At 38.5% G+C, this 144179-nt stretch overlaps 1 protein-coding gene across 1 annotated transcript; it reads right to left on the reverse strand.

The window, feature by feature from the left end:
* Positions 1 to 4711: 4711 nt before the first annotated feature.
* On the reverse strand, positions 4712 to 103241 carry LRPPRC (leucine rich pentatricopeptide repeat containing). The gene is made up of 38 exons (XM_009904035.2): positions 103119 to 103241; positions 86861 to 87066; positions 83592 to 83714; positions 82842 to 82963; positions 82693 to 82751; positions 81889 to 81975; positions 81297 to 81423; positions 80094 to 80238; positions 79500 to 79642; positions 79104 to 79209; positions 78908 to 79015; positions 72991 to 73109; positions 72252 to 72345; positions 68445 to 68514; positions 65333 to 65360; positions 63066 to 63123; positions 61744 to 61850; positions 61453 to 61530; positions 61054 to 61107; positions 60229 to 60342; positions 58866 to 58996; positions 57376 to 57461; positions 55556 to 55760; positions 48153 to 48277; positions 47544 to 47650; positions 36237 to 36305; positions 35884 to 35974; positions 32548 to 32690; positions 32362 to 32449; positions 27497 to 27620; positions 23282 to 23370; positions 19780 to 19984; positions 17574 to 17713; positions 17298 to 17413; positions 14214 to 14288; positions 12731 to 12815; positions 6510 to 6652; positions 4712 to 5203 (listed from the first exon to the last, which is right to left on the reverse strand). The coding sequence occupies exons 1-38, from the start codon at positions 103226 to 103228 to the stop codon at positions 5150 to 5152; spliced, it is 4134 nt and encodes a 1377-aa protein (XP_009902337.2). The 5' UTR covers positions 103229 to 103241; the 3' UTR covers positions 4712 to 5149.
* Positions 103242 to 144179: the final 40938 nt, after the last annotated feature.

Below are 144179 nucleotides of genomic sequence, written 5' to 3' on the forward strand. Positions count from 1 at the left end.
AACTTCAGTACCAGAACGCATGAAGAAATCTTAACAGCCTCAGTGCTAAATACTGTTCCATACTTGAACGTGTCTTCAGAACATCCCTAAATTACACTAATGCACTTATTTCTACAGATGCCTTCAAATTTGAGAAGAGCAAAGCTTTAAAGGCTGCTGCTGGAAAAAAGTTCCCTTGGGATTTTTGGCACATGCTGCTGCTCTGGTCTCTTCAGTTACCCATGATTACTACCATCATGACTTGTCACGGCAGAAAGGCGTGAGAGGACCAGTTTTGGTTGAGCCGCTCTGATCAGTCCTTCACAACCTCCCCCTTCATTGAATTGGGCTTAAAAAGACAACTCAACCTTGGCAGCCTTTGCTGCTGCCACTGCTTTCTTCTCTAGTGAAACTTAAGTGATTGAGGAGACAGTAGGAACCATGAGAAAGGCAAAAATCCACAACGGTGTAACATTGACCTTGACTGACAGTAAGTTGAGTGCTGCTCCTTCCCCTCATGGCCATTCATTCCCACTACAACCAGGCCTAAGGCATCACACCAAAGCTGTTAGCTTTGTCTTGTTATTGCCACCCACAATACCAACTCCAGTCCTGCCCACCTAGCTATTTTACCAGTAATTCCAACCCCTTCAGAGCTCCTCCACAGCAATCCTGTATTTGACAACTATGCCAGGGGAGGTTTAGGCTGGATGTTAGGAAGAAGTTCTTCACAGAAAGAGAGATTGGCCATTGGAATGTGCTGCCCAGGGAGGTGGTGGAGTCACAATCACTGGAGATGTTTGGGAAGAGACTGGATGGGGTGCTTGGCACCATGGTTTACTTGATTACATGGTGTTGGGTGATAGGTTGGACTCAATGATCTCAAAGGTCTTTTCTGGTCTCATCTGTTCTATTCATAGCCCCTCTCCCATAAATTAAAAATTCACCATGCAGCAAAACAGCCTTTCATAGCCTTCGTCAACCTTGAAGGAGTTTGGCTGGCCAGCCTCCTCTTGTCCACAGACATTTGCTTTCCTTCCAGCCTAACCTCATTCTGTCCACACACACTTGCCTTCTGTCCAGTCCAGACTCTTTTCTATCAGCAAGTCCAGCTTATTCTCCCCTGAAGATTCATCTCCACCATATACAACTCTTCCCATAACTCCACTTTGCAGATTTGCCCCAGTGTCACAGGGTGAGTTAAAACAGGACAATTTCTGTCCATCGATTTCACTTGTTCATCGCAGTCTCTTCTAAGTAACTGAAACTGGCAGGGTGTTTTCAGTGTCTATTTCTAGCAGTGACAATGCTTGATCTTTAGTCAGTACCAAGGACTGGTATGCAGACCAAGTAACTAACTTTTGTGTGCTTCATTGGAAATGCAGAGTAAAAGGCCACACCTGCAGGGAGGAAATGTCCTAAACTGACCAACAAGGTATTCCATTTCATTTGGTATAAGGCTGTGGGATCATGAGGGCAAATATTCTGGAGGAAGACGGACCTTCATTCTAGATACTGGCATAGTTCTCACACTGAACAGCAAAAACTCCTGGTCACATCCATTACTTCCTCCTCTGATGTGCTCCCGAAGGCTTCAGAAGCATCACAGCTTTGAGAAAAGCAATAAATGCAGTAGTGCTCTGGTCAACACACTGGCAGTCTATTTCTCTGCCGATATGTGCACTCTTGATCCTACCTTCACTGTTATGATCCTCCCTTGTTACTGTAAATTGCAGCTGGAATCAGGCATTCAATCTATACAAAATTTCTGAGCTGTCACTATCAAAACCATGATCGGTTCAGCTACTCCATTTTCAAAAGTGGGCACATATTAGGAAAGCCTAGGGAGAGCTACTAACCTACAAAGCTACATTTCTTGATGTAGAAAAGGGTCCCAGGAGACAATGAGTTGAACGAGCTGTTTTAGTAGATAAGGACAGAACTACAGCATATGATTATCATGCTTCAAAATTACTATATGTGGTAGTTAATAAGGATTTTTTTCCCATGTTGAGCTCAAAATCCAAGAGTACCCACCTCCTGCCCCTATCTCAAGGAGAGTGGGGGAGAAGAGGGGACTCCATCCTGTGGTGCAGTGCACAGAAAGGAGATTAAGACATCTCAATTCAAGCAGTAAGCTTTTTCCAGGCCGCTCAACCCCAATCAAGACACACTATTATGCAAACATATACATGCTCCCACAATTGACTTTCTACAGTAACATGTCAGGTCATTTCATGTCAGCACACTCTCAGACTCCCATGAAGGCTTCTGGAAAAGCACACTCCTATCTCACAGACACTGCACCTGGCCTGGATCTTGCACAATCCCAGTTATCCACTAGCAAATAATTATTTTCTGCTTTAAAGGGGTGCACGTTGTGGTGACTACAACAGAGTTTGTTTGGTATTTGGACAAATATAACATCATGACAAGTTTGCAAGTCTGCTGTTCTGCATTTTGTCATTTTATAGGTTTGTTTCTTTGAAGACATAGAGAGTGAAACTGCTTACTTATGTGGTGCAGAAATGCTAGCCTTCTAAACTGCATTTTTCTTCATGCTTGAATTACTCTCAGCACACCAATGCACAAGAAATACAATAATTTCAAGCGTATTCTAGGAGTCAGCACAAATGCTGATTCTGCTGAAGCTTCACAGTATAACCTTGTTTCAGACTGACATGATTGTGTCCCAGAGTGGCACAAATCCCTCACTGGTCCACATTTTAAAGACAGGAGAGACTTCACTCTTGTGTAAACTTTCCTTAATTCTACAAGAAACATTTACTGGAACAGAAAACCAGAAACATTATCACACAATGGCAGCCTTTTCCTGCGCTTTGAGTAATCTCTGCCACAAGACTCCATGGACCCAGGCCCAAAGTGAACCCAAAGATCAGCAGGCATCTTTATCTGCTACCCTCTCTTTGCAAAAAAAACCCTGGCACTGTTTGGTCCAATGCTCCTGCAGTGCCTCACTGATTTTTTTTTTATCAGCTCAGCAGCTGATCCATTCAGCCCATACCTTTCTATGTAGTCACTCAAAACACTGTTTCAGAGCTAAAATCAAATTAGTTTGTATTCTTCTGTTACAGGCTTCCACTTCTGCCATTGCAACTATTAAATTATATGGCATTATTCCATTAAGAGTTCAAGTCAAACCAGTTAGAATAAAAACACATAGACACTAACTAGTGCTAACACTGCATTGTCTGACCTCATGCATGGCTACTAGCAACATGCAGCATCCCATCTGGCTATGACACTGTGTGCTTCTTTTCTGTGTCAAAAGGCAGCAGAGAGCAAATGCAACCTGCCAGTATCACAGCACAGCCCAGTAACAGATGCAGCACCTGACAATCGGTTTCACCCAATCCACACACCACGAGATTCCAACTCCCCATCAAAAAGCAGTTAAGATCCAGCGATCTGCTAACTTCCTTGGTGATGCCCCAGTTTTGGCTTCACATATTATTCTCTGCCTTATCCTATGTGCTAACTTTGCTCAAAACCCACACAGGTCTGCTGCTTCATTATGCTCAGACTTGACTTCACTTACTGGAACACAGATACTGCTGTGAAACAGAGAGATTTAAGAGATGACCTCTAAAAACAAGAGCTGTGGCACTAGAGAAAGGGTTGCCAACTAGGTGACACAGTCTTCAATTATGCTGCCATTACACTGAAATACATGTAATGTAGCTGTAGCTTTAGAAAAAAGAAACATCTCCATTTGTGAAATGGAATAAACTGAGAAATGCCTAGGCTTGCTTTCAGATAGGGCACACCACCATTAGGTTATGAATGAAATTTCAAATGTTAATGCTTTATCTTGAAAACCCAGGAACAAAGGGTGCCAGACCGTTAAGAGCCAAGCAGGCACAGTATGTTGTCATCTACACTTCTGAAGTAATGAAGGTCATTGTAAAACCACACCACTAATGGAGCAGACACTCCTAGGATTCATCCAGTTTGTTTGGAAAACAAATTTTGCCACTCTCCTCAGCCTCTGATTTGCTACATCTCTTTCTTTCAAATACAGAAGGAATTTCCTATGCATTTGTAGGTATACTAGCCAATTAATTGGAAATGGTACTTCAAAAAAATTAGGTGCCAATGTCTTTCTAACTCTAACACATTCAGGTTATTGTACAAGTCTTTCAAAATTTTGCCTAAACCTTGTGCACACATAGGTGTTGGCATACAGGCAAAACTAAGTAAAAATAACATCAACTACTGAAAATGCAAAGATTAATAAAATTAAGCATTAAATGCACAAACCCAAGCTTTAATTAAATTAAAACTTTTTTTAAGCACTGCATTTGTTGCACATTTGTGAGTTTCCATTACTTTTCTGAGAAAATGGATGCAGCTTCTATGTATTCTTTCATCTTCCAGTTTGTGTCTTATTTTGACAATTCTAGGTCTCTGAACTGTAAAATGTCAGAACGGCAGGCTTACTCCCACATCTATACAAATAAAGCATGCTCACCAATCACCCTGCTACCTCTGCAGACAATGGCCACTGCTTTGTTTACAAAGGCCTGGTTTTATGGGTATGTGGTTCTCGTATGCATTAACATTACTTGGACTCTTAAGTGCTAAGAGACATTAAGAATGAAACATGCTATAAAACTACAACACACTAGCTACAGAAAAAGGTAGAAGTATTTTGTCTTCACCTTTAATATCAAATGCCTTAATGAGATACTAATGCAAGAGAAGTACATTTAGGAGAAACCTAAAAAAGGATGTGTTTATTTTCTGTGTAGATACTGATGAATCCTGAGGATGATGTTCTTAACCCTTCTGCTTTCACTCCAAAGAACACTGACCAGGCAAAGAACAACAAAGGATACGACAGTCAGCCTAAATTAGAGTTACATATCCCTCTAGCAATTTTTCTTTATATACACATAATTGGGAACCAAAACACAGTTGCATTTATAGCAAATTAATAACACATTAAAGCAGAAATACCTTAGAAAGTGGCGTCATGGTATTTCATCAGCAATTTTAAAAGCATTTCTATTAATGAACGTTTCTATCAGTTGCAGCTATGGAAACTGTTGTTTAAACAGATTTATAATAAAAATATACAATACAGCATGTTTTTTAATGTTTTTATTGAATGTAGTAATTGAACCATTTCATAAACAACGAAAGATGCTCATGATGCTTCCAGTCTTTTCCTCCATTTTTCCACGTAGAACTTGAATGACTCCTACGAACAGAATGGAATAAGCAAGATCAATATTGTTTCACCTGAAAAGTTACTAACACTAAACAAAGTCTAATGTCCTGACAAAAGCAAAATCTATTATTCTGTCATGGAAAACAGCATATTTATTGAAGTCTGTGTAATTAAAAGAAATACCAGAGAGAAGAAAAGGAAACCTGGTAAGAAAATGCATAATGAAGCTTCTGTTACAAAATGCAATAATATTACCAATTTCATTTAAGAAATGCCAATACCTAACTGCAATCTGCAAATGAGTTAAAAAAAAAGTTTAAGACCAAGATGCATTAGATAAAAATTGAACAGGGAAATAATAATGAAATTAACAATTTTGGTGGCTTTGGAAAAAAACCCACTCTTATTTACATTAGCTATATGCAGGAAATTTACATTGTAGGTTATAAATTTACACAGTCCAAATAAAAATTCAGATTACAAATTTCCAAGGTTGCAGAAAAAACACACACCCTTCACAGCTGTGAAAAAGCTAAACAAAATATTCAATGCCAACATTTTCTCTAATTCTTCATAAAACAAGAAAAGAAAATCACATACATCATGAAGTAATACAGAGAAACAGCATAGAATCAGATCTTTACAGAACTGTAAAAACCATTAATTTTTGAATAGAAAAGGAGGCTAGAAAACAGCAATAAAAGTTTGTTTGGAGAGGGAAAAAATATCAAATCTGTAAAATCTGCTTTGCTTAAATGGCACTAGTAGACTATTAGTCACAGAAATGATGTGAGAAGTATTTACAGTCTTGACAGATTTAATGTCATGCCACTTGTAACCCTCAAATAGGAATTACTTGAACAGTTCCATGTATCTGTTGACAAGGCAGCTAGAAGCAAAGCTGCAAATGAAAAATCATTTCCATAGTTCTAAAATCCCACCTTACTAAAGCAGCCTAGCCTATTTTGTACTAGATACAAAATAAGCAATTAATGAAAACTAATTCCCAGAATGAAGTACACATTCTACAAGCCTTTTCAAGTTCAACTCCTTAGATAAATGCCCCAAGGACTTTTTATAGAAGTACACCCACAGATGAGTGCCTGATATGGATTAGGTAATTCCAATATCATAAACCCCAAGAGGTTTCATTTCCTGAAGTCAAATCCAATGCAAGATTACTACAGCTCCTACAACACACAGTACTTCACACACTACCTCCTTTGAGGAGTCTCTACAGAGATCTAATCCCTATGTAATTATTCAAACAATTTGTTTTATTAAGAGTGAACATACACAATTCTGCAGATCTATTTCTTAATTAGGAAATACTCACAGGGGGTTCAGTGAAAGGGACAGGCTCTCCTACTTTCTTCAGAAAAGCTGCTAAAGATTTCAGAGATAGCTCGTGCAGCTGTATATTCTCCGCTTTTGTTTTCTCATACACAGCCTTTACAGAAGCAACATCCTCATCCAATTCTGAGGAAAAAACAAAACCAAAACCCCCCTTCAGTTGTTAAATGTTCCCTGTTTCACCTATTTTCATTACAGCATGCTTTCCTACTACTTGCCAAAACATATTCTACATATTTTACTATACAGTATTCCAAATATTCTGGATAGTCTTCATAACCTACTGGCAATTCACATTGGAGAACAGAGAACACAGCCATTCTGGCTTTCCTTTTTTATTTGTGGTTGGACGATCAAGCACGCGCTGGAACCACAAAGGAGTAGAAAGCATACACTGAAAAGGCACCACTCTATAATATGAGACACAGAACCATATCTTTCTTTCTGAAACAAATGTTGAAAAACCCCAAATGTCATCCAAGTTCAGCATTTGAGAGCTCTAAACCAGAATTTAATTCCCTTTAAAAAGGCCAGAATATTGTTGTGGTGGTTTTAGGCTATGCCTTTCAAATTTAGCTGCAGATTTTGAGTAGAAAAGTAGAAAAATATAAATAAATCACTATTGGGTGTAACAAGGAAAACAAAAGATTATTCTAAACAAACTCATTGGATAAATGTCTGGGATAAGAGAAGCTGTATCGTAGTAATTCTTCCCATTTCATTTCTATTGCCATTACTCTTTTCTTCTCTTCCAATCTTGGCTGGCATTGCTTCGCCCAGGAGATATCCCACTTTCTAGCTGACCTTGGGATAAGTCTAACCCACTGCTTCTCTCTCAGCTCCTCTCTCTTGGTACAGGGGGGTTGGAGGGGTAGTGGAACAGGCTTCTCTGGTCTTCTAACCAGGGGGGTTTTTGTGTTGTTTTCTAATTGTAAATATCTGTATAATATTGTAAATATTGTATATTTTGTACATCTTCATTGCATTCCATTGTAGAGTGCAGGTTTTCCTTGTAAATACAGCTTCATTTGCTTCTAACTGAGTTGGTCTGGCTTAAAAGTTAATGCTTCAACCCACCACAATTGTTAGTTACAGATACTGACTACACTGAAGTTATAATCTAAAGCAACAAAAAAATTCCCAGAGGTCAGACACTCATTTTAGAACACTAAGAAAAATCCAATTCATCCTACTGAGTAGGAAAAAAAAATTGTTGACCCACTATTACAAACATTAACTGCTTAGGTGTTGTTCTCCCCTGATTCAGGGGCCATTGGGTGACAAATGGAGGCACGAACCCCATGGCCGTGTAGCAATGAGATTCCAGAAATACAGAGAATCTCAGAAGTCTTCCATTACTGCATTGTAGAATCCCTTGCATTCCAGAGTCTCAGAGTCCCATTTACAGAAGCAGTCCTGGAAGCCCTTTACAGACAAAGCAGCTAACAGAAGTCCTGAGCATATCCCTCACAGCCTCACTACACTTGATGCCCTAGCTGAATCCCTAACCAAAGTCCCTAACCAAAGATCCTTGAGAAGCCCTAACCAAAGTGCCTATTGCTCAGAGTGGCTGTTTTTATACTCTTTGTTATCAATCCCTTAACCAGTAAAGCCCAACCACATATATAAGCTAAAATCTTTTGCCAATAAGAGGTGCCAGCATGTCAAGGAGGTGGCTTCTGCAGCAAGTTCCAGTCCATGGGTGCCAACGTGAGGCTGTTGTTCTTGGCACACATGGAATGTGATTGTTTTGCTCTATGCAGCTAAGGAATTGGTCAGCTAAGGAATCATGAACTCTGCACACTTCTAGCAGCTGCCCTCTGAACAGCAGCTGCAACACTTAGGTAACTAGTAATATTTTTCCTTCCTCTGAAGTGTGAGAGGGGAGAAACTCCTCCTTCTATGATGACTCATGCTTAATCATTGGACATTTCTGCTCCTGAGAAGCATCCTTGGCTTGAGAAGCATTAATGTGAAATTGAAGTGACCTCTGACAGTCTCACTATTTTCCTCTGGGTCCTAGCAGCAGTACAACAGTTTGAAGCACCTTGTAAACAACAAGTAGGTCATCACATCCAGTTAAATTAATTTTGTTGGTTTGGAAAATGCAAATATCTGAAGTATGGGAACTGTCCCAGACCTTCACGTTTCACATTTGGAAACAGCACTGTTGCAATCATTAAGGCTACAAAACCAACAGAAAAGGAAAAAAACAAACCAACCAACAAAATCCAGTCAAATAAAACCCCAAACAACAAAAAGCTTCAATTATGCAGAAATGGATAGCTTGCAGACCTTTCTCACATGACAAAGCTTCCCACTGTCATCTGGCAAGTGGCTGAACTCCTTTCTGAATGTGGGGGGCTAGTGCAGAAACTGCACAAAGTGACAGTTTAATGACAGTCTAACAGAAATCATTAACTTACTAATTCTTTAAAATAGACTTATTTGCTGTATGGAAAACAAACAAGAAGAGTTAATACTTAGATTGCATTTAATGGACTATGCAAATGTGATTTTATGTATTTGCTTTTCCTAGAAGGTATACTGCAAAGGATTATGCATCTCAGCAGATGAAGAAAATCTAGTTCTGGCAGTGAACTGTATCTCAGGACAAGGAAAGGAGTACATGTCCCTTTATTTGTTCACTCATCGATGTCTGGTCTATGATCAGACTTCTTTCAGCTGTCATCTATATTCTGCTGTATTTTTGCTAAACACATAATTACGATTTTATTTGTCCATTCATTGTGATAACTAGCAACAGTAACCAAGAGTAGTAATAGTAATATCCTTCATTCCTCTAGCTAATTAAAAAAAACAATGGATGTGACAGGAGAAGCCTTTGTTGTCTGCAAAATGATACTGTGAGGTTGGACTTGGCCCAAAATGAAAAATCGTGGTTTAGAACTTGTTAATTGTAAAATTAACAAAATAAAATAAATAAATCTCTCCCACCTCCAAAGGAAAAAACCAAACACCACCAAGAAAAACAAACAAACAACCCCAACATACAGAAACCCCCAAACAAAACAACACCAAACCAAACCATCCACAAACAAACCAAACAAAATCTTTTCAATAAAAAATTTTGGCTACAACATAACCTAAACACAGACTTCTAAATTTCAGCTGTGCTAAGTATTTTTATTTTAACAGCCACATGAAGCTAACATACTCACCCACTGCATAAAATATCAAAGGTAGAAGAGAAGGGACGAGGGGCAGAGGGAGCTACATTGCTGTTCATGTGAACAGGTCTGTACACAATACATGTTGTGGAGACAGAATGTAGTAAATGCCTAAGAGTACCTTCAGAGTAGGGCAGGACCTACATTCCTTAATAAAGATACAATAAAACAATTCGCACACCCTAGTACAACTGATCCAGAGTGGATCAAGTAACTGATGTGCACTCTTCTACCTGATACAGGCATGGACTCCATGTCTCATAGAGGTGAGGTGAGATAAGAGGCGAGATACTTGTACAGAATAACTGGGACCTGCTTTTAAAACTCTCCATGCTGATAGTGAACATCTCCCCTAGAACCTGCTACATGCCAGGTACAACTCGGCTTTAAAGAAACTATAGCAATCATCTGTTTACATACAGTGTGGCTTTGTATGTTGAATACACTCTAACCACTGGTATAGGTATGATAGAACAAGTGATTTGCTACTCTGCAATCTCTTCATGAAATTGGAAAGGAAGAATATTGGAAAAAATTAATTTATTTCTGACATTTTTACTGAGGTAGAAGCAGTAAAAAGCTAGTGATAGTGTAAAGCTGCAAGTACAGAGCTGATGACAAAAGGGTAGCTTTCGGTTTTATAAACCCCAGTTAGAAAACTTATCTCCCTGTGAATGAAAGTGAGGCTAAACAATTTTGGTAGCAATTGCCATTTTGAACTTTACTAAGCAAGTGAGATCACACCTGCAATACTGTGTCAAGTTTTGGGCTCCCCAGTTCAAGAGAGACAAGGACCTACTGGAGAGAATCCAACAGAGAGCCACAAGGATGACTAGGGGACTTGAGCACCTCCCCTATGAAGAGAGACTGAGAAACTTGGGGCGGTTTAGTCTTGAGAAGACTGAGAGGGCATCTCATCAATGTGTATAAATATCTGAGGGGTGGGTGTCAAGGGGAGAGGGCCAAGCTCTTTTCAGTGGTGTGCAATACAAATAGAATACAATAGAATAAACCAGGTTGAAAAAGACCTTACAGATCATCGAGTCCAACCTATCACCCAGCACCATCTAATCAACTAAACCATGGCACCAAGCACCCCAACCAGTCTCTTCCCAAACACCTCCAGTGATGGTGACTCCACCACTTCCCTAGGCAGCACATTCCAATGACCAATCTCTCTTTCTGTGAAGAACTTCTTCCTAACATCCAGCCTAAACCCCCCTGGCACAGCTTGAGACTGTGTCCTCTTGTTCTGGTGCTGGTTGCCTGGGAGAAGAGACCAACCCCCTCCTGGCTACAACCTCCCTTCAGGTAGTTGTAGACAGCAATAAAGTCTCCTCTGAGCCTTCTCTTCTCCAGGCTAAGCAACCCCAGCTCCCTCAGCCTCTCCTCATAGGGCTGTGCTCCAAACCCCTCCCCAGCCTCGTTGCCCTTCTCTGCACACATTCCAGCAACTCAACATCTTTCCTGACCTAAGGGGTCCAGAACTGGACACAGGACTCAAGGTGTGGCCTAACCAGTGCTGAGTCCAGGGGCAGAATGACCTCCCTGCTCCTGCTGGCCACACTATTCCTGATGCAGTCCAGGATGCCATTGGCCTTCTTGGCCACCTGGGCACACTGTTGGCTCATGTTCAGCCTACTATCAACCAGTACCCCCAGGTCCCTTTCTGCCTGGCCGCTCTCCAGCCACTCTGCCCCCAGCCTGTAGCACTGCCTGGGGTTGTTGTGGCCAATGTGTAGAACCCTGCACTTAGATGTGTTCAGTCTCATGCCCTTGGACACTGCCCATCTGTCCAGCCTGTCAAGGTCCCTCTGCAGAGCTCTCCTATCCTCTAACAGATCAACTCCTGCCCCCAGCTTGGTGTCATCTGCAAACTTACTGATGATGGACTCAATGCCCTCATCCAGATCATCAATCAAGATATTGAACAGGATGGGTTCCAGCACTGATCCCTGGGGCACACCACTAGTGCCTGGCTGCCAGCTGGATGTGGCACCATTCACCACCACTCTCTGCGCTCGGCCCTCCAGCCAGTTCCTAACCCAGCTCAGAGTGCTGCTGTTCAAGCTAGAGGCTGACAGCTTGGCCAGGAGTTTGCTGTGGGGGATGGTGTCAAAGGCCTTGCTGAAGTCCAGGCAGACTACATCCACGGCCTGCCCCACATCCAGGCGCGTCACCTGAGCACAGAATGTGATCAGGTTGGTCAGGCAGGACCTGCCGTGTAAGATTTCACCTCAACATGAGGAGAAACTTTACAGTGAGGGTGACAGAGCACTGGAACAGGCTGCCCAGTGAGGTTGTAGAGTCTCCTTCTCTGAACACATCTGGATGCATTCCTGTGTGGACTGGCCTACGTTATCCCGCTTTGGCAAGGGGGTTGGACCCGCTGATCTCTTGAGGTCCTTTCCAACCTCTAATGTACTGTGATACTATATTGGAAGTTAGATACTACATCATGAGAACTTCAGTTTCAAATCAGCTATTTAGGTAAACCCAAAAGAAGGCATCTGGAATATTAACTTAGGCTAAATTAAAACAGGTATAAAGAGTATGCATTAGTAACAAGGTTCTTGGAACGTTACTGAGAAGTAATTACTTATGATTTTGAAACACACTTAATGGGAACCAATATAATTACTACAGAATTTTGGTGAAAAGCTAGATTAATTAAAGAAGTCATTCATCATTTCTACAGTAGTTCTCTCGATGAGTTAGGATGTAATTTTTTTTCCCCACAAAGCCCATACTTAGCATCTATTGTAGCACTATCCTTTAATACAGCTTCATTTGTTACAGGATTCAAGGCCTGGGTCAAGTCAGTTGCTTCTCCAACCTCACAGCTAGGATAGCATACAGATCCAACAAACTTAAACAACAAAACCCCCAGAAAAGGTGCCCATCTCTCTGTGGCACAAACTGGAACCTAGCTCCCCTTTCTAAGGGTATCCATGACCTTTCTTAATGTCTCAAGAGTTCTTACTAAAAAAATATTCCAAGAAGAGTACATTACCATAACATCTCATGAGGTAACGGTATGCAATTTCCTTATCCAGGTGCTCAGGAATGAGTTTTAGAAGTGTCTCGATCTTCATTGCCTGTGAAATTTCATGCACAGATGAAAAAAAGAGCATTAACTTTAATATTTAAAGTACAAAGTAAAATTACCAAAGTTGGAATAATTATTTCGGATCTTTTAAGTTAAATGAACCGTACTGATAACACGGAGTGCAACTGAAAGTACACATAATAACTTCTCAAAATTTCACATGCAGATTCAAAACACTCAAAGAAATCAGGTACAAAACAGACAGCACTAAAATCCATACTCAAGAAGCCTAAAAGTTTCCTTCACAACTTTTTTTTTTCCTCAAGGAAGCAATCAACGTATTAATGCGAATGTCAGGATTTCAACCAACTGAAAAAGCAGCAAACCATTTGGCAGCCTTCATTGACCTAGAGGCCACTGATTGGTGCTTGAAAGAGGTCAGATATTTCACTCAGGAGGTTGAATTTGGAACTTCCCTCCCTTAACCTGTCATTCCAGTTTCGAAAACTCTTCAGGTCTTGAACTATAAAGTTCATAGAAATTACTAAGTTATTCATGACATACCACTAACCTATATGTGTGATTAAAATTCTATCTTGAAAAGCTAGAAAAATCTCCATTTTTAAACTTTCTTCTAGACACCGTATCATCATATTTACCATCAGCACTTGAGCAGAATTACTTTTATTCTATTTCATGGCAATTGTCACAAAACATAATTGTGCAATTAAAAAACCAAACATTTATTCTAGTTTGTATCTTAACTGTCTCCCGATGCTGCTCCTCGAGGAAAGAGAAATCAATGTTGTTTTGCATACAGGCATGTGTTTTGGGCTATTGTTGTTTGGTGCTGGGCTTGAGGAGGAATTTGTTTTGCTTTTGGTTCTTTGAGGTTTTTTTTGGTTTGTTTGTAAAACAGGCACATAAATGAGGTGGTTTCAAATTATAGGGAATGAACACATAGCCAGGAATCTAAACAGATGTTCAAACTAGACACATGCCCAAGCCACCAGAACAAGTAGTATGAAATGTGTCTTTTAATATAAACATAGAGATATTTTATCATTAGTGAGAGACTGAAGTTTTAACTTCCACTTGTCTTCATACAATGCAGACAACAAAGTACTTTCAGATCGCAATACTGAACCAAATAGTGCAGTGTAACATTTAAAGCACAATGTTTGTAGGACATAGAAGTCTATTAAAAATGCAGGAAGTTACTGAAACAATGGAAAACATTAACTACGCTCTCCTTTCCAACGTGCTCCATAAAGTAAAACTGATCCGTTAACAGTAATCAGGTCTTCAAATGAACCTCCCCAAGAAACTTGACAGAGCTGCCAACTATGAAGTTCAAGATGCACAACACTTCAGCAGAGGTGAAGGGAATAGCATTTTGCTGCACATACAATGACATACATGGGAAAAAAAAAGAAAAATCTTATACCTGACCAGGTTTAGTTGCCAATCTAGCCATAAAACTCACGAAAACTCTCTTCTCCTCAACTAATGCACCACATCTCTGAAGAAAAAGAAATAATGTAGCAGTCACAAGCTTAGCAATGAAGAAAATTACTAAGGTGAAAATTTCCCATTACAGATGCTTAAAATAGTATAACAGCGTATTATTTACTTACAAGATAAATAATTGATCATGAGTTTGAAAAAAAATAATCCAACAACAAACTCACCCCTGAACATGGGAAACAATTCCATTTCACGCACCATTTCAGTAAACAGTGTTTGTAAAAAGGTAGGTATAAGTTTTTTTTGAAACAAAAGGGAAAAGAATTAAACTAATACTCCAACATACCACAAAAACGAGGTTTAGGACTGCAAAAGAATGAAAAAGAGAAACACTATTCCTCTCCAATTATACTGCCAAGCATTCACAAGTGAGCTAGGGATCATAAGGTTAATTATACATTTAATAAGGTGTCAGGGAGATAACTGCTCATTTCTTTATAAAAATTAAAATGTACAAAGCAAGTTCTCTTTAAAGTATAATTACCTACACTTATGCATACAAAGGACTGATTTCAATCTCTCTATTTTATAAAAGGCTTTCACTGCAATAGACAGTGTTTGAGAGAGAGAGAAGTTGAACTTAGAAGTTTGAGACAGACCAGATAAATCAAAAATCTCTCCTTGATTAGAAACAACGGCAAAATAAAATATTCAAGATAATATTTTAGTGTATGCTCCTCAAAGGTGTCAGTTCTAAAATTCTTACAATGCACAGTGCTTTTCACCCTCTGTAAGACACTTTATCAGTACCAAAATGCACAGGAAGCAAATACTACGCCTATAAAAATACACACACTATGAATTTACTGCATTTGCTTAGTACTTTAGACATATGCAATCGAATTTCTGTATATGGCATTATGAATGTACTGTATGTGCAATGTGGTTTGACATGCTCTTTAAGGACCACGAACCCCATTCCGTCAGGCAAACTGAGAAGTGTTCTGACAAAAAAATTGCATTATGGTGATGAACAGAGGTGAAATATTCATGGGAGAAACCTGCAACATTTTACTACTGATTCTAAGCCACTCTCGCCTACTATTAGTAGATGCCCTGAGAAAAGAGAGCTGGAAAAAAGGGTTTTCCACAGCCCTCTCCAATGCTGAAATATCAAATTGCCTTTGTTTCTCCCCCCCAGTCTCCCTCCATACAGTACAAAATACACTGTTGCTGTTTCTTCAGCATTTCCATAGACTTACATGCATTTCTGATAGCAAAGATGCTCCATGTGTAGAGTAGTATTTCAGATTATTACACACAAAATAATTCATTTAGATTGCAGTTTACTTTTCCAGAACATAACAATAGCCAGAGGTTACTACTGTCTTCTAGTTACAGAGTAGTAGAATACTGGATCCACAGCAGCAGTGCAGAACATTCAACAACTGAAAGGCTTTTATGCACCATTTGAAAAACAAATTTTCTCATATCCACAGAAGTTTCAACTCAAGCTCATCGCTGAATGACCACGTAACATGAAATACTATCCCCAAGATAAAGTGTATGCCATCTTATTTCAAATATGATATAGAGCCATTAACATTATTCCAATATTTGGATGCTGTTGTAATATGATTTTTTTAGGGAAATAGAAATTTCAATAATGCACAGATTTAATTAAAAACACAAAACTCCTTATCCTAACAAAAGGTGGTTTTCATTCACTCCTTCAATTCATGCATTTCAATCATAAAGCTATCAAAAAAAAACAAACAGGAAGAGTAAAATAACTTGAGATCTTTCTGCATTTTGTTTCATGCTACATAGCAAGAGGGCTTTCTATCAAAATGGTAGTCTCCTTTTAATTTATACTCAGATGACCAGTTGGGCAAAGCCAGAAACAAAGTCCTATTCCAGAGCAGGGAATATACAAATTACAGACCTTGCAATGTAACAGAATTCACTGAACATATCTGTTGGTATGCATTCTTCCCCCAAAAAATGGTGTTGGAATATCACAAAACATCTAAAGGATGAAGCAGAGCCTTTTCTTTAGCAGCTTAAAATACTGAGGAACTGGTAATGGAGCAATATGCACTGCTAGGAGATGGCAAGAGCCCTCAGTTTGAGAGAGAAGACTATGCACACAGAACATTGGGAACAATCAGCCATTGTCACAATCTCCCCAGGAAAGAAGAGGTGGATTCCCCAATATCGGACGCTTGTAAGATACAGCTGGACCTCTACCTCTTGTCTAGACTGTGCTTCTGTCAAGAAAGGTTGGATCAGATGATCCTTGAGGTCCCTTCCAACCTGGTATTCTATGATTGAACAATCTGCAGAATCAGCACAACTGCTGGGACAAGCCTTCGTGATGGACCCTGTTCATGCATGCTGACAGCAGCAGCACCCATCACCCACAGTTCACTTCATCTCTGTCTTGGCTTTGTCTTTAGCTCAGTACAAATGGCATGAATGCAGCTGTCTCACTTCCTTGAAGACTGCTGAGACTGCGGCCCAGAGACCACCACTTGTCTTTTAATGCAGCTATGACACTAAGTGAGTACAAAGCAAATTCAGCTCTTCATAAACCTTCAATCCAGCACATACAGTATTATAGCAATCAAGTGAAGTAAGGTCCATGAACAGCAAACATTGCCTGCTTCTGGTTTCCAAACTGTACAAAAACTGTAAAGTATTATTATGTTTGCAGCATTTGTGAGAAGTTGCAAGGAAACTGCAAAGAGCAACTGCTGTCTAGCAGAAAACCTATATAAGCTTTTGCATTGAAAGGAATTTCAAGCAGTACACAAGCCTTCCTTTATTTCCTTTGCATTGTTAGAAGACAAGAAACCTTCCAACTGGCACCCACTACTACTATTAGTACTACAGTACTAGCTCATGGTTTGGAATAGCCTAAACTGTGCTACTGCTACTCACACTGAAAAATTCAAAAGCCTATTAGTATCAGCCTGTGCTATACAACATTGCTTTCTGACAATTTCTCAGCTAACCTGAGAAGAGCTCTAAGCATTTCTGTACTTCCTTGTTATGTCATTACCTGTACCAGCGACCTGGCATCATCCACTCTGTCTGCACTGACAAATTGAAGGAAAAGATCTGTGACAGGTCTGTAAATTCCAAACTGACTGGCCAGCCGTTCTGCCATTGCACCAACTGCAAAATGATAGGTACATAAGGAAAAATCGTTGATTGAAAAGCCACTTTTGTAAACTTCACAGGCATAAATTATGCTGACTAAGCAGGTTTTACATGTAATAGCTCTTTCATAACACTGTCTAGTCAGAATATTTAAGTATCATTGCAATTAACTTACATTTTTCCAAAGCTGGTTCTAATCCTTCTTCAGACACCTTTCTTAACAAATAGGAAATACTTCTGACAGCTTGATCAGGATTCTGTGCACCAGAGATAAGCAGAGGCTCAAGGTATTCCACTGCAGCATCAAGGTCATTGCTAGGAAAAGATTGAACTGGCTTAGTTTCTGAAATCAAGTTTTCTAAACCTAAAGAAGCAATTATACTAACGTTTTTGTTTTCTACATTAAGGTTATTTTTCTCAGGAATAGTTGAGTACCTATGACTTCACTCAGATATTGTAATAGTGAAGCCACTTATGACTGAATGAATAAATTAACCCATGAATAGTTTTTTATGACCTTTGACCTCCACAAAGCCTAAGTAATTCTGACATACTTTTTCTTCATTAAGAAAGAAGAGTTCAGTGTGTTCTGCAAATCTAGAAGGCAAAAATCAAAACATTAACAGAAAGTAACTGAATAATTGATGTGCACAACTCAAGTATTTTTTTTTAATGTTATCAATTAATTATTTACCTGATTTTATCCATGCCTATCTTTCTGGATGCAACAGACAATTCTAATGTCACATGGTCAGTACATCTGGCTAAACACCTTTAATGTTACAGCTTAAGTACAGCAAATGCTAATAAAGTAATGCAGGAATTATTCACTGAAGTGTAAACTCTACTTCTAGCATTCTAAAAGTTCACATGACAACAACCCTTACCAGTCCATTCTAAAACCTAATTTAATTGAAGAAGAAATCAGAGTATGATGAATGAATGGTTTTAGGTGAAGCAGCACAGCACATTTGCAAACTATAAAAAAAAGGCTTTGAAAGCTCTATCAGAAACATGAACTGACCAATAGATTGTTTTTCACAGTTCTCAGAGTATAGCTTGCAAGGTATTTAAAAAAAATAAAATATGCTTCTGCTAAGTATATTCATATATCCACCAAGCTAGGTTAGGTTGGCAAAAGAAAAGTTGATACTGATAAAGAATCTGTGCCTGCATACAGCAATCTATTTACTACTGTCACTAGTCTATAGCTTGAGAACACAGCATGACTTTTTAACACTTCCATGATGTGAAGACACAGGAAAATATGCATCTTATGAGACAAATCCTGAAATACATAGAATACATAGAATAGAATACCTCTCCTATTTGAAGTGTTTAATTTAGGCAAAAGAAATCGCACTAGAAATATTGTGTGTCAAGGACCACGCTGATCTAGGTATTTAGAGGATCAGCCCTTTATAGACAGATTGTTTTTCAGTGGCTGAAAATATAGAGAGCTCACTACTGGAACTGGTCTGTGTGGTCCTCTTTCAAGTTATCTTGCTGTTCCAAACACTTCAGTGACTATTCTCTCTGGTCTTGCATGCCTGAGGCAATCAGATATCTATTACAGACTACATGGTTCTACAGCTTTCCTGCCAAGTTAGCCACAGGAGCTCTACCTAATGAAACTAGTTTGAAATAACAGACTATGTAGGATTCTTGAAGCCTGGTTCTTCCCTGCAAAGCATACTTGAGAAGTGTGCCCTTTCTCCCAGAAGTGCTTCTTACCTCATGCAGCTTTATACAAAGGTTAAACTAGAACTGTACTGCTAGGCAGACTATGACACTGAATCAAACAGCTGAACCGAAGGGTACTCAGTGTGGGGATACTTCTCATGTCGGAAACTGTGGCCTAAACCAGCACTGCAGCCAATTCTGACAAAACTTATGAAATTTCTCTACAGGTGTATGTCTGGCTTTGACACTAAGGGGAAACAATGATATTTTGTCATTTCATTTTTTGAAACAGGTAGCAGATTTTTTGTTGTCAAAAGTTCCAAGATTATTTTTTTTTTTACATTTATTTTGATGAATTTCACAGATTTCAATAGGCTTTTGATCTAACACCAAGAAGAACACATTTTATATGAGGTGTAATATGTTAGGACAAAGGTATTGAAGCTATATTACACCACCAGAGAAGACTTCATGCTGTCCCACAGGCTTCATAGCTATCCCTGTATTTCAAACTTATTTTCAACCAAAAATGTTTGGGAAATGATACCACAACACAACTGCACAACATGCTGCTCAACTTGACCTGAATGTTAACATCTAGGACTCCAAGAATAGAAACAGAATGAAAAGGATAATGCAAGAGATCTCCCACAACTCGGCATGAAAGAATTACATACACTAGTTGTATAAATACTTACTTTTCAGTATGAGCCAATGCAATAGCATTAGCAATTAGTGAGGGAGATAAATTAATTGATTGTGTGATGCCTTCCAACATGGTTTTAAGTGTTTGCAGGTTCTTTAGATCTCCTTTTTCTGCCAGAGCCTGAATAAGTGCAGTCACTGCTGGTCTAGTAGGCAACGAGCCGCTGTCAAGCATTCCTTTTAAAACAGTCATAGCGTCTGACAATGGTATAGAAATAAGGGAAAAGATAATCAGATTTTAGTTCAGTAGGCAAGCATGCTGCTGGTATCATTAACCATATCCTTTTAAAAACATGTACTGAATATAATTTCTCTTGCTCAACTTAAGCCCCAAATGTGCTATGGTGAATTAAAACTTGAATATATACACAACCCAATAAAAACTTTCCACAATACATTAGGCTAAAATGCTGTAGCATTTGCTCAGTAAAAAGTATTAGGATATTTTCAGCATTTATTTTTTTACTATCCGTCTCAAGGAAAGCAGCTCTCTCATAAATGTCCTCCCTTATGAGTTGAGGAGTCATAACTGTTTCAGTTTTTCTTGCCTCTTTTTTGTATTCTGACTATAATAAATTTTCTTCACTAAAACTCAAAAATGTTGCATACTTAGGAATATAGTTTCAAAATGCAATTAATTATTGAAACTGTTTAGTATTCAGATGTCTTTTTAAGAGCACACCAACACTTTTGCTTACTAATATCTAATTTTTATATAAAAACATGAGTTGCAAGCCTCAATACATGAATAAACTCAAAACTGGATAGTTTCCACAGGAACTCCTAAGTTAAAGCAATTACCCATGTTAAAAACATTAAAAAAGTCAATCTCCTGTCAGTCTGCCACAAATACCCCACAGTCACCACAGATGAAGTGCGATTTCTCTGACTATAATTCTTGTCAATTTATGTTATACAATGAGCAAACACAGAGAAAGATATACCCCTCTGGTAAACCCCTCCTACTCCTCACTAGCACAGGCACGAGTAATCACAGACAATAGTTGTAATACCAAGGAGTAACACTTCTAACACAATATACAACCACCGGAACTTCACAGCATTAACATTTGAATTCAGCATGCAGGTACTGCAGAAATCCAGTATTACCTTTTACAAGAGAGGAAGGGAAAGCATCCTGTATGCTTAAGGTTCCTTTACAGTAAGTTTTTTGAATCCTTCCCCACTCTCCTCCCTCCCCTTTCTTTTTAGAGAAACAAAAGGAGCAATACAACATGGGCAAGATTCTTGATATTGAAAAGCAAACACAAAACACACGCCATGTTCAAATTCTCTCCTGACTAAGTGTGGACCTCACTTCAGCATGGAGCATGACCAGCCCTCTCAGGAATGAAGAGATAGGAAGATCTGAAAGCTGCATGTGCACAGCACTGCTGCATGACCTAGGAGAGTGCTGGGTAATTCTGCTGTGCTGCGTATTTGAGAGTTTTGGGTTGGTTGGTGCCAGTTGTTTTTTGGATGGAGTGTTGTTGGTTTGGTTGGTTGGTTGGGTTTTTTTGTTTATGTAAAAGCACCCGCTACTAATCTCAACTCATAATCTAATCCCTTGATTTTTCAGCACTTAAACCCAGGTAGCTAAAAGCTTGTAAAAATCATAAGGCTTTCCCACAAACTGCAAATTCCCTAAAGTGAAACTTAGGTTCTGACTCTTAAAGTAACATGGGTTTCACCAAGTTCTTGGCAGAAGACGTTACAGCTCTTGTGAGGATATCTAGGGACCTGAATAAAAGCTTTTAACTATGCCACATTGCACAGCAAAGAATGATGGCGAACTATGATAAAACAAAAAAGTTTTACAGACATGAAAGCCATCACAAGATGCAGGACAAATGGAGTTCACTGACAAAAATATGTGCCTGAAAGTGACCAGTAGGGTTGAGATATTTGGAAACTTGCATTTTCAGTGCTTCACTTGCAAAAAGGGAAGCACCACCTTTAGATTAAAATAGAAAAATGATCAAGTCTGACTAGTCAATTAAATTACCAAAAGTAAAGTTTGTTCAATGAACATGATAAAGACATTTTACAAACCAGTGTAATTCCACAAGCTTCTTGAGACACTTTGTGTTGTGCAAAAAGAACTATTTTTGAAGTATATCAAGGGAGAAGACTTACATGGCAGAGATTTTAGTATGCTAACTAAGAAGAAATCACGCAGTTAGTGCTAAAGACTGGCAGAATATAGAAAGGATCAGTGACAGTTTGACAAAGAGAAGATTTTTAGAAGAAGCTGGCAAAAACTCACAGCACATTGGACAAGAAAAAGTTATTAGAATAAAATCAGACAGGGAAGTCAGGTGAAGGCCTTGAAAGCCATTAAAACTTAAGACTTGCCAAGAGAACCAATGGCATTCAGCACACATACATCATTCGATGACATCTGACAATGATACAAGATTTGATACTGAGTGGGGAAGGAATTTGGAAGAAGTTCACGAGTTGCAGGAAAGTGTACAAGAGAGAAGACATGTCTTATAGTTCATCTTAAGAGTATTTTAATGTAGCTGACAGCATACTGTATGAGTTACTACAGGTTTGCTTCACAGAATGAAATAAAACTAACTAATGGCAGAATCAAAAATTCATTTTTTGGTATACCTTCTGGTATGAAAGTAAAATTCAGTGCAGTACATCTTTTATATAGCTGATCTGATGCTTAAATACACCGACAGAAATACGTATCAATCCTGCATTTACTCTCACACTGGGAAAAAGACACAGGACTGCATGTAAAACTGGTCCTTTCTTTTAAGCTCTAAAATGTAATGTTTTGGAGCTGAACTCTAGGCTGCAAAACAACCAATGCCGAGAACTAAAATAGGACAACTGCAAAACTTCACCCAGCATCTTTTTGGCTACTCTTACATACTATTCAGCCGCCGTTTTCTTTTCCATCATTGCTACGTTTAAAAGAAAACCAAAGTGAACATTTTGTTACTGTTAGTATTGAGAACTATTAAAAAGTATTTGATTAAGTTTTAAAATCAATATTATAATCATTTAGTGCACAATCATACGCATTTAACAGTCAATTTAACTCATCGGATATCTCACACAACCAACACACTATGCAAGAAACAACTGCTGGGAATTGTTTCAGATGCTCTAAAGTATGTTAATTTCCAAAGCAAAATGACTTGTGCTGTGAATTTTAACGCACTTGAAAGCCTGTACTTTCTCTCGTTCTGGAGCACAAATTTTGCATGTCTGAAGAGCTGTGATTCATCTTAAGAAAACCCATCTTGTGTTAAATGGAATGGAAACTGGACTAAGTGGTCAAATGACAAGTACATTCATATTCAAGCTGTATTATAAATGCATGTACAGTAATTTGCGTCTCTCAGCTACCACAAAAGGCTCTTGATAAGCAGGTAATTTGCTAAATGGACTCCTTTATCCAAGTATTCGAAGGGCGTTACAAGAAAAATCTGCAGAGGCATTAATGTGACGTAAAGGTCAAGCATTGTGACATACCTTTCAAATAATCCCGCCTAACTTGCGATATGATGAGGAGGCTGCTGGCAGCACTGTTCAGTGTGAAGCCCTTGATGTGGGTCTCGGCACTAAAAGAAGCAGACATTTAGAAAGGAATTACTGACATGCTTCTGATACGATAATAAATGGTTGAGCACCAAGGTGAAATTATAAAAACTACTGTTCGTATGTTAAAAATATTGCTGCAAAATATCGACCTGGAGACAGCTTTTGTGTTATCCTGTCAATGGTTATAGAAGGATAATTTTTTTTTGCATTCTGACAGATGACAAAGTTGGAAGTGAGCAACAAAAGAAACAAAGTACAAGATTTTTTTTAAACAATCGGTTCAGATTCTTGAATGCTGACATATTAGATGACTAAAATAACTGCATGCCCTGCATTGTTCTGTTGTATCCTAAGCTGGATACTTTTTCTTCTTTTCCTGAATAGTCACCATAATTATAAAATATAAAACTATTCTTTCAGCAATAAAAAGGAAACACTTATTTTCAGCACTGTATATTTTAAACATAAACTAAAGCATATTATGAACTAACACCGTATCATTTGGTTGATTAATTTTCAATTTTCTGTCATCTAGATGTATACAGGTTTTAAAGTGAACATACTTCATTTGCTGCCTTAGCCACGTTAAAATTCTATTCCCCTTATCAATTCTTTATCTGCTGTAATACCAAATTTCACGTATCCATTCCCAAGAGAGTCTTCACTTTAAAACCACCACTAAAGCTTTTCTAACACTCTGGAAATTAGTTAAGAGAGACTAACCACCAATCACCTTGACCTTATACAACAAAATGTTGCTGCTGACATTGTATGACATATAGCCACATTTTTAATATCTATGGATAACTTTACAAGTGTTCATTTCTAGATTACAAAATCTCTACACAGAAAAGGGGGGCATTGCCATTTACCATATCAGCAATCAAGATAAACCTCACTGATCATCTTGGGGCAAACAACTGAGCAGCCTACCTACTTGAACTTAGAAGCTGAGCGGATTGGGAGGTAAGCAGGGTCATTGCTAAATTATTCTCCTCAATCTCAAGAAAATCCTTCACATGGCACACAATATGACTATCCTCTCAGTCACTTTCAGCCTCCCAGGCTCACAAATGCAGTCATTGGACTCGGGATTTTCTTACTCTCCCAACCAATCCTCTTAATCCCTGCCTAAGCACCCACTGCTCAGTTCCGCCTTCCCCTCCAGCCCCCCCCCCAGCTTTGTCCCATCTGTCAAAGCCCTTAAGTCAACAATTCATGCATGAGACTGTAAATTACATATAACAAAGGATTTACTTTCTCCCAATCTTCCAATCTTTAGTGTGATTAAATAGATGTTAGCTACTATTACAGAACTAATCCATCATTCCAATACTCCTAAATTTCTATTTAAAACTTCTTGGACCAGATGCAGTAAATATTCCTCAAACCAGTGATAGAATGGAAAAGCAACTAGACTTGGACTGACAACACATCAGTAAACTCGGTATCTCTTCCCTTTTTTCAAATGCAGAGTAAGAGTGCAATTTCCTTCTACCACATCACTTTCTCAGGGAAGTTTCTCAGAGGAATAAGAGGACAGAAGATTTAAAATAAAATAAAAAAACCGACAACTTGTTTTGTTGTCTATGATAATGCTCATAGTAAGGCTTTGTAAATATTATTTGAATTAAAAATTTGGCTTCAAGCAGAGTAGAAAGAAAAAGATGTTAGTGTATACAAATTAAGGTAGCTTTTCTGTATTTTATGAAAACCTTAGGAGCTGCACAAGTTTCAGGCCACTGCACACATTTAGGAGTAATCTCTTTGTAATATGAGGTTAGAAAAATTGTCAAGCATGCAGAAATGTGTGCGAAACCAAGATTTGCTATTCCTCAACCATGAGTACACACACAATCACTCTTATTTCAGTGAATAATTTAAAGCTTACAGACTTTTGAAAATGCTTAATGTAAGCATCACTTTGTTACTAGAAAAAGAAGACACAAACACCAAGAGCACTGCCAATACACAGCATTTTCTGCCTTGAAGCAAGAGTGAACTCTTACAGGCTTCTGAGAATGTCATCTTTTGGCATTTCTATGCTACAAGACAGGGTGTGAGAGTTCTAAGAAGCACAGGGGTTATCATGATGGTTGGCTTTGACCAGTGACCTCTTACTAAATCCTGCTGGGTTTTTTCCTAAATATCTCAAGGTTTAGAGATTTAATCCTTTAAAACACATCTCCAAGTTTTTTAGTCTTTTAAAATTGTTCAGTTTTCCCCCCTTAAATTTTTAATTTACATAGGAAAACACTTATCTAAAGTGGTTAATTCTGTATCACTGAAAAATCAGGACAAGCCAACACCCTCTTACTGCTCTTCCAATTTGGAAATTACTGCATGCAATATTTTGTGCAACTTCTTACAAGTCTTTGAGCTGCAGAGCAGGGAAGTAGTCAATCTTCACTATAAAGTTTCAAACTTCACCCCTTAGGAATCTTTCAATACATTAATATTTTCTGCAAACATTTAACTATACAAATTTTATCAACATTCTTTGTACTTCTAAAACATCTCCTTTCCATCTTCCACTTAGATTTATCAGTTGCTTCCATTAGTTTTTCCTTGATATAAGCCATGCATGCATCAAGCACAAACATTCCTCATCATAAAGCCCAGTTACTGAAAAATATTTGCAGAAATGTTATTCTGTTGTTCTGAATGCAAAATTCAGGCATGCTTTCAATGAAAGGCAAATTCAGTCTAAATATTTTTTTGAAGCCCCTGAAAATAATACACATCATCTCACACTATACTGGTTCTTGGACATAAAAATCTGAATTGACTACAAAAATTCTTACTTTTTAATAGAGCTCTGTGCATCATTTAAGTTACCTACAGGCACTTTCAAATTCACTTTATACAGTCAAAAATAGGCTTGAGGAAAACGACTGTTGTTTTTTTAGCCAAAGAACGCAAACAACTTACATTTTTGTTCTTTTTATGTCTACACTGATGAGTGGTAACACTTGTAATCTGGCATACTATACAGCTCTCAAAAAGGTTGTGCTGGGTTACACCCATCCTAGCGGAGGGGAGGGTTGCAAGAGCCCTGCTTCCCCCAGGGAACAAAGGAAACCTGATCCAGGTGGACTTGGCTTCCTCCTCCCAGGAAGAGGGCTTGCCTGGGTCTAAGTTGATCTGTTCCATTCCCCCTTCCTGTTCAGCAAGACTACAATGAGGAGGGCATGGCAGACATTCTTGCTCTTTGCTCCTGCCTTGCCTGTTTGAAAGGACCAACAGCCGCTGCTGGCCTCATAGTTCTGCCACATGGTGGGGCCTGATCTTCTCCCTGCTGCGTCCAGGCTTCCCTAAAGGACTGAAATCCACATACATGGAGGGAGATAGAAGGCCATCCAAATTTGGTTTGGCATGTTCTCCTATTCATCCTTATTCCTTACCTTTGTAAATCCTTCCTGATACTGCTATATATATAGTTAAAAAATTTACTTCTCCTACTTCTAAAACGACTTCAGACTATTTTTTGGTAGATTTACCTCCAGTCTCTTCAGGGGCGGAAGGAGGATTTCTTGGCATTTTTGCTACCATCTGAGCTCTTAAACTCCAGTTAAGGCTCAAACCACTACAAAGGTTAATTCCATTCTGGTGATTCTAACAACACATGACAGCAGGTTGGATTTATTTCAGAAGAATAAGAGTTGGATTTAAGGTTTATGGTCATCTCCTAGCCACTGGCATCACAGTCAAACATACCATTTTGTATTTGGCAGCCAGCCAGCTGCTAGGGAGAGTGGGTAGGGTAGGACAGCAGCAGGGATGGGGATTGAGGGGAAGGCTCACAGGCAGTTAAGTGAAGGAATCTTGTCTATTTGGATATTGCTCTAAAGAGGAAAAGGCAGACTGCCAGAAGGGTAGACTTTCAGTTCTGATGCCAAGTACATTTCTTGATACTGATAGCTGAAATGAGTTATTAGCAATACGTACTGTCACTCTAGTACCTTTTCAATATATGGCATATCATCCCATGAAATACCCATTTATTACTTACCATAGGTTCCAATTATGAGGCCATGACCTTTTGTCCCATTGAAATACAAAAAATTACCAGACAATTATCCAGAAATTATTTAAAAACACCTCCCCCTGCCCAGTTTAAATCCCTCAAACACAAAAAAGCCTTACATGTGTTTCACTTGGATGGCTTCCTCCAGACAACTCTGTGCCAACAATGCTTTTATGAGGGTCTCATAAGAACGATAAGGAAACTCATTCTTCTCTGGCATTTTCAGGAAAACACTGAAGGCCTCTACAGAAATAAAATAAAAAGTCAACATGAAATGTCATAGAAAGAAATCACCTATTCATTGAAAAGGTCCATCTTGTATCTATTTATCCTCTGCTTGCACCTTGGGGCTCAAAGCTGTTGGTCACAGCCTGTTCAAAACTGCTTGTAAACAACAATCAATTGACACATACCTCCATGGCACAAGAAGTTTGCTGTTACATTTCTTCTATATATGGCTGTTGCTCAAATATCAACAAGGCTGGTTAGAAGGGGAAGACTCAGGATTTTAAAAGCAACACATAATTCTGGGGTATATAGTTACTGTGTCTGGTGCACGATCACAACAGCATTTAACAAATAATATAGGAGGTGATTCCAATATGGGGAGATCAAATTATTTGGCTAAGACAAGATTTATACAAAGCATACAATTTACAAATATACAGATGTTTAACAAGTAAACTACACTGCATTTGTTTGACTGATTAACAGTTTTATTTCATGCATTCACAATAACTGTCAGTGTATGAAAAGATGTTACCGAAAAGGGGGAAAAAAAATGATAAGCACACTTTTCAGTCATTTATTTTTCTGAAACAAGATTATGCAGCTATAAACATGCAGCGAAAACTGCCATCCAGGTTGTAACATAGGCTAGAAAGCTGTGTTAAGAATCACAAGTGGTCTTTTAGATGTAAACTGTGATTGCGTATTTCATTTACTGAAACAAATAAACAAAAAAATCCCTTTGTTAATTCAAATCATAGCTACAATAACCTTTAAATAAAATTCCTTAGAAATAATTGAACTATCAGTATAAGTTTCACCGTATGAATTTTTTCTTATACTTTGAAAGTAAGAACAGAAGACAACTATTTCAGTCTTGCTGTCACAAGAAGCATTGCACTAACAGCACTTACTACAGTGTGAAGCAGAATTTTAAGCTGGCATTCCCCAAAGTAAAACTATTGGGTGTGCTTTTTCATTTCAATCTTAAACTTCTTCAGTTGAAGAGTATACATAAAAACCTCCTAGAATGTAGGCACAAAAATGACTATGCATAGATTTTATAATTTATGACACACACAAACAATGGTTTCATCATTACAATTAATGTTGTCATGCATAATCTACTTTGGACTCCGTTCATATATGTATGTACAGGGAAAAAGGATAATAGTATCACTGTAAAAATTGAATCCACTTCTGTATATGCAGGTTTCACATATACAAGAGACAGCCATAAGAAAGATGGAAAGAAGATATGTCTGATGTCTGACAAAACAAGAGTGATTGCATTGTTGACCAAAAGAACAACAGAACAATAGGGCAACAAAGGAGAGGTCTTGAAATTCTCCACCACATTTACTTGTAGGTTAAATACAGTTGCAATGTGATGAACTCTCTTATGTGCAGGGATGCTGACTGGTCATAGGTTTGCTCTGCTTGTGAAAGTCTGTTTAAATTCTATTTTTTTAAAGCCAAAACCTCCTTATGTTTGGAGGACCCCAGGAAAGCTCTGCTGTCTTCAGACTGAATTAGGATTTCATAATTTTAAGTATTTTCTTTGAGCATTGCTTTCCACTGATTTGGCATAGAAATGGACCTCACCACCAGATAACATGATGTCAAGCAGATGCTACCATCAGTTGTCATAGACCACAAAATAAACATTCTATTTCTATAAGGAAATACATTTAACTATCTTTTTTTTGGTAATGACTAGTCCAATGAAGAACTAAAAATAAAAATCTCTGCATCCATTTTGCTTTCCTGTTGTGGGATATTTTGTTGTGTATGTCATTCCTAAATTCAGAATGATTATCTTATTCTGGATTATTAACTTCATTTTGCATCAGTGTGTGTCTGAAGTATACCTAGAGGAATCTCAACTTGAGATATAAGGCTGAACAGGTATTGTCAGATTATTACTTCTTCAGATGGTATCTAAAATTACTGAAGTATATTAGCATTCAAAAGCGAAAGTTCTTGGTTTCAAAACCACGTTGTGTCATATTAGCTATTTCAAGTAGAAAGATCTGTTTAAAAAGTGACAATTTACCAAGAAACCCTCAGTTGTCAAGTCAGTCAAATTTGTTTCAGCAATTTCAATGGTTTAGGATATGTGCAACATGATCCCCTGGACTGAAGTTCTCACACCAAGTAGTCAAGACAAAAATGAAGATACGACTTTACATGAATCAGGCATGTCAGAGAACAGATTTTCGAAACACCTCCATGTCAGAGTTGGGAAGTTTGTGAAATTCGTAACACAACTAGAACAAGTAAATATTTTTCTTATAAAAAGCTGATGTTGACAAAAATGTATATTCTGCCCTATTGCATTCACATCAAAATTACATGATACTGCTATATAAAAGTGACAATGTGTATTACATAGATAAGGGCTTTCCTAAGATTGAGAAAATGGTTTCCATACAAGACACGAACTGTTTCCCAACATTTGTCTTTTTTCCCCCCCTTATTTCTCAGTAGCTTCAGACCACTTCCTCTCCCTTTAAATTAAAAAACATGCAGGAATAATTTACTGTGAAATTAAGTATCAGATGCTAGCAGTTACATTTTATATTTTGGTTTTAAACCAGTCTCCCTGCAAGGTCCAAGCATTCCTCCTTCTCTCCCCTGATCATTCATGATACCAAAGGCTCAACGCACTTTTCAAGGAATGTTATAAAACCCATTCCATGAATCTTGACTTGTCTTCAGTGAAAATAATTCTGCATTTCTTGCATCAAAAGAAATGTGACCAGGAAGATGGGGAAGGCGATTTCCCCACCACTACACAGCTCTTGTGAATCTCCACATGGAGTACTGTGTCCAGTTCTGGTGCCCCCAGCATAAGAAAGACATCAAACTGCTGGAATGGGTGCAGAGGAGGACCATAAAGATGATCAGAGCCTTGGAATACCTCCGCTATGGAGACAGGCTTCAAGAGTTGCAGCTGTCCAGCCTGGAGAAAAAAAAAAGGCTCCAGGGAGACCTTACAGAGGCTTTCCAGTACCTGAAGGGCCTACAAGAAGCCCAGGAAGGGACTTTTTACATGGGCTTGTAACGGATTGATGCTTGAGGAAGGCAGATTTAGACCAGACATTAAGAAGACATTCTTTACAGTGAGAGTGATGAGACACTGGAACAGGGTGCCCAGAAAGGTTTTGAATGTCCCCTTCCTGGTGGTGTTCAAAAGCCAGGTGGGATGAGGCCTTGAGCAACCTCATCTAGTGGACCCATGGCAGGGGGATTAGAACTAGATAGTCTTTAAGGTCTCTTCCAACCAAAACCATTCTATGAATTTCCTGAAAACGTTAACTGGATAACATAACACTTGATGCCTATACACAAGATCTACAGACTCCATTTCAGACTTATCAGTCCTCCTGTGACTGAAAACCTCTATAGGGTCATTTTAATTAAAAACAAAAAAAAAAAAAAAGTTAAGTGTGAGAATGACTGGGAGATTCTTTTCAAAGCTTGAAACTTAAAAATCTGTCTGTCTACCCTATAAAGCATACTGGTAACAGAGAAGAAAATGACCAAATATCTTCTATTTATCAATCTACCTCACTAAGCAAAATGAATTTTTTTAAACCTAATATGTTTTGAAGTGAGATACCTAGTCATAGCACATGCAAAGAAAATAAGGATTCCTGGAATATTCTAATGCTCTCCACCTTGGCAAATGATACAAATGGACTGAATTCCTCCTCTCTTTGAAAGGTCCAGAAATGCTAGTTCTGAGTCTGTGCCCTGCTTGGAGATGAGACAGACAGAAAGATTTGCCATGATTTAAACACAGACAAAGCCAAGAAGAACTCTACTGAAGCACACTTCTTTTCATATAAAATACCTGTATAAAAGTTAATTTTCTTGTATCTGAGGCAGGGAAGTTTACACATAAGAGATACTCATTTTTCACTGCAGAATTGATCTAAACTGATCTGTCAATGAGACCATTCTATTTTCGCGATGGCACCCACAGGCAGAGGGATTTCGAAGCAGTGAGATGTGAGGACAAGGTTTTGATCTTTTCTTTACAGTCTGTGTATTTCTTTGAGGGAGGAACAATAGAATGAAGTTTGCAAATTGTACCAAGAATCATGGACAACTTTAATCTTAGTTAAAAAGAAACTGAACACACTACACAAGGCACTGAAACCTCCCTTCAAAAATAAAGAGCCTTGCAACACAACAAATAGAAAATAGCCAAACGTATAAAAGACCGATAAGAAGAGAGCAATGATTATCTCCGTAACACAGTCCCACCTCATTTAATCTCATCTATTTATTTTTGTGCCAAATCTGTAGCCTAAATAAGGCAGGCAGCTGAAGTATACTTTGGAAGCATATCTGATCTTTTAAGACTTCAACAGCAGGAACAAACACAAAGTCTCTGAACAACCTCTTTTTATAGATAATTACATAAACATGTCCCACCCTATTTAACTTGGTATTAATCTTTCTTCTCACTATACTTTGCATGTCTCACAACATAAAACTTGTAAGCAAACAGCTAGATTTTATAGGTTCCACGAAATTAGTATTTTTAGCATCAATCCTGCACACAAATTTATCTTCTGGTGTTTAATAGATCCGTTTGAAAGTATAAAACATGGTGTTAACCCAACAGTGTAAAGTGAACTGCAGATCATACTAGCAAATCAACAAAAAGCAGTGGCAAGCATCTGTTGCTCTGTAATTAAAATATATGTTGATGAGGTAAAAATAACTGTGGGTTTTAGTTTACCTTTTGCACTGTTTTTCTTGCAAAGCATCCTTATTTTCCTTTCTTCCACACCAGAAGCACTTGAACTGCTGGTATCTTCACATCTAACCTTTAAAACAAACTTATGTAAGTTACCATCTGTTAACATTTCTCAACAAAGAAATGCATTCAAACTGTGTACAGTACAGAAAGTTTAAGTACAATTACCTTAGGTATCTCAAATGGAACAAGCTGGCCATTTTGCTCAAGTATATCAGACAGTAAGATTAGTGTTCTCTCACGAGGAACAACATTTTCTTCTTGAATTTTAGTCCAAACAGCTTCAGCCTTTTGCCAGTCACTGTTTTTCTCTAAAACAAGATTCAAATTTTCAGATAAAAGCACAGAGTATACATACATATCTAACACAAATCAAAGAGATCTTTGGAGAATAATAAGTAATATACTTCTGCTTCATAAGATCATCAACCTGAAATTTCTAAATACTTTTAATACAAAAGGTGATGCAAACAGAAAACCACAAAACAAACATATAAAAAGCATCAACAAAACCCCATATTTAAAAAAAAAACCAACAAAAACCACAAAGAAAATCATACACAAAAGGTTTGTAGAAACTTTCAAATTAATGAGAAATCATTCACTCAGCTCATGAGTTTGAATAATCTTGATTGTTAATTGTAGAAACAGAGTTGTAAATTTTTATGAATCATTAACTCTCTGAAGTACCACTTCCAAGTTCTACTTTGAAATTCTCAAAATGAAATCCTCTGGTTATGTTGCTACTGAGTTAAAGTGTGTACATCCCAGAAGTGCACCACTTTCAAAAGAAAGAAGTGTTCTGGGCCTTCAGGCTCTCATTTTGGTAAGAAAAGATAGTATGTGTCTGAAGACTGGTTTAGTTTTCTGAAAAACTTTAAATAAATTTAAATTAAATACCAAATTCACAGAGAAATTAAATTATTTTCATCAAGAATTGAAATGTATGTATGAACTACTGCAAATACATAAAAATCTGGATCTTGTCAAAGAAAACAGAACACCAGAACACCACTGACTTCTGTTTGTAGATCCTATTCACAGCATGTAACCCCAACAACTGCTAAACCGTAATCTGTCCATTCCATGGTTTAACTCAGAATCCCAGAAATGGAGATGCAAACCAGACAGAAGCAGAACCGCGGACATTCTGTAGTTCAGGTTCCCATGGACTATATTGTAACACAAGTAAACACTGAAGCAGCCACCTGGAAGCTGCATAACACATTTGAATATTCTCTAGAACTGTTACGAAGTTTGTGTATGCTGCTTTACAAACAATATTACAACGCAGTACCGAAACGTTACAGCACACTGTTCTATTATTTCCAGGAGCTGCATGGCTTTAAGAAAACACATGCATAAAGATACAAGCTTGCTTTCAACAAGGTGCTGCCATTACTTCAGCTTTTTGAAAGAGGTAGCAAACTTGCTGAGTACTAAATCAAACAAAAGGACTAAATACTGCAGGTACCATTTTAAAGCGGATTCTTACAGCAGATGATAGCAGAACAGAAAAGATCTCAACACTTTTTCATGTATTTGTTCTTATGTTTGACACTCATGAGGCCACATCTAGAGCTCTGACCGTGTACAGTTTTGGCCTCCACAACTGTAAAAGACATGGTAGCAACTAAAGCAAATTCAGCCATCAAAACAGACATGGGACTGGAATAGATAAAAGAGGAAGCTGAAGATTATGGGTTTTAGGCAGCCTGGAGAAAAGCAGGATAATATGGGACCAATTACCTAACTAGCTCTTACAGAGAAGAGTCAGTCTCCTTGGAAGAGCAGTGTCAAGGATGAAAGGTGATGGTTGACAAGTTGCAGCAATAGAGTATCTGAGGATGCTCAAGCCCTGGAACAGGTTGCCCAGGGAGCCTGGTTGATCTCCACCTTTGGCACTCAAATCCTCACTAGAAAATACCATCGTGTGATCTAACTTTGAGGCTGTCCTAGTTCAGGAAGAGAGCCGATATACTCTCAAGTATAAATTATTCTGTGACTCTAAAAAAGCCAAATGCATTGTTTTCAACATTTTGGAATGTATAAAAATACCAGTATATTGGAGGGTTTTTTATATGCTTAAAATAGGGCTGAAATTAATGGCTTAGGTGGCACAATGAAAACTCTCTGCTGTATTTGTGCATGGGGCAACTCTGATAGATAACCTAGTACGGTTGAAAGGAGGAATGTGCAGGGGTTTTGTGTGTTATGGTGACAGAAACTCGCAAATGGTTTCCACTTCTTTGAATAGATGGAATTCATTTTGTCTTTTGAAAGAAGACTGAAGATTTTCCATGACAGAATTTGATAAATTCTATCTTCTTAGATTCTCTTCCTAGCAGGCACACTGTCAGACTTAGTCACCGCCAGAGGTGATCAGGATGAGGAGAGAAATAGGAAGGCTCCCTGTCTGTTGAGACAAGATTGCTTTTCAGGCCTACTTGACTTTTGATGGTGAACCAGTATGTGCAAAGCCACAACTGAGCAACGCTACTGTTTGATTTTGGGGCTTTCTAAGGCTGTTCAGAAAATGTGACGCAACAAAGTCCTCAAGGAGTCTCTGGTAATTTTTTTTGGTGTGTGTAAGCTCTCATCTCATCTGCTTGTAGTAGTAAGTGCAATGATGAAGAAACTTCTTTTATTAATATATGAAAAAGAGAATTTGAATAGTATTTTATTTCACACTAAATCATCACTACCTCTAGTAGACCAAAAATATACATGAGGAAGAGCCTAAAACTACTTCAAGCTCAAATGCAACTTTTCCCAAGAGCAAACTTACTGAATTGGTGTAATGGCTCATATATATATGCATACATATAAACGTACATTTGTAAAGTACAGAGCCATTAATCCCTATAATGCTTTCTTTTTATGTTGCAATTTACTGTTTAGTGCTCCATATCCAAGCTTAACACAAAAGTTTTTTCAAGATCTTGAAGTAACTAGAACTAAAGTTTCCAAATTTTTAATTGTGTATAAAATGGTATAGCACAGACTGAAAAATACAGAAAGTAAGAAATTAACACTATAGAAAAATCTTACACTGATTCTGTAACACAAAATGAACTTTCAATTTTCAAAGCTTTTCCATTCCTCTAACTGATGCAGAAGACAGGTTGAAGGAAGTGAAGATTTAAAACAAACAAGCAAACAAGCAGTTTTGTGATCCAGCTTTATCAATTGCAAAGATATAATAAATGAGCAGTTTTTCCTCTTTTAGCATATTACAATCTGAAACAGAATAAACTGTCAATATTAGGATACAAGACAATAGCATGCATTGGAAGATTAGTACTGCGTAATTTCTGTGTACATGTTCAGGTCTGCAGGTAAAAAACAAAACAAAACTAAAAAAAAAAACCAAAACCCACACACTTTGCAATCTCAGGAACTATCCAAGCTACTTGGGTAAAATTCTCCAGTTCAGGGCTATTTCCTGTCTCTAACCACAAAAGAAAACAGATGACAATATGAAAACATCACAGGCTCACTTACCACACAGTTGAAGTATGTAATAGTACATCTCATCTCTATCACATTCAAATAGATTTTTAGTTAATTCTACCAAGTGTTCCAAAGCATCCATCTTTAAAAAGAATGAAGAATATAGTTATACCATAGCCAAGCACTTACTTTGCTACGTATGTGCGCTTACATGCTGTGTGCATTCAGCTAAAATAGTGCTTCTGGTTAAACACACACCAGCAGCATTTACATGGAGCATTAAGTTCACCTCATCAGTCACACATCCTTTCACAAACATAAAAATCAAACAATGCGGTATTTCAAAACAGCTTTTCTTGGAATATAGTGACAGTTGCATGGAAGACATTATACGAGCCACATACCTGATTATTTGAGATACACTTTTTTGCAAACCACTGCAACCTTCCAGAGTGTGCTCTCAAGCCAGGAGTCTGTAAAGTATTTCCAGAAGAAGAAATGCATTACTTCACACAGAATGTTCTAAGAAATAGTAAACATAATACGGGTACTCACAAAAACTCACTGGTTTTGATTGTTTGTTGAAATCTGAAAGAGACTACAAGCTCACAAACATTCAAGTTAGGTTGCATTTGAAAGACTTAATTGTAGTCATTTTATTCATGACATTTTCCTTTCGGGTTGAACATTTTTGAGAGAGTTGACTGGAAATAAGTTTCAGATGAACCAAAACATTAAATAATTTCTATCACCACAGTAATAGGTGCTAGGTATCCAAATGTAACAGCTATTACCCCTTGTGATCATTTGTGTTACTCCTGATAAAGAATTAACAGCAAATGTTTCCAAATTGTCTTCATAATGAAATGGTCATATTTGACACAACTGCAATGTCTTTGCAACTAGAAAAATATTCCTTTCAACCACAACATCACAATTTGGTATCCCTTCTCCAGTAACATTTGTCATTTTCTTATAACTACTACTACATAAGACCAATAACATTTTAGATACTGACTTTTGTTACTGGCAAGAAAACCAGGCATTCACAAAGCCCTAGCTGTCACAACTGAAACGTACTGCCAATGCAAGTACTCCAACTGTAAAGCACTTCTCTTTCCAGAACAAAGACTTACTCCTCAGTGTGTATACATGGAGGAACTGATATGTAATAGTCAATAAGCCACAGTTCTTTCTGCTACTAATTTTCCCAGGTTTGGTAAGCCTTTTTTAATTTATTCCTTTGGTGCTTTGAATTAACTACAACTACAGAATACACATTCTCAAAAAGGCTTCAGCCCTTGGAAGCTCCATCGGACAGAGACTATCATATTGTGCCTTCTCAGTACCCTAGACCACAGTGAAAATACTGCTTCTTCCACTTAATTTTTTTTAATACATGAAAACTCTTAAGTTCTTAAAGAAACATTACAAGCATGCCTTTGTTTATGTCCAACGTATCTAAGAAAAATGCTAAACCACCCCACTGTGTACAATGCATCCATCATTTTCATCCCTTCTCCTTTCCTCCCAGAGAACACTTGGATTTACTTCCTTTATTCTCTTTTGGTTTAGCACAAGGATCATTTACAGAGAGGACTCTGTTTTCATTTCACAAGCTCCAATTCATATTAATATTGCTCAGAGAGATTTCAGGAAGCCAGTGTTTTGACTCTTGAAGGGTTTTTAGCTGTTAATATTTTAAGAAATCTCTACTGTTTAAATGTGAACTGCAACTTTCAACATTTGAACCCTACTTCACATGAAAGAAGCAATCTGAACAAAAAGCCATGAGAAATACTGACTTTCAGCTCTAAAACAGTGGAAACAATTACCACAGAAGTAGTCCATTTAGCTTCTGTCTTTTTAACATAGATGACTTCCTTTTCCCATATTGTCCAAGTGCAGTACTACCATTGTATCTTTCTGAAATAATTCAGCACACACCAGAAAACTAGCATGCAAAACTTCAGAGAAAAGGGTTAAAATTTGCTAAATACATAAATTGTTCATGTTAGGCCATATAATCCTAGCAATCATACAAACCAGTTTATGCAGCCATTGTAAGGTTCTGACAAAAATGGAGCATTATCCCCAGTTTTTCAACATGGAACATCTTCTCTATGTATTTAACTGTACTATAGTCTCAACCCAAGAGGTTACAAAGGAATAGCAGCTACTCATTTATTCAAAAGTGGTGTATATATATATATATATATATGCAGTTTTGCTTTCCAGGTACCCGGGTTTTTGCCAATTATTATTTTCCCCACCATTACTTATGTTTATAGGTACCCAGTTAGTGCCTTTTTAGCAGCTACCAAGCAATTTCGCATAAAAGATGCTGAAAACTAAGCCAAGAATTAACATCTTACACAACAGGCTCTTGAAAATGAAAAAAGAAAAAAGTATGTTGCCTGCATCTGTAGCTAATCCTCTTTAGGACATGGTAACATTCAAATACTGAATTCACTTACAACTTGCAATATCATTGCTGATCCAAATGCCAATGAACTCAACAGCTCCAAAGCTACAAACTTCTTACAGCAAATCCTTTCCTGTTCAGGAATGATTGATGTGTCTGTCACTACAAGGACAGCTGAGTTATACAACAGATATCCTTGTGTTTCATTTTGAAATTGAGAAGCGTTTTCACATACTGCAGGTCTCAATCATCAAAAGAACATCTAGGTCAGATTAACTAAAGCTCCAGGGCTTGCCTGATAGTCCATATTTGTAGCTTATCCCTTAACATCTTAGAGAATTTTAAACATTGTATTTATCAGGATGCAGACTTTCTACAGTACAGCAGACTGAAATGCAGAATAAATGTTTAAAAAAGAAAAAAAGGAAGGCAAAAACCTGTTACTCTAATTACACTTCCAGATGCCTGTTTACAAGTTTGATCTTTGTTGTTTAAATAGGCTGGAGGGTAAAAAAAAAAAAAAAAAAAAGTCTATTACTGAGTCTCAGTGGTTTGGGAGTTTTTATCTGCTTTGGGTTTCTTTTTGCAATTTATTTTCTTAAGACATTCACTGCGTTAAAGAATGGAATAACTGTTTAGACTCTCAAGCAATTTATACAACACAAAAACTAAGCATGGAGGTTTTCCGGCTTTTAGATTCTCTTAGCTTGTTATCCTCTCTCCTTAACCATGCCTGTAAGAGAATACCTTTCTGAGGCTCAGCAAACAACCCTACATGGCCTCACTGTTTCTATATTTACTCACAGAAGGAGACAAATAGAAATAAACTGCATCTTTAGGAGACCTTTTGTCAAGCAGCACTCAAAAATCACGTGAATGAAACAATCCTGACGCACTGAAAGCATTTGATTTGCTCTCCTCCTCCGTGGAACCAGTCACTTCAGATAGGTGACTAGAAGGGATTCAATTGTCAGAAAAAAAAGAATTTTCCGTACTAACATGTTTATTTGAGCCAATTTCTACAGCTGAGAGAAAACAGATTTTTCCAGAAAAACATGGACCTGTCTGAGAGGAACCTAGTCAAGGTTTTCCCAGATTTTTGGATAATAGAAATACTCGAGTTTTGCTTGTATTTGTGTTACAGCCAATAGATTGTATTTTTACTTTAAAGAAGTATTTACAAACAAAGTAGCTTACAGAAGACACATGGAAAATATTTACTTCCCTCTATTTGCCTAAAGCAACCTCATCCTCTTCAAACATAAAACTTGAGAGAAAGACCATAGACACTAACACAAAGTCCAGAAACCCTGCGATACCATTCAGAAACAGGACTTTAAGAAACTGAGCTGAAAATGTCTCAAAACATTTTTGCCACAGCTGCCTTGGGATGCATACTTAATTAAAAGCCAAAAGTAGTATTTTATATTAGATGCCTCTTTTGTTTTAACCCTCTGATACTGCACATCCACGAACTGCTACATTGCAGAGTCTGGGAAAGTGATTGTTACATATCCTGGACACATTATTCTAGCCTTTCACAGTACAACTCACTGTCCTCCAGCGTTTTATATTTCTTCCTGTTACATTTTCTTCCCAAAGTTCAATCTTTTCTTAGAGCAACAGTTCAACTACAGCCACCAATCAAAAGATATTGGAAAGAAACAGCCCAATTTCATAAATGCCATCCACATGCTGAACTTTCTATTTTCTGGACAGGTAGATCCACTCATTCCTCCCCTTGAGCCCATAGCAATAAGAGACAGCTAATGTTGCTAAAGGAAGAAGAATGTTTCATGGTAAGTTACATCAACAGCCATAACAGACTTATGTTACTAGTACCAGAACCAGTTACCGAGATTTAGATGCCAAACCAATGTCTTGCAAGAAAACGTGTCACTTCTTCAAAGAGACAGCCTTGAACAAACAGCTATAAGAACTGATGTAGGTCATTTCTAACAGCTCTCTCTAACATAAGCATCAGTGAAAACAGAACATTTGATGGGAAGTTCTTAAACAGGCGTTTCCCTGATTCTACAAAAATGTCTATGAAAATTTCGTAAATTCCACATAGCCTGGGATATTTTTGCATGAAAACTTACTTGAACAAAGTTTTTTTTCAACATAAACACTGTATGCTATAATTGAATATTCCCAGAGTTAAAACTTTTGGCAGATGTCCCCACTGTCACTATGCAAGAGGTGTGCTGCTTAATCAAGAAGTTAAAAGAATATGCAGATACAAAGTTTCTGTAGCTTGCATACCCATCTAAGTCTAATTGATGGAGGAGGTAGTTAAAACTCTCTTACAGTTATATTTTTGTTTCTAATTATTCTTTCATCTTCAAAAAGCAATGCATTAGGTGTTGTTTTTTTTAATGCAGGTTGAATCAATTACTGTAAGATTTTTTGTTGTATTTCTTCATAGCAGTAGTTAAGTGAAGAAATACAGAAGACATGGAAGATTGTTTTGATTATTTGCTCTGAACATACCAACTATTAAGCAATAGTCTGAAACTTTGTAAAAGATGAAGCCGTTTAAAGACTACAGGATCTAAAAGGCCATGGGATCTAAAAATCATCTGTGCATCTCTCCCACTCCAATCATACTCACTGTGAAATAAAACAGGTTACTTTTCTCCACTTCAGATTTTCTTTAAGTCACTATCAGGATGGCACTAGAGTTGACATGTTTGGGTATGGTAGGCAATGGAAGTAACACTTTCTTCAAGGTTATCTTCCACCTTGAAAGAAGTCTAGCTGTAGTGGATTTCAAAACTAGTTTCTTTGGTAATGACACAGAGAGACACCCTCATTCATTTTATTCTTGCTAAACAAAAAGAACATTTGCGAACTGCTCACAACTAAGATAGGATTTCTCTCAAAAAATGAGTGATTACTTTTGGTCCTTGTTTGCAATTGTGTCCAGAAATTGAGGACTAAACACAACCCAAACACCACAATACTGATTTCTTCAGTGAGAAGCTCATCTGAAACACCTGGACACTAACACAAATTTTTTGGCAAAAGATAACTATTTGTCCTCCTTAACTGTCCTGCTGGGGGTGATTAGAATGCAACCAAATGCTCTAATTTCTGCCTATCCTTCAATCACCCAAGGTAGCAACTAGCCTACTTCTACTAGGTTAATTTTTACAGAAAAAAGCAATAGTAGTTTATAATAAGAAAATACAAAGCTTATAGTCTCCACTGGGAAAGATTTTACTGCAAAACAAACTCTTCTCAAAATCCTGAGGGATGTTCTAGACTCAAAATATTAAACATTTTTTCTTTGCATTGCAATGTGGCTTTATGTTGTATGACGAATGTGAAAAGCATTACAAAACTCAATTGTTATCTTCCCTCTAAATAGAAATGGTCTGGAGCTAAGAGAGTATACACAACTCTTGCCTATATCCCACTTTCTAAACACACTACCCACTCCTTTTCTGACAGGAAGTTTTTCAGCAGTCATCTCTCTTCCAAATGCACTTATTTGAAACTCAGTCCTTTGCTTTCTTTTAAGTAGTGAAGAACTCCTAAATGATATGCACTGAACTAGTAGGCAAGGAGTTTTTCTTATTAATCCACACAGACATGCACTATGCACACACAAAATCTAACTTCACTAATAGCTGTATCAGAGGCCAGTTTCATAAAGAGAAGTAATGCTTTTATTACATTAATAGGACTCTCAATGTTGAGAAAAAAAACAAAATCTTTTCTTGTAATTATAGGGCTTGCATGCCTAAAAGCTCTTCAGCCTTTCCTCTCTTTCTCAGTTGTATGCAGTTACTTAATAAAAGCTATTACACCCCCTACAAACTACCCCTCAGTCAGATCATGGTTATCCAATACCATTTGTATGCCACATTCATAACCATTCAAATTTTGTCATAATCACCTCCACTCTTTTCTTAGCAGAATATATAAAAAAAGGTCTTCGTAGTTAAATTCAGATGCTATATATAGACATCATTAAATTACACATAACTCCCCCTAAATCCTGATGTCACAAATCAAGAAAGCATCTTCTCCCCATAGTTTATCTCCAGCACAAAATCCGCAAGACTCAATTTTATGATGCAGACTCTTAAAAAAAAAAAAAAAAAAAAAAAGGCAGCAATCTGGATGAAAGAAGGTTGTAATCTCTCAACATCAAACAGAAATATTCTCATTGTTTTTATGGTAGATTAAATCCAATGGCAACTGGTATCCTGAGGTCTGCTGACACTGGATGTCACAATTCTGTGCTTAAATCTATTTACCTACTGAATTAACTTGGCATCTGTTGATAGATATATTCCGTACACTGAACTCACCCAAAACAGTTCTTTTGTCAGGCCTTGAATGTCAGCAGCAAATGCTTTTACCCTCCTCTGCCATTTATTCACATAGGAACACATTTCATTAAAATACTTCACAATAATTTCTCCCTCAATTCTTTACATTAGTGTCTTGAGATATAGTATATATTTGATTATTAAATATTAGTGATGTATTTAGTAGAAAAGCAGATGAGGCAAGATTCACATTTAAGTAAAACCTGGTGAAAAGAATTCTGAAGACATTTTTGCATATTAGGTGTCACCATTTTAAAGGGAGGTTCTTCTAGTTGTAGCAAACGTATCCAGGTTGGTCTTCTGAAAAAATTTGCCATGCAGTTCTGAGATCCTTCCCTATATCCCAAATAGAGTAATAATTTCTGATCCTTCACTTTCAGTAAAACTACAGCAGGGCAGACAAAAGAGATTTTAATCTTTCATTGAAAGAACAATTTTAAACTTAATAGCTTATGTATTTAGCTAGAAAGATTTAAAGAAATACCTGTCAAACAAGACAGCTGAGCATCTATACCAACTCCTACCTCCTATCAGAGTCCATAACCTAACTCAAAACACCAGTGACTGGACACCCTTCCTTAATGTGGTGCTTGCTTTGTTTTTTGTTTTTTTTCCCCCTCTGGTCAGAATTCTTTTTCTGTCCAATGAAATACAATTGAAGCTGTAGCGACTTTATCAACAGAGTGCAGAAATTGATTTAACACCATTTTAAAACCTTGCATACTTTAGCCACAGGTGCAAAGTGTTCATTTTCTACTTCATGAAAATGCAGTTTAGACTTTTACTAAGGAGATTTACAGAAGGGCTTGTTTGAACATCTGCTGCAGGACTGTTACAGTACTTAATGATATATAAGTCCTGTAACTCTATCAGAAAGAGCCAAGCACAGGCATGGGCTTAATTACACACAGAGAGTATTTTCATTATTACATTCAACATGAATAATAAATGAAATAAAAAGGGCCTGTCTAGAGACACCCAGCTACTATGCAGGTAGAACAGCTGTGAGAGACAATAGAAAGGTGATTGTAGACAGGAGGGGGTTGGTCTCTTCTCCCAGGCAACCAGCACCAGAACAAGGGGACACAGTCTCAAGCTGTGCCAGGGGAGCTTTAGACTCGAAGTGAGGAGAAAGTTCTTCACTGAGCAAGTCATTTGTAATTGGAATGGGCTGCCCAGGGAGGTGGTGGAGTCACCATCCCTGGAGGTGTTCAAGAGGAGACTGGACGTGGCACTTGGTGCCATGGTCTAGTCGTGAGGTCTGTCGAGACAGGTTGGACTTGATGATCCTTGGGGTCTCTTCCAAGCTTGGTTATACTGTGATACTGTGGTAAGGAAATTCTGTCTACAAGTAAGAAGCTAGGCTCTAGAAAATTCTGTTTCCATATGTGTATTGGACTTAAAAGAACAGCAGGCCAAGCAACTCTTCTCTGATGTACTACCTGAGGCTCTGGAGCAAAGTATATGAAGAATTACTTAAGACTCTCTACAAGAGATATTTTCAAAATAAAACAGTATTGTAGAAAACAGGTCAAGAAAGTATTTTTCTGAAAGTTAGGTTTTCTCCAATCTTATATATTGAAGTTTATATCCCTTTCATTTAGCTTATAGTATTTTAATGTAATTTCATTTAGCTGCAGTCAAAATGTATCGAATTAGAATTTTTCTGTTGGCTTGGTTTTGCAATTTTATTTTATATGAAAAAAAAAAACCCACCACCACCAAAATTGAAAGAAAAGCACCAGAAGATTGCCTTTCCAAGTAAGGGGAAAATTCCTAAGTATCTAGAGCTAGATTTAACAACATAGAAATCATGCTGTGACACTCCCAAAGAAAATCAAGCTTTCATATGACCTTAGGCTATGCGGCAAGACGACAGATACACTAACTTTGTTTTCATATGATCATCTTTGAAGGACTATAGACAGGAGCTAACTCATCATATGAGGTGCAGTTATGAACCAAATCATGCATTCACATACTACAGCACCTAATGGTAGAACTTGTTTCCAGTGGAAAGCAAAGGACCATCTACCAGTACATTCATCTACCAGCATAACTTCAATGGCTCAGGAGTCTCCAGGCACAGCTAGAATAAAATAGATATTTACTTCACAGAGCAGCCAAGGCTACTTCATTTGGAAATACTGTTTCCAAGAGAGGCTTTCTTCTCTAGCTACCTGCCACAGAACAAATGAGAACAGACTTTGAAAAGCTTAACAAAGCAGTCTAGCAATAGCAAACTGTTACCTTATCAATCTGTGTGAAGCCTTAGAACTCAGCTGCATTTCCTTCCGCCAATCTTAATCACAGCTGCTCTGGCACCGAGCATTGCTTCAAAAGAGACTCACACCACCTAACTACCACATACATCTGTTTACTTGTTCTCTTTTGTCTCATTTCCTTTCTATTCAGCCTTTACTCTATCATTCCAGCAAACAGAGGATTCCCAGAGATCTCAGTTTTCTTGCTGTGATAATATTCCACAACACAAGCTTATATGCATATATGACTGGATAATGCACCTGCACAACTATGACTTAATTTTTTTTATCTCACTCAAATCTTACTCTTCTTATTTTCTCTCTATTGTAACCCAGTTCTATTTTACCAAAGATCGAGACTTAAGAGTTATTTTCTTATTCCTAGAACTTTGAGTTCAAAGTTTTTCATAACAGCACTTTTCTCTAAGTTTCACATCTTGTATAGCTCTGATTTCTAAAAATAGCCTGAGCAAGCAAGGCGGTAGTCTTCAATGAGTAACACCCCAGTTAACTGACCATATCCACCATGGTCTTCATTTCCTTGGCTCCTAAGGAAATTTTTCTCAGGCTTTGTTACCGCCTTTCTAGATACCATTTATTAATTCCACAGATACTTTCAGAACACATGGTATCACTAAAATCAACTGGCCACCATAATCAGCAATACACAATTAAAGTACGTGCTGAAAGCTTGTCTGTGCGTAATGGGCAACAGCATCTGAAAAGAGAAAGTAATGCCAAGCTGCACTGAGTAATATTTCATGAGAAAGGGAAGAAAAAAAAAAAAAACAAAAACAATCTGAGATGACTAACAAGACATTTGGTGATAAACACCACTGGAGTAGAAAAAAATGAAACCTACACCTTGTACTCTTTCTACATTGTACCAATTAAGGCTTTGAATTCCCAGCAAACAAAAGGCAAACTCTAACTTGCTTATAGTTCAAAACAACAAAAGCTATTTTCTACTTCAGTAAAACACCAACTTAAAAGTTTTGTTGGTTTTTTTTTCCCTCTTGTGAAAAATACTGAACATACTGTTACATAATGAAAACAGACTTTAAAATATAACATACTATACAGTAATTGACTTTGTGCCGCTTCATCCACTACTAAAATACATGCACACTAGTCCTAGTTAAATGCCTGTAGGTCTACAAATTAAAATCTCTTTTTCTCAGTAGCATATACAAAGCTCAAATTCACACTTAACTGAAGTTAGATGAGAGAAAGAAAACCTATTTATAATAGCATAAATAGCCAGATAGTCAGGCATTCAGATTTACATTTAAGTGTCTGATCATAAATAATTAGTAGCCGGAAGCAAACAACAAACACTGAGTATTTGCAGAGATAATTTGGCACCTGGTAAGATAATAAAAAGGTTTCAAAGCCTCAACAATCATAAAATGTTTTCTGTCCTAGGTATGACTGCTGAACTGTAGCCACCACTCCAAGTTTTGAAAAAGTTAAGTGCCAGTATCAAAGAAATAGTTGCTAAACCACACCGAGCCCAAGCTGCACTCCTCTCGTTTTATTTCCAAATGTCAGATTTCAGTTTGCCTACTGAATAAGCTTTAATCACTATTAAAAGAACTTAAGTCCTCAGTGTTGTCTTCCATCAGATACTGATATTTCTATTCTTTTGTGTTAAAATACTTGAGCTCCAAAAAGTCTTCTCAGAAGAAAAAACCATCAATTCTCTATCACTGTGCATAGCAATTTCCACATATCCCACAGCAGGACAGTCCCCGTTTCATCACAGAAAGAAGCAATCTTAAGATTTTTTTAAATGCAATAATTCTATTACATAATCCAAGGCATAACTGCCATTTTAGATGTTATTGAGGAAATTAAGAAAAGTATGCTTTGTGATATGAGGGGAAAAGAAAAAAGAATACAACAAAAATTATGTCACAGAGTTGTGTATGGACATAACACAAAACCTATGAGGACCTAGTATTACTTTTTCTGCAGTGCATCTCTTCTCACACATCAACCAAAAACTTATGCAGCATTTCAAAAACATACAACTACATTAAGAAAAAAATAATCACAATCTGAGCAGACTTTGCAGCTGCCCCTTTGACTTATCAATTTCAGTAAGCACAATTTCAATCAAGTCTAGATAAAATATATTAATCCTAAATAGACCAAGTTTGTCACCTACCACTTCCTATAAGCTGCTTACTACCCTGAAAAAGAGAGAGGGAAGAAATGCTAAATTAAATGCCAAACAGTAGCAGACAGCGCTTGTTTGGCTGATTAACTTGTAGACAAGCATTACAAATAAATCTGAGCATGGTCTGCAGCAAATTAAATTCCAGTGCTTTTAAGAACAAAGAATTCCTTCGGAAAGAGGATTAGCAACTTTACACCCAGGAATGCCAGTTTAATTTAATTGTTCCACAATCCGATATTTAATATGCAAATATCATTTTGATATATAACAGCAAACTTGAAAAAAGTCAGGAAATAATTTCAACATACAAGACTGTCTCTCTTCTGAACTGTAATTATACAAAATAAAACTAGTCGAAGTTTTTTTATTATTATTATTGGGACTGAATTCTATTAACATGAAACAGAACAAGTCTAATTAAAGGTTAAAAACTTTAAATGTTTCTAATTAACAGTCTAAATAGATGCACAATTAGAGTACTATAGTTAAAATCCCACCTCAATGACCTTCCTGGCCTCTTTGTATTTTCCTGTTTGCAAGAAGGCAAAGAAGAGATCATAAAGAGCCATCATGTCACCATATTCTCTGCTTATAAAATCTGAAACTAAACAAACAACAAAACTCATTAATTTACTACATGCATTGAAGCATTTTAATACAGTCATTGGATATTTTTAATACAGCAGTTTTCCAAACATCACAAAACTAGAAAGAGGCAAAAAATTTGGAAATTTATGAAATGACTACAACCTATTACACAGTTTGCTGTAGCTTTGCAGTTGAGCATATTTTAAATGTTTGGGTTTTTTCTGCAATAGATTTTAAATTATGTTCAGCAAAATAGATTATATATTGGCATTCCCCACTTGTACAGAGGGAGGATAAAGAATTTCTTAACTGCACAAATATTTGAAGAGAAGAAAGTCTTTTACTATTATGCTGTGTTACTATTAAGTTGATCCTTAATAGTAACATACGCAGCTAGAACAAGTATTAACACTGATCTTTGATCTTTCAGTTGAAAGGAATGATTTTCAAAGCCTGGAAGAAAGGCCTCCAAAAAACAACCCATATAACCAGACAAGATTTGACTACAAGCAACTAACCCTTCTGCAGAAGATCAGCATCTCCTTTTTCTATCAGTCTACAGTAGACGTTATGAAGCTGAAGAACTTTACCATACTTCTTATAACAGTCGATTAAAGCTTCCAGAGCTGCAGACATGTCATCCCTTGTGAAGTGAAATAAAACAAGAATAAATCAAACATTCTCAGTAGAAACAGTACATGCTGAACCCACTGCAGTTTTGAAAATTTCAGGGGAAACGCATTCACTAGTCCATAATCCAAGAAAGCATTGTTTTCCCTCAACTTGCTACAGTTATTTTTAAACAACAGCTGAAGTTTTCCTACAAATAAATACCAAGTATGCTTGAGAGCCACAGAAATGAAAACAGAACTGCAGATTTACGCTTAAACCTCTCAGCTGTGTAATTTTTGATTGCATGACTACTGTTCACTATAAATTAACCAAAGGTATCTGATTTAAAATTCTTAAATTCTGCTATGTACTACTGTGGTGAAACTCCCAATTTAATGGGAATTTCAACTTTTATTTAAGAGCTGACTTCCTTGAATGCATTTACTCAGGAGCCTTTGAACAGTAAGTACCAGTCACAAGTACAGTATTTCCATTTTTGTTGTCTCTGCCCTTCACTAGATTTTCCCCTATATATAAAGTGTTAACATCTTAAAATTGTCATAAAAACCATCAGATCAGTATCTTAAACTAATAGTAAATACAAATTAACATTCTAAAATGTGCAATTAATAAAACAGTGGGGGAAGACAATTTAGGAAAAAACAAACAAAAAAACCCCAAAACCAAACCAACAAAAAAAAAAAAAAAAAAAAAAAAAAAAAAAATCACTGAACAGCAGCAGCTGAAGGCCATAATAAAACTGACTTGAAATGATTTTGCATTCCTGAATCAACTTGATTATTGATCAACCAAACCTTAACAAATCAAGATATTACTGTTAAAACAAGCCAAATTCAGATGTCCTTTCCTCTCCAATCTGTGCAGCACAAATTTTGCCTTTTCAGAGAATGAACTGACTACCATATACTAATATACTCATTTAATGTCTTAAATATTTTAAAAGACAGAAGAATTAATTTGGTTCAGCAATACCTGCATTCTGAAAGCGAACCTAAGATGATGGATTTCTACCTTAACCCCTTTACTGAGCCCTGTTTACAGTGCATCTTCTGGCACCCCATGGAGTCATTTGAATTTTTGTCATTTGGGGTGAAGACTAAATTACAGGTTAATTTCAAAACTGCACGTAGATGTTGCAGGCTAGATTACTGTCATAAAAGAGAAATACTATGGTAGTTACTGCAGACAGATATGAAGCTTTATATAATCAGTATTTTTCTCCTGCTTTAGATGCAAGTTCAGTTAACATCTAAAAAACCCCCAGTCTTACAGAAAATGACTCAATTTCTAAGGAGGCACAACAACATTTATGCATTAAAATTAAAGTTTTCAGTGATAAACCTAGCTTTTCAGATTGATGCTTAAAAAGCCACAGTATCATCTCAGCTGTATTCCTAAAGGATTGAAGTGACTGTTTTTAGGTCAAAGCTATCAATATATGAATAATTGGAGTGTCATTCAAAAAGGAACATTAACAGTTTTCTGGTACCAAAATGTACACTTCTAAAGGCTGTAGATGCAGAGAAAAAAGCAAGCGAAGAAGAGAAAAACATAAATGGAAATAATGCACTTGTTACTGGTATCTATTGGTCAAAGCTGCCTGAATAAGTCCACATTTAAGGAGGTCAGTATCTTGTGCACTAACTCACTAAACATTTGCTTTTAATCTATCTAAATTGGATGTATTTGCCCAGTTGCATCCAAGTAGCCCATCAGTCACCCAAGCAGCCCATCAGTCACCCACAGTTTAACACAGACAGGGTTTATGAAACAAATAAAACTGGCAATAACCAATTATAACGCAATAAAAGACAAAGAAGTTCAGCCTCTACAAAGACATTGTACTACTACTGCAAAGAAAACAAACTTATGTTTCCGCTCAATATGCAACAACCTGTAGTATTGCTTAACTGTCACAAACTGCAGTTAATTCCAAGTACCAGCTTACTCCTGTAAGCAGTTTCTAACAATACTGTTAGAAAATGAATTAAAATGAAAAGTAGGAACTTAGTGTAGGCTCCAAATATTGATTAAGGGTAACACTTTAATGTTTCTTCTTATAACTGTTTACCTAAAAAAAAAAAAGAAGAAAAAACTGCACAGAAGATTTTGCACATATTAAGAAAATACTGTTTAGACATACAGACCTTCAGTTAACGAACAGTCCTTGATTTGAAAATAGCAGTCTCCCTGTTGTAGCCCTTTTAGCTTCCCAAAGGATACTTCCTACATCATTACATTAAAAGCCTGGTCCAAAATTACTTATTAATTAATAAGGATCAAGTTAAAAAGAAATAAAGACGAAAAAAAAAAGGTGGTAATGCCAATATAGTCATAGGAATGTTGGGAAAAAAATCTTACTGCCAGAGTCAGTTTGGATTAAAATTTATTATTATTTAAAATGTTAACACAGATGATCCACGCTTCATTTTGAGTTGGCCAGATACTACAGCTTTAAGTCACTCATAAATACTATCTGTTCAGGGCTTACACCCGCTCCACTTCAAAGATGAGGTGTAATTTGCTCTCATTGAAACCTGCTCTTCTGAAAAAGAAGAGATACTGCTATGTCTGAATGACAGAACAAACCTCAAGCATCACTGTATTATACTTGGCTCTTCTATAATGCCGGAAGAGTTCTACTTTGGCAGTTATTTTTCAATTAAGACATCGCAAGGTTTTGAATTAATTTGGTTTCTGGTTAGGGTGCCTATGAAGTCCAAGATGGGCCCAATCCTCTATATTGTTTTTGTGGGCATTTTTACTCACACAAAGATAGCTGAAGAGAGAAAATTACTCAGATGCCTGTGTTCAGAATACACTCTGCAGCAGGACTGGCTATAACGTGCACACATATAACATCCCCCTCCAATTCCAACAAGCCACTCCCCTTTTGCTTCAAGAATGTAGCACTAAATCTAACCCCTTTTTACTTGTAATAAACAACTTTTCCAACCAAAGAGTCTCTCTGATAAAAATAAGACTCCAAATATTGATTTTAATTGGAATGAAGTGCTGCAACATTATGCATAAAGCTTTAGTGAAGTGGCAATTTACCTAAGGGGTTTACTGATTGAAAAGCTCTCAAACCTGAAATCACTAGACGAGGTAGAAAGAAAAAAGGGACTCTCTGGGGTGGGGGTGGAGGGTAGACTGGTAAAACAAATCCCTCTCTACAAATCTGAAGCAGATGTTAAGAGTAGAGGGAAGTCAATTCAGCAAGATACAATCAGCTTTACAAAAAAATTATTCTGTTAAAAGAGAACGGGCTCTTGAAAGAGCTAAATGATTTTCTGTTCATTTGCCATACTAAGGAATCTTCAAGGAGACTCGTGTTGCAATTACAACTAATCCTCCCCAAAAAATTAACTGTGTTGAAGGCTTTGTAATTTCCCTAGGTACAATTTAGCTGTCACTTACTTCAAAATTTACTCAAACATGCGTTCGGAACAGCACTAACTTCACATGTCAAGTGCTTTCCAGCCAATTGAGTCTAAACTGGAAGTCGGTGTTAAACAACTGAATGATTAGACAAGATAGCTCATTTCCCTGCTCTTTTGTTCAGAATAAAATGCCACATTTACATTATCAGACTCAACAGGATTTTCTGACAGAGGGAGAATAAACCCTAGTGAACACTGTCCGTACCAAGCACATGAAGCCTGTCATTTACCAATCATCCTTCAAAAAGCAATAGCCATGAATGTAACTTAATTACGACCCAATGATCCTTGATGAAAAATCATCTTATCACTGTCCTGTCCCCACAGGGCAAGTGAGACACCTTTGTCTTTTGGCACTGGCGATGCTAAATTCCTAATTGCAATAATGAAGAATGAGAGCCAAACGTCCCTAATTTCATTGTAACATATAAAAAGTTCTGATACAAATATCTGAAATAAAGTTTCTAAAAATTAGGGGTGGGGGGGGAACAAAACCTTCTCCCCACTACAGATAATTTTTTCTCCCACTAGAAATGCCACCTCTTTTTAAAAAGATGCTGATTTTTAAGAGTAACTTTAAAAACAATTAACTTGTATGTGCTACAGAATCATCGCAAACAAAATCCTATGATTGAGAATTTAACTCCATGAAAACAACAGAAGGAAAACTGTTGTCAAGGCACTGTATTCACACTGCAGCTACTACATATGAAACTAAACAAAATGGGTTTATGGGTTTTATCAGATAAATCACAAACCAGCACACAGGGCTTTACTGAACAAGGCTGTATTAAAATACACTGTGACACTATTAAACAGTGTACATTACTCTGTTAACTTACAATATTAAAATACATTTTTCAAGAAACACAATTCACCTATAGCCTTTTGACAATTTAAAATACAGTTATCAACTGCCTGCATTCACTGAATTAAAACTACAAAATACTTTGTTTGTACAGTCTGTAACAATGTTTTCACAGTTTAGCTGCAAGTTTTCTTTCTTTCCCCTGCTTAAGATCACTTCTAATACTGAGAATTAATAAATTTCAAACCTTAAGATGTTTTGTTTTGTCTCTTTTCTCAGAGGTAATATTATTCCAAGAAAGCAGAAACAAACTTATGTTAATGAAAAGACGGGAACCACACCAAGGTTTTATCTCCTTGGTGGGTTTTCCCTATTTTTGGATGTCCAGAAGTTGGTTTTCATAAAAAGGGAGTCATGAGTGGGTTTTACATCCATCAATTTATCATCCTGTAAACTGTCGTTACCGAAGTACCATACAGCACAGGAGCAGGTTAGTTAGCTTCACTAACCTCTTCAGTTTTGTAAAAGGGCTCATGTTCAGATAGGTTTCTTCTGCCAGGTGGCAGAAAAGATAAAAGGCAAAATGACAATCGTTAAAAAATTTGATATGGTATTGGTAACAGAATATTGTCTCATTCTTAGCAGTTGGAAGTTCAGAAGACATCTTTTAAGGAAAAGTACAAGCTGTTCACATCCCTGAAGATTTTAGAAACTAAAGATTGTCATATTTGTCTATGGCAGGTTTATCACCTGCAATGACAGACCAAGTGGACTGCCTCAATTTTTAATGTGATTTTGTCATCTTGAGAAACTGTTCAGTCATAAATACAGACGACAATTAAAAGCAGAGGGCTGTTCTCCTGAAATGTACTCAGGGCAAAAAAATCCCAAAGACAGTGTGAATTCTCCCTCTTTTCCATGCTCTGCTGAAAACTGCTACTTTTGACATGTATTAGGACTTAAAGAATTTCAGAATATTCAGGACTGGGTGTAGAAAAAAGGGGCAGATGAAAACATTTTACACCTACAGTTGCTGGAATCTTCAAAAGCAAATCACAGATTCCCCTGCAAGCAGTTAAAAAGTTTGAAATAAATTAAGAACACAACACACTAGCATAACCACTGCTGTAGAACATGGAAAAAAAAATAACCCACAGCTAATTTCAGAGACATGCTGATGACCTGCAGCTAAAAGACAGCATTTCAACATGATACTTGACATGTAGGATGGGAAATAGTAAGCACTACTGCTGAAAGAAATGACTAATGATTATTTCAGTCACTCATAACTTTCAAAAACTCTAACCATCTCCAAGATTAAAAAAAAAAAAAAAAAAAAGGAAAAGAAAAATTCAGTTATCCCTCCCACTCTCCCAAGCAAATTATACAGGACAAGCTTCCTCCCGTGTTTAAACACTGGAGAGGAAGCAAGAGTCTTCAGCCATAAGGTGGCAAAAAAAGGTAAGAAAAAAAGCTTACTTTCCATCATCATTTATATATAAGAAATGTGTTAAGAGTTAGATGTGCATATCAATGACTTGCAGCCATACAACTCCACAGTCTGGGATTACTTTGGCCTTTAAAAGAAGTCCCTATATATTAACATGATGTTTTGTAAAACTTTCCAAAAAGTTTATAATCCAAATGATTGTGGAATCCAACGAAAGGGGCACTCTTGAATGCCCCTCATTGCATCTACACATGACCACACCCTTGTTTACATCATCACATACTACTTCTCAATTGAAAAGAATCCAAGCAGTACCATGTACAACTTGCATGTCAATGTGCATAAAGCAATTATATGAAATGCAGCTGCTCTTACTGTACACTGGTATCAGATATTTTCCCAATACATTAGTTACATATGATTGCAGTTAATTTACACAAAAAACATCTGCCTTGACTGGTGATGTAACCAAGGCAGTGGCACTGACCAAAAGGGTGTATGCTCTATTCTTAATTGTTGACCACTCCTCTAAAATATTAATTTTTAGGAGACAATGTACATGTACCTACCAATAGTTCTATCTTTTAAAAAATAATTTAGAATGCAAAAAATATTCTACAGACCTTGCATACTCAGAAAACTTATCAGAACTCAAAAAACTTCACAAGCCAGACATGTTAATATGTGGCCTTGAGGCTGGCTTAGATGAAACTATGAAATAATCCCTTCATTTAAGCCAAGAACATTTCATTCACATGAACCAAACTGCAAGAAATTGCTTATCACTCTGGTTGAAAGAGATTAAAATTCAGCAAATACTTAAGTGACATAAGAAAAAAATAAAAGGATTGTGCATATGGTAAAGAAAATGAAAAGAGACTCATGGCTCAGTTTAGTAAAAAACATACATTAATTCAAATAATCCACACCTCATAATGAAAACTTATGCAAATGAACATGACACATAGAATTACGGATACTTCCTGGCAGAACGAACTTCCTTTTCTCTGTTAAGGGATTTTAAAAGTATATATGGAAGAAAGATATCATCGCAGACAAACCAGATTGTGCATTTTAAATCCAGTAACAGCAGTCTGCTGGCAATAACATCAATTATTTGAATTAATGCACACAGAAGATATTTTGGTGTCCAACAACCATCCTTCAAATCAGTGGCCATGTACTAGATGGCACAGCAGAATAATACTGTTTTGATGGGAAAACACATACTACTCAACCACATGAATTGAGATTATACCTATCATACTTTGAATTGCTATCTTGTCAAACAGATTTTAGAACCAGTCAATTAACAAGCATATTTCAATATATAACCACTTGATCTCTGGTGAGTTGGTAAAACACAGCTGCTGTTCCCAGAGACCATGATGCACAACTGCCGGAAACACATTCATTGATTACCTTTCCTAGATTGCCTCAGTAATACGTGCACACGCACATGCGCACATTTACGTTCTGGAACACTTTCAAGCACGTATGAGCAGCTGTGTACACAGCATACACAGGTCATATTAAGACAAACAAATAACAACAACTTCTTTCATCTAAAGTACAAACACCACTTACTTTTCAAGGTGAACTGTAATTAGAGGGGAATGAAGGACAGCAGTGTCTGCCAACCCCAGGTTCACAATGGTCTCATGTAATCGATTCACTGTTTCAACTTCACCTCGCACCGCAGCAGCATTAAGAATGCGTAAAAAAGATGCAACTGTTCTGTCTGAGATAGGAACATCCTTCTCTTTCATCTCCGTTAGAATGTTAATAGCATCTACAATGAAACAACACAAAAGACCCTTAGGTAATTTCATGTAGGGAAAACAAACTGCTATTAAAACAGCATTTCAAACACAGCAGGAATGTAAATTCTGGTGTATAATGCCGATTTCAAGTTAATTACTACTTGCATTTCTAAACGAGACTACAATTATAAATCCACAATAGCATGGTTTTTATCATTTTGCTGCAACTTTGACTACAAATTATAGATAGGAACTGTGTGCCCACTCTGCACCACATAACCCTGTACAGTCTGCCCTATAGCTGCAAGATTCTACTAAATGGATGCTTTTATCGTTCACTGCTAACATCTGCTAAATCACTCCATTGTTTCTTCAGCAGATGGCTTGTCACAAGGCCAGATAATAAAGATATGTTTACACTGTATATACAGCCAGACTAATGGTCTGATACCGATAGGGCCTGTTTGCTGTGTCGATACTAATTAGCCAAGGAGAGCCAATGAAAGCTTTCTAACAGACTGCATGTTAAAACATTAGGTTCATTAAGCTTCATTAGCAAGGCAGAAACATACATTTTCGTATATGGAATAAGTGCATTTTTATAATGTTCTTAATTACTGCATGGACAGAATGTTTTGACCACCTCACATCTATGAATTGTTTTATTTTCTGAGGGGCATTTATGCCCTTAAAAACAAGCTACTCTTTTCAAACTGCTTTAATGTAGAGTTGGTCATCATCTGATTTATGATTCAGGAAACCTCAGCTTTGTTTTCTGTTTTTCTTAAATTAAGCTTAGTAAGAGGTTGAGACAAATTTCAAAGAAAGATGTGACAAGAAATAAAATTAGACTAGCTTTTTTATTTTACTGAATAGTGTTTTATCTAAAACTGCAACATTTTGTGGCTAGTTTTACACTATGCTTGTATGGTATTAACATCTTCTACAAAATCATAGAATTCAATATTCAGAACTACCTCTGGAAGCTGATGAGTCTGGAGTTCTTTTAAATATCAGCCAAATCATGTAAATTTCAGAATTACACTAGAGTAAATTACAGAAATTAAAAACTTCACAGCTTAATGCAAATATCTAGAATTACAGAATAGGCAGTTTGCAGAACCTTCATTAAAAGCCCAAATTTCTGGACAGTTTGACAGACTGGACTTTAAAATTCAGTAACACAAAAAACAATAGGAATAGAAAAACATATACTTTATAAAAAGTTAGATGATTTTTTGCAGTACTTGGCTCTTATGAGAAGGTTATGTTTATAGATTTTATGTTCAGCCTTCAGACCTTCTTAAGCAAAAACAAAGCCATTAGTCTAGGCACATACGCAATTTGTGCCATAAGTCATGATCTTCAAACTCAATCCAAACAGCAATGCTAATAAAAACTAGCTGCAGAAATGCAAAAAGCACTGAGCTGTGCAAATGTAAATGACAAGCTTGCCAATCCATTAAAACTAATGGCCTGCACTGTCCAAGCATCTCTGGTTGAATTCACATGCAAATTTGTATGCAAAATGTTCAAGCACTTTTCAGAACATGATATACCATTAATATCAACTCACATTTTTATTCTTGAGGTAAGATACCTTTATTATATAGCAGAAATGCACAATGAAAGCAAATGGATTACCTTTTACTCTACCATGCCTTCCCAAGACTTCCACCAGTGCCATGTACTTTCCAGTGTCTAGAGCAACAGGTGAATCTTTAGGGAAGCTAGAAATTAAACCATTAAGATTTGTAACAACAGAAGCTCATGGATTCTTCTAAGACTGATTTTTAAAACTACACAACAAAACAATGGCACCAAGAGCTAAAAGTTATAGTAAGTATTAAAGGAAAAATCTAACAGACTTTAAAAGATGTACCATTAAAACATAATTTAAATTATTATCCACACACCTTCCTACCCCTAAAGCCCGAAAATTACACTTAAAATAGTGAAATGCATAGAACAGGTTATCTCACATACACCTGGGAGGAAAAAAGTCAGTCCACATGGCCAGGGCAGGGCTATATTATTTTTAATTAAAAGTATGACACTATTTGCCTGTATTAAGTAGTTAAAAATCTATTTTATTTTCTAGTTTCTGCTATGTTGTTTGGTTTTTTTTTTCTGGCTGTTTTATAAATAATTCCTTTTCTGTTGTTTGTTTTGGTTTGTTTTTTAAAGAATTTAAAGAGTCACTCCTTAGCAGTATTATGCTATATTTGAGACAGGCAAGTGAAAACATGCTGCTGCAGTGAAGCTCCAAAGCTCCACTAGAAGACAACTTTACTTGATGCAAGCTATCTATGGGGATTGTGTGCAAGTGGTATTACAGCCAAAACCAAACCTTACAATTACTTGCAGAACAGAACATCTCTTGATATTCATAGATCAATCATTTCACCTAATTTCAAATGCTAGCATGATGTAATAAGCACCTGCTTTACTAACTTACGGTAAAGCCAAAGCTTTGTGAGCATGTATGAGAGTGAAAACCTGAAAGTAAGACATAACTTGCTCTATATTCCTATAGCATTAGATTGAAAGGAGGCTTTCATGAGAAAAAGGGAAGGGGCAAACAGAAAGATCTGTAAGAATTTGCTCTAGGATAAGTCATGCAGAATATGTTTAAGCTTGGAACTAATTTTCACAGTCTCAACAGTCTCACAAGCTCTGAAAGTTAAAATTGAAAGCATAATGCTTGTTGAATCTTAAAATAGTTCACTCAAACACTGCTATTCTGAAGGAAATATACGTTGTGCAGCATATTCTAAATAGGTGCTTTCTAACATACAATACAGGTACATTTTTTTCCCTTAAGACAAACTTCAATTTTGACACTATGTATGTTTAAAATGGTAGATCTTATATAGTAATTTGTGGGTTGTTTTTTTTTTTTTTAAAGAATAAAATTATGGACCATAGAAAGTAGCTGCTTCTGACATTCAATTATATAAAGCAAATTTTTTCTTTCAAAAAAACCACACCCATGACTGTTTTAAATGCACATACATTGGTGGGGAAAACTAATTAAAAATGGATGAGGGGCTTAATACTCAACCTACTTAATTCAACAAGGTCTGTGTATCAGCATAAATCTCTGTGACATGTTTCAGTGCCGGTGTACTTACACTTTTTCTTTCAGGTTCATTGCCTCTTCTACATTATCATGTCGACAGCACAAATTTATTAAGGCTGCGTAGCCACCGACAACCATGTCCGGTTCGTATTTGGCTTTCACTTCAAGGGCTTTTTGCATATTCTAAAAAAGGAACAAAGCAAAGATGTGAACTAGAGGAAAAAGGAGTATGACATTATGATTCTTGTGTGTTCAGTGTGTAGTTAAATGACTGCTTTAGTGCTTTCAGTTAAAGATTATGCTGAAAACACAAGGCTGCAATGCAATAGCGAATTTTAAGAGTGGAAGTTATTTTGCAGAAATTAGTATTTTTCTAAAGCATCTTTTAGATTAACACGAGAGTAGATTTCTAATCATATTCTCTTGCTTCATATTTATTTTTCTAGCAGGTTTTAATGCAAAGATTTGGGGTTTTTTAATCCAAACAAACTGTAAACGTGATTAACCCAAATTCTGAAATAGCTCTTATTTATTTGGAATTCTTAACAATTTTCACTTGCTACACTGCCAAACAGAACAAGACTACTTTCTAAAGAATAAGGAACTACTTAATGATCCCCCAGGAAGCTTTTGTGTGTGTGTATATATACACACACATACACACACACAGCTACTCATATATTTGACCACTTTGAACTTACAGTGGTGTTTACTTCTACTCTTATTCCATATGCAAAAACTGCACAGACAGACAGCTGAGAATCACTTTCTAAATTGTACTCTTTGGCCACACAGAATATTGTGCTGTCATTTGCACGACTCCTACTGCTCCTATATATATGCATAGCTTTATAGGCACGATCATACTGAACAAGAAACTGAATAAAAGTGTGGTGATACCCCACAAATTACAGACACACGCTAAATGAATGTAAACTACAGCTGGACGCCTGCCGAACGAAGGCAAGAGACCCTTTATCTCAGAAGAGCTTTCCTCCTGCAGGAAAATGGAATTTCAATCCCTGCATTAACAATCTAGTAATATTTGAATTGCAAATGACTAGTGCATGTATCAGTTGCTTGACAATCTAGATATAAGAGACCAGAGCCATGGCTTGAAAGGACATTTGGCATGTATGATAAACCTATCACAGCTGTTACTATCATTCACTTTGCAGATTATTGTAAACAAACTTCGGCAACCCCAAAACATGCCATTCAAGGTGTTGCTGAAATTAGTTAACCTTTTGATTTAATTGCTTTTTTGCACTTATGTTTGATTTATAAGCATCAACCATGAAACCTCAAGCACTGCGCTTGTCTTTGCTTAACTATGTCTTTCCATAATACAGTCATTTATGTTCCTCTAAAATACAGCTGTGTGTTTCCAGTTATCTCTGCACTGCTTAAGATACCTCTTCCTCACAAAGAGCATGTATGAGTTGTTTCAAGACATCTGTAACAGGCTGGTTTTCAGCTTTTCGCTTTTCCAGTTTCTTCTCCAAAGCAGACACATCAGATTTAACAGTCTAAAGGGAGGTAACAGAAAGAATGTCAATTGCAAAACACCCTTCCCTGAACAACTTGTTGTATCGCTTTAATGAGACATGCAAAATAATTCTCTTCTTTAATACTCTAAGGATTTTTTTTAATAATTTCAAGTGCTTTTATCTGTTTAGATAGTACATATTAATTGAAGATTTGATTCAGAATATAGTAAAAAAAAGTATTAAGCAGCAGATCTACAAAGGTCAACATTATTATTGCTCTTGCACTCAGTTCTTTGTGTTCGGGAAAGTAGGGAATAGAAACCTCTTTCTTCTTCTGTCTCCACTGAGCTACGATCAGAGATGTAAAGACTTGACACTCCACCATTACAAGCAGTATAGATTTATGCAGTTTCTGCCATCCAAGTGGATGGTTGTAATTTACAAGCATGAATTAAGCCTCACACTACAACAGTCAACAAGCTAGAACTTTCAAAAAAATTATTTACTAGACAGGGAAACTGAGGCATGAAACCTCGGCCAACTCCAAGGTCAAGCATCAGATCTGTGTGAAAATCTAGATAGCCTTTGCTCCTACTCTGGAAAGTAACCTCTGAACTTCAAATGGTAGATTTAAATAACATTAATATACTTCTGCGATCTGAAAGCTAGTGATTACACTTCATCTAAAACCCATATCCAAACATTATCATTACAGGAAGAACAAGCATCACTATCTGTGAATTCACTTACTTCTGGAATGCTGTCTGTAGATGGGGATTTTTTATGGGGCAGTAACCTTGCCTCCTAAAATGCAGTAAGACAAAGACATCACTAATCCCCCCCGCAAAAAAAGTTTCAATCACTAAGCAAGCATATCATGCAAAAAAATGTTCAAAGTTAATTACATAATTGCAGTGTTAAAAGAGCTGTATTCTGCAGCATTATTACATTGACTTGAAAAAGCACTTATGAAATTTATCTCTTCAACATATGAAAATAACTTCAACAGTGAGAAAAATCATGAAAAGGTTAAAAGGCTTATATAATCACTGCATAAAGATATTTCCTTTGCAAAGGGGAAATATATTCACAGAGTACAGATACTCCATTTTCTTTAGTTTCAAAGTAATTGCTAAGAGAGCCACAGACCTTAATTAATTCGGGAACTTGAGAGGAGTCCAGCAGTCTGCAAATGCCGCTGTAGAAGGTTGTAGGGATAACTATGTTCTGTACCAAGAGGTGGGGAAAAAAATTATGTGAGTTTTGAAACACAACCTAACTGAAATTTGTCTAACAGAAATTATCTCAGACGTAATTTAAGTCTCCAGCTTTTGCATGTCATTGAGAAGTGGTCTGGTTGTACTTAAAAGCAGCAATTTCAAATCTAATAGATACATGTCAGGCAGGACAGGCATTATGTAGCAAAAAATGAAATGGTACCATCTTCTTCAGCTGATGGAAGTATTGTCTCAAACGCTCCTCCTTGGCCTGTACCTCTGAGTCACTCATGCTGTCAATCAAGTGATAAAGAAAATAGCCAACAGCTTCTGTGGAAAAAAACAAGAGAAAGCATTCCACTAAAATTACCGAGACTGTCATGTTATCAAGATTAATTTATAAGAAATCATTTTGGTGTGAGATGTCACCCTGATGAGAGGCTCTGAAATGGCAACAATGATCACTGAGGCATAGAGATTATGTGGTTTGGGAGCACATATCTAACTGGTGAGTGAAAGGAATATTAATTATTTTCAGACCTAGTGACAGCTTTTCAGTACAGAATCTTACTTCAATCTATTTTTTCCACTACTGTGTGACAGAAGTGGTACTGCCCAAGGCCTTCCCCCCCTTTCCTGCCTGCTACCCCAAATAGTTGCCACAAATATTTTGTCATTCCTCAGAAGAAAAAGCAGATTTATCACACTTTGCATATTTATTCTGTACATTTCACCCATTATATCCCATTACCAAGCTACATTAAACATCGTAATATTAATATAAAAACATGAAAAATATTTTAACCATTAGATCAACTAAAGCTGAAGAAGTTGCCTATTAATGAATCAAAACCAAGATTAACTGATTTCAGCACTATTTCCTAAGATTCTCATCTATACAAATATAAAAATACATGAGATCCTGTAGCCAAGAACACAAAGAGCATAGATTAGTTTTCTCAAAGGTTAGTTTTCTCCACACCCTCGCCCCTTCAGCTCCAACAGAGGAAAACCTCATTTTTAAAATATAAGGGATTTTTTTTTTTTTTTTTTTTTAAAAAGGGTATACTTATTTCAGAGTAAAAGACTTGGGATGTTAAGTAACATTTTGCTTTGCAAAATCAGGAGAGATACTAAAAGGTAAAAGTAGGTTGAAAAACTGTTTTTGCTTTGGTTTCTTTGGTGGGGTTTTTTTGTGCTGTTGGGGTTTTTTTTGTGTGTGTGTTTTTAGTGTTGGGGTTGTTTTTTTGTTGTTGTTAGTACAGAAGCACTGATACTGTGTTCATTCTAAATCTCTATTTTAGACAAGAAATTTAGAAAAATTAATCATTACCAGCAAGATTTGTTTATAATTCTAAAAAAAGATCAAGAATCCCACAAAATATGCTCTGATTATTTGAATTGGGGTTTTTTTACCCAACATGTTTTCAAATTTCACTTTCAGAAAGAAGCAATCAGTGTTTACTGTTGTAATCCCTCAAACCCATCATTATACAGAAGAACAGATTTGCGGATAAGTTACAATCATAGAAATTGAAACTCTACCAGTTGGTCCTGGAGGCGTCAGGCAATAACGTTCATCCTTGTACAACACTTCTGTTATCTGGTAAGACAGAATAATCGTACATTGCAGCCAAAAGAAGCAAGCAAGGAGAAATAGTATCTGAAATTGAATTCTCAAAATAATAAAGCATTTCTCTGGTAAAGTATTCTTCTTTACCACATCACAGTAATTCTCTAAGAAATACAAGGAAGCTTTTGTAAATAATAGGTTTTTCTTGAAGAAAATATTACAAACAGAAATGCTTTCTGAGGAATGGCAGTGAGACAGACACCCTAGTATTCTGTTCATACACCATTCTACAGGAAGTTAGCTATTGTTATGATATTGCTTAGAGCAAATATTAGCTAGTGTCGTTCTTGAAGATTTTACAATTACATTCCAATTTACCAAAAGGCTGAAACTGGCCTAAAAAGCTCCTTTTTAATTATTTTATTTTTTTTTAAGAAGCAAATAAAATACAAGAAGGTGATTTATCGTGTTCTGCTAGATAACTAAGATAACTAGTACAGGTGATGTAAAGAAGTGCAATTGTGAATGACAATACACACTCCATAAAAATTAATTGCATGTCACTGAATTTAGCATCAGTCACACAAACTGAAGGAGTACACAAATTCTTCTTCATCAGAAGCATTTACACAAAAGCCTCTACATCCTATTATTTACAAATACTTTAACCTAAACTACATCACTTAAAAGAAAAATCCAGTTGACTGTTCCTAGGGAACAGTTAAAATTTAAGATTAAGTAGTTAAAAAATTTTGTTTTAACTGCCTTGACTGTAGAATACAATCTCCAGGAAGTTAGCAGGAGATTCTGTCAAAGTGCTGTGTTTTAAGTACAGACAAAAGAAAAGGATCCCTCATGTTCAATTATTGGAAAATGTCCAACAATATCACTTCTCATTCTACTACCACCACCACTAAGCACAGTGTAACTACAGCTCTCCCTCTACCCTTTCGTCCTCATCCTCCTATGACAAAACCAACACACAAAAGAACCTACAAGAAAACCTAAGAAATAAATGAAAGAATGGTAACAGTTCTTCTGAATAAAATCAAAGAGAATACAAAAAGGATGAATTATAGAAAAATGGAATTTGTATTATTATTTTTAATGCTAAGTATACATTTATTTCCCAAGTTAGCAGTTTCTATTTTAGAACATAGGGGTATTTACTAAAAAATTTAAGAGAAAACAACAAAAATGTATCTTTCTTCCACAGTGGAGAACAGCAGAAATAACTCTAGATACTACTTTACGGGCAGGCAGACTTGAGTTGGTTGACTGTCCTTCAAAATTAATTTCATAATGGGAATAATGAGATATCCCCTTTTTATGTCTCAGAGACAGAATATAAAACCATCCTCTGACCACAGCCTTCACACAACAGAACATGGCAATACAATACCAAAGAAACATGTGCTTCAAGCTGGACCTGATTCATGAGTAACTTCCCAAATTACAATTTCCATTTAATTCCAAGATTCCTTTGCAAAATTTAAAGCATACCACAAGCCATGTACTAATTTAATAGTCAGAAGGTCATGTATCAGTGGGGGGAAAACAAAACCAAAACCAACCAAACGAAAAAATTCAGCACAGTGCAACCATATCTAGGACAACATCTGCCAGCATCTCCTTTATTCCTCTGCTCCACAAAACATATTGACCAACTTAGACTGCAGCATCTTAATAATGTAGCCCATACTAGGGAGAGCAAGATGACCAGTCATTTCCTCCAGACTTCAACCAGGTGATTTCTTTTATCTGGCTTTGCCTTCAATGTTTTAGTTATATGACAGACACTTTAAAACTCTAATTGTGGTTTGTTGTTTTGCTAGTACTAGTACAGGAAGAGCAAGAAAGCTGGGGTGGTGGGGGTGCCAGGGCAGAAAAGGGAATTTTAAAATGTCAGATTGCACAACCAGATTGCACAACCACGGTGGATTTTATTCCAGAAGCTGCAACTATTTATTACCTTCAGCTACAACAACATTGATCTAGAAACAGGAGTATCACAAACTGCACTACATTCTAACACCGCTTCTGATTTCTCACAAATACACAAGTGTCCAGTTTGAAAACTCAGAAACTCAGTTTTACAGTTGTACAATCTGCCACTGACAGAAATCTTGCTCAATCAGGTCCACAATTATCAGGCTCAGAATTCAGATTTACAGAAATGCACCATAAACATGCAGTGTCTAAAGACCTTGATTTTATTTACAGCATTATCTTCACTTACCTTGCTCCAAAGATGTACATCATTTGAGCTGTAGAGGGCAGCAAAGGATAACACATTAAAGCCAACAAAATGATTTTACTCTTTTTTAAAACAGAGGTCATTTACACTGAAGATCTTAGTAAATTACTTAAATAAAAATACAATCACTGCCATGTATTTAATCCAACTTGTACAGAATAAGTGTTTTACCTTTTATTGTACTGCATATGGTAAGTTTACTTAGCATATTTGCTAAATATAACAATGCATCAATCCAAACAGGTAACTAAGACTACAAAGATCATATTTTTGTTTTATTTTTAGTTCAATCTTCTAATGTGTTCCAATTGTACTTTTTTATTCTACACTTGCTTCTATCTAGCATTTCAAGAAAATAAGCCTCATGCAAACAAGTCACACTTTCCATGTATCAACTGTTTGCTATGCAATTTGAAAAACCAGAAATTAGATTTTTGGTATAGACAGGTGTGACCGTTTGACGCTGTGCCTTTAAGGAAGGGGCACACTGGCTAAATGTTTATAAAATATTTTGGTAGTCTAAACGAATTTCATTGGCCAAGGAGGTGGGAGGTGAGATTGGACCCAGGGGAGCTGGGAACTTTCTCTCAGTCTTCCTTTCTTCGCTGTCCCTTTCGGCTGGATCTGCTTCTGGGCTTCTTGCCAAGAGATAAGAACTAACAAACTCCTTGTGCCAGGCCTTTCTTCCTTTCCTGCCCTGTTAACCGTCCACATCTCTCTCTTCTACCTCTTTGGGGGAGAAGGGAGGTACAGGTAGGGGGGTGAAGGGGGCACAGGGGGAAGCCCCCTCTGTGGGGGGTCTGGTTTCTGGTTGAGTTTATTTGCTGTATATTCCTGTATATATTGTAAAATACCTGTATTTGTTGTGTTACATATAATCTGTTTCTTTGTAAAATATACTCCCATTTCTCCGACTGGGTTTAGCCGTGGTCTCTTTCTCAGTGGGGGAGGGAAAGCAGAGCCTTTCCTTTCAAACCACCACAACAGGAAACTACAGGAAGCTATAAATGCATTTATACCATGCAAAAAAGAAAGTAGTCAAATCTCTTACTTAAGGTATAATGTTTATTATAGTCATGGTTAATAGGTAATATTTTATTAAAAAGAGAACAAAATCAAGTAACTCAAATTTCTCCCCTCACAGAACAGTACAGAATGTGATGGAGAGCACTTCTCTGTACGTCACCACACTACAACTAAAGATCAAACGTTAACAAGTTCATAAAAGTATTAAAACCCCAACACGTAAAATGTTAACCTGTTCACTGGGATGTAAGAAAACGGGGAAAAAATCCTGTGATCAATTTTTCCATCACTATAAAGCAACATTAACTATAAAGCATAACTATCTAGCAATGAACAAAAAACTTATAACAAAAACTTATATCCTCAATTTATGTTCCTGAGATTCTCATAATCGCAAAACAAGATGTCACCCTGAACTGCTGCACTTTCATGCTTCATAGCATTCATGGAAGTTTAGGATTTTATTTAGGAGGTTCAGGCTTACAAAGTAATTTTTTTGGCATGCTTTCTAAAGCAATATAAGGGTGAATTTTGGGCACAGCCAACACACTAGATAGCTTCTTAAGCCAGTTAGCAATACAGGCAAATAAGAAATTTATGCCACACTTCCAAGTGGCAAGGAGAGATGAAATAGCAAACTGAACTAAAACCCAAATCCAACCAAACACCACCCACAAAATATAAAAAAAGAAACCCCCAAACCTCCAAAAACAAACAAAAAACACAAAAACAAACACACACAAACCCAAAAAAGCATCTTATTTTCCCTGAGAATTTCATGGTTTAAGTTTAAATGTCCCGTAACTTTTGAAATCACAATAGTAGTAACTCTCCACCACTGAGGAGAGTACCTGTTTCACTTGAGGAAAGTATGATTCTTCATCAGCTGGTTTTCATCATACCAGCTGGTAACATCTTAAGGGTACTTTAAACCACATTCTGAACATCTACATAACTCTCCAGTGGTAGAAGCATTTCATGTTAGTATCAGTTGTAAAATATTGGTATGATTACCATTCTAGTTTAAGTCCTATATCAACTGATTATTGGTAGAGAGATGTGTTTCAAAAATCTGTTACTTGAATACATCTGAAATGGATGATTTGGAGGCTGACTACTCGAACAAATAGTAAAATATCCAAATATCCCTGTTGGTTGCAATTAAAGCATTATTTCACTCATCCCTCAGATGTCAAGGTCAACTCAGGACTAGTTAACAAAAGCAATATGAACTCTAGTTTACTTTTTCTCCTCCTTTTTCCATGGTGGAGCAGGATTAGCCAGACAGACCTTGCAATTTACTGGAAAATTATTTTTGTCATATTCATATGGTACATTATACCTCAAATCCATTACAGTATTTTGGAAAATAACAGCAAATAAAATCAGCCTTTGGACTCTGATGATCTCTGCTTTCCAGGGTACGCAGCAAAAAAATCATCTTATTCACAGTCCTAAATGCTTGTCTCGGCAAACAGAAATGGTTTCTAATTGAGATATACTTGCATAAGCTTAAAACAACCCTGCAAGTTAGCAAGGAACCCTCCTTGCAAAATGGGACCCTAGGGCTGTGAATACTACATCCCAGCAATGTAGCACAACACTATGTGTTTAATGCAGCATTTAAGAGCCCTACTAACCCAGAGGGCACAGGAGGCTATCAGATGTAATAGAATAAACTTGGCTCCTGCTGGTATTTATTCTTCATTTAGCACCCATTTGCTTTAAAGCGTTAATTACAGAATCTTTAGGGAAGTCTTACATTAGCATAGGAGTTTATAACAAAAAAAGTGAATAAAATCCCAAATGTTTACTACCCTGAGAACTTTATACGCTATCAAATATCATAGACCAAATAAGAACAGTGAAGTTAAAATACTTCAAACGGATGCTGTTATATAGCAGAGGCCAGGAAATCAGGGATACCAGAGAGGAACCAAGACATCCCTCTTATCTGCTATGCTAGGAGCCCTTTAAAATTTTCAAGCAGGGGGTGAAAAAGACTGAACAGACTTGCGCTCAAGAGGGAACTTTTCTACAGAGGAAAATATTCATATAGCAACCTTACCTTTTAAAACCCAAAATGAGGCTGTTTCTAAACAGACGAAAATCAATAGGAGGGGTGCTCACTGAAGACACTGCAAATGACAGAAATGTGTCTTAGCAGTCATTGGAAACAATTCCTGAACTGCAGTAAGTCAGTAGGCCATGTAAATAGGGTGTCATTAAAAGCACTACTTCATTAGTTTAGTAAATCCTGACAAACATCTGTAAATCAAAATTTCAAATACCAGGCTATTTGAATCAGTCCTGGTTTAATCAGCAATAGATCTGCTCTATTCCAGAAAGGAACAAATGCTCTGAAAGAGAGATTTTATCACCTCCTCATTGCCCTTAATACCAATAGCTTATATTATCATCTTTTATACAAAATGGTAATAATAAGCATCTGCAAAATATGAACAAGATCAAAGAAAATATTATGTTCCAGAAAGCAAAACAGAACCCAAACAATCCTCATCAAGAAAGCTTCAGATACTAGTGCTAGAACAAAACCAAAAAAAAAAAAAACCCAAAGGATTCAGAGGCAAAGGGTTTGTTAATTGTTTCAGACTGAATACCTGCCTTAAAAATTTTCCCTTCTCTTTTGTTTTTTAAATAAACAAAACTCTCACAAAAACAAAAGCCCCCAACACAATGACATCTTAGATGTTTGCTTCTACTGACAAGGAAGAAAAAGTAGCCCCACGTTAAGTGCTATCCATTAAGTTAAACTGGGAAAAGAGATACATAGTTCTAAAGGTTGGTATTTTGCCAATACTGGTTCAACACACAGGAAGCTGTAAAATGACTGAAAATTAGATGCCTTGTGAGGTTATTTATAGTTATGCCCCATGTCCTCATCTTTACATCATTTCTTGGCTCAATATTCCAAAGCATTCTACATTCTTCCTCTGGAACTGCTGTGTCTCATTCCAGTCCTACAATCCAGCTAAGAAAAAGAATATAGTTGCATTTAAGTGCTGTATGAAGTTATCATTGTCTGACTTCATTTTCACAATGGAATTTAAACCCTGTAAAAACTGAATGCACTGGGCCCTTTCAACAAGAGGTGTAAGAGAACTGAAATAAAAACACCAGCTCCATAGAAACCTGGAAAATAAAAGGTAGCAACAACATGCTAAAACCACTCCTTCCTCTAACTTCAGGCAGATAGAAAATTAGAAGTTTTAAATGTTAGAACTATTTCAGTTTGAAAATTTCAGGTGAAGTTGGTTTCAAGAAACCCTCAACAGAAATTATATTAAACTTTTTGCTCGTAAAAAGATGAGCAGAAAAGCATCTTAGTATGCTCAGCTGCTGCTGACAATCGGCAAACTGGTTTCCTTAGCAACAAACAAGTCTGAGAAAATCAAGGGGCTTAAATGAAGTGAAATGGAACGGCATGATAAAGGGAAAAAGCAGCTCTCATGCACAGTGCCTTATGTACCCAGATTCCTCAGCTGAGCTTCGTAGTTTTCATCTTGTCAGTAGCAGAAATCTATACAATATAAGGCATGAGAAGCTGGATCAATAAATCTAAATAGCAACCAGCATTAATAACCAATGTTCATCTCCCCCAACTATACTGATGAGACAGTCTTTAACTGTTTTCCATACTGCATCTATTTTTCCCTCTTTGAAATGCTGCAAAAGCAGCAGAGGTTTAAAAAAAAAAAATAAAAACCCCAGCTGTTTAATATCTGTGCCTTATCATTACATAGGTGCTAATTAGGTTTACTAGCATTCATTTCAGCTTGGTAAACTATTTACAGGAAAACTTTCCTTTAAAGCTCAAGTTCAAAAGAAATTTTGTATGTTTCTATGAATTATTAACCCTACTCTTTGTAAACAGCAATGCTCCCTACAAGATTTAAATTCAATATGCTAACAGCTAAATAATACACTGTGTGTGACTAATTCCATGACAGGAAGATGGAAAGCAGCCTACTTTGTGTGCTTCTACCGTACTTTTGGTATCATATACATTCACCATACACATGTATTTGTGCCTTATAGCACATCAGAATTTATTTTAGTTAACCAAAATGAGTGTGAAGGGGTGGGCCTGTTCTTTCACCTTGCAAACAGATTTCATAGCTCCTAATAAACAATTATCCTTTTTTAAAAATTTCATAGTTATTCTAGGTACTTCATTTTTCATTTTTTTGGCAAAAGGAACAAACTAAATAATGGCAGAATGTAAGTTGACTCTTAAAGACTCACTAATTAGTAAGTGTCCAAAGCAAAAATTAAATCACTGATGAGTAACTACTCATATAATTTTCCCATTTTCAACATAGCGGTTTCCCAGCATCAGGGTGTATTTCTATAGTGGTTAAACAAAACAGTTAATGAAAATTGCAGCAAAAGACTGCTTTTATCTGTTCAGGTCTCCTGAAAAACAAAACTGTTTAAACAAAGATCTTTCTGTATCCAATGCAGTCCCGGTTTAGGTATTTTTATTACTGTTTCAGTATGCTAGGCACATAAAAACTGTATTTGTTTAAAAAATTGGAAGAGAAACATACTGCTAGTTAACCAAGCAAATCACAGAAACATTCAGGTTGGAAAAGACCCTCGGGATCACCAAGTCCAACCAATAACCCTACTCTCCAAGGTTTGCCCCTAAACCATATCCCCAAGTATCACATCCAGGGTTGGTGACTCAATCACCTCCCAGGGCAGCACATTCCAATGCTTGACCACTATTCCGTGAAAAGGTTTTTCCTACTGTCCAGTCTAAACCTGCTCAGTCACAGCTTGAGGCCATTCCCTCTTGTTCTATCACTAATGACCTGGTAGAAGAGAACAGCGCCAGCCTCTCTACAACATCCTTTCAGGTAGCTGTAGAGAGCCATGAGGTCTCTCCTCAGCCTCCTCTTTTCCAAACTAAACAGCCCCACTTCCTTCAGTCCTCGTAAGATTTATTCTCCAGGCTCTTCACCAGGTTTGTTGCCCTCCTCTGCACTCACTCCAGCACCTCAACTTCTCTTGCACTGAGGTGCCCAAAACTGAACACTATACTGGAGGTGTGGTCCCACCAGTGCCAAGTACAAGAGGACAATCATCTCCCTATTCCTGCTAGACACAGCAATTCTAATACAAGCCAGGATGCCACTGGCTTTCTCATCCACCTTTGCACACTGCTTGCTCATATTCAGCTGCTTATTAATTAGAACCCCCTTGTCCCTTTCTGCAGGACAGCTTTCCAGCCACACTTCCCCAGCCATGTAGCTTTCTTTCCATACATTCAATGATGTATATTAACAAAAGCCATCTTTGAAGACTCTCAAAAAGCAATTAAATTCATGCTGTTACGACTGTATCAACTAATTTGCCCACTAAATTTATATACATAACTTGTATGTCCAAAAGATCAGCAGAACATTCTCAGTTCAACCTCAGTGCCAATCATTTCTATAAAGGTGTTCCTCTCATTAATGTAGTGCTGTAGTACTCCAAAGTTACATTCGTAGACTAGTGTCCTTTTGTAATTGATACTGCAAATAGAAACAATCCCTGCATCAACAACTTAACAGTCATTGTTCAAGGAAAATTGTTTCCTTACGCCCTCTTAAATACATGTGGGTCACAATGGTAGCACAATCACAGCAAAGCTCACATATCTTACATGCAAACCTCACAGGCAAGTTCAATGCTAAAAAAATAATGATACGTTGTCCCGAATGTGTATTTTGAAACAGTCTGACATCTGACCATAGAGTTTCCCAAGTATTTTTAAACTTCATATTAATACATGTAAATCTTAGCCTACACAACAAACCAACACTACTGCTAAGTACGTAGTAACATGTGCACAGAAAGTACTTACACAGAGAAAGGACGTTATTCAGTCTTCCATGTGCTGCTTCATGTCTTATTTTTGCCACAGACAGTCCAACAGTTTCAAACAAGCAGTCATTTTTCTAGAGATAAAGCAATCAATCATAGGAAGTACACATAGAGAAGACCCCCTGATACCTCACATTCTAAATGCTTCCTTTACAAATGACATTGGCATTCTTGTATTGATAGCTGTTGAGAACACAGGAAGTGCTCTATATGGCTGGCCAGTTAAGCTGCTCCTGACAAAAAAATCTCCAGCTCTTTTTTTCTTTAATTTAAATGGAAGAGCCAAAGTTACCGAAACAGAATCAGATGGTTAAACTTAGTCTGCAAGTATGAACTCTGCAACAAGTAAAAAAAAAAAAAAAAAAAAAAAAATTTAAAAGAAAACAAACAATATAAAAAGAATCACCAGAAACAATTTTAATACTTCTAAACATCAGTAAAAAAAACAAAGGACATCGTTCAGTTAGTTAGTTGTGCACATCAGGAAACAGAAAGTTAGTAAGTCATTCATGTTTCATTCTGAAAAGCAGAACAAAAAGCAACAGGAGAAAGAAACGGGAAACAAACTGCCAGTGCAAGGACTCTTTCAAAACTAAATATTCTGAACAAGCTCCATCAGAACAAGTTCATGTTTAGAGCACTACTGTGATCTAAAGCCTTGAGAGAGAACACAGAAAACAAAACCATATCACTCTTATGAACTCCAAATGTAAACTTACCTTCAGCTGGGCAAGGGCAGTTTCAGTATCAGCAAAATTTTTAAAAACGTAGTCTGTGTATGTTTCTGCATCAAGTTCCACTCCCAACTCATGCATCACTTTGAGAACCTCAAAGATACCTATCAAGGCAAAATTGGTAATGTTAAGCATTTCAGACTCAACCTTTTAAAACACACGTTTCCTTAATCTCCTTCCTTTAAACTAGGCATGCAAAATCCTGCATTTTTATTTTAGATGTTAATGAAATTCTTAATTGTGAAACTTCACAACAGGTTTATTAAGCTTCCTGTTCTGTACTGTACTATCAAAACCAAGAAACTCTTGGCTAGCTTGGCAATCGCTGGTATACAAAGCTGTTTTCTAACAGTGAATACGTGACAGTTACTCTTAGTCATGTTTGCAAAACATCTTCTAGAGCTATATATTAAGATGTCCACATTATTTTGCATAAAACACAGATATGAAATTTGGTGTAAAGCATATAATCAAATTCAAGCTATAAATGCGTCCTTCAATACACAGTACATTCTTTGCTTTCTTCCCAGAATTCAGCTCCGATTAGAAAGACAAGCTTTCATGTTTTGTCTCTGGATTTCTTTAAAACAAGTAACTCCTGTAAGCAAATATGTTGATCAACCTATCAATGCAACAGCTTCAAACTGAAAATTCAGGGAAAGGCTGGAATTTCCCAAGCCCCAGTGAAGCTACATTATAACTCTTTACGGGGTTCAAATCAATTCACACAACTAGACTGTGTATTACTACTGCAGACAAGAATTTGAAGACAACAGATACTAAACCTTAATAGTTCAGCAATTAGAATTTTAGAGAATATGTCATGTGTTCTAATTGTGCACATTTTTGATTAGGAGAAACTTCCTATAGTAAACCCAGCTAGCAAACTCTTGAATCCACATCAAAATCAATCCAGGTATTATCATTTTTTGCTGGCCTAAAAATGATTTGTCAGTTGCTGCAGGACACCAGTACCAAACAGCATATGTTTTCTTCCAACATGCATTTCATACTTATTACTTTAAAAATGTAAAGTTTCCCAAAGTCCCTGTCTTTGCCCTGGAGTGCCACCTATGGAAAAGTGACACTTCCATGAATATTTTATGCAGTGCACTATGGTGCAAATAATCAAATGTGAATTCCCTTTGAGCACTTGAAAATACATGCAGGCAAGTCACACTAGATTAAAGTCGCATCATCTGTTCAAGTTTGCCTTAAACAAAACTGTGATTTTGGCCCAGAATCTGCAAAAATATGAATAAAGAATTAAATTAAGTCTTTCTTGATACCTTTCAGATTTTGACAGCTAGTTTCTATTTCCTGTTTTTAACTTCCCACAAAATATATTAGGTCCATTTATGCTGAAGCCTTTAAAAAATAAATCTATCTGTATCACTAGATAGGGCCCTGAAGACCAAGAACTAGGTAAGGTAGTGAATAAAGTGCAGTAAACTCAGGAAATCGGAGTTCTGATTTGTGTCTAGAACACAGCAGAAAGCTGTTAAGCACTCCCATTCTCTAGCAGGTACTTGTCACAAATGTCCAGTTCCTGAGTCAAGAAGGACGTATTTGAAGATTAGGGCACCAGCACAACAGTGAGATGGAAATTAAGCAGGAATACCAGAAACAATGTTATGCATAATCAAATTAATCAAACTTAAGAAAATGTTGTCAGACATTATTTCTAAGATGGATGACATACACTTTAGGGAAAGAGGAATGGAAGAACAATGAAAACCAATATGAAATCCTACAATTTTCCATACATTTTCTGCCTCACAGAGAACAGAGCTACTTCATTATCCCAAAATATCTTCCAAAATGCACAGCACTGAAAAAAGATACTGTAAAAATTTAATACCGTACTGTAAAAACATTAAAGAAAATACTGTAAGTCTGTCAAATATATCCATGAAATGGCATTTGAGTGTTGTGTGTGGACTTCTCTTTTCCCAAACCAAAAAATGGACTGAAAATAAGAGTGAAACTACAGTAGGCCTATCTAGAACATTGGTGTCCCAAAGTATTTTGAGAACAACCCCCCAACAGCAATCAAGCTGTTCATTTAGAAATTGTGTGCTACAGTATTGATATATTATGCACATTATAAAATATACTAAAAAAACATAAAGTAAAAAGGATGAAATATTCATTTCATTTCTAACCAGGCTGCTCACAATGCCATAAATTGCCTTGCCTTGCCATACCCCTCTTTAAAATATACTGATCCAAAATAATGAGTATGACTAAAACCCATAATAAAGCCTTCCAGCCAACTCCCTGCTTGATCAAGAACAGGTTTTTGAGATCTTTGGCTGAGATATGTAAGGCTTGCATGACCTGAATATCTAAAAATCAAATAATGGTGTGGAAAAACAGAAACAGGGAACAAAACACAGCCAAACTTCTGTTGTCCATTCTGTCATTACTGGAAACAGCACTCAAACATCTCAACAGAACAGATTCCAGCCTCAAATTAGTACATTGAAGAACAAATATAGAAGAGATTAATTATAAGATAGTCAATATTTCTGTGAGAGAGCAGAGAAACTTACTGCTTTTCAGGAAGTGAAAGGTGTGGTTTCCCTATTGGTCCACTTGTCATTTTGTAAGTTTCTCAGAGTAAGTAATGCCTTTTTCCTAAAGCAGTCCCCTCAGAACAGGGAGGATTTCTAAGGCAGTTACACAGGTGTGCAAGGGCAGCAACATTTGCTTTAAGCAGTTTTTGGCAAGAAAACAAACAAAACAAAAGGAAATAACTCTAGCTCTAGAAGCAAGGGTGGATACAGGACAACAACATAATATTTAAGATACTTTTGCTGTGCTGTTAATTTCAGATATACTCGTTAAGTTCTTTGCCAGAAAAGTACAAAACAGCATTTTGCACAATTACTTTCTAAAATCACCGCCCTTATTGCTCTCTGGACTCATACATGCTTATTTCTTTTATTTCCTGAAGTAGAAATTGAATTGCCACTCAGTAACCATGCTTTGTGTATGTAACAATGGTTTAGTAGAAAACAAAATATACAACTGACATAAAAACTATCTTAAAAAAATATCATGATCACACAAAGCTGAAGGGGAGAATATAATATTCAGTAACAAGCGCAAGTCAAACATTTCTGCTCATTTATTCTAGGCCTTCTTGGGTTTAGTGTATAATCTAATTAAAGATGAATCTCAGTGCCAATAACAGTTCCACCTCGTATTAATCTTTTAAACCCCGCAAGCACTTTCCACTCCTAAAAGCGTAAGAGCATTTACTTAGAAAAATACTATGGAAATAAGTAATTACCAACTTATATAACAGATGCCCATAAAAGCAAAAATGCTCCATCTGAAATTATGTGTGTGTCAAATGACTCAAAAAAGCTGCTTGCTATTTCAGGCTGGTTGCAATTCTCTATGACATATTTTTAAATGGCCTTCCTCAGTTTCATTCCTCCTAGCCACCACTTCACTGCTACTTCTCTTTCAAACTTAGCTCCACAGTACAAGAGTCAGAGAATTTCCTTTGATATCCTGTTTCAGCTTTTGTTACAATAAACATTAGATAACCATATAATTAAGCATTGGTGCTAGTTACACAATTGTTTGGGTTACATTACACATGCCGATTCAGACATTTGTACCCTGCAGTTCCAGATAGGCTCTTGAATATTTTCTGTGCTATTTAATGATTATGTTGCCCACTGTTCATATCCTATCCAATTTTTAATAGTTTTTCCTCAAAGTTCTTTCCCATGTTCAGCCTAATCCACAGCGAGATGAAAAATTATACCATTAGGCCACACATTACTACGTGGAGAAAGGAAGTATTACCTCATTTTTGGTATAAGATGTGATACAGTGCCTGTCTATACTTTTTTTTTTCCACTGAGCTCTATCATATTTGCTGCTAGAAAGCACCTTTCTGCTAATTTACTGTCTGCTGTTACCCATAAGTTTTCACTGCAGCAGCATTTTTTGCTCTGTTATTAACATGTAACAATTTCAGGGTGAGTGGTTTTCCCCCCCCCAATATTTACTTTCCTGCAACTGTATTGGTTGTATTTTTAGATAGTGGTTCTCATTCAATCATTTCTTCTATTACTAAACTTTAAAGCATGAATGTAAGCTTACATATGGCAAAGAACAAGCTGCAGCAGGAATAGTTCCACTGATTCTTCAAAGCAGAAGAAATTGCTTAGATTTCATTTATATTCTAAGAATTGTGAAATCATTTTGCAGGTATGTACACATCAGTAAAGTTTCCTCTTAACAATTTAAACTCAGAGACAGAACCAGGTTACAAAAATGTCTTTGCTAATCCACAGGACAGTCATACAAACATATAGAAGTTTATGTATCCAATGCCTCTGCAGATAGAAAAATATGGGCTCTCTAGAAAAAGGCAAAGACAGAATCAAGAGTTCTTTCATCAGTTTTCTTCTCAATTTGCTTTTATGACTTCCAGCAGGAACTACCAGCCAAAGCATAAGTGATTTCCACATTAGGAGTCTAAATTGAGACAACCTCTGATCTTGCCAAAGACCTAAAGGGATATGAAAACTTTTCTTGATGCTGCTTCAATTTTGGGAGCCTAGGAGCCACATCTAAACCTAAAAAGACTTCTGATGTCTCATAATGTTGGTGAGGTGAAGTTTTCCACAGTTACAGAAGCGTGTTTTTTCAGTTGGCTGCATCCATGCACAAGTATGACACCAATTTCAAATTGCTTATTTTGGGCAATATTGTACTTTAAGTAAGTCACAAAGGCCCCAACTCGAACAACAGTGACAGACTTTTTAAAACATCATCTAACTTTCAAGCATTTGAAAACCTAGGAGAAGATAAACTTGGTAAGCAGTCTAGCAGGAATAGAGAGACTAAAGAGTTAACAAAAACTGAATATTGTTTTCATAAAGGCTTTTTGAAAAAGACTTGAGACATTTTTATAGCCAGAAACAATTAGGGAATACTTGTTTCAGCATTTCTTCCAAACTGGAATGTGACTGTATATTTAAGATAAAATTGCGATATGAAGAGTCTGCTAAAAGCACTTTTTTTTTGTTTGTGCATTTTGTTTGTCACCCAATGTCACACTAACAACTCTGCATCTCATTCTAAAGCGCATTATACTGTGAGATAAGATGAAAAAGACAGTTTTTTGTTTCCCCAAGGGGGAAGTACTTCTCTTAAAAGCATCTTTTTACAATACCATTCTTTCTGAATTACCAATAACGCAAACCAAAGAATTAGATACTGTACTCTAAAATTTAGTATTTGTTCAATTCTTATTCATATCCTGTAGCCATCCCCATGTGTAACAGCGGAAAGTATGCTAAATGCTTAAACCTACTTAAGAATCCCAAAGATTGAGCATTTCTGTCCTTCAATCAGTATGCTGTCAGGTCAGGCTCACACATTCAGCAATGTAAGTTCTTCTGCACTTTTTATTATTGTAATGAAACTCACATTTGGCTTATCTGGTAGACAAGAAGTTGGCTTGAAAGAAGGATTGGGTTTGCAGTCCAAGAGAGCTATTGTAACATAACCTTACTTTTACATTCTTCTCCAATTTCTGTTTCTTCAAGAGTGAACTCTCTAAAAGGTAATGAGCGGCAAAAAGAACGTGGAAGGCAGAAAGGATGTGAAGAGTTAAAAAAATTAAACACACTCTCACATCTTTCCATGCAAAGGTAGACCTGAAATTTGTAGAACTGTACCATGATTAAGTAAGAAAGTAGGTTTTAAAAAATATCTTTCTGAACTAAAAATTGTTTGCAACAAAGTAAGACATCCAGCAAGGTCTCCATCTCTTCTCAAAGAGTCTGCTGAATTTCCTAGCAACGTTTTAATAAAGATTTGTGCACTAGGTTTGCAATAAAGCCGGAAGAGCACTTATCAGATAACTAACCTTTAAGATTCTTCTCCTTCTGGAACTGAACTAGCAGTGGCCAGGCATAGTGAGCTCTGAGTGGTAGGCCTTCCTCTTTCATCATCTTCATTACATCAATGGCCAAGGCTGAAAACATTCACATAATTAAAGATAAGATAATTCAATCAAGTACTTCACATAAGCATATGTAAAAGTAACTAAATCAGCAGAGTACCTGATTTGTTTGCCTCCAAAGCACAACGCAAAATAAATGGTAAGGGTGCTGAGTGCATTTTTGCTTCTTTCAACTCAAAACAAAATTGCTTCAGTTTGTTCATAGGCTGCAAAGAATTTAAAAAAATAGCAATTTAATACTTCTTTCACTTTCTCAAATTGTTAAGAATGTTAGATTCTTCTTGTGCTTAGGAAATGGGTACCACACACGTCAAGTAATTCCTTTGTAATTTTCAATTTACTATGCAAATTGATATCCTTATTTTATTCCTTAAGAACAGTGCAAAAAAAAAAAAAAGCATTTTCCATCTTCACAGTTGGAATAAATAAATACACTGAATAAATAAATACACTTATTAGCATATTAGGGAAAAAAAAGTATTACTGTTCTGCATACCGTATCTCTGTTTACACAGTGCTGCAAGAAGAAGCTACCCTGGTCCACATTCTCACGTGATAAATGATTAAAAGACTTCAAAATATTGAAGCCTATATCTTCGAAGCCATGAGTTATCAGAGTCAAACACAAGTTCATTGCATCTAGCAATTAAAAAAACAGAGAACAACAAAATTTAAAAGTGCATATGACTGTTTTCACATTAGACTACTAAAATGAACAAAAGCCAGGAAACAAAATGTTTAATGTTTTTCATTTATCATTAGCAAACTTCTAACTAAGATCAACCAATCAAATTCAAGAATACCATTTTCAGATTTGTATTGAATTACTTTTTCCCATTACAAAACCATGCCAAAAATTAGAAACATCACCACTGCAGACTGACGGAATGATACCAAACAAGAGAAACACATTTCCAAACACATCAATAAAGAAAAAAATGGATGGAGCATAATTAACAGGTATTAGATTACACAAACTGTGATCCAAGAAAAAAAGTATAAAATTACCTATTGGAGGAAGGAAGAGAAAGAGAAAATGCTTTCCCCTCCCCACTCCAGCAAAACACTGCTGCAGTAACCAAAGACATACCTGGAATTAATTCCCTTTCAAATCTTATGCGTTCTTTAATATCTTCAATGTACTGAGGATATCCAGCCTTGACAAGGCTAAAAATCACCTGCATCAAAATCCTGTCCATAAGGTACCCTTCAGTCTTCTCAACCTCTTCTAGAGTCTGTAAACCAGAATAAATTTCTGATATTTATCTTTAATGAGCTCCAAAGTGAGTGGGAAAACAAAAAACAAAACAAAACAAAACAACCCACCAAAACACAACCCAGAGAAACCTGAGGATTTTCCCCTTTTTCAAGACCATGGGTTTAGACACATAGATCTTGGATATTCTCTCTTCCATATTCCATAGAGGGCTTCAAACACACTTAGATTACAACAAAAAACAAGCAAACAAAAAAAGGACAGATAAAAGGGATATAATAGTTTCCTTCCAACACCTAATAATAGATGAAAATCACACACAGATACCAGAGGTATTTTCATTGTGAGACGACTATCAAAAGAAACTGCTTCAAAAATGGGAGAGTGATTAATCACAATTTCTGTTAGTGTTTGGAAGGAGACTGGTTGATGAAGATTTGTCTAATTTCTAAGTCAAGAACAGTATTATGTTTCCTACATTCTTGATATAGACCTCTCCATCTGAAACTACATACTAAACTCAAACCAATTTTCTTTTCTCATTCCTTTGTGAATACTACTCTTTTTTTTTTTTTTAATTAAGAAAGAGTACTTGGGGGGGAAAAACAGCTACACAAAGGGCTGTAAGGCAACATTACTTTATCCATGCTTGATGAATACGTAAGTTGTTCGTATGGACTCTCAAAAAAAAAAAAGATGCTGTGGCTTCAATAGTTGATGGATAATCAAGGCTAACTTTCAATTTTTCTATAAATACACTTTGAAGTATCTCACCTGCAGTATTTGTCTCTGAGAACAAAAACTGATTTATTAAATCACTTGCTGGCAAACCTATCTTCTCAGAGTGAAATGTAACGATCAAAAGCCAAGGATTTTTCATGAAGTGTGGGACTGCTTTCTGTTAACCAACTTCTCAGGTGTGTTTTTAAAAAGTTTTAACTGCTGTGGACTAAGATGGCACAAATTATAATAAATTATAACATTTAGTATAATTTCACCTGCATGAATAAAACGCACTTCAAAGTTAAGCTGAACAAAAGATCAAGGCAGTTTTATTTAAATTCAAACGTGCAATACCTTTTTGATGCTGTCAATATCACCCTTCTCCGCATACACACTCAGCAGCGACAAATAGGTGTCTGGACCTGGTTCAACACCCGCCATCCTCATCACTGAAAGGATATTTTCTGCGCTCTTCATGTCTCTAACAATTCAAAACAAAGACTCGCAATACATTTAATCATTACAATGTTTGTTGTGACATCCACAGTTCTTGAAAACAGACTACAACAAGCATAAAGAACCTGTTTAAACTACGCAAATTCTGAAAGTTCAAAATGCAAATCTTTTCATTATTGTATTACTTAAAATACTCTTTCAACTGAACAGCTGCAGAAGTGTAAAACCAAGTGCAACAAATTTCTTTTTCAAATGCTATGAAAGTACATTAATTGGTCTTAAATTTCAAGATCTTCAAGCACAAGAAGTATCTACTTCCTTTGTTAAACTGCCCTGTTCCACTTCAAAAGACTGCCTCAAAAAGAGACAGTCATCTATAAATTACTATTTAAACCCCTCACACTATTCTGCAGCATGCTATTTTTCTATACAGTATCACTTTATATTGCAGCATAATTAAAAGAAAAGAAAAAAAGGTATTAAACATTACCCTGATCTTGCATGACCTTTCACAAGGCTACTGAATACTGCCTCGGTGACTGGCAGATCTTTGTTCTTCATAAATCCAAGAATTGTACTGCAAAACACAAGACAATGAATAAATAGATATTTTTTTTGGCCTTTGAAAAGATAAACTACTGAGCTATTTGTGCTCTGCTGGACTGCACCATCAAACCAAATCAAATCTTTATGTTATTGAGCAACTGTATTTGGGGGTGCTGCATAATATCCACATAATTTGATTAACTTGCATTACTTCAGATGTGTGTGTCACTTTGAAATATGCAGGCACAAGGGTTGGGCTGGCCTTTTGTGTTTTTAATCTTCATTTTACCTACTTCTCTGTTTCAGCAAACACACTATTCCAACTTTAGCTTGCCAAAGTTGAAATGTTACATATTCAGCGAGCCCTATATAATGACAACAAAAAACAAATTACTTCTCTTTGCTCCCTAGCCCACTTCATTGTCAAATGCCTTTCCCAGTAGCCAATTACATACACAGGCAGTAACTCTTCATACTCTTACAGTTGCTGTTAAAAATGACAAAACTTATTTTCTGACCAACCTGAATACAATGTGATTTGGAAACACTGGGCTATCAGTTTTATTTTGCTTGTGTAGTTCCTAGCTGTCTCTAAGAAAATGTTCTTTAGTGCTCGGTTAAAATAAACTCCCTCTTTACTTTGCTCAGTTTATAAGAATTATGCTGAAATGAGTCTTATCATTATGGGAAGGCAATATGAGAAACAGACTTTGTGGAAATCCCCTCAAATATAAATGCATAAGAATACCTTGCCCCTTCAATGTCTCCCTCGTTGCAATATGCAGCAATCAACCTTTGGTATGTAACCTACAAAAAATAAAAAGGGGAAGTTAATGACTTCCATCCAACAAATGGATGCTATTATTATGAATTAAGATATCCTAAAAGGGTACCTACTCGATTGGGCTGTACATTAGCTTGCTCCATTCTGGCCAAGAATTCTGTTGGAGAAAATTTGTGCTCATTCTGAAGGTAGACTTTAAGTAAAGCATTGTAATGGCTCGTGTCATACACGGCACCTAAGGGAAGATTTCAACCACAGCGAGTGAATACAGATTCTCTAAATTCAACATGATTTTAATAGCATGCTCAGGCAATCTCATTCTGTATGAACTTCATGTATAATCAGACTGCTTCATTTTACTCATCTTTGAAATATCCAAGATCAATTTAACAGCACGCGGGTTTATAAAAGGCTAAAACATAACAAAGGCACAGTAGCATCAATGCTCATGTGTGTGCTATTCCACAGCCTCCTCAGCTGTGTTTACAGACGCAGCAATTTTACTATCAAGAAGCAAGTTTTAGTCTCTAGAAAATGATGTTTAAAAATTTTAAATTGCAGTACTAGGATTACTCAGCCCATCAGATAGCAAGGTAACATTTAATAGAAATGTAAAATACACTCTTACAATAATAAAAATCAAGCAAAGTCCATGAGATTAACACCCCTAGATGTCAGTATAACTCCCAGAATAGGAAATAGGTCTCACCTGAACAATAAAACCTAGTGTTTATTCAGCAATGAGTATTGGCTTTTACACCCAAACATTTAAACACTATTAAAATACATTCAGTCTTCTATTACAAATAAAGTAATTAAGCACATAGCTGTTCTTTCAAGAGGGACTAATAAAACCAACCTACCCAGTTCCTTCATCTTCTCCCATATCACATGGGCTAGTTCTGTTCTTTCCGGTGCCAATATCTCTGGTAAAAGAGCACCACAACTTCGCAACAAAAGCAAGGCCTGGTTACTCCCTGGAGACCCTGCAAGTAGAACATAACCAAAAGAGTCTTCATAAATAATTATGTGTTTAGTATCAGCAAAAAAAATTAGAGACTGACCCACTAAAATACTTAACCATTTTGTATGCTATAAATCTCCAAGATAAAGAAAGATGTTTGCTGAACAGAATACCCAAATGATTCAATAATTACACTACTGTGGCTACCATGAAAAAAGATTCATGATAAAATATCCCAATTACAGAATCATAGAATCTACCCAGGTTGGAAGGGACCTCCAAAGGTCATCTAGTCCAACCACCCTGCAACAGGCAGAGACATCCTCATCTAGATCAGGTTGCCCAAAGCCCTGTCAAGCCTCACTTTGAATATCTCCAGGGAGGCAGCCTCAATCACCTCCCTGGGCAACGTGTTCCAGTGTTCAACCACACGCATTGTATGTTAGGAAAAAATTTTTTACAATCTAAATCTACTCTTCTCTAATTTCAAACCAATTAATGAGCTCAGCTGAGCAGAAATTAAGTACAACACAAAATACTAAACTCAGATGATCTAGTCCTTTAAGTTTCCCCATCCAAGAACCATAGATCCTTACATCTTAACAGGGACATACCTTTCTGATACAATTCAGAAAGGGCAAAATACTTCATACCAATTCCATAAGGCTCCAAAACTGGTATTCTGAGACATTCCACATTAAATTTCCATTTACACTTCTGCCCATGGTCAACACAAAATAAATTTGGTCATTTACATCTATCTAGAGCACAGTGAAGGAAACTATGAGAACATCTACCTTCTCTGACTTCTGCACTAGCCACATAATCTTGAAAAACTAACTCCTATTATCTCTTCTGGACTTCAATACTCCACCTGAGGCAAAAAAAGGCAGAGCTGCAGAATCTATCACAGATTACCCAATAAGATGAAGACAATTTTCGTGGTTTTCAATCATGTCTTAATACACAAACCCAGAAGCTTCCAACAAAAAGAATGGTTTTAGAAAGCAGCATACTGTAAAGAGGAAAAAAAAAAGGAGGGGGGGGGGGGGGGGGGGGCGCAAAAAAAAGGTCTATTCCTTTCTCACAGAAAAAGGTATACTTCACATGCAATTTCATCTAGCAAGGAACAAAATAAAATGTTCACACACAACATAAATGATGACAAAAATCTCTCAAGTTTTCTATCTCAGAGACAAACACACAGACTTGACAGATTCAGACTTCCAAAGTGACTTGAAGTACTATCAGTGTTTTTTAAGTTACTTCCAGATCATGCCAACACCCTGAAGCTCCACAGAGCCCAGCACAGAGGCAGTTGTTCTTGCCAGAAATGTTATCTCCAGCTGTTGATGATTATTGTAAGTGTAACTTTTAATTTTCTAGAGCTGTAGAAACAGCTGTACACCTGTAAAATCAAGGCTGGGCAGGGAAATGGAAAATCCCTCTGCAACAGAAAGTTATATACCCTCTAGAATTGCGTCTGCAGGTACCAAAAGGACCAGCAAATCTAGGACACCACATAACCCCTGAAAACTGTATTTTAAAAGAGTGCAAACTACAGAAGAAAAGTTGTTTTATACAGAGTAAGCTCAAACGGAAGAAACACCAGCAGCAGTGGGGAAAAATAATTAAGAGACCCAAGTTAAAACACTGAAGGATCAGGTACTTAACTGCAAATGGGAATGCTAACTTCTGAAGACATAATAGAGTGGTAAGTCATACCCAAGTAACTTTTACAACCCTGCATACAACTAGTTCATGCAATAAAAACATCAACACATCTCCAGTTTCACAATGTCAATGTTATACTAGCAACCTCAAAACGACAGGAAAAAAAAAAAAAGGAAAAAAAAAACAGAAAAAGGGTTGGCAGCATAAGTATGGAAAAATGCAGGATGAGATCTAGAGCAAACACCTCCTTTGGGCAGAACAATAGGGTTTGCTTGTGTTTGTGTTAAGAAAAAAAATATATCATTTCCCATACTTGCTAAGTTAGTTTTCAATATATATATTATTTCATATGGAAATATTTGTCATTTATATCAATTGCACCCTAACTGAATCTCTTGCAAAGTTCTTAGTTGGGTTTTTTTCTCCAATATATTTACACAGGCATAGAAAACCTCTCTAAGCAATTCATGTTTTTAATATGACTTCCTAAAAAGTATGTCACTCAAAGATCACAAAGAATGATGATTTGCAAATAAGCTTAGAGACATTAAATTCTTGCCACCCCACACTTGCAAATTACAAGTTTATACCTGAAAAAAAGACAAAGCAGTCAAGACCAGAAAGTGTTATCACAAGCAAAAACTAAGTTGTTGAACAGAAAGAGTACAAATTAAAGACTCAGCTTTTAAAGACAGAGCCACAAAACAAAAAAGGTAATCCCAGGTATACAAGTCATTAACAGTCCAGAACAATGCACAGCAAAGTTTAAAACTAAAGTGAAATACTACATGATACCATTAATAAATACTGGCAGTAGTACTTAGTGAGTATACTTAGAAAATCTCTGTTGACTCATAGTAACTGCTACCAAACCTCATCAATTGTCATACCTGGTTTGCAAAGCATTAATACAGTACAGCTGCTTTTAGCCAAAGGGGTATTAAGCCTGCCAGAATGAACAATGCCTTGTCTCTGGACTTTTGGATTATTTCTTGTCCTGAATAATCACAGCTATCTGGCAATGTGGTGACCTGGGGATCACCTCCACATCTCCCTCTACAGTTGTACTTTAAAAAAATAACCTCTTAGGGACAGCACTGTTTATTAGACATTTTATAGGCATACTGTGTAAGCCAAACAGACACAATCCCTCTTCAGAGTGCACAATACAGTTACACAAGGAAGGTGTAGTATTTCCCAATAAAAAAATCCACAGTAAGCAAGGCAATATAATGTTTCTTCAAAGGAATTTGTACTTAATTTTCACAAGACTTATAAATTTCTAAAGACAAAAAGAAAAAAGCAAATGCACATTCACAGAACAGTAACATCTCTGAAGCATTTAAAGTCTGTTCATCAAACTATGCAGCAGATAAACCACTCAAAGACAAAACATAAATGAGAACTCTTTCAACGGATTTCCTTGGTTTAATGAACTGTAATATTGCAACTGTAAATTTAGCTTTTATTTTGTTTTTATTGGAAGCAACTTACCTGTTCTGCACACATCGTGGAAGATTTTTAGTAGAAGGGTTTTAGGGATGCGGCCCGTTTTCCTGACAGAGCTATCCAGCTTGGTTAAAGCCCAGTCAAACTGCCAGGGCCGCCTGCTTTGAATCTCTGAAATTGCTTCTTCTTTAACACTTCCCTCCTGTTGAGGTGCAACTGTAAGGAGCCTTATTTGGTGCATTTGGCTTCTGCTTGAATAAAAACAAACAAATATCGATTACACTTCTGTGAATCACTTTGCAGCCACACTGGTCACACAATGTCACAGTTTCTCTAAAACATCCCACATTGATAGAAACAAACACATTTCATTGGGAAAGATCAAGACCATTGAGTCCAACCTATCACCCAACACCATCTAATCAGCTAAACCATGGCACCAAGTGCCTCATCCAGTGCCCTCTTAAACACTTCCAGTGATAGTGACTCCACCACCTCCCTGGGCAGCACATTCCAATGGCAAATCTCTCTTTCTGTGAAGAATTTCTCTCTCACATTCAGCCTAAACTTCCCCTGGTGCAGCTTGAGACTGTGTCCTCTTGTTCTGGTGCTGCTTGCCTGGGAGAAGAGACAAACCCCCTCCTGGCTACAACCTCCCTTCAGGCAGTTGGGAGACAGCAAGAAGGTCTCCCCTGAGCCTCCTCCAGGCTAAGCAACCCCAGCTCCCTCAGCCTCTGCTTACAGGGCTGTGCTCCAAACCCCTCCCCAGCTTTGTTGCCCTTCTCCGGACACCTTCCAGCAACTCAACATCTTTTCTAAACTGAGGGGCCCAGGACAGGACACAGGACTCAAGGTGTGGCCTAACCAGTGCTGTGTTCAGGGGCAGAATGACCTCCCTGCTCCTGCTGGCCACACTGTTCCTGATCCAGGCCAGGATGCCATTGGCCTTCTTGGACACCTAGGCACACTGCTGGCTCATGTTCAGCCTACTGTCAACCAGTACCCCCAGGTCCCTTTCTGCCTGGCTGATCTCCAGCCACTCTGACCCCAACTTGTAGCACTGCATGGGGTTGTTGTGTCCAATGTGTAGATCCTGGCACTTAGATGTGTAAGATATAAATAAGATATAGTCGAGTACATAGTCTTACAGTGCCAACTGTTTCTCTGAGATTTTCAGTTGGATTCACCTCATGAATTAAATGGTTCAAATACTATTAAAAAAAAAAATCCACAAAACCAACTGAACAAAAACAACCTCCCCCCCAAAAAAGCCCAACAAACAATCAAAAAAAAACCAAACCAAAACAACCCAATTTTTTAAGTCATCCAAGTGCTGTAAAACCCTATTGTCACATTACAGCTCCTCAGCAAAAACTTACACATATTTGAAAAATCACTTCAAGAACAATCTTAGCAATCTCTCCCAGAACACAGCAAACCAAGGCAGCACATGCCACCTTTCTTTTAAATTAAAACACACAGACTAATGCAGAGGCAAATGTTTCCAATAAGTGCTTAAAAAAATGAGGAGATCATTCCCCACTCTGCAGAATTTACACTAATGGGCATGAAGCAACCATCCTATGATGCAGCCCAAATATCAGCTTCGGATGTGTTTACATATTTATTTTCTCAAAATACAGTAAGGTAAGAAAAAGAAACAATGAGAATGTGTTCTTTCTAGCAAACAGTAAGAGCCTGCCCTTTTGCTTTTTTTTTTTTTTTTTACCATTAGAGACAAGTATTTTTGAAAGTCTGCTCTTAATTGTCCTTATAACTGCATAAAATAAACCAGATTATTCTCCTCCAGAAACCATATATGGTGGATGGTAAAAAGTCATTTTGGTCACTTCTGAAATTGCCCTCCGTCATTTCTGCCTCTCAGGACAGCTCCTGAGCTAAAGTTTTGTGGTGTCACAGTATAACAGTACATTAGAGGTTGAAAGGGAACTCCAGAGATCATCAGGTCCAACCCCCTGGCCGTAGCAGCATCACCTAGGGTAGTCCGCACAGGAATGCATCCAGACAGGTTTTGAGTCTCCAGGGAAGGAGACTCCACAAACTCCTGGGCAGCCTGTTCCAGTGCTCCACCACCCTCACTGTAAAGAAGCTTCTTTTCACGTTGAGACAAAATCTTCTATGTTCAAGCTTGTACCCATTTCTTCTTATTATTGCGCACCACCAAAAAGAGCTTGGCCATAACCACCTGACACCCACCCCTCAGATATTCATACACATTGATCAGATCCCCTCTCTGTCTTCTCAAGACTAAATAGCCCCAGGGATCTCGGTCTCTCTTCACAGGGGAGGTGCTCAAGTCTCCTAATCATCCTTGTGCCCCTGTTGGATTCTCTCCAGCAGGTCCCCCTCTCTCTTGAACTGAGAAGCCCAAAACTGGATGCAGTATTCCAGCTGTGGTCTCACCAGGGCAGAGTAGAGGGGCAAAAGAACCTCTCTAGACCTGCTGGACACACTTTTCTTGAAGCACCCCAAGATACCATTGGCTCTCTTGGCCACAAGGGCACATTGTTGTTCCATGGAGAACTTGCTAGGACTCCCAGGTCTTTCCCCATGGAGCTGCCTGTAGTGGTGCATGTTGTTACTCCTCCCCAGATGCAGGCCCTTGCACTTGTCCTTATTGAACTTCATGAGGTTTGCCTGCACCCAGCTCTCCAGCCTGTCCAGATCTCGTTGGATGGCTGCACAACCTGATGGGGTGTCAGCCACCCCCTCAGTTTTGTGTCATCAGGGAACTTGCCCTCATCCAGTGTGGTAGGTTGAGAGAGGGCTTAGCTCTCCCTCCTCCACAGAGTAAGAAACCACAGCTAACTCAGTCGAAGAGCAAAAGCTATATATTTACAAGCATATATGGAAAGCAGGTTATATATAACACAATATATACAGGTATTTACAATATATACACAGAAATACACAGCAAAGACAAATAACACAACAAAAATCCCTCCCTCAGGGAGGGATCCCCTCTTTGGAACCCCCTCTCTCCCCCCCTTACCTCCCTTTTTCCCCAAAAAGGGGTTAGAGAGAGAGAAAGGCAAGTTACTAAGGAAAAGAGTTGTTAGCAAGCTTCAAAAGCCCATGCAGGATTAGTGTTTGCTTATCTGAAGGCCAAATCCAGCAGTTCGCAGAAGAAGCAGGCAGGGAGAACAGGCTGAAACACCAAACTCCCCCAACTCCCAAACCGAACTGAACTGAGGAAAAAATTTTCCAACCGCTTCACAATCTAAAGCTGAATTTTTGTTTATCAACCAATGAAATTCGTTTAGAATATCAGAATGTTTTGGTTCTAGTACCAAAAACATTAGCCAGTGTGTTCCAGCAGTGTTTGTTCTTAAAGGCACAGCCTCAAACGACCACATCCAGGTCATTGATAAAAGTATTGAACAAAACTGAACCCAGTACTGATCCCTGGGGAACATCACTGGCTACAGGCCTCCAAGCTGACTCTGTGCCACTAATGACAACGCTCTGAACTCTGTTGTCAACCCAGTTTTCAATCCACCTCACTGACCAACCGTCTGTGCTGCATTCCCTGAGCTTTTCTGTGAGGATGTTATAGCAGACAGTATCAAAAGCCTTGCTGAAGTCGGGGAATATGACACCCACTGCTCTTCCCTCATCTATCCATTTGGTCATGGTTTCATAGAAGGCTATCAGATTAGTCAGGCAGGATCTCCCCTTGGTGAATCCATGTTGGCTACTCCTGATAACCTTCTTGTCTTCCATGTGGTTGGAAATGACCTCCAGGATGAGCTGCTCCATCATCTTTCCATGGATGGAGGTGAGGCTGACTGGTCTGTAGTTGCCTGAGTCCTCCTTCTTGCCTTTTTTGAAGACTGGAGTGACATTCGTTTTCTTCCAGTCATCAGGCACCTCTCCTGTTCTCCATGACTTTTCAAACATGATGGAGAGAGGTTCAGCAACACCATCAGCCAGCTCTCACAGCACTCATGAATGCACCCCATTGAGGCCCACGGATTTGTGTCTTCAGTTGGTGTAAGAGATCTCTAACCCAGTCCTGACTGACCAGTGGAGTGTCCTCCCCTCCAGTTCTCCTCCCTTGCTTCCAGAGACTGAGGTTCCTGAGGGCTGGTCTTAGGAGGCAAAGAAAGCATTCAGCAATTGTGCCATCTGTGCATCATCAGTTACCATAGCTCCCATATCATTCAGCAGTGGGCCTACCTTTTGCCTGCTCTTCCTTTTATCATTGATGTATTTGAAAAAACTCTTCATGTTTTCTTTCAACCCCTGATAAGACTCAGTTCCAAGAGGGCTTTGGCCTTCCTTGTTGCATCTCTACATTCTCTGGCAATATTTCTATAATACTCTCAATGCACCAGACCATTTTTCCATACATTGTAAACCTCCTTTTTCTTTCTGAGTTTTCCTAAGAGCTCCTTACTTATCCATGCAGGTCTTCTCCCTTACTTGTGTTGTTTGTTTGTTTTTTCCCCAAGGGAATACATATTTCTTGAGCTTGGAGGATGCAATGTTTGAATATTAACCATCTCTCTTGGGCCCCCCTTCCTTCTAGAGCCCTAGCCCACTGGGTATTTCTAAGTAGAGTCTTCAAGAGGGCAAAGTTAGCTCTCTTAAAGTCCAGGGTTGAAATTTTATTTATCACCCTGCTTCTTTGTCTGTTGATATTAAACCCTAACATGTCATGCTCACTACAGCCAAGACTACCCCCAACCTTAACATCTACAACCAGTCCTCCTTTGTTTGTTAATACCAGGTCCAGCATTGCAGTCCTCCTTTTTGGTTCATCAACTACCTGCAGGAGAAAGTTGTCATCAATGCACTGCAGGAACCTTTTGGACTGTTTATGCTTGGCTGTGTGTCTATCCAACTAATGTATCAGAGTGGCACTTGATGTTGAGGCTACTCAAGTGGCACCAGGGCACTTGATCTTGAGGCTACTTCCAGCTGCCTGTAGAAGGCCTCATCAACAGCTTCTTCCTGGTTCAGTGGTCTGTAGTAAACACCCACAACCATTGTCATCCATGTTTGCATGTCCCTTCACTCTTACCCATAAGCTTTCAACACCTTTATCATTTCCCCCTAGGTTAAGCTCAACATATTCTAGTTGCCTATTCACATAGAGAGCAACTCCACCACCTTGCCTTGTCAGTCTGTCCTTCCTAAAAAGTACACAGTCATCCATAACCACATTCCAGTCATGAGAGCTGTCCCACCATGGCTCTGAGACTGCGACAAGGTCATAGCCCTGTAACTGTCCCCAGATTTCTAGTTCTCTTGCTAGTTCGTCTCCTCTCCTTCAGGCTCAGTTCTGCCTCCTTCCCAGTCATTCCTTTGGGATAGCTTGCATTATATTCAGACACCTCTGTGAGCTTAACTCACTAACCGAGCACAATACCAATCTGGCCACTTCTATACAAAAAAACAAATAAAACCCAATTACTACTCCACGAGATTAGAACAGAAACATCTCCCAGACATACAAAACCCACCAGAATGAAACACACAAAAAGGGAGTAGAAATAGGTGGCTAAAAGCAGAGGAACTGGGCAGGGGGAAAGAAACAGAAACACCACTTCTGGCAGTAAGCAGCTGCACAGATGATCACTTGGAAACACTTTTCTTGTTACAGTAATGCCATCTCTCACTTAGAAGTATTTCTGAGGGTGCCATTTTTCCTGATTCTTTCATTTCTTCTCCTTCTCCCTCATGATATAACCAGACAAGGTACTTTCCATAAAACAGAAATCCTTAGGCTAACTAGAGTAAAATCCAGTAGCAGGTCAAGAAAAACTACTAAACCTGAAGTCCTATTGGGTGTAATAACTAAATGAGGTGTCCACAACTTAAACTCTTTAATAACATATAAATAACAATGTTCAACTAAAAAAGCACAAAGATTGCAAATTCTTTATTTTTTATTAAAGGTATAGGTAAGAAAATAAAAGATATTACCCACTCATCAAAAAAAGCTACTTGAAAGCTTTTCAGACTACTTCAAGTCAGGTTGGAAAAAATGCTTTGGAAGCAAGCCTTTGTAATACAGAAATTCATACTTTGATTTCCAATATCAAAGTGACCAAAATTTCTGTACTTCAGATTATAATGTCTTTTTCTATTACAACCTGTTGTTTTCTGTTGTTTTGAAGTATTTTGCAAGTTCCTGAATTAGATCTTAGGCCACATAGCACACTTGTGACCACAAACTGATATCTACATGTCTTAGCTGAAATGCCAATCTGTTTTAAGAAAGCCATCAAACATTTTGAACTTCCATAGCTCCATCTGATTAAGTTTGAGGATAAAAACAGTATGTATGCTGGTTAACAGTACGAGAGGATGCTAAACTTTCATTTGTTACTAACCTCTCCTTGCTTAGCATTCAGGATAATGCTGTTTAAAACTTAAGTTTAGAATATTATAGTTTACCAGTTGCATACTGCAAAATACTATACTCTTACATGAAGTGTTATTTTTATACACTCACTTAACCTTCTGAAAGATCAGCAGAAGTGGGTATTTCTATTTACAACCCACACGCTCCCCAGATATTATCAAATTTGGTACTGGCATTTCTGTGAATTTATACTGATTAAAGGGATTTTATGAAATGGCAACATTAGAGTCTGAGTTTCAGCTTTAGACAGGGGAGAACAGTATGAAAGTACAGAACGACCTGAGGAATTCAAACTTCCACTGACCTCCACCTACATTATCATTATCAATCTGAAATATGTCTACCATCAAGACTCAGGTGTAGACTTTTAGCACGATTTAAGGCACTGTGCAATACTTAGCCAGTGCCATAGCAAATATGTGTTAAAAGCGACAGTGGCTTTGAAAGCCTGGATGAAGTTGCAGGTATCCAGTGTCTCAAATCTGGTTCTTAGTGCTACAAATCACCTAAGAACAAAAAACTTAGGAAGTGGTGGGGAGGAAAGAGTTCATTACTCTCAAAGAATAAACAGCAGACCAGAAAGCTTAAAGAGTAAAAATAATTTTTAAAAAATCAAACAAACAAATGAAGGGACACAGTACCAGGTTTGATTTCAGGCAATCAAGTGAAGGAGAGAAGAACATAATTGACTACATACTTACTGCAAATTGATACTAATGGCACGACCTTCATATGACACAAAATGCAGCAGTTATCAATGCATCAGGCACCTTCAAATTCTTTAATTTTTAAAAGTTGAGAAAGAGCTCATAATTAAGATGAATAAAAAAAGGAAAAGCTAAGTTAAAAATTAAGAAGGCCATGTCTGCAGTCAGGAAGTAACAAAACTGCAGCAAGCCTTTTAAATACTATAAAGATTATTTTAGAAAACACATGCATTTCTTCAAATGGAAAAAAATTATGGATCATAAACTGTTTAGCTTTCAAACAATGTTAACTGCAACTGTACTACGTTGGTGAGAGCAGGAAAGAACAAGCTAAGCAAATCCTGGAAACTTTTAAGATACGTTATATTTAAGACACACTAATGGACCTACCTCAACCTCCAGTCCTTTGGAATTACCTTCAAAAATTTATGAAAGCTATGGGAAAAAAAGATCACTAAAAAATACAAACTTTGTATGTGACAGGACAATGTAGGTGACAACCTCATAGGCAAAACAAGGAGTTACAATGTACTTCTAGTTACAAAAATATGGGTGCAGTAGTTGTTAAAAACAAAACAAAACAAAACAAAAACTACATTAAAATGTGCTGATCAGGGTTTGTTGCAAAATCAGGCATGTATTTTGTGGCATTCTAAATTAAGCTCTCTCTTGTCCCAACTGGGACAGGATTGGCCCATTGAATAATCTCAATACCAATTTGGGTGAGAGAACAGTTAATAAACTTAGTCAATTTGTATACAACACCATAGGGGCAGCAAACTCTAAGGAGAGCCCCAGGCTTCAGAGTTATCTTGATTACTAGATGCAACAGTCTGGCATCAACAAATTCAATACAGACCAAAGAAAACTGTATGTCTTGGACCAAGAAAGAACTGCAACAAAACAAAGCAAACAAACATAAAAACATAAGATAGTGTACGGTTGACTAGATAACAGTACAGCCAAAAATGCACTGAAAGTGAGCCACTGATATATGTGAAACATCAGGGAGCAAAAGAGAAAAATTCTTCAAGTTCTTACAAATGTAACATAGGTAAAATACAGAGAATTATTCTGTTTATGATGTTGTGTTTAGTCAGAAAAAAAAAAACACCCACAGGTAAGTCTGTACTCATCTATCCCAGCCTACAATCCAGGCTGAGAAGCAACTGTACCTAATCCATCAGCCATCACAGTGGTAACAGTAAACTGTTGTAATATTTACCTGTAATGAAATATTAGAACAAAATACTCGGACAGTTAAACCTTCTAATTTGGAAGTTTTAAAAGTAAGATTAAGAGGGGCAAAAACACAACAAGCAAAATGAAAAAAACAAGCAAACAAACCCCCCCCAAAACCAAACAAAATACCAGCCACTCAAACAACCCCCAAAAACTATAATGCATGACCTTGATATTTCTGATCAAGCCTCAGAGCTAAATGTTGGATTATACAGTCTTGTGCTTTAGCTGTATTTTTTCATTCATTCTAATTAATTTTGTTTAGAATTAAATGCTGTGCTACACCAAAAAATGCATCCTTCTCCAAGGGCTGTAACAAGTGCCAAGTACTTTTCATCAATTACCTTTAAACAGCATATTAAGATTTTCTCCATGTGAAACCCCACATTTGCAAGCACATGAAGCTGCACCATAAACCTCAGATCTGTTTGAAAGAGCAATGTCATTCTTCACCAGCATGTGTAGTTTACTACACTTCAGAATTGCCTACCTGCCCTATCCTATTCAAAAGGATATATGAAGCCCCATAGTGACCTCATTTCTACTCCCACAATCAAAAGACTAAAAGTAGCTTTCCTGAGCCTTTACATAATTGTAGCTTTACACCATTTTCAGCTTTGTCTCAACAACTGTGAGGATTAAAGAAGTAGACCTGGTTAATCCATTATACTCTTGTAATCCCAACACAAAACCAATCCCTAGTTAGCGGCAACTCTTCACCTCTAATTTAGCTTAGAACATTTGAAAATTATTTGGACAGTTTAGTGAGTATCTCAGTACAGTTCCAACATACTTACACATTTTCCGTATTTCCAGAGCAGTGCTTTTAATTTTCCTGCTGGAACACATCTTACACACCAGGCTAAGTAACAAATGTCCCTCTTTCCCAAAACTCAAAAAGTAGGTAGCTCCACTGCTCTTTCTGGCAGCAGGAGAAAGTTTACTTTCTGTAGAACTTAACCAATTCCAACATGAAAACAAACAAATAAACAAAAACCCAAACCAACCAACCACTAAAGCCATCATATGGATATTTGCCTCCTTTAATTGAAGCCACACTAAAGACAGCCGTTACGCTTTTTCTAAGAAAAGTACTAAGTATTTCATACTACAAGAAATAGTTTTCAATAGATAAGCCATGCTCAAAGTTGAACAATGGTAAACTTAAGAGCTGAAGTTCATTACTGTACATAAAATCAATATAGACTTACCACAAGTTAAATTTACTAAGTAGAAGACTAAATATACCACTTCTGAACACTCAGCGTGATTTACATGACTGCTAAAAGGGGGACACCTAGTCAGAGGGTCTATTTCTCCTGACCTAGCTATAATCACCTTCAAAAAAGGACCACAACATTCAGGCCGGTGTATCCTTGTTTCAATGAGAGTAGGATCCTACAAGAGAGCAAATGTTATGGGTTTGGTTTTGGATAGACTAGAAACCTTAAGTTTCTTGGAGAAGGTCTAAAAACTCTGCCTAAATCATTTGCAAGAAGCAAAGCAGAACTTTGGTTTTGTGCTGTTTCTTAGGAAGTCTCAAGATATTTTGCATTAGTAAAACACAAGTGAACAGCTTGTGAAACTATACTGGAATAAAGTATCACTTCAGTATTACAAAAAGCAAATCTCCTTAATGTCACCTCTGCATTTAAAGCACATTAACTCTATCATTTTGCTAACATAATAAAGCATTCTGCTCTACATTTTTGTCCACCAGTAATGGATTGCTGAGTAGGATGGTGAATTGCCAAAGGCAACTCATTTTTTAATTTGTGACTTCCACCACCCCTGTATCTGAAGCAAGATTCTTCAAAAGTGTATTATTACTCCCATCTCATCAGGTCTTTACAATGTATTAGAAGTTACATGGTATTAGAAATGCTGTGTCCAGCAGGAGTAGGGCAGCGATTGTCCTCAGCTCTGTTGAGGCTGCACCTCAAGTGTAGTGTTCCTCAATATAAGAGAGATGTTGAGACTCTGGAGTGAGTGCAGAGGAGGACAACTCAGCTGGTGAAGGGCTTGGGGAATAAATCTTATGAAGAGCAACTGAAGGAGCTGGGGCTGTTTAGTTTGAGAAAGAGGAGGCTCAGACCTCATTGCTGTCTACAATTACCTGAAAGGATGTCGTAGAGAGGCTGCTGCTGGTCTCTTCTCACAGGTAATTAGTAAGAGAACAAGAGGGAACAGCCTCAAGCTGCAATTGGACAGGTTTAGACTGGACATTAGGAAAAAAAATCTCATAGGAAGAGTGGTCAGGCATTAGAATGTGCTGTCCAGGGAGGTGGTTGAGTCACCAACCCTGGATGTGTGTAAAGGTTGTTTGGATGTGGTGCTTGGGGATATGGTTTAGGGGTGAACCTTGTAGAGTAGGGTTATCAGTTGAACATGTGACAACTTGTAAAGCATTGCATATGGCACTCCCTTACTAACCCCATCAGGAAACACTTCTCTGAACAGAACACAGATCCTGTTAAAAGCAGGTTCCTCTACATCACAGTATGTTGTTTTGAGAGATGCTCTTTGCTTTGCAATCCTGAAAAACCTACACACTGTAGATGTGAGAGCAAAGCCAAAGATATTTTGGAAGACCTGCATGCAGAGATTCCACTTGATTTACTTCCCCAGCTACGCTTTCATGATCTGTGCCTAAGAATCCTTAATGTTCCCCTTCTCTCAGAACAGATAGGGTGTTAGCTACAGAACAGTACCCCAGCACACACACATCCTGCAGTACAGTTCATCAATACAGCTTCAATTATCCCATATTAAACAGTCACTCCACAGGGTTCCTCTCTTCTTCTTTTGCTCATGATCCCACCCTTCTAGAGTTATCAGATTCTTAACTGATCCAACAAAACCTTTCCATCCATCAGAAAATGCTTTATTTACCTCCAAGCAAATGAAACCACATCCAAGGAACACCCTGATTTATAGCAGGACAAATTGGCCATCAGTGGAAGGGGGGTCAGTATGAGAAGAACAGAGCAATACCCTTCCTCCCAACCCTAATTTTCCCACAGCAGCATGACATAACATCAAACTGTAACATAATCACCTACAATATGCAGAATAAAGTCCCCAAAAGATATTATCATGTTAATTCAAAATCTTTTCTGAACATTCATCACTTGAGAGGCCTATAAAAGCATTCTTGTCAGCAAAAAGTTCCAGCAAATAATCTGTACTACATAAATTAGCACAGTGCTCAATTTGCTGTTGTAGATCTGAAGTTTGTTGTACTGGTCTGTCATCTTCCTAAAACTGCATGGCATGAGAGGAATAACATAAAGCTCATTAAATTCCACATCACATAGTGGAGGTGCATTGCACAGTAGAGGGGAAATAGAATTCACATTGCATAGTAGAGGGACACAGTAAATTTGCTTTAGATACAATTTGCTGTGAAATGCTTCTCAACCAACCAATGAAGGGAGATACCCATCTACTGTCCTAACCCATTTTGGGAAGATGGTTACATTAAACTTTAGAGAAATACAATGCTTCAATAAAAATCTCTTATTGAAAGTGAACAGTTGCTTTTACACATCTCTGAAAGCCATAACAAATATGCAATTTTTCTGTAACCACTATTGCCATGAAAGTTGCAAATCTGCCTCTGAACTAACTGTATTATGTCCAATGCTAAAAGGAACCATACCAAGCACATGTAAAACAGTCATTTCCCCAGTGCTCTTGCAAAACAGTAAAAGCATTCCTTGACACTTATTTACTCCCAAAACTCTGGAGTTTTTTCCCCCAGTATTCAAATTAGAACTTTATCAACATTCTCTTAAATTTTTCTGCAGTGGACTGCATTCCACTCTCAAAATACCATCTCGAGACCTGAAGAGCAAGTCAAAAAGTTGTCCATATGTCATTCTAGTTCTTCAAGAGTGGTACATTTCCAGAAATTAAGATTAGGTAGAAAAAACACTCAACAATTAATAGTTACTTAAAGTAAAAAAACTGCTTGAGATCACATGCTTATATGTGCCACTGCAGTTCATAAATGTTACATTCACTTTATACTTTGGTCCTAGAGCATCACTTCTGCACTTGGATACCTAAACACAAACAGGAAAGTGACACTAAGACAAAGACTCTGGGTGAAAAATTATTTAGGAATTACATTACTGGACAGAAAGAATGCACAAATTTAGGTGTGCTGCTCAGTCTCAGTAAGTCACAGTTTAGACCAAAACCTAAAAGCCACAAAACAAATACCACAGCTCCTTCCTGTTCTCTACCAAGTACCTCTCACACAGAATGGTTTGGGTTTGGAAGGGACCTCAAAGATCACATAGTTAACTAAACCTAGCCTAGGGTTTCAGCATGATGTCCCATGTATGATCCTATTTATACTTAAAAATTTATAAGAGAGTATAATTTAATGGAAAAAAAAAAAACCAAAAACACCACATCATTTGTGAGGAATAAAACCACAATCAAAAAACCAAGCCCCAGCTGTCAAGAGTCAAATTATTATCACATAAAGCACTTCTCAATTTCTTTCCAGCAATGCAGTTATAGGGGAAAAAAAAAGCAGTTAGTCCTTCAAGAAGTCATACATGAATTATGGTGAATGTAACTCCTCACAACAAACTCATTTAGGTAATCAAGCTGTCAAGTTGAGAAAAACTAAAATCAGCTCAATTACCACAAAGCAGAAAAAAATATTCAGGATTTTCAGCTAACTAAACTTGCAGCTCTGTTGGCAACTGGTGTTTTCCTGGTCCTTCCTGCATAGGTCTACTGCATCTGTCACACCAACTTTGGCATTTAACAATCTCTTACACTTCAACCATGGCAGTCTGGTGAAGTCCCTGCTGGCTAGAAAAGGGGAAACATAACCTCCATCTTCAAAAAGGGAAAAAATGAAGACTCCAGAAATTATAAGCCTGATAGCCTCATCTCTGTGCCTGGTAAGATCATGGAGCAGATCTTCCTGAAGTCTTAGCTAAGGCATGCAGAAAACAGAGAAGAGGCAATTTATGGTAACCAACATGACTTCTCCGAAGGCAAATCATGCCTCACAAACTTGGTAGCTTTCTCTGACAGAGTTACAGCATCAGTGGATAAGAGAAGAGCAATTAATGCCATTTATGTGAACTTGTGTAAAGCATTTGACACTCTCCTGCATGACATCCTGGGCACCAAATTGGGAAAGGGTCCACCCACTTGAATGGTGGACCACTTGCTACACAAGGAATTGGCTAGATAGCCAAACTCAGAGAGCTGCAGTCAACAGCTTCATGTCCAAATGGAGGCCAGTGACAAGTGGTGTCGCTCAGGGGTCAGTACTATGACCAGTGCTGTTTAACATCTTTGTCAGCAATACGGGCAGCGGCATACAGCACACCATCAGCAAGCCTGCAGATGACACAGAGCTGTGTGGTCTGGCTGACACACTGGACGGAAGGGATGCCATCCAGAGAGACTGGGACTGGCTTGAAAGGCGGGCCCACGACAACTTCCTGAAGTTCAACAAGGCCCAGTACAAGGTCTGTGAGTGACCTTGTCTACTGGAAGGTGTCCCTACCCCTGGAAGGGGGTTGGAACTAGATGATCTTTAAGGTCCCTTCCAATCTAAAGCATTCTATGAATCTATGAACCACTAAAACCAGCAGAAAACTATTCTTTTTTTAGGTAAGATTTTGGTCAGGCATCCAAACAAAATCAGCTTGCAATAGGATTGATAAGCGCTAAAGGTAGTGCAAGCAGCAATGACTTCAGTATTTTACTAGTGGGACTTCCCTCTAGTTCTCTGACTCTCTTCTGTTTCTATCCCTGTCTCTCGAACCAGTTCTGGAAACTCACCAAGTCCTCTGCTGAACATATTTATCTACAAAGGCAAAAAACTACTCTGGTTTTCTACCAGGAACTAAGTTAACATTGACTCAGAGGGACCACCAAGGCTGCAACAAGGAACAGGAAAGACAAGACAGAGCTTTCTCCCGTTAGTAGCACTACACTGTTATGTCAGCTCATAAAATTTGGTCTGTACATTTAATATTTCTATATGCTAAAATTTCATGCCAAAAGTTGTCTATACCGTTCTTTGGTCATTTAATAAAAGTAGTTATGAATGCTAACTAATGCTGCATGTGAATACTTTCTTTCAGATAATAATGCTGTGTTTCCATATTCAGAGCTTATGGCAACATTAGCTGCTATCTGAATAATGTCTGAGGTGACACTTCCACACACCAGGAGCATCATATCCTCTTCTCACACTGGATCTTCAGTAGGTTTTACAATGGAAAAACCCAGTAAATGGACATAGCCTTAGAGAAAATGGATGCAAACATCTATTTAGCTAGGCAGTTATATTTACAAATTATTTACAATTATTTTTACACAATGTTTTAGTTAACAACTGTACTGTAATTACAGCAAGTAATTTGAAATACATTGAAGTTAAGCATCTCAATCTATTCCCAACTCCCTCTTTTAAAATTTAGAAATTGAGCAAAAAAATCTCATCTCATTGAGACTCAGAAGCCATAAACAAACCTTTGTCACATTCACAAGCAGTCTGAGAACGAGCTGACATTTAAGTAACCTTCAGTGTTAAAAAAAATTTGCTCTCATCTTTATGTAGTTATAACAGCCTACTCACTATGGGTAACACAAAACAATACATACCAAACTCTGATAAAGTTATCATCTGCAGAAGGTGCTGCCTTCTTAAGACAGATAATTAAGGAAGTAGTTATGGAAGGAACAAGCTTGCCTATACACCAGAATGCTAACATCATCTTTAAGAGCTCTTTTTCAAAAAGTGCATTGAAAAAAAGCTATGGTGTGTTTTGTATACGCATCTATTCTGATATATTTGTTCACATATTCAGGGCTGAGCCTTGTGCACTTCTGTATCACAGTATCACAGTATACCTAAGGTTGGAAGAGACCCCAAGGATCATCGAGTCCAACCTGCCTCCACAGACCTCATAACTAGATCATGGCACCAAGTGCCACGTCCAATCTCCTCTTGAACACCTCCAGGGACGGTGACTCCACCACCTCCCTGGGCAGCACATTCCAATGACGAACGACTCGCTCAGTGAAGAACTTTCTCCTCACTTCGAGTCTAAAGCTCCCCTGGTGGTATCTAACTATGTGACCAAAACAAACATCCCAAATGTGGAGCACTGCAGTGCATCGCTACCACAGAGAAAGCTAAGCTCCTCCAAAAGTGTGTTTTTTGGTTTGTTGCTTGTTTTTTTTTTCTTTTTCCATTAAAGTAAGATGTACTCATATCAAGGAATGAGTTGTGCATGTGAACCTCCTGCAGGGCACCAACTATGTGCTAGCGGTTAAAACAATGATTAGGATGGACATAGGTGGCCTGAGTTTTCCACCCCACCTGTGTGACAGAAGATAGGGAATCACAGGAAAGGAATTAACGCTATTCCTTCCTCGTGGTAACAAACCCAGCGGAGTCTGACCTGCAGAGGAATAAGCCCACATTCCAACTGTGAGCCCACGTGGCCACACTCAATTACTGCTGATCTGTGCCTGGTCTCTCCATTTCTCCTTGATTCCCCCTCTACACAGCCTGTGCCACTCTAACAGTGTCCTCCGAAAGCCTAAGCCTCTTGTTCTTCACAGAGGCAAGGACCCTGCTTTTGTTTGAGCTCCAAGAAGATACTGCTGCGGAAGAAGCAAGTTCACCCGCGCCAACGCAGACAGAGGGAAACGGGGCTCCTCCGCGGCCTTTAACCCCGAGGTAACCTTACCGCGCACAGGCGGCGGGAAGCCGCGGGGCGTGGCCCCAGGGCTCCCACCAGCATGCCAGAGGATTGGCGCAACATGGGCCAACGGCTGCGGGGCTACGGCCCCGAGCGCACGAGATGGCCCAGCCGGCAATGCCCTTGGTCAAGAGGACTCTGCCAACCCCGCCGCGTCCCGCGCCGCCTCATCGGCCTGTCCGCAGCCCCGCAGCGTAAGGTCTCACCTGGCGAGCGGCGGCGGGCGGGCGATCACGGCCGCAGGCGGGCGGAGGAGGGAGAGGAGGCGTGGGCATAGCGCCCGCAGACGCCCGGCAGAACTCAGCAGCGCAGCCATGACCGCCGGACGCGAAGGAGCACGTGACCCGAACGCCACACTACTGCGCAGGCGCACCAGGGGGCAAAGGGACGGTAGGCGACGGCGCTCCGCCTCCGCCGGGCCACGTGACGGGAGGAACCATTCTTCATGGGGGGAGCGAGGTCTGGTCTGCTCTTAGAAGGGGCTTTCTCAAGCTGCAGCTTGCTTCTAACTCTCACTTTGTGCTACTGATGCGACGTTCCACGTAAAGTCGACGGCGCAGACCCAACCTCTGATTGGGTGGACCGGTAGCCAATCCGGAGCCGCTTTCAGCGGAAGGCGGTTGGAGCAGTGCTGTTAGCAGGGCAAAGCGTGGGCTTGGCGTGTTTCCTGGAGGCGGAAGGGAACAGGTAGCAGCTCTCCCGGGAGTGGGTCGCTGATGTGCGCGCTGTTCCTGCAGCTCTGCGCTAGGTGATGTTTGGCCCGCGAGGGTCTTGCGAGTGGGTGGTACCCGCTTGTCCTTGCCTGCAGAAGGCAGTGGCGAGGGCGATGGGGCGCGCGGCCCAGGGGCTCCCGCCGTTCTGCGGGCCGGCGCTGACGATGAAGGCGGCAGCCTGGAGGGAGAAGGGCGGCTCCTGGGGGCTTCTGCTCTCGGTGGTGGGAGCGGGATGGAACCGCCATTCGCTGTGCCTTACTTCATACGCTGCTAAGAACACGGGAGGTAGCGTGCAAATGCGAAGAAATCCCTCAGCTTCCTCTGTCGAGAATAAGGAAAACTCCGTCTTAGTGGGTCATCCGTGTTGCTCCCAGAAAGCAGTTCTTGCACAGTTGGGAAAGCCACTCGTGACGCTGCCATCAGCCTTTACATGGTTACAGAGGCCTCTGAAATGTCATCCCCTGCTTCCTTCTGGGAACGAACCGAGAGTGAGGGGCAGATGGACGAACTCTAATAAAAAAACGTTTTAACTGTACATATTTACCAATATGCTGTTTGCACTGACACTTGATTTTGGCATGCAAGTTAACCTGGTTCCTATGGCATCATTATGAAGTGTTAACTTACATAGTTACTTCACAGCATCACAGTATATTAGAGGTTGGAAGGGACCTCAAGAGATCATCGGGTCCAACCCCCCTGCCAAAGCAGCATCACTTAGGGTAGTCACAGAGGTTTTGAAAGTCTCCAGAGAAGGAGACTCCACAGCCTGGGCAGCCTGTTCCAGTGCTCTGTCACCCTCACTGTAAAGATGAGGTGAAATCTTCTATGTTCCAAGTTGGAACCCTTTGTTCCTTGTCTTATTACTGTGCACCACCGAAAAACACTTGGCTTTTTATCAAATCTATTAGTCAGCCATTCCTGATAATGCTGTACTTGGAAAATCTTGAGAAGGCTCTTGGAAGGCCCAGGGATTTTTGTGGCTTATGAAAATAAAGTCTTCAGCACTTCTCATGGTCAAGCCATAAGGTGCAGCTAGTAGGACACTATTCATAATGTTACTGCTTATCAGGGCTTCTGCTGTATCACAGCATTAACAATATTTCATGGAATACAGCATTCAGTCTTAATGAGGAAGGCTGTGATTAATTTTGATTTTTTTTTAACTCAAGTATAAACCTGGTAGCATACATGTTCATTATTGGGCTGGCTTAGTTATGTGCTTACTAAGCTTCACTATGAAGTAGTGCTTCTTGGACCTCACTGTAATAACACAGTTTAAGAACCTCTACAATGCTTATAGTAAGGACCAAAACTTGACAAAGCTAATGACTGAAAGAATAAGAGAGAGTAATGATAGGACAATCATCAGCATAATAAATAGTAGGTTCTTGTTGCAGAGACTTCATTGCTACTGAATCAGTAAAGAACAGTTTTAAGAAGTGTTTAGAAGAAGAACAGTATGACAGGTGCTGACCAGGAATTCCCCCAAAGGACAACAAAAGTGCTAAGGTTTCACAATTCAGTCAGTGGATAACAGAATCAGAAATGATGAGCTGCTCAAAGAGGAACTGTCCTTTCACTGTCGTGTGAGAGGTTGTAGGTATTATGATGCTGTAGAGATACAGAGCTATGTGCTTGGTGTGAAAAAGCAGGGACATGTTGAGGAATTAATTAAAAATGTGCTGTAGCTGAAACCATAGACAGGAAATTATGCTCACTAAAGTTCTCTGAATGGATGAGTCTAGATCACATCAAGATCTGGGAAAAAAAATTGATCAGTAAATTGAAACAGTGTTTAGATAAGACTCAGTTCTTTGGATGAAGAAAATAAGTCGTGTATTAGATATGTTATTCATACAGAAAAATTACTGATGCTTGTATATGAAACTCTAGCACCATAGGATGGTGTCATCTGTAGTAGCTAAGAAACAGGTTTGTTTGTGTCACCAACAAAAGAAAGAAATTAATAGAAAGGTTCAGACAAGCAAAAGAAATCCTATCCTGACTTATCCTTTCTCTAAACAGACCACATCCTCCAAGATTCTTGGCCTGATTCTCCTGGCCTAGAGAATTTATTCCCATTGTTAATAATTCCCAAAGACTATCCTGGGGATAATAATTGATTAATGCCAGGTTATGTTCTGGGGCCCTGGAGCTGTCTCTCTAGTATTGAATTCCTGTTCTCTATGTTTTCAGCCTGTGCAAGACTGAGGAATAGACATAGTCTGAGGAATTGGCATTAGGTTGGGACTGCTGCTGGCAGGCGGTTTGGTGATGGCCTGGCTGTCCTGGAGAGTGGGAGGGTTTTAAAACAAGAACTCTGATCAAACTCCCCTGGTCCACTTGATGTCCCCAGAATGGTTCTGGTTATTTCAGGTGGCCATTGACTACATGCATACTACTTCTCTTGGAACTTAGAAATTCTGATAAGGTTTCTGCTAATTTCATTGAGCATTTATCATAAGCACTTCTTAATATTATTTTAAAGCCTAATTGAAGTGTGATTATATAAATTTCCAAAGCATGACTGAAAGCAGCATGCAGTAACTAGAGCTTTCTTTGCTCACTTGCCTGTCTTTCGAATAAAACCCTGCATGTACAAAATGGCTTTAAAAAGTAGCTTATGCCACAGCTTGACTTCAGAAAATCTGGAAATCTGGCTGTGTGGTGAGGTCTGGGTGACTTCCCTGGCTCCTTCAGGGGTCTCAGAGGTGCCCTCTACTGGCTTGAGCTGTCTGTTGAGTCATCAAATACCTTTTGGAAAGGTGGGGATCATTTCCAGAGATTTCATGGCAGGACCTTTTAAGTTGGGCACAAAAAAGTCTTGTAGTGTGTAGATGAGACCTCTTGCTCCTAACATCCTCGAATACAGAATACAGAATTAATCAGGTTGGAAAACACCTTCGAGATCATCAAGTCCAACCTATCACCCAACACCATCTAATCAACTAAACCATGGCACCAAGCACCCCATCCAGTCTCCTCCTAAACACCTCCAGTGATGGTGACTCCACCACCTCCCTGGGTAGCACATTCCAATGGCCAATCTGTCTTTCTATGAAGACCTTCTTCCTAACATCCAGCCTAAACCTCCCCTGGCACAGCTTGAGACTGTGTCCTCTTGTTCTGGTGCTGGTTGTCTGGGAGAAGGGACTGACCCCACCCAGCTACAACCTCCCTTCAGGTAGTTGCAGAGAGCAAGAAGGTCTCCCCTGAGCCTCCTCTTCTCCAGGCTAAGCAACCCCAGCTCCCTCAGCCTCTCCTCACAGGACTTGTGTTCCAAACCCCTCCCCAGCTCTGTTGCCCTTCTCTGGACACCATCCAGCAACTCAACATCTCTCCTAAACTGAGGGGCCCAGAACTGGACACAGGACTCAAGGTGTGGCCTAACCAGTGCTGAGTCCAGGGGCAGAATTACTTCCCTGCTCCTGCTTACTCCTACTCCTGATACTTGCCAGTTCTTTCCCATTCCTTACATTAATGTCACCTTGCCTACAGGCAGTTCTGCAAATGGCACTGGGGCAGTAAGATGGGAACACTCATCCTCTCACCAAGGTCATGTTCCAGTGAGGTACATGGTCTGTGGTCATGCAGTGGGGAGAAGCACCATAGTTTGCAGCATTCCTCTTGGGAAACAGACTACCAGGAAGGTTTGCCATGGAGAGAATCGTTTGGGGCATTTACCTGAGACTTTGGAGGAAGGTAGGCCTTGGAACTGAGAAGATAGTGAGATACATATTTGTATTGTTAATAAAAATACAGGGTTTATTTCTGATGTCTGAGTAAGGATAACCTTAGGTTTCAGACTTAGGGGATTCTCCTATGAAGAATATGCATTCTTAATACATCTTGAGGTAGTATGACAAAAAAAACAGAAAGTGATCTTTCCCTATGGCTTGTTCTCCAAACCTGACTGAAAATATTGGCTTAAGCCTTTGCCTCAAGAGATGCAATTAAGCCCAAAGTAGTAAAAGACAATGCTGAATGTGGCTCTCTGCATGTTTACGTGTAAATCTAGGTATAGATATGGCTACATACACATATTCTTGTACAATGTTACTCACTGTTACTCTCACTTCCATTTTGTTCTGAGAAGATAAAGTAGGATCAACTTAAAATACAAGATTGCCATTGCAAACCCTCGCATTTTTCTGTTGAATCTTTTAATATTTCTCAGATCTTATAAAGATACAGATTCCAGCTTTATTTACATTTTAAAAAAACCCAAATGTTGAGGACATTGTATGAATTTTGGAATAAGAAACAAACAAACAAAAACCTTTAAAAGAGCGGAGTTTAACACAAATTTGTGACTTTTAGAGCTTGAGTTGCATAATGATGGCAATAATTTCTTTTTTCTTCTCTGGTATTTCTTCCCTGATTCCAAATTACCTCCAACTTCTAGTACTTAAGTGTCATTCAGACCTTGTAATCTGGCTAGTGTTGCTTTACATACAGCAAGGCAGGTTTTCCATAAAGTATCTCAAGTTGTACATAAAATTCAAGTCAACAAGTTTGTTGAGCTAGTCAGCTTTATTTTTTATTTTACTTTTTTGAGAGGATAAAAATGAAGAAGTTGAAGAGCTATAGAAGTGAGATGGAGGTGATACAAATGATGTTTTCAAGAAGGAAAGTGGAGAGGGTGATAATAGTATAGTTTGACAGAAAGAAAGAAAGAAAGAAGAAATTTGTGAAATGGCAGTAACTCAATAACTGCTAGTGGTGTTGACTGGATGCAGAAAGGATTGCTGTTCACCTCCCAGAAACAAGACGCAAGCAAGCACAGCTCACCTGCAAGAGCACACTGTGCAGACACATGTATTTTTCCCATGGGCATTTAAGGTCATATTTTGGTGGTGAGGATGCTTTTGGAGCTGTTTGTCTTTCAAGTATCAGTTGTTTTCCTGTCCGCACAACAAACAAAGCTCTCACCTATGCTGTAAGTTTACCTAAGTTAAAGCCATTCTCATAATCTATGGAAGCCTGACTGTATAGCTTTGATGGTATGGCATATTATTTCACTTTGGTTTGGGTCTGGTAGGGCATTAAAATCAGACAGAGGTATTGAAACAGGAAAAAGCAGTAGCAGAAAAAGAATCAAAAAGCCATCTCAGGATTTTAGGCTAACATATAAGAGTCTTATTGAAATTACAAATAAGGCAGCAAACCCAGGAACTGCAGAAAGATGGATATGAGACGGTCTGAACTGAAAATTGCTGCTTGAGTGTCCTCTTGATTTCTATATAAAGCATGCTCAGGTTTCACATAAGACAATTCCTTGCCAGTGGCAACTTAATCTCTAACAAAATGCTAATGTAATTCCTTGTTGTATGTATCACTTAAAATGTTTCTGCAGGCAAAATTATGTCTTTGCTGTTGTTTGATCTCACCTAAAATCTTTGTTGAACTCTTCTAGACCTGTACTGCACTGCAACATAATTATTTCCACTGAAGACGGAAAAGAATATAGCCCACTTTTCTCCTCAGCTCTGTTAATTTTGCAAGGCTGATAGAAATTTTAGGAAGTAGTAGAGCCTTTATTTTTGTAACCAAGTCAGCAGATCTTATCCTGGCTATCTATAGGGAGTACATCTGATGGGTAAGAAGGTGCCTTTTTTATATATTTAATTTTCAGAGAATCACAATTTGAAAATGGTTGTGACATAACTGGGTCACATCTGAAATTTTTCTATAAGCTGCATAAAATGAGCAGTTCAGGTAGCTGCTTTTGTCAGAAGGTATAATCTTATAGCTGGAGTGAATCCTACAGTTGAAAGAGTTGAATATTCCACTGTTAACTAATGACTGCAAACCAGTCATAAATCTGTAACTGATCAGCAGTCCTTTAGTATCTTAAATCTGTTCCTTTCAAATTGTAACAAAGTAATAATTAAAGATATATATGCATGTCCGTAACATGCTGTGTTTCTTCTGTCATTGTCTCTGTTGCACATGTTTAATTGTGGGCATGCTTTACTTCAAAGAGCATCATGTCCCCATGTTTGGCTGTTATGAGTGTTGGAGGGGAGAAAGTAGTGACACAGGTCTCAGGAATTATAAAACTGCCTTTCAGCTGCCTGTAGCTCCAGAATGTAATAAACCATTTTCAGATTCTGATGCATTCTTTTAAATTTTGTTTGGAAGCAAGAATGGAGTAACTCAGAAATCATGCAAATTGCTACCTGGACTGGGAAATTATAATGAAGCATGATTTATAACCTTACAGAATTTACTTTAGGTAAGAATCATATGCTGGCTTTATATTAGTGGGCATACTGATCGATTCTTTCTGCCAAATTGCCTCCTATTCCAAACAATGAAGAACAAAAATAACATATAAGGCTGGATGCAAGACATTGAGTGAGAGCATCTAAAATCTAGGCTTCTGATTTTATTCAAAATATTTGAAGTCTTCTTACTGATGTTCTGATTTCTCTTATTAGTTACTGAATATTTTTAGGAGTTGGGCAATTAGTCATATGGGATCTAGAAGAGTTAATTGGAAGGACACTTGAAGTCTGTAAAACCTAGTCCCTTGGTGTTTATTTCACTTCCTTCAGAGTAAGCCCACAAACAGACTGAGCAAGAAGATGGATGTATCCAGAGATGTGTAATAAGCATTGGGAAGGGTAGAGACCACAAATCTCTTAAAGCAGATCAGCCAGTGATGGGAAAAATGTGGGGTTTGGCAACTAATCTGCTTTGAGAAATTTTTTGCCTCTTGCTTATTTTCTATCATCCCTGCTGGCGGTTTCTGCCGTACTGATTAAAACAAATGCCAGCTCAAATGGTGGTGTGCCTGTGCTCTTAACTGAGGAGTATTTCCAATAGTGAAGGCAGGGCAGAAATAGTCAGGCATCTATTTGTTTTAAGAGCAAGTCCCGCTTGTGTTACAAGACAGAATGTATAACTCAAGTCTCAACTAGTCATGTAGAAAATTTCCGCAAATTGAACAACTTGTTAGACATTTTCCTCAAAGAGGAGGAATTTTGGCAGATTAGATTGAGGAAAATTTGCGTTATTTCCGTGGCTTTAATTGTTTTCTGAAAGCATTTCCTTCTGAGCTCAAGAACTCCTGTGTTTAAAAACCACGTAGACATAAGTGGGGGTCAGTGGTGGCTTTGTTCATGCTGTGTTGGTCCCTTGAATGTATTTAATATGCATTTTTATGTAACATCAAGGGGAAAGTTCCTTTTCTTTCTCAAGAAGTGCACATTTACAGTAAAATATCTTTCTACCTAGACCCGTGCATGCATTCAGTAAGTCAGAGACAAAATGTCAGCTGAACTGAACTGAAATTTGGAGTCAAAGGAAGTCAAATCCATGTGCATTCATCATTTGCTTAACAAACAGCTTGAATTCTCTTTGTGATTTACTTTGCATTTTTCCTAACTATTTAGCTTTCATAGTACTCAAATGTTTATCATTAAATACTGCAGACTCTAGAATTTAATTTTTTAATATTTTTTTTTTGCTTTCCCATAAATTTCAATTACAATGACTGGAAAGAATAACCTGTTTCAGCAACACAGGTTGTGTTGCTGGTCTCTTTCCCACAGCTGCAATGTGTGAAGGCTGGAAAGTTCAAGTATTTCTCATAGGGCCGGTAGTGTCTGGATAAATCAAGTTAAAATAGCAGTTTAATATGTTGGGCTATCCAAGGTGCAGTGCAAGTGGTCACTGCAAAGGAAGAAAGAATTATTAACATTTTAAACATATCTCCTATGAAAAAAAATCTCCTTTAAGTTTCCCTAATTTGTCTAATAAATCACTTTCAATAGGTGACTTTGTGGTATACAAGCAACTGTGTATTTCTGGAGTTTCATGTTTAAAGGCAGCAATCAAAACTGTAGTGAAATAGATGGTATTTGTATCAGTGCAGAAAGAAATACTGCAAACATAGATTCACTCTACAAAAGCCTCTGGTTATTATTGTTAAATGTATGTTCTGATGAAGCCATGAAACACTTTTTGATTATTTTAGTAAATCAGTGACTCAGACAAGGATTTCATGCTCTACTAAATCAGATTTTATATGCTGAATATTGGCATTAAAATAATTTTTTTTAAAAGAGCTTTGTCTTGGTTGTTGCTGTTCTTTGGAAATTGCCAGCAAAAGTTGGGTATTTTCAGAGAGAAGAGCATACTCCATCTTTCGCAGTGAGAATTTCTTCCAATTTTATTTGTAATATTTGAACTGAATAAATGTTAGCAAGGAAAAACAAACAAAACAAAACAACCCCAAACCAAAACAAAAAAATCAAACAGATCTTAAATGGTGTGGCTTGCTTTATAAACTTGCAGGACAAATGGAGATGGAAGGCTTTTTCCCAGTCCTCTGCTTTGTGCAAAGGAGCTTCTGGCTGCATCTCATCCATGGAGAATTTCTCTTCCATCCAAGATACCAGATGTTTCTTCAGCATGCCCTGTGGCGGGTTTGTGGTGAAAATCACGCTGTTGCCTTGAATCCTCTTTGAGGGTTACTTCAGAATAGCTTCTTCAGTTACTCAGAATTTCTCAGGGGCCCAATCCTGATATAATGCCTTATTGTAATGCAGGTTCTCTGTAGTCACCACTTGGCAAAGAAAAAGCAAGAGAAGTATGTTTACTGCTATCTAAGGTTAGCAGCATAACTGTAAGGTTTAAACATAGATTTTGAAAACTGTTTGACTACCTGTACTTCAGAATGAAGATGTTTCTCTGGTTTTATCTAGCCAAAAGGCTTTAAGTTTTTTACACAACCTGATGAGATCCAGTTGTTATATTTAAACTCTCATCCCAGAGCCTGTTCTCATTAAGCACAAAAGTGGAGAAAAGGAGGTTTTTCATGAAAAAAGAAGAATTCTGTTAGAAAGGGTCAGTTTCTTGGTATAAAAGGAAGAATATTCTACAATGCAGAAACTGTAGAAGTACTTGATAATGTCATGGCTGTAATTTACAAAAATGGGCTGCCTACATATATACATCTATATATATGGACAGCAAAACTATCCCACAGCAAAGAGGAGCAAAAGACTACTTTTTAGCAATAAGTCATTTTCTGTAAGAAGGTTGAAACAATTCAGCCCAAGCAGTTCTTAATGAACCTTCCAGGATTAATGATGTTGATTTCATATGAAAATCTGAGAAGTTCCAGAGAATCAGAAGAATGATCTGTCACTTAGTGATAAGGTGGTTGACTCAGGGAATGAAATACCTACCAGCTGTTTCATGCGGAGCCTCAAGAAATAACAAGTCAGCTGATGATGAACTTCATAGTAGAGAATTAAATGCTGAAAATAGGTCTTGTCAAATTAATTTGTTGTTCAACAGGACTAGGAGTGTGGCTAAGAAAGGTGACAGCTGTATTGGCACACTTCTGTAAGCTTGTGACTTAGTGACACCAAAAATGTTTGCTTTTCAATAACTGAATTCAGAATGGGTTAACTATCAATACTCAAACTATACTTGGTAAGAATAGCTAGCAAAATAATTTATAATCTCGTGAGGTTAGCTTAGTACTTGAAACCTAAAAATAAATATCCCTGTCTGAATTAATGAGAAAACTCACGGAGCAGTGACGGACATGGCTCGATTATGCAAAATTATTTGCATTGTGTTGTCAGCTGGTACAGATGAACAGTAACCAAGCTATTTCAGCACACGTAAAATCAGGTATGTTGGAAAGAGTGGTCACTGCCCAAGAGGACTTATTTGGAAAGGGACCCTCCCTAGAGATTACCTTTGTGAGACTTGCTTGTGAGTCCTCTGTGTGGGTCAGGGCAGCACTAGCTGATGGGGAGAGAAATGCTGCTAGCACTGAGAATACCATCATGTGTTGTGATCAACTTGATGTGTGCATCTATTGATTCCTGTACCTTTGCTAGGAGAGTGAGTTAGCACAATGCCATGACATAGAATCATAGAATGATAGGGGTTGGAAGTGACTTCTGGAGATCATCTAGTCCAACTCCTCTGCTAACACACGGACACCTAGGTTTATCCCCACTTCTCGGTGGGGATATATATAAAACCATCTTCCACACACTTCTCTTTTAATGTAATTACCATCCACTTTTACTCTATCACCCAAAAAATCATGGAAGAAAGGCAAGGACAGTGCAGGAGTCAGGGTAATATATAAAAATTTGAAATACTTTTGGTGAATCAAATAAATAAGCTTAGCTTGATCTTTGTGCATCAAAAAGGTATCGTCCTCTGTGAGGCAATGGAGTGTGTAGCATAGTGTGAGGCTGTTGAGTGAACACAGTCTGATACCTGTGGGGGAATCAGTCTGTCACTAAGAGCTGAGAAACGTTCCATTTACAGGTAGCAAGAAGGATGTATTGAAGTATTTCTCTTAGCCTATATTTTGCTTTTGTAGCTTTCATGCTGGTACAAGTGTTTACAGAGCTACACCAGATGGATGTATCAGTCTTGGTTAGTTTTAAGGGAGGCTAAGAGACTGATGATGGCTAAATATCTTGTTTTAATAATGATGCTATTTTATCCTGTCTTGAAGTGCTCATGAAATTGAGGTTAGATATTAAATTCAGTATTTAAAATGTGGTTTAGTAAGATAGTACTCCTCTCAAATAGAGCAAATTTTAGTAGAACAGTACTAAAATTGATGCTAATATTGATGTCAGGTTCTAATGCTTTATAATGCTCAGGCCAAGGAGAGTGTTTTCCTGGCTCTCACCTAGGGAGCAAAAGGGGAACTAAAGAGAAGAGTCTCATTGCTGGCTGTTAGCTATCCATACCCTGTGTTAGATATTTACTGGCTACGCAGCATGTTCTTTGTTACTGGTTCTAACTTTGCTCGTTTCAGCATTGAATGCAATTTTGGAGATAAGCTTGAATCATTTGTCAGCATTTAAAAACTTTTATTGTGAAGTAAGAATTCTTGAAGTATATGAAGTTTGCGAGTAAAAATATACTTGTGTTTCGGGTACTTGTAGAACTTCAGTGTGAGCTTCGTTAGCATTTTAAGGTGCACAAGGACTTCTATATCAGCCCAATGACATTTACATTTGTTTCAGTTACTTCACTTGCTTCAGTTCAGCACTAGTATATTTTTTCTGGCTAGGTTGTGTTTGAGTATTAGATAATTTTTTAATTTTTTGTTTAAGAACCAAGGAGCATTGCAGCTGTGTTAAGCATGCCCACTTTCCTGCAGGTTCATTTGCAGTTAACTCTCATTATTTTGTCAAGGCCCATCATTTTCCCAGAATTTTAGTAGAGGTTGGCTATATGTGACAAAAGTCTAGCTCAAGCATCTGAAAAAGATTTTTGCAGGAACAAATGGAATCTTAACTTTTTACCTGAAAGGCTGTCCTGGGTTAATACAGCCCACTCTCACAAACTCCCCTCCTGCCACACAGATGGGAGGAAAAGTAAAACATAAAAAACCATGGGCTGAGATGATGAGTTTACTGGAAATAAAACAATGCACACATACCTTAGCTTGTTTTGCAGAAAAGCATAACAAAAAGCAGAAGCAACAGCCAACAATAAAACAGTTCCCACACCCAGGCATGCAACAGCCACCCAGTGGAAAAGACGTAACACTCCAAAACTGGAAACTGGAAGCAGCAACCAGAACTGGAAGCCTCTCATGTTGCAATCTGAACTTCAAGCTCCATGATACTTTGCTCCACCAGCCCTTAAAATTTGAAGCTGGCATGACTGCAGCACAGCATTGAATATATTCATCAGCAGATTCAACTGACAAAGACCACTTTCAACATTTTAAATCTAAATCAATGGGTGGAAGTTGAGGCATAGGAAGTTTCACATAAATATGAGGAAATTTTTTTGTTCACTGTGAGTGTGACAGAATGCTGGAACAGGCTGCCCAGGCGGGTTGTGGAGTCTCCCACTATGGAGATGCTCAAAACCTCTCCTGGATGTGTTCCTGCATAATCTGGTGTAGGTGATCCTGCTCTGCCAGGGGGTTGAACTAGATGATCTTTCAAGGTCCCTTCAAGCCCCTGAAATTCTGTGATCTGAGTTAACGTGATGTGCAGTGAATTAGCTGGAAGAGTTTTGCCTCTTGGCAAGACCGGTCAAAAGAGGAATGGATCTGGTCCCTTGTATTGAGGATCTTGGTAAGTTTGCATCTTACTTCTTGCCCCAAACATTAGCCCTTGGAATTTAACTGGATTCTTCTGGGGCTTAGTGTTATGTATATGTCACTTTTATAGCCTGAAGTACTTTTTTTTTTTTTTTTTTTGGTGGGGGGAGGAAGTTTTTTTCCCTGGTGTTTGGTTTTGGTTTGATTTCTTTCTACCTATAAACTTCACAATTTCACTTTATCTTTTATCATTTTAAGTACTCACTTGACAACTTCATCCACTAGCATAAATGTACCTGTCTTTACTAACATGTATGTGAAGATAGAGATGTGTCTAAACACTTGTGGGGCACAGCCCCAGAAGGTTGTTCTACACTTATTTTCCCTCTAAAGCCAGTCCTTTTTAAAACATTTTATTCCAAACATTTGCTTCTAAGCCTTTTCCTACCTTTTTCTTTTTTGTCAGCATCTGATTTCTTCCTTTCCTGTTACCTTTCAATTTCTTTAAGTAGAGCTCTTTAAACATTTGCAGTTTCAGAAAGTTTCCAATCTGCCATTACTACTAAGGGCTTAAAAGACTTCCTCATCTAGAAATGTCTAAGTAGGACATTATTACTTCATCAAAATATTAAAATATTTTTCTAATTATTTTCTAATTATTCAATTTAAACTGTAAAGCTCTTCTGGAAATCATTGTGTTTGCTGGTTGTTTCCTTAAATACATTTCAATGAGAAAGACAAGAGCTGTGAGTGTCAGCAAGATATGCCTTCAAACTGTTTAGGTTTGATTGCATTGCATTATAGAATGCTTCATTACTAGTTTAACCTCTCAAAGGTTTTCAGCTGCTGTTTTATTTAGCTATACCGACTACACTGCCTACAGCTACTCCAGGCAATGATTCCCCCAGTGGCATGCATGAGCTACCCTGCTCTACTGCAAAAATACATTATGGCTGAATTTGCCCTCAGAGTTTGGAAAGATCTAAAGTCTTTGGAGACTAAAAATGTGGTTTTTTCTTTGTTTTAGCTGGCAGTATGAGCCTCTGGCATTTTAAAGTGCAAGTCATTAGCATCCACAAGGGTGATGTTAATATGTCTGTGTTTCAATCTCAGGACATTTTCCAGTTGCTTCTGCCACAACAATCTCTGCCATCTCAGTGCTTTTTAAGCCCCATGTGAATTCAAGTAAGCTTTGCAATGCCACTAAGAATCACTGTAAACTTTGGCTGAAACCAGTTGCTACCTGGTTTATTCTTGTTGCAGTAGTTGGCAGTGAAGTTGAAAGTCATTCAGAGCTACTTGATGGTGGCGGGTGGGAATGAAGAAAATGAGGGATGTGACATTTAGAATCAAAAGACATCTAGAAGGTTTTTTTTACAAACTTATTTTTAAAACTATTTTTACGTCTTTTTTTAAAATTGAGGAGCAATCATTTATAGTTATAGTAATGCTCAACTGCACATACAAAATCCTGGCTAGAGTGATAGCATGGCATCCAGAAATAAAAGCAAACTAGAGGACCAGTTGAAGCAGTCAAGAGTGTAGCCTGAGGGACCAGATGACAGTCCTCATTTGACCAGAAGGATAGAATCTGTCAATAAAGGTAATGCCTTGTGGGAAATGCAGTAAGAGAGATCAAGGGCTGACCCTTTCACCCAGTGTGTAAGCACTTAGTGTGGATGTGCAGTGTGTTTTGTCAATTGCTGCTTGCTTTCACTGGGAGGAGTGTCAGAAATATTCTCCCTACCCTTTTAGACTGCTTTACTGTATTCCCTCCAGTTCCCAGCTCATGCGTAATCCCAGCTCCCACAACTAGGAGAAATGTAATCTAATCAGAGGGATAGAGTAGGAGAAGAAAACAGGTCTGAGTGCAAAGACAACCAAGCAAAGCTAAAAACATAAACATTTTGGCAAGTGTTGCTATTTTTAGGCATTTCTTTTGATCTTAGGGAAAACTAAGCAGTACAGTGCCAAGTCAATCATGCCTGGGGTTAGATTGCATGGTTTCACAGCCACTACTGCCTGTCCTCACTGTATAAATACATAAAAAGACTGGGGACTAGGACTGGGTTCTGTCTCAGTTTTGTTCTGATTCATGATTGTTTTCTCCTGAATGTCTTTAAAATAAAAACTCTGCAGGGAATTATTCTCTCCTGCTCCAAGCAGAGAAGGTCTCTCTGGCACAGGTTCCTTCCCACTCCTGCTGCCGTGTCAGATGTGGGTCCTTGAGATATGAGCGACAAGAGCCATCTGTGCAGGTGTACCCACATGCGTCTTGTGCCCAGCCTGGTGGCAGTTTAGAGCGTGAGCTTGAGTAGAAGGGATAACCCCAGATCACGTTGTAATTCCTACCACCTGGCTGATTCAATACCTTATGGAACTGAGTCTCTTGCTCATGAAGTGTATGAAGAGTCCCAGAAGGGTTGTGGTTTGAATAAAGCTGACTCCAGATGTTCAGACCTGCAAGTGGTGAGATCATGATGTGTCAGTTAAGAAAAAAAAGATCAGTCCTGTACATCCATTTATTTGTACATTAATTGCTACATTTATGGATAAGCCCAGTCAGATGTTTCCAAACTCAGATTTCTTGAAAATGTTACAGCTTCTTACTCTGGTCTGAGCAACACATTTTCCTTTGCATCACTGACTTTTATTCATAATAGTGGTCATTTCCTATTGTTTATGTGTGTTAAAGGGGCAGGTAGCTCTGATCCAGGTAGGACCTTACAGAAACTTATTTGTTACTCTGAATGTTGGTAATAGTTTATATTGTTTATTAGTCTGACCTCTTTACACATTGGCCTACAAGGAACAGGCCAATGCAGTTAGTGTTTGTCAATGGCATCCTGGCCTGCATCAGGAACAGTGTGGCCAGCAGGAGCAGGGAGGTCATTCTGCCCCTGTACACTGCACTGGTTAGGCTGCACCTTGAGTCCTGTGTCCGGTTCTGGGCCCCTCAGTTTGGGAAGGGTGTTGACTTGCTGGAACGAGTCCAGAGAAGAGCAACAAAGTTGGTGAGGGGTTTGGAACACAAACCCTACGAGGAGAGGCTGAGGGAGCTGGGGTTGCTTAGCCTGGAGAAGAGGAGACTCAGGGGTGACCTTATTGCTCTCTACAACTACCTGAAGGGAGGTTGTAGACAGACAGATGTTGGTCTCTTCTCCCAGGCGGCCAGTACCAGAACAAGAGGACACAGTCTCAGGCTGCACCAGGGGAGGCTTAGGTTGGATGTTAGGAAGAAGTTCTATACAGAGAGAGTGATTGCCCATTGGAATGGGCTGCCTGGGGAGGTGGTGGAGTCGCCGTCATTGGAGGTTTTCGGAAGACTTGATGGGGTGCTTGGTGCCATGGGTTAGTTGTTTGGGTGGTGTTGGATTGGTTGATGGGTTGGACGCAATGATCTTGGAGGTCTCTTCCAACCTGGTCTATTCTATGTATTCTATGTATTCTATAAATTTCAGTTTTATGCAAACTGCAGCTGTTCTGGGCTTGTGCAGAGCTACGAGTGCTAAGGATGGACAGTACAACTGATTTAAAAAGCAGAGTCCAAGTGCTGGCTAATTCAGAGTACCCTAAATGTCAACATGTGAGGAGAAGGGTGGAATCTTATTTTGTACAGGAGGAGGTTGAGCACTTTTATGGGCGCTGGAGCAGTAAATTTATGGTCATTAGAATGAAAATGCAGAGTCTCATGACTAAAGTTGCAAAGTGAATGGATGGCAATGCTAAGCACATGCTCACTTTGCTTTTCAGTCCCACATACTGAAGTCAGCACTGGTTAGGCCACACCTTGAGTTCTCTGTACAGTTCTGGGCTCCTCAATTTAAGAAGGACATTGAGACACTTGAACGTGTCCAGAGAAGAGCAACGAGGCTGGGGAGAGGTCGCCAGCACAATCCCTGTGATGAGAGGCTGAGGGAGCTGGGGTTGTTTAGCCTGGAGAAGAGGAGGCTCAGGGGAGACCTGATTGCACTCTACAACTACCTGAAGGGCGGTTGTAGCCAGGAGGGGGTTGGTCTCTTCTCCCAGGCAACCAGCACCAGAACAAGAAGACACAGTCTCAAGCTGCACCAGGTGAGGTTTAGGCTGGATGTGAGGAGAAAGTTCTTCCCAGAAGGAGTAATTTGCCATTGGAATGTGCTGCCCAGGGAGGTGGTAGAGTCTCCATCCCTGAAGGTGTTCAAAAAAGAATTGGATGTGGCACTTGGAGCCAAGGTTTAGTTGTCATGAGGTGTTAGGTATTAGGTGATAGGTTGGACTTGATGATCTCTGAGGTCTTTTCCAACCTGGTTGATTCTAGGATTCTATACCAGGGCACATCTTGCCTCTTTTTGTTTGATTTGAACATGACTGGATTGAGCAAGTTAGAGCCTCATTGTGCTTTGAAAACTATGTGAAGATGCTCCTTTTAAAATGTGAATTTGACAGAATTCACAGACAATAAAATTAAAAAGTAGTGGGTAATATCTTCTATTTCTCCTTAGCTGAAAGTTGTACATCAAAAGCAGACACATTGGGCAGCTTTGTACATGTTTGTACTGACGAGAAGTGGCAAGGATGACTATGGGCCTGTGTTCATGCGACATGTATCAGTATGATGTAGATCTTCAATGCGTCTACATCTTAACAGATGCTGAGTGTATCTAATGTGTTTTCAATTTAATTTATTGTTGTTTATTTGCAAAAAAAAAAAATCTAAGGACATCATACTATTTAATGGTTAAATACCAAATTTTTATTGTGTTGTCAAAAAGGTAGTACTCAATTTTATATAAATTCAACTCAAATTGTTTGAGAATAATTGTCTGAGAATAACCAGTATTCCTTTTATACAAATCCAACAGAAATTGTCTGAGAATAATGGCTACAAGAGGTTCTGTTTTACATATCTATCATTCTTCCAGTTGGATGCTCTAAAAGCAATTTACAAACAATTTACAAACAAAAATAAATTTAGCTTTACAACACCCTGCTGGTGTGAATGAACATTATGAACGTTTTTTAAAATAGGAAAACTGAGGCATAGGCATATTAAAGCAAAATGCCTCAAGGGTAGCCACTGGCATTACTTTGGGATGCTTCCATTTTCTTTCAGTGAAAGAGAATGACATTACATCATTACATTAGCAAACTGGTGAAGGTGTAAGGAAAAAGTTTTTAGCAAACTGGTGAAGGTGTAAGGAAAAAGTTTTATGATGCTGTCATCACTTCTGCACTGTTTTTCCTTGGAACATGGGTGGTAGTCTAGGAGGATGTTCAGGAATTCAAAGAAAATAGCTTCAGCTTAGCTGGAAAGGGCTGCTGAGAAAACATAATTTTGCATTTAATGTACTGCATTAAATCTTATGACTCTTGTAATTTGTAATAATGTGCAACTGTTTCCAAGATGCATGATGAACATTTTGTGTTTTGATGATAAATTCATTACCATTTTTTCTAGACATGCATTTGAAAACATTTATCTTAAACGGGCAGCAAAATATTCTTAAATGTCAACACAACATTACAAACAGAAGGTTTAGAAAATTTCTCTCCATTGCTGCAAATATTTAGTCTTAGAATCATGGAATCATCATAGAATCATCATAGCATCATCATGGAGTCATCATGGAATCTTAGGGACCATCACCAAATTCCTGCTCTGTCCTCATGAGTACAACTGGAATTCTCATACTTTCCCTAAGGTCCTGGCTTGCCTCTGATTTTACAAGCAGGGTGAAGCTCATCTGCGGCTTAGCCATTTCTATTTTCTGAAGTCTCTGAATTGTACTAAAGTTGCCCATAAGCATCTTGGTAGAATTTGTGACTATATGGAACCTGCCAATAATGTAATAAGTTTTATACATCATTTTGGGTCAGGGTTTTGGGAAAAAATAAAGATAACTGTATTTTTGTGATTCCTGCCTTGTTTAATTTAACCCCAATCAAATCAGTATTCTTCCTGTGCTCCATAGGGTATCCTCCTCCACAGCAAAGCAACAAAGGAAAATTTAGTGTATAACTTCTTCAGAAATTGCCTCAAACTTGAGAAATTGTTCTTTGCAAATATATCATTACTGTATATTGCATGCTTATCATCTAGTAATCAGTGTTGTTTCATGATTTATAATATGCTCCTTATCTCAGCTATTTAACAATTTATTTCTAAGTTAAAAATATTAGCTAACAGTAGATGATCACACATCAAGTTCCAAAATGAGACCCTAGCTAATAACAATTGCCATGTAGGTACTTGCAAAAGTAATTACCTTGGAAATCCTGGCACTAACCAACAGGGTAACTTACAGTTAATTTTGCAGCACTCTAGAGCACCTTGCTTCATTCCCCTCTTTCTCAAGTACAAAATATTTAAAGATGTGTTCCCCAGCTAGAGAATGCTCTACCTGAAAACTTACTTTTAAGTTGAGCATTAGCACTAATATGCTGTGTCTCAAGGAATGGGCAGAAGTAAGCAAATTAGTCAAAGAAAACAGAAAGCAGGGGTCTGATTTATTTACATCTCATGTCTATAAGTGATCTTAAAAATAGCTCCATGCCAATGTAATTAGTTAGTCTGTCAGCTTTAGAGGTAGGAAGTCTTACTAACTTAAATATTAGGCCTCTGAGGACTAGTTTATTCTTTTTGTAGTGAGACCGTGCTGTGAATGCTAGTGGGGTTTGCAGGGCCGATGCTACTCATGAAATCAGCTTCTGAACCTCAGAATGTGGAATAAATGCTGGTTCATGTTGCTTCACAGACAGACCGCCTCAGTCACTGAAAAATAAGGATTTCTGTTTTTCCCTCTTGTTGTTCCTCTAATTGGAGAGTACTGCATTTTCTTGTATTCTCCTACCTAACTAGAAAGCTGCTTGTGGGTTTTTTTTCCCCCTGAGCTTCCTGTGTAAGATAGTGCTGAGTATCCTCCATTCTGTCTGAACAGGGCTCAGTTCCATTGCATTTATGGTCTAAGAAGAGGAAGGCATTAAAATAAAAGCTAGGCAGCAGAGCTTGAGCCCTGTAGTAAGGTCATTTAGTGTTTTCCAGGTGTTCACAGGAATGTTTGACAGAAGAGTTTTGGCATTGTGGGTTTTATCGTTTGATTGTTTGGGGGTTTTTTTGTAAGGCTATTGGATTTCAATATTAGACACAGTGATAGGAAAGCTTTGAGTGAAATGAAAGCTTTATCAGTTTTAATATCAATGCTTATTCTGATAATAGTGACTTACAGTTCTTGTGGGGCAACTCCTTCCAAAAATTTAGCCAGGCTAATCTGATTATGCCACCTGAGGAATCTATGAAAAGCTTGGTAGCGCTGAATAGTTGAACTGTTTCCACAAAATAAAATGAGTGCAATGACTGTATAGGTATTCCATTAATTTATGAAACTTATATTAGTAATTATTCTGCAATACAATGCTGAAACAAAGATCTCTCTAGCTCATGTTACTATCTATATTAATTAAACTATTGCATTCCACTTTACTGTGTATGAGTGTCACTACTGGTAGGTGAACTTTAGTAATGAAACTCAACTAGCAGATGATCCCTCCCTCAGTCTCTCTCCTCACCTATCAGTGTCTTTGTACTCACATGACTCTAAAGCAAGGTAATATATGCTATAAATGGAAAGGCTAGATTTAGTATAGGTCTGTCTTGTTCCTACAATGTAGCATGATTTGCTGACTCTTCCCTGGATTAAAAGTGGTCAGAATCACAGAGTGGTGAAAAACAGATATTTTTCACACCTAAGATGTACAATTCCAAGATTTAAAGCTTGCATATGACTTTGTTACAGAAGTTGTCAACACAACCTGCACTGGAAGTACACGAGCATCTTGACTCTGTCTCTGTAGAACACGGTGGCTGAGGATCCCACGTTCAGATTCTTCTGTTTAATGCCATTATCATCACTGGTTGCAAAGTTCTACAGCTGCTGAATGCTTTTGAAAATTCTCTCTATGGTCCTTCAACACAAGATTATTAAGGTATTTACTTGTATAGTACTTTGGAGTGAGGAGATTTCTCAAACACTGCCCTACATTGTTCCTATGAGCATATTACCAATAACAATGGTGTTACAGAGCTCCACACAGTACAAGCTAATGTAAGCAAACAAACTTGTGAGTCTTTGCATCAAACGTGACCGCGCACCACCTACCTCTTCTCCTCACCTTGTCAAAACTCATTGTGCTAGGAAGCAGCTTTTTTATTTCCATCAAGTGGATGAGAAGATGTGTTCCAGTATTGAACTGCCCACAGGAACTTCCTCCAGCAGCCCTTCAGCTCATATATAGTCATTTGCCTGTAATGCTGGTTGAATTAAAATTCTTTTGCTTCTACACCCAACCAATGAATTTCATAAAAGAACATTACATCTGTAATCAGCCTCAGCAGGATACTCTTGTATTATCTCATCAGATAGCCTCTTCTTGCAGGGCCATTCCACTCTGAGTGCTTCCTGACCCAGATGACCTGAAATCTTCATAGTATGTTGTCACCTAAAGCTTCTAGGTACAGTTTCACTAGTTGTGTTGCACAATGGTATTAGTAGTTCTTCAACAGAAAAGTCTCACCTGATTCCACCTTGGTATCATTTACCTTTTGTGCTAGCATCAGATCATCATCTGCAGCCATCTGTAATAACTCATTACACCAGAACTTTTCCCCTAATCTATCTGATGGATTCTAAGCTAACAACAAACATTTTTATATTAGTCTCCAAATGCACAATCTTAGGTTTTACGATGTACCATTTCTTCACAGCTGTCTTGTACCAGTCATCATTCCTCTGAGACATGCTAACTCTTTTTGTACTTCTGCATCTTTTAGGGCAGCATTGTCAACTCATCCCATGAGCACACTCCCATTTCTCTGTTAAAGTCATGGAAATGTTAACGATGTTTTTAAAATCCACTAATAACCTTTGTCCGACTTGAAATGTTTATTTTCAATGCTGTTTGCTACTGCATCCTCTTTGATCAGTTCCTTATCATAGAATCATAGAATCAAAAAGGTTGAAAAGACCTCAGAGATCATCAAGTCCAACCTATTACCTAATACCTAACACCTCATGACAACTAAATCATGGCTCCAAGTGCCACATCCAGTCCCTGCAGTGGGATCTTGACAGGCTGGACATGCAGAGGGACCTTGACAGACTGGACAGATGGGCAGAGTCCAAGAGCATGAGATTTAACACATCCAAGTGCCAGGTTTTACATACTGGCCACAACAACCCCAGGCAGTGCTACAGGCTGGGGTCATAGTGGCTAGAGAGCGGCCAGGCATAAAGGGACCTGGGGGTACTGGTTGATGGTAGGCTGAACATGAGCCAGCAGTGTGCCCAGATGTCCAAGAAGGCCAATGGCATCCTGGCCTGTATCAGGATGTGTGGCCAGCAGGAGCAGGGAGGTAATTCTGCCCCTGGACTCAGCACTGGTTAGGCCACACCTTGAGTCCTGTACAGAGTTCTTGGCCCCTCAGTTTAGGAAAGTTGTTGAGTTGCTGGATGGTGTCCAGAGAAGGGCAACAGAGCTGGGGAGGGGTTTGGAGCACAGCCCTGTGAGGAGAGGCTGAGGGAGCTGGGGTTGCTTAGCCTGGAGAAGAGGAGGCTCAGGGGAGACCTTCTTGCTGTCTCCCAACTGCCTGAAGGGAGGTTGTAGCCAGGAGGGGGTTTGTCTCTTCTTCCAAGCAACCAACACCAGAACAAGAGGACACAGTCTCAAGCTGTGCCAGGGGAGGTTTAGGCTGGATGTTAGGAAGAAGGTCTTCATAGGAAGACAGATTGGCCATTGGAATGTGCTGCCTAGGGAGGTGGTGGAGTCACCATCACTGGAGGTGTTTAGGAGGAGACTGGATGGGGTGCTTGGTGCCATGGTTTAGTTGATTAGATGGTGTTGGGTGATAGGTTGGACTCAATGATCTCAAAGGTGTTTTCCAACCTGGCTAATTCTATTCCTTTCCATTCTATTCTATTCTATTCTATTCTATTCTTTTTTTAACACCTCCAGGGACAGTGACTGCAAACTTATTAATGGTGGACTCAATCCCTTCATCCAGATCATCAATAAAGATATTAAACAGGATGGGGCCTAGCACTGATCCCTGGGGAACACCACTAGTGCCTGGCTGCCAGCTGGATGTGGCACCATCACCACCACTCTCTGGGCTCAGCCTCCAGCCAGTTCCTGACCCAGCTCAGAGAGCTGCTGTCCAAGCCAGGGGCTGACAGCTTGGCCAGGAGTTTGCTGTGGGGGATGGTGTCAAAGGCCTTGCTGAAGTCCAGACAGACTACATCCACAGCCTGCCCCACATCCACCAGGCAGTCACCTGGGCATAGAAGGAGATCAGGTTGGTCAGGCGGGACCTGCCCCTCCTAAATCCATGTTGTCTGGGCCTGAGCCCTTGGCCATCCTGCAGGTGAGCAGTGATTGCCCCCAAGATGACCTGTTCCATAATCTTGCCTGGCACTGAGGTCAGGCTGACAGGCCTGGAGTTTCCAGGTTCTTCCATCCGACCCTTCTTGTGGATGGTAATCACATTGGCCAGTTTCCAGTCATCTGGGACCTCTCCAGTGATCCAGGACTGGTAGTTAATGATGGAGAGCAGCTTAGCAGCTCATCTGCCAGCTCTCTCAGCACCCTAGGATGGATCCCATCCGGTCCCGTAGACTTGTTTGTACCCAGGTGGCTCAGCGCGTCCCTAATTACTTCCTTATGGATTTCAGGGGGACTCTACTGCTCCCTGACCCCATCTACCAGTTCAGGAGGCCAGCTGTCCTGAAGTCCTCCTGCATTACTGTTGAAAATGGAGGCAAAGAAGGTATTTAGTACCTCAGCCTTTTCCTCATCTTTAGTTACAATATTCCCCTCCAGGTCCAATAAGGAGTGCAGGTTCTTCTTGCCCTCTTTTTAGTGTTAATGTATTTATAAAAATGCTTTTTATTGTCTCTCACAGCAGTGTTCAGCTTAAGTTCTAACTGGGCTTTTGCCTCTCTAATTTTTCTCTGACATGATCTAACAACATCCGTAAATGTATCATGAGTTGCCTCCCCGCTTTCCAAAGCTGTTACAGCCTCTTTTGTTCTCTTAATTCCTTCAGGAGCTGCTTGCCCATTCAGGCCCAGAGCCTTCCCAACTGGCTGATCTTTCAGCTTTTGGGCACAGCCTGTTCCTGTGCCTTCAAGAGCTCCTGTTTGAAGTAGGTCCAACCATCCTGGACCCCTTTGTTCTTAAGGACTGCTTCCCAGGGTACTCTCCGAGTTAGTTGCTTAAATAAGCTGAAGTCTGCCCTGCAGAAGTCCAAAGTGAGGATTCTGTTAACGCTCCTCCTTATTTCCCTGCATACTGAAAACTCATGGTCCTACCTCCTACCATCACACCTCCCACCAGCCCTGCTCTATTTGAGAACAGCAGGTCAAGCAGGTCAAGCTCACATAACAGCTGTGTCAAGAAGCTGCCCTCCATGTCTAAGAACCTTCTGGACTGCCTCCTCTCTGCTGAGTTAAGTTCCCAGTGGGTATTTGGCAGGTTAAAGTCACCACAAGAACAAGGGCTGGCAATCTTGAGACAACCCCCAGCTGCTTGTAGAATACTTCATCTACCTCTTCATCCTGGTTGGGTGGTCCATAACAGACTCCAACCAGGATGTCAGTTTTGTTAGCCCTGCCTCTGATTTTAACCCACAGGCACTCAATCCTTTCATCCTCTACCTCAAGTTCTGTGGCACCAAGCGACTCCTTAATATACAGGGCCACCTCTCCTCCTCTTCCCCCTTGCCTGTCTCTCTTAAAGAGCTTGTAACCATCCAGTGCAATTGTGTGAATCATCCCACCATGTTTATGCAACGTCAATTACATCATAGTTTTCCTGGTGAACCAAGACTTTGAGTTCCTCTTGTTTCTTACCCATACTGCATGTGTTGGTATACCTGCACTTCAGCTGGGCTGATGATTTCACCACTGACTCTAGTTTATGTCCCTCTCTCTCCTCTTCAGAGAGACTGGTTTCATCACCCACCCCCTTCAAACCTAGTTTAAAGCCCTCCCAATGAGCCCTGCCAACTCTAGTGCTAGAGCCCTCTTGCCCTTCCCAGAGAGATTCAGTCCATTTAGGTCCAGCAGGTCAGGTGCAGTGAAAGCTGCCCCTTGATCTAAGAACCCAAAATTCCGCTGCTGGCACCATCCCTTGAGCCATTTGTTGATGGCATGGGTTCTGCTGTTCCTCTCAGTGTACACCCCTGCCACTGAGAGAACTGAGCAGAACACCACTTGAGCTCCTGCCCCATCAATCAATTGTCTGAGGGCCTTGAATTCCTTTTTGATTGTCCTGGTGCCCTTCTTATCAAGCTCATCACTGCCAGCTTGGATTACCAGCAATGGGTGATAGTCAGAGGGCTGGATTAGCTTGGGTAGTCTCCTGGTGATGTCCCTTACCTGGGCCCCGGGTAGCTATCAGAATTCCCTGTGGGATGGATCAGGACAACATATAGATCCCCCTGTTCCCCTCAGGAGAGAGTCTCCAACAACAATTACTCTCCTCTTTCTCTTTATGTGCTAGTCCTGATGGTTGGTGGGGATTGATTTGCTTTAAGCATCCCCTCAGGATGGTTCCTCTTCTGTCTTCTCATCCACATTGCCCTCAACCTGCAGACCCTCATATTTATTGTGCAGGGGCAATGGGAGAGGCAAAGAGGGCCCGGATGGATTCCCCATGCTTCTCCTAACGGGGACCTGTACTCATCCCCCCCTGTTTCTGGGGTCACCTCCCTCAACAGGGTAGGTCTGTAAAGCTTGCTCACACATATCTAACTCCCTTTCACATTGCATTGTAGTCCTGAGTCTTGATACTTCATCCTTTATCTCAGCCACCAGATTAAGAAAATTCCCTTGGTCACACCTCACACAGGTGTTGTCTCCTTCACCCTCCAATCCAAGTGCCAGGCTCCAGCACTCTCTGCAGCTAGCAGCTTGGACACCTGCATGCTTGTGTGTGGACTCTGTCTGGGTACCTACTGTTTTTCTAGTAGCCTTTGGCCAAGCCATTACCTTGGCTGGATTTCTTCAGGCAGGTGAAATTAAGTTTGGGGTTTTTTATTGTTTGGTTTTAAATATATATATATTCCACCTGTACTGTGATTTTGTTTAATAATTTCATGTTCAATTCTCTCAGGTAGCAATTGGCCAGTAATTTTTACTGGAAACCCGACAAAGACATTCCTCATTTCTTGTAATGTAAATGATTATTTACTTGAAGAAAAAAGCAAGGCTAGGCACACATGAACGGCCAATGAATAATTTTTTTTCTGCCATTTTTATTTTTTGAGAAATTTCCATTTGTTTCCAGTTTTTCTTGTTGATTTGCTGAAAGTCAGTCCTCACATGCTATCATATTATTTATGTCTGATTTCATGTCCTCAAGCTGTCCAATTTTCTTCCTGACTGTAAAGACTGTTACTCTTCAGTTTCCACTTAGACAAGATGTTCAAGGTCTTCAGTACTGGAAGTTGGATAGGAATGACCTAACTGAAAGAATCACTATATAATTCCACACTGAGAAATAAACAGCTGAACAATGGATTTTCTTGCCTCAGCTGTCAATTGGAACATTTTAGCTCAGGGAGAAAAAAAGTTCAGTTGATAGAAACTAAAACAAATCTCATGTCTATTGCATTTCCCTATTTTTGTACCTTTTACATGACTTCTGATGAGGGATTCACAAGGCTACCCAATGGGCAGTCACTTCCCTATACATTTTAGCATGTATCCCAATAGAGTGACATTTTTAGCATGCTTTTCCAAGTTGTTACATTAACAAATTTGCACTGATTTCTTTACCCTGTCATCTAAAGACCACCTTGTAGTTAGACAGTGAACTTTTACAGCCTTCCATAGTTGATGTACTGTCTAATGTCACAAATGTCTGCTCAAATATCTTCACTGAGACTTGAGAAGACTCTACATTGTGCCTTCCATTTGAGCTTGATTTGACAGAATCAGTCCCTGTGCTAGCTCATGGCACTTATCAGTTAGTCAACCTTCCTCAGGGAAGAGAATTTAGAGTGCACCATATTCAGTTTTCAGATCAAGCCCTGTCCCCTTAGGAAGCTATGTATTGCATTATTAAACAAGGTGCCATCAGCCGTAGCAGTATGCTTAAACATTCAGTCAAATAAAAGACGACATCATTATGTTAACTCTTTTTTCACCAGCTTCATTCATCTTTCAGTGCTCTGAAATAAAATGCTAAGAAAAAAAGCTTTGCTACATCTTTCTTTTCATTTCTCTTGAAAGTGCATAAGATGGGCAGGAGAACCTGTCTGATGTTATAAAATGATTAAACTTAATCCTACATGAGGTGGGTTATTCTTGCAAAGTCCTGTCTTTTAAGTTGTCTGAGACTGATATATTTGGTTTTGTCAGTTTTATATCAGTTCTCATACAGACTACTAATTTTTTATGTTTTAACTGTCATGGCTCTACACAACCAAAGTCTGATGACTGCTGTAACTTTGAGTATATTAAAACCAGAGAAGTTACTTGGAGTTGTTATATTTAAATGCGAGGAAATTTGCTATAAATGTAGAAATCCCTTTATAAAATATGTTACCTGTTATACCGTCAGTGCAATGTGCAATAAGACGTAAGTAGATTGTGATCACATTATGCACACATTGTCAAGAATCGTGGATCCTCTGAAGTATTCCATGTCATTTCAATCAGACTGAAAAACTCACAGAAGGAAGACCTGCTCCCTCTTGAAAGTGAGTAGATTCAGGATATTGTGGCAGTTTGAGGCTCTGCCTTGAAAATTTCCCCCAGGTCTTGAACAGAACATAGTAGAATGTAAATAAATTACCATTGGATGTAAAAGGGAAAATAATGGTAAGTTCTAAATAATCCTGTTGGACAGATATCTACCATAACAGTTAGATCTGTAAACTAACCTTCTCTCTTTTTGACTTCCTGGCTCTAGCAGATACTAACTTATGCTTCTGCTGGCGTTGCCCACCTTGAACGCATTCTTCTTGTGGGTATGTAACTGACAGCAGCTCTCTGCTCTTTCTCCTGTCCCAGGTACAGGGCAGGAGGGAAGGGAGGACAGAATGGGGAAGCTATCAGTAGCCCCCCATTTTGTCTGTGGGAGTTCTGGTGCTGTTTGTAAGTTGTAAATACCTGTAAATATTGTATATTTTGTACATATTCATTGCATTCCATATTTTAGATTGCAGTTTCACTTGTAAACACAGCTTCATTTGCTTTCTAACTGAGCCAGTCTGGCAATTTGATGTTGGGGCGAATTTTCAACCCACCACAGATACATACTTTCAGATTTGCATTTTAAATCTCCTTGAGTGTTGTTCTTATGTTCAAAGTGAGTTTTGTACATCTTTATTTATTGTCAAGATTTTTCTGGGAAAAGGAAAGATATCCTTTTTAAAGCTTCATGTTGATATAAATATGAAAATAGATTAAACTCTGCTTCCAATTTTCAAACATATGTACTTCAATGAATATTAAATGGTAGACCCGTATCATCATCATGACTTATTTACTTTGTAGAGTTTTCATCAAAAAAGGACTGGAGTTTTCTGTGGAGCGTGAAACTCCACTGTAATTGAGTTTAGAGTGGTAAAACCACTAAAGAGGCCATGGCCCCAGAGAGTTCCCTGAAACCCACCTGTCAACTGCTGTTACATCACTGATCCAACAAGCCATGCCTTCCTCTTCCCACTAAAGATTTATGTGGGGAAAAAAAACCCAAACCAACACCACCCCACCCCCCCCCCAAAACACAACAACAATAACCAACACTCAAAAAAACCCACAAACAACCAACAACAAAAAAACCCACACCCAAAGTTGCTCCTAGACAAAAAAGCAAATCTCTACAACAGCTGCACAGTGTCAGCAAAAACAGTGATCTGAAATTCAGCCTCCAAGGGATGCTAGTCTGGGTTCTAATTCTGTAAGGTGTCATTTCTTTCATTGCAGTGCTATTAAGCATGAAAGTAATGGAGAGGACATGAAGTATTCTTTCACCAAAGCAAAACAATAGAGAAAGGTACTTCAGGATACTGACAGGGAAAGGTGTCTCATTTTGCTACAAGGGATGACTTAAAGGATCTGTGCATGAAAGCGTTAATTTAGTTCTCACTATTTCACCATCAAAATCACACATTTTAACTTTGTAGTTTTTGTACATGTTTACATGAAAATTGAAATTGTAGGAAGATTTGGTTCCTTAATCTCTTTGGGTTCAAAGTGGGGGTTTTGCAGTTGGATTGGATGACTCAGAAGACTGATACTAGGCTACTTTAAAATCATTGGTGAAATCAGTCCTTATGTCAAGTGTTCTGCTTGCAGAACTCATTTACTTCTGCATTCTGTATACTTCAGTGGAATTGCATCTGTGCATGATCTGCTTATAAGCCAGTAGTGACTATTGATATTTGACAAGTGTTTCACAAGCCTTTTTTTCTGTACAGCAGGCAGATCCAAAGCGACCCCTCCACTATACTGTAAGCATCTGCTGCTTTAGCTTTTCTAGCAGAGGTGAGGACCTGAATGACACAGGAAATAGCTCCTTTGTGAAACACAAGGTGATTTCCGCACCAAACTGTCCAGGTAAGCTGGCAGAGCTGTGCAAGAGGTTTTCCAAAATGGCCCATTTTTTCTATTTTTGGCATGAAAGGAGGCTTTCATCTTCAGACTGTCAAGTAAGTCCTTTCTCAAAAGTGAACACCCAGCTTCAAAGGCAGTTAATGCCCGAGCCTTACTTAAGAGCTTACCTCCTCTGAAATCACTGCCATTCTGACATTGGATCAAAGTCTATAAAAGAAAAGAGTCCAAATGTTTTCTTTTGAGAAGATGTAGCTGATCATATTGAATTGATTTTTCAAGAAAGGGAAAGAAGCTGTTCTGTTAGACTTGGATTTGTTTCAAAGATTGTGGCTGGCAGATGCATTGTTCTGAAGACTACTCCTGTCAGGTTTTTTATCTATTACACCCAAATTAATATTCAGTGCAAATGAGTCCTCAGTTTGGTCTTTGAATTACTACTGTGATCGTCAGTAATGAAACTGAGAGAGGATATGATATTTCTCCTATATCTTCGCTGCACATTGAATTCTGAAGCAGTGCTTCCTGCAGGAGATGTGCTGCTCTCAGAGTTCTCCTGCTGTGACGTATCACAGAATCACAGAATGTTAGGGCATTCCTCTCTGGGCAGCCTGTTTCACTGCTCCCTCACCATAAAGAAGTGTCTCCTCATGTTGAGGTGGAACCTCCTCTGCTCTGTCTTATACCTGTTGTCCCTTGTCCTACCACTGGCCACCACCAAAAAGAGACAGGCACCTTCATCTTTACAACCAGCCCTCATATTTATAGATGTTGATAAGGCCCCCTCTCAGCCATCTCCTCTCAAGAATAAATAGCCCCAGGTCTCTCAGTCTCTCTGGGAGGAGCATTGCAAATGGCTGTGTGTTGCCTACTTGACCTTGGCATGCAGTCTTTCTACAAGTTTTTGGACTGGGTCACTGATGGAAAAAGAATATACAGAAACTTTCACTCAGGGAGTGATTTGGGTTCCCAGCCTATTCCTGGAGGAGAGTAAAGCTGGTTTTAGTGTGAGTAGTCTCCTAGCTGTATGAAGGTATGCTTTGTTTAAGTCAGTCACCTCAAAATCGGTGTCTCCCAATGCTTCCACAGGCATCACACTCGGATTCTTTAGTGATTATGAACAACATTGAATTGACAATAACAAATCTGATAACCCTCACTGAAGGAATCTTCTCGTTGTCCACCTTTTCAATATTCTATGAATTTTTATAACAAAGGGAATATTTAGGCATGTAACAAAATGTGTATGCTGAAAAGAAACACATTTTGCCTTTTGATCCAATCTTAATGTAAAGAAGTATGGGTATTTTTCCCTTCAAAGCATGCAACCTAAGCATTTAAAAATATTGCTTTCTCTGGACTATAAATAATCCTATTTTTAGTATTGATATATCAAAATAAACTTTACTCACTTATATTTTACACCTATTGGTGAATTCTTTGGTCTATAGTCCTGCAATCTTGAGTATTGTTTTGTTTATTCTTAAACCAGTTGAACTGTGGGCTACCGCTGAAAGGGATGATTTTCTTCAGGTGCTGTTCCTGCCCTAGTATCTGTTGCAGGGTGTAATTTTTGGAGACTGTATAATAGAAAACTTGCCCCCTCCTGGTAGTTTTCAGCTGGATCAACTCACTGACCTGGCAAAATCTGATGATGCAGGGTCATTGAACGTGACACGAGTAGAGCGGTAGGAGCAACTGACAGACTTTTTTGGCTTCAGTTTAAGTTACACAGAATAAGAGTCAACGTGAACTCACTTTGAAGTCAATAATAACAGCACTGTGAGGGAATTGGGGCTCTTCAGTCTGGAGAAGAGAAGATTCCAAGGAGACCCTTCCAGTATCTGAAGGGAGCTACAGGAAAGCTGGGGAGGGACTTTTTAGGGTGTCAGGGAGTGATAGGACTGGGGGAATAGAAAAAAAAATTAGAAATGGGTAGATTCAGATTGGATATTAGGAAGAGGTTCTTCACCATGACAGTGGTGAAAAACTGGAACAGGTTGCCCAGGGAGGTGGTGGAAGCCTCATCCCTGGAGGACTTAAGGCCAGACTGGATATGGCTCTGAGAAATCTGATCTAGTGTGAGGTGTCCTTGCCCATGGCAGGGGGGGCATTGGAAGTAGATGATTCTTGAGGTCTCTTCCAACCCTAACAATTCTATGATTCAATCATTACATTAGAAAAACAGGGGAAATATGACTCACCATCTCTGAATTACCCTCCCTTTCCTTCCCTTACTCTATGCACCAGTGTAGTGCTTGCATTCACATCAGCCTTAATTTTAGCAATACATCAAGAATATGAGAGATGCTTAAAATAAGTTTTTCCACAGAATTTTTGCAGGAAGTCTTTTTTATATCTCTCTGACTGCTATAAAACTTCTTGCCCCCAATCCTGCTCACCCACAACATTTTTTGGCATCTTTATTTGAGGAATCCAAAATAGAGCAACTGAAGTGTCAATGACACCTTACTCCCCAAAATTTACATTTTGGTATTTGTAGGACCAAGTTTCAGGTCTTCATACTTGCCCTTAATGTGCCATGAAATGTTCTAGCAATTGTTTAACAGAGCTTTATGGTAAGGTATGTTAGAATTTTATGCTCCTCAGTGATAACATCATATTTCTGCTATGAGGACTGCCAGAATGAAAGTGGTGCTGTGCGTTTGGCTGTCAATATCTGTGTTGCTGTCTGTATCTCATTACAGAATACAGAGCAGCTGACAAGAACCAAAAGAACAAAGAATGGCATCCTGCATTGCATGTCTTCAACTTTCATTACCAATTTTGCTATTGTGTGAGGGTGGTAATTGCATTATATTGTCCTCCTTGATGGAGTTTCAGCAAATGTATGTTGTTACAATCTGTTGCACATCAAGCTGGGTTACCAGTTCCAGGAATTTGCTGAAATAAATGATCATCATAATGTCCACAGTATATTCAAGGTATTTCGTTGTGAGGTTGGGCGTCTCTGATTCTGCAGAAGACTCATTGATCTTTGGATATGCGTGTAACTGAATGCTGATTGGCAGCTTTCAGACAAAAGGTGTTCACAAATCCTTCACACATACTGGCTAAATATTGTGGGGTTGAAGAATTATTATTATTATTATTATTATTATTATTATTATTATTATTATTATTACTGCTATTACTATTATTATTATTATTACTACTACTACTACTACTACTACTACTAAATTTAGTATTAATAATGCACTTAGTACCCAAGCATGGTATCAGGTCCCTGTCCAGTAAGTGATGAAGGAACATTACGAATCTTGCAAACACTGTGAGTGGAGATCACCACTTTCCCCTTCGACAAACAAAATCCAACACTAGATGGCAAGCTTGGCCTCAGGATTACAGTCCTTGCACTGCCTAAGCATCCTTGTCTTTTGGTCTTTCTTTTCTTCAGTTTTGAAATAAGAAAGGTAGGTGATGTTACATAACACCGCTGGACCACCCTAGCACAGTAATTTTGAAACCTCTCCCCAGGCTGCTGCTTTCTATAGATTTTGAAAAATTCGAAAAACATCCCTTAATAAAGAAAGAAAATGCCACTGAAATAGTAAAATTAGAGGAGAAACAGAGATGAGAGTAGGGCAAACATTATTTAATTAAAGAAAAAAAAATCTCCATAATTTGAACATCCCTAAGGCAAAGTGATATGTTTAGCTTCTGCCTATATCAGGAACTAGTGGAACATAGTAGGATTAGGATTAAATACCTAAAGATCCAATGTCCAGGCAAAATTAGTTACATGGAGGTTACTTCATCTAGGTCTAATCTGCTCCTGTGAGCTGGATGCCCATATATCAGGTGAGGTCTTGATGTTCAACCTCTGATTTAGTTATGCTGGCCTTGATGATCACTTGAGACGTTTTCCAGACCACAGTATTACAAAAATCTTGTTCAAAGCCATTTTGGTTATGACTGCAAAACATGTGCTGCCTTGTCCTTGTACCGTACTTCGACGTTCTTAGATAGTAAATCATCACTTTCAATGCCATCAACACAGTGCACAAAGAGCTGGCTTTCTCTGTACTTCTCTCCATCACTATGCTGTAGAAAAAGTCATCTCGCTTTGCTAGCAGGTATAGAAGGTTTCACAAAGTCCTTGTCTCACTAAAGTATTGTTAGCTGTTATTCACCTTACTTTCATGGGAAAATACATATATATCTCTGGGTATTGGTGCCTCATCCTTTTTTCATCATGGGAGGCCTGGCTACACAATCCTGGTGCTGCATTGATGATATGACCTCTGCTGTTCTGTTATAAACCCTCTCTGCTCAGCTAGGATTATTTTCAGGGTATGATATCCCCACTAAGAGCTTTGGCTGAGATGCTTCTTTTTCCTGAAGGAGAGGAATCAGGACACAAAGCAAGGCTTTCTGTCAGAAGTTGGGATTCCTGTCCTAACAAAGGCAGCTGCTGAACAGAGTGAAAAGCTATTTACATAGAATACATAGAATACATAGAATAAACCAGGTTGGAAGAGACCTTCAAGATCATCGCATCCAACCCATCAACCAATCCAACACCGCCCAAACAACTAACCCACGGCACCAAGCACCCCATCAAGTCTCCTCCTGAAAACCTCCAGTGATGGCGACTCCACCACCTCCCCAGGCAGCCCGTTCCAATGGGCAATCACTCTTTCTGTATAGAACTTTTTCCTAACATCTAGCCTGAACCTCCCCTGGCGCAGCCTGAGACTGTGTCCTCTTGTCCTGGTACTGGCCGCCTGGGAGAAGAGACCAACATCCGTCTCTCTACAACCTCCCTTCAGGTAGTTGTAGAGAGTAATAAGGTCACCCCTGAGTCTCCTCTTCTCCAGGCTAAGCAACCCCAGCTCCCTCAGCCTCTCCTCGTAGGGCTTATGTTCCAAACCCCTCACCAACTTTGTTGCTCTTCTCTGGACTCGTTCCAGCAAGTCAACCTCCTTCCTAAACTGAGGGGCCCAGAACTGGACACAGGACTCAAGGTGCGGCCTAACCAGTGCAGTGTACAGGGGCAGAATGACCTCCCTGCTCCTGCTGGCCACACTGTTCCTGATGCAGGCCAGGATGCCATTGGCCCTCTTAGCTGCCTGGGCACACTGCAGGCTCATGTTCAGTCTACCGTCGACCAGCACCCCCAGGTCCCTCTCAGCCTGACTGCTCTCCAGCCACTCTGACCCCAGCCTGTAGCTCTGCATGGGGTTGCTGTGGCCAATGTGCAGAACCCGGTACTTGGATGTGTTCAATCTCATGCCGTTGGACTCTGCCCATCTGTCCAGCCTGTCGAGGTCCCTCTGCAGAGCCTCTCTACCCTCCAGCAGATCAACTCCTGCCCCCAGCTTGGTGTCGTCAGCAAATTTACTGATGATGGACTCGATGCCCTCGTCCAGATCATCAATAAAGATGTTTGTTGCACTCTGGTACCAGTCAGTACCAGTGTTCATGCTAAATGTTTAAAATAATTGGGCATCAATTCTTTCTAAATGTTTGCCTTTTCACCACTGTAATTTAAATAGTTTTACTTGCATCATTAATGATTTCCATCAACCAAAGAATGAAATCCAACCACTGAAATCTTCGGAAGTGAAAAGGGGCCTTATGTTAATATCCACGCTAATAACAAATATGTTGATTTTGGAAGCACTGAAATATCTCCCAACTAGGCAAAAAATCGCAGAAAAGCAGCCCTGTCTAGCTGACACCAAGTCAGAAACCTAATAAAAGGAATGCAGCACTGAAAAGTACATAAGTCAACATGTCACCATAAAACAACTTTGTCAGAAAGAAGCAGAGGAGTCCATTTGTTGGTAGATCAGATTAATATAAATCAAGGCAGTATAAAGGTTACATGTTATAGGGATTCGTGCCCGGTAAACTTTCATAGTGTGATCAGAGATGGTAATCATCTGGCAGTGGGAATAAAAAGTCAAAGTGAAGCTTAAACGTTGAATCAAAAATCAGTTCTGTTAATGCTGGGGTCAAAAATTCACGAGTCCAGCTGTGAAAATAAGGCAGGAGCTGTATTCTTTTTCTCCATTCTGTATCTCACATTTAACTGTTGTCAGTTGATGAGGATTCATCCCTTGGGAATTGTCATGGGGTAGTTTAGTCCATGTAAAGTGAAAATTTTGCATCACATAGAGGATCTTGTGAAATTCTATGAGACATGAGGGCTACATGCTGAGATTCGTAATGGCGAGGAAGGAACAGCAGAAACAGTAATCTGCCACATGCCCTTATCTAAAAGTGGTTGTTGACAAAAGAAGGCAGCATGTTTGTAGTGTGGAAGCTATCAGAATTTATGACACATTTTAACAGTCAGGGGACATTATTGGATAAAACCTGGTGACTTCAGACTGATGCTGACATATAGGTCCATTTAGAATAAATATAAATCCCAATGGGCCCCTTTTATTCACATCTTTCAGTATTATTTCTGTTTGTGGCATTGTGTAAAGTTCCATTACTGGGTCAAAGGTTTGCTGTAAACAATCTATAAGCTGTTTAGCTCTCTAGTTTGTATACTGAGAAAACTTGAATCAAGAAAACAAATCACATGTAGCTTCTTTAATGCTCATGTTGCATAGTGCCTCTGCAAATATTTTACAAAGCTTTTTGTACTTTATCAATTTCCCCCCTTTGTTTTTAAATTACAGACTCACGATTCATTGTTCCTATCTCCAGAAATGTCTGAATTTATGTCATGTTTTAATAGGATGGTTTTACTCTGTACTCAAAAGAAAAATTCTAAATCAAGCAGAGAAGGAACTTTAAAAGAAAATAATGCAATCTTGTTTCTTTTCTAAAAATTATTTGCAGTCCTTGGCAAATCATTTAACTCCTGTGATCCAAAATCAGACCTATTCAAGAAGCACTTTCCTTTATAATTGGCTTCACTCTTTTATTTTTAATCAGGGGTACTTTCCAAAGAGTAAGATGCTAATAAGCACATCCCTATCTGTAAGGGATGAATTTTGTTCTTGCAAGCTACATTATACAGAATTGTTGATCTAAGGTATTCAAAGGACTTTCCAAAATGTGTTTGACTAGTATATTTAACCTCATTTTATAGATGAGAGATTAAATTATACAAAAACGTAGGGTGGATGATGTCACTACATAACTTCTCTTATGATATTCTAAATGTAATTGAATTAAGGAGGGCATTGGCTGAGGCTGAGGTGCCTAAAAATACTGCCTATGACCTATTTGTTTCCACAACCCTGTGATTACCTACTTGTAAGTAACTGAAGTTCAGGAAGCTAGAATTCACAATCTGCAACAGCAATTTGTCCAATATACCGGTAACAGTACTGGCAAAGGCAAGATAAAAATATCCAAGTATCCCAGTTCCTAGTTTCCTGTTCTGGTTACAAGATCATGTTGTCTTATAACTCTGGTGATAGAAACATTCCAACAATAAAAATGAAGTTCTCATGCATTTATTTATCCTTTGAAAACACAAACTGAGAATAATGTATATAACTAGCACAGACTCTATTACTTGGTTAAGCATATTTTACCAAATATTCCTGTGATTTCCCTGTAGAAGACAGTACTACACTCTGTGACTAAGGGTGATAGATGCTTTCCAAATCACCAACAATGGCTTAAGGGCCAACTGCCTTATCCACTACATTAAAGAAAACACAGTGAGCTGTACAAGTTTCCTCACCAAATCATGAGGAGCTTGACTTATCATTCCTGACTTATCATTCTCATTTGGGGGAAAAAGAAATCTTATATAATAACATGACAAATGTAAGTGCTGATGAGGTGGAAAGGCCATAGCCAGGATATCATGAAATGTAGAACTTAATAGTCAGAGTGTCAATGAAAGACAATGAGTGGCACAAAAACTGAGGGAAGGTGATATCACTTTATACCTTCTTATCTTGTGGTGGTTTAACAGACCACAGATTGCCATGGGATAGCACCCTAACCTAATAGAACATAGAGTTATAGATGCATACACCCATAGGTTTGGGTTGGAAGGGACCTTAAAGATCATCTAGTTCCAACTCCCCTGCTATGGGGATACCTTCCACTAGACCAGGTTGCTTAATGCCTCATCCAGCTAGGCCTTAAACACCTCCAGGGTGGGGGCGTCCATGACCTCCCTGGGCAACATGTTCCACTGTCTCACCACCCTCACTGTAAAGAATTTCTTCCTAATACTCAATCTAAATCTGCCCTCCTCAAGCTTCAATTAATTCCTTCCCATCCTACCACTACAAGCCCTTGTAAAAAGTCCCTTCCCAGCTTTCTTGTAAACCATTTTCAGGTGCTGAAAGGCTGCTATAAGGTCTTCCCAGAGCCTTCTTTTCTCCAGGCTGAGCAGCCTCGACTTGTGTGGCCTGTCACTATAGGGGTGGTGCTCCAGCCCTATGATCATCTTTGTGGCCCTGCTCCGGACCCCCTCTCCAGCAGCTCCATGTCCCTTTGATGCTGGGGGCACCAGAACTGGACACAGTACTCCATGTGGGGTCTCACAAGAGCAGAGCTGAGGGGGAGAATCACCTCCCTCATCCTGCTGGTCACACTTTTGATGCAACCCAAGACACAGTTGGCCTTCTGGGCTGCCAGCACACACTGCCAGCTGATGTTGAATTTTTCATCAACTGACATCCTCCAAGTTCTTTTCCCTGAGACTGCTCTCGATCCATTCTTCACCCAGCCTTTATTTGTGCTTGGGATTTCCCCAACCCAGGTGTAGGACCTTGCATGTGGCTTTGTTGAACTTTATGAGGTTGTCATGGGCCCACCTCTCAAGCCTGTCCAAGTCCCTCTGGATGGCATCCTTTCCTTCTAGTGTGTGAACTGGACCACACAGCTTGGTGTCATCTACAAACTTGCTGATGGTGCACTTAATCCCATTGCCCGTATCGCTGACAAAGAAGTTAAACAGTGCTGGTCCCAGTACCAACCTCTGAGGGATGCCATTTTTCACCAGTCTCCTGGTGACAACATGAAGTTGGTTAAAAAGCTGCTAACAATAAAAAGATCTAAAATTAAATTAAGAACTAAAGTACTTCCATTTGGAAGGGTCTCAACTGAACCAGTTACTTCTGTGGAAATAAATTTTTCTGCCACATAAATCTAGCCAACTCAGAAATGGAACAGAGAGCTTTCAGCAGTTTAGAGTAACAGAACACTGTAATGACATAAAAAGGGGAATCAAAATATGCTACTGGAATTAGAGTATGTACAGTAAAGGTAGTGCAAATATCCTAAGAGGGAAACTGTCATTACCAGGGTAATTGGAAGTTGAACCTGATCCTGTGGCGTTGAGATTTACGATGGGCCTAGAGAAGAAGAAGGGATGAGACTGGATCAGAGCTTGAAGCTCTCAGTGAGCATTACCCACAAAGGAAAAAATACAATATTGGCAGAAAGGTCTGTGGACAGGTAATGAAGCCAACACAGATCATCAGGGTAAATGAAATAACAGTTGTTGGTTTAGCCAGGCTAGGTTTCACTGCAGGCATGAAATCTCTCGACATTGAAATTGTCTTGAAATCTTTTAATGTAACATTCTAACTTCATTCACTGATGCTGAATGCACACTACTGGATGCTGAGGGAGATTGGAAAATACAGCATGAAGGGAAGAGTATTCCTTCCTGCAAACATTTGAGTTTTCTTGGAAGTTTCCTGTCTGAATACTGTCCTGGCCTGACCCCATTTAGCTTGTGAGATCTAATGTGCTCAGAGCCTGAGGTAATAGTACTAAACTAAGAAAAGTGATAATAAAACAAAAATGGCATGATTGACAGGGTAGTAGGCTGAACACAATAAACCTATGGAGAACTATGTGTATGCGTTGCACTCCTTAATATCCTCTTTGGAGATAAGAAAAGTAAGCCTTACCCTGGAGCTAAAATAGTAATGGGATGAGGGCCGCCTGCCTTACTTGATGGCCATAAACAATAAGTATATTATAGAAAGATGGATTACTGAAATGGAAAGTGGGTACTCATGAGATGCTACCTTGAGGCAGGACTGAAGTAGGAGCCATCCTGGTCTCTTGTTCTGTCTACAGATATCTCCCTTTGCTGGCCTCGAGTTTCTCGATAAGCTGTTATATGACCCTTTATAGCCCAAATTCAGTACTTTTCACTGTCAGGTTCATTGAGGCTATAGAAGATTATTTTGCTTGGAGAGAAAAAGATACATGAACAAGTCACTGAAAGCATTTACAGATAAAAGAAGTAGTCAGCAGAAAGCTGTCTAAAGAGGTTTCTTTTGTAGTGTACCAATGAAAAGCAGCTTCTTACAACAATAGAAAAAATGGCAATAGAAGAGTTACATAAGGAAGGTCAGGTTTCTGTTTTTGTGTGTCAGTGTTTCTCACTAATCCTGAAAATTATTGAGATATATGCTGTTAAGCTTGTGATGTAATTATATTGATCTCATTGAAGAGAGCTGTAATGACAGATACTTCCTTTTGCAATGAGTGCTAGAACTAAATTCAGAAATTAGGCCAAGTTCTGACGTTGCTTCGTAGGGAGAAACTCCATTACTTTCAAAGGAATTGTTCTAGCTCATTACCAAATACCTGTAATCATTTGATGGTCAGAAAATCCATTTTTCATTTTTTTAGAAAACAAGAATATTTTCTAAACATGTTTCATTTCTACAGACTATTTCATATGCAAGATGAAGGCTCATATAGATCTTTTCCATGCTTCAGAGAAGCTGGGACAGATCAGATGACCCTGAGGCTTTTTGTCTGTAGTATTCTGGTTCAAGATGGAAATGCAAATACATTTAATTAGAAATTACACAAAAAGCTTCCTATTTTAGGGATTCAGAGCTGGCCTGCAGTTTCTGGATGTGAACTAGAGCTGGTGGGATTTTTTCTGCTGAAATGAGTAATAGAGAATTGGATTTCCAAGGGAGCACAAAATGCTATAAAGGGCAGAATACATAGTTATGAAATTATAAATTAATAAAAGTTGCCAATAGACTCATTCTGGTGAGGATCTCACAGAGCTTCTGATCCTGATAAATTGAATACAAAGGCAACAAATGTTTGGCTTACCATTTTTAGTTTAACCTGGAATGCAGGGGTTCTCCTCTTTACTAAAAAACCAAAAGTGATTGTCTCCTGTGCTTTCAGAGGATGTGAATTAATTTGGAAAGCAATGGATCATTTTCCTGGTGACTTTTCCAAATACATTTTTGCTTCATGGTGAGGGACACTTGTGTTATTGTTTTGTGTTCCATGTAACATTCAAATACAATACAATGCAGAATTATTTTGCTATTTTTGTTGCAAAGTACTGGCTTCAGTCAAATTTGGAGGCATAGTTTTGCAAGTACTGAGAAGTCACTTGATCCCTGAGAATAAAATCACTATGACAGGGACACCTAAAATCTGGAATACAAATCATTTCATAAAGGCGAAGTGGTCCAATCTCAAGCCTTTGTTACTAAATTCATGCATATGCTATTCAGGCCCCTGAGTCTACTTATTGGGAAAGATGATATTGGACAAATCCATGATTAGAGCCTTTGTAATGTTAACCATCCCTACTGTGCTGGAATTGATTACACACATTTGGTGAAAGGTAATTTGAATGGTAAGTCACTTAGTCATATTCTCGTTTTCACACACCATTCAGCTTCCTACTGTCCTTCTGCTCATTCTTTTCTCTTTTCTCGCAGCAGTATGCACAGCATGTTCCCGCTATTGTTCAGCGTAGTTTAAGATGGCATTAAGATACAAGGATTGCTGTAAACTGCAGAAAAAGTTCCCAGTGAAATGTCCAGCCTTCTCCAATGCACACACAGCAACAGATTCCTAACGCCTCTAATGAAAATGGAGAAATTAACAGCATTTTACTGAAGAAGTGAACTAATTGCTGCAAACAGGTTAAAATCTGGTCCTGCA

Source organism: Dryobates pubescens, chromosome 16, assembly GCF_014839835.1.
Source record: "Dryobates pubescens isolate bDryPub1 chromosome 16, bDryPub1.pri, whole genome shotgun sequence".
NCBI lineage: Eukaryota > Metazoa > Chordata > Aves > Piciformes > Picidae > Dryobates > Dryobates pubescens.

Excerpts from the sequence above, each read along its gene's own strand:
- LRPPRC (XM_009904035.2), bottom strand. The coding sequence starts at position 103,228 with ATGGCTGCGCTGCTGAGTTCTGCCGGGCGTCTGCGGGCGCTATGCCCA. Across the intron at positions 79,643-80,093 it reads TGAAAGGGAATTAATTCCAG|ATGCAATGAACTTGTGTTTG; the intron begins GTATGTCTTTGG and ends TTTAATTGCTAG. Across the intron at positions 61,108-61,452 it reads AAGTTCCCGAATTAATTAAG|GAGGCAAGGTTACTGCCCCA; the intron begins GTCTGTGGCTCT and ends ACTGCATTTTAG.